At 37.0% G+C, this 142546-nt stretch overlaps 13 protein-coding genes across 19 annotated transcripts; 11 read left to right on the top strand and 2 right to left on the bottom strand.

Moving 5' to 3' along the window:
* Positions 1-7477: 7477 nt before the first annotated feature.
* On the top strand, positions 7478-18471 carry LOC122145273 (carboxylesterase notum2-like). Of its 2 annotated transcripts, XR_006160220.1 has the most exons (6): positions 7478-9083; positions 9184-9434; positions 10129-10204; positions 13812-13959; positions 14181-14228; positions 17742-18471. XR_006160220.1 is itself a non-coding variant. In XM_042757865.1 (5 exons), the coding sequence occupies exons 3-5, from the start codon at positions 13913-13915 to the stop codon at positions 18040-18042; spliced, it is 396 nt and encodes a 131-aa protein (XP_042613799.1). In that variant the 5' UTR covers positions 9145-9434; positions 10129-10204; positions 13812-13912; the 3' UTR covers positions 18043-18471. The 2 variants fall into 2 exon arrangements, 1 of the variants encoding a protein (XP_042613799.1); XM_042757865.1 differs by lacking the exon at positions 7478-9083 and having other exon boundaries at positions 9145-9434.
* Positions 18472-22082: 3611 nt separating this feature from the next.
* On the top strand, positions 22083-24997 carry LOC109102553 (C-C chemokine receptor type 7-like). The gene is made up of 3 exons (XM_042757864.1): positions 22083-22206; positions 22424-22464; positions 23441-24997. Exons 1-3 carry the CDS (start codon positions 22191-22193, stop codon positions 24506-24508), a joined length of 1125 nt encoding a protein of 374 aa, XP_042613798.1. The 5' UTR covers positions 22083-22190; the 3' UTR covers positions 24509-24997.
* A 4799-nt stretch (positions 24998-29796) lies between these two features.
* On the top strand, positions 29797-31588 carry LOC122145272 (cytochrome c). The gene is made up of 3 exons (XM_042757863.1): positions 29797-29948; positions 30765-30939; positions 31028-31588. The coding sequence occupies exons 2-3, from the start codon at positions 30771-30773 to the stop codon at positions 31171-31173; spliced, it is 315 nt and encodes a 104-aa protein (XP_042613797.1). The 5' UTR covers positions 29797-29948; positions 30765-30770; the 3' UTR covers positions 31174-31588.
* Positions 31589-35700: 4112 nt separating this feature from the next.
* Positions 35701-45912, top strand: LOC109102552 (nuclear factor erythroid 2-related factor 2-like). The gene is made up of 4 exons (XM_019115931.2): positions 35701-35938; positions 39682-39897; positions 40037-40198; positions 44134-45912. Exons 1-4 carry the CDS (start codon positions 35906-35908, stop codon positions 45355-45357), a joined length of 1635 nt encoding a protein of 544 aa, XP_018971476.1. The 5' UTR covers positions 35701-35905; the 3' UTR covers positions 45358-45912.
* Positions 45913-46720: 808 nt separating this feature from the next.
* On the bottom strand, positions 46721-50694 carry LOC109102554 (metaxin-2-like). The gene is made up of 10 exons (XM_042757862.1): positions 50517-50694; positions 50099-50146; positions 49941-49987; positions 49327-49399; positions 49081-49157; positions 48910-49002; positions 48286-48324; positions 48020-48145; positions 47826-47902; positions 46721-47288 (listed from the first exon to the last, which is right to left on the bottom strand). The coding sequence occupies exons 1-10, from the start codon at positions 50554-50556 to the stop codon at positions 47084-47086; spliced, it is 825 nt and encodes a 274-aa protein (XP_042613796.1). The 5' UTR covers positions 50557-50694; the 3' UTR covers positions 46721-47083.
* Positions 50695-57181: 6487 nt separating this feature from the next.
* On the bottom strand, positions 57182-61792 carry LOC122145271. 2 transcript variants are annotated; one of them, XR_006160219.1, is made up of 4 exons: positions 61431-61792; positions 61229-61331; positions 60809-61117; positions 57182-57879 (listed from the first exon to the last, which is right to left on the bottom strand). XR_006160219.1 is itself a non-coding variant. In XM_042757861.1 (3 exons), exons 1-3 carry the CDS (start codon positions 61695-61697, stop codon positions 60861-60863), a joined length of 627 nt encoding a protein of 208 aa, XP_042613795.1. In that variant the 5' UTR covers positions 61698-61789; the 3' UTR covers positions 60635-60860. The 2 variants fall into 2 exon arrangements, 1 of the variants encoding a protein (XP_042613795.1); XM_042757861.1 differs by lacking the exon at positions 57182-57879 and having other exon boundaries at positions 60635-61117; positions 61431-61789.
* Positions 61793-62167: 375 nt separating this feature from the next.
* On the top strand, positions 62168-69399 carry LOC109073962 (endoplasmic reticulum junction formation protein lunapark-B-like). Its single transcript, XM_019090039.2, has 13 exons — positions 62168-62242; positions 62641-62689; positions 62799-62840; positions 64240-64427; positions 64652-64710; positions 64945-64985; positions 65113-65196; positions 65305-65356; positions 65442-65651; positions 66198-66303; positions 66446-66516; positions 66611-66775; positions 68175-69399. The coding sequence occupies exons 2-13, from the start codon at positions 62663-62665 to the stop codon at positions 68354-68356; spliced, it is 1227 nt and encodes a 408-aa protein (XP_018945584.1). The 5' UTR covers positions 62168-62242; positions 62641-62662; the 3' UTR covers positions 68357-69399.
* Positions 69400-70112: 713 nt separating this feature from the next.
* LOC109073976 (ATP synthase F(0) complex subunit C3, mitochondrial) lies at positions 70113-72620 on the top strand. The gene is made up of 5 exons (XM_042757859.1): positions 70113-70257; positions 70471-70558; positions 71160-71237; positions 71745-71935; positions 72316-72620. The coding sequence occupies exons 2-5, from the start codon at positions 70520-70522 to the stop codon at positions 72428-72430; spliced, it is 423 nt and encodes a 140-aa protein (XP_042613793.1). The 5' UTR covers positions 70113-70257; positions 70471-70519; the 3' UTR covers positions 72431-72620.
* Positions 72621-73666: 1046 nt separating this feature from the next.
* On the top strand, positions 73667-79616 carry chrna1 (cholinergic receptor, nicotinic, alpha 1 (muscle)). Its single transcript, XM_042757858.1, has 9 exons — positions 73667-73968; positions 75101-75243; positions 75369-75413; positions 75859-75968; positions 76108-76303; positions 76427-76664; positions 76901-77124; positions 78786-79025; positions 79119-79616. The coding sequence occupies exons 1-9, from the start codon at positions 73923-73925 to the stop codon at positions 79245-79247; spliced, it is 1371 nt and encodes a 456-aa protein (XP_042613792.1). The 5' UTR covers positions 73667-73922; the 3' UTR covers positions 79248-79616.
* Positions 79617-82209: 2593 nt separating this feature from the next.
* Positions 82210-93163, top strand: LOC109073970 (WAS/WASL-interacting protein family member 1-like). Its single transcript, XM_042757854.1, has 9 exons — positions 82210-82346; positions 82620-82693; positions 87594-87679; positions 88196-88325; positions 88461-88613; positions 88853-89599; positions 89688-89897; positions 91227-91340; positions 91535-93163. The coding sequence occupies exons 3-9, from the start codon at positions 87629-87631 to the stop codon at positions 91585-91587; spliced, it is 1458 nt and encodes a 485-aa protein (XP_042613788.1). The 5' UTR covers positions 82210-82346; positions 82620-82693; positions 87594-87628; the 3' UTR covers positions 91588-93163.
* A 370-nt stretch (positions 93164-93533) lies between these two features.
* On the top strand, positions 93534-105666 carry gpr155b (G protein-coupled receptor 155b). 3 transcript variants are annotated; one of them, XR_006160218.1, is made up of 18 exons: positions 93543-93708; positions 94299-94772; positions 94879-95057; positions 95139-95359; positions 96504-96672; positions 96773-96928; positions 97826-97909; positions 98157-98277; positions 98425-98509; positions 98704-98794; positions 98901-99108; positions 99849-99920; positions 99999-100102; positions 100256-100351; positions 100448-100512; positions 100600-100737; positions 104890-104990; positions 105630-105666. XR_006160218.1 is itself a non-coding variant. In XM_042757853.1 (17 exons), exons 2-17 carry the CDS (start codon positions 94355-94357, stop codon positions 101484-101486), a joined length of 2256 nt encoding a protein of 751 aa, XP_042613787.1. In that variant the 5' UTR covers positions 93534-93671; positions 94299-94354; the 3' UTR covers positions 101487-102927. The 3 variants fall into 3 exon arrangements, 2 of the variants coding, with proteins under 2 accessions (XP_042613787.1, XP_042613786.1); XM_042757853.1 differs by lacking the exons at positions 104890-104990; positions 105630-105666 and adding an exon at positions 101438-102927 and having other exon boundaries at positions 93534-93671; XM_042757852.1 differs by lacking the exons at positions 104890-104990; positions 105630-105666 and adding an exon at positions 101438-102927.
* LOC122133898 (obg-like ATPase 1) lies at positions 104094-110476 on the top strand. Of its 2 annotated transcripts, none has more exons than XM_042757857.1 (11): positions 104094-104247; positions 104890-104990; positions 105630-105773; positions 105867-105994; positions 106381-106556; positions 106688-106768; positions 108161-108258; positions 109060-109200; positions 109755-109851; positions 109943-110065; positions 110157-110476. In XM_042757857.1, the coding sequence occupies exons 2-11, from the start codon at positions 104890-104892 to the stop codon at positions 110256-110258; spliced, it is 1191 nt and encodes a 396-aa protein (XP_042613791.1). In that variant the 5' UTR covers positions 104094-104247; the 3' UTR covers positions 110259-110476. The 2 variants fall into 2 exon arrangements, with proteins under 2 accessions (XP_042613791.1, XP_042613789.1); XM_042757855.1 differs by lacking the exon at positions 104094-104247 and adding an exon at positions 104464-104801.
* An 11291-nt stretch (positions 110477-121767) lies between these two features.
* On the top strand, positions 121768-128789 carry LOC109073959 (transcription factor Sp3-like). Of its 2 annotated transcripts, none has more exons than XM_019090033.2 (6): positions 121768-121948; positions 122250-122347; positions 124424-125615; positions 126887-127067; positions 127144-127340; positions 127500-128789. In XM_019090033.2, exons 1-6 carry the CDS (start codon positions 121942-121944, stop codon positions 127775-127777), a joined length of 1953 nt encoding a protein of 650 aa, XP_018945578.1. In that variant the 5' UTR covers positions 121768-121941; the 3' UTR covers positions 127778-128789. The 2 variants fall into 2 exon arrangements, with proteins under 2 accessions (XP_018945578.1, XP_018945579.1); XM_019090034.2 differs by having other exon boundaries at positions 121768-121987.
* Positions 128790-142546: the final 13757 nt, after the last annotated feature.

Raw genomic sequence — 142546 nt, 5'->3', positions numbered from 1 at the left:
TTCCATTCAGGTCGAGGCTGGGGTGCGATAAACAGCATCATCTGTGATAATATGGTAAGTGTTGTTGTAATGATGTGCAATCTGATGTTTTCAAGTAGGCCATATCACCAAATCACACACAGAGTGCACGCACATTGATTTATTAGTCTATTAAAACTCAAAATTCCAGGCATTCTAAATTGTAGATGGCAAAAATTCTTCTGTATGCTTTTTATATTTATATAATTTAATGTAGGCCAGTTAGCTTAATCTATATCAGATAAAGAGTACTGTTTTTCTGCAGATGCATGAACACATTTAATAATAATTTTGTACTTAAGTTCAGTAAAGCAATAAGTGACTTACATTTTAGACATAGGCTAATATTGCTTGTTTTTGCTCAATTTTGCTAACAAAAATAGTTCCAAACAAAGATCACAGCACTGTTTTGCGTCTGTCAGCAATGGTGTTTTATTGAATGAATCAGTTTTTTGAACGAATCGGTTGAATAAATGATTCGGTGATTCACTCATTAGCACGGGTAAATACTTTTGCCTTGTCCAAATACCCACGCTTGCAGTCCTTGAACTTGATCACTTGACTACTTATATGACGTATTTCCTGTATTTGGCCAAGTGTTCAAGTGAGGATGAAGACTACAAGCATGTGTACAACTTTTCATTACCTGATGGGACACACTTTAATTCCTGGTGCTTCTAATTAAGTGATAAAAAGCAGTTGCAAATGATGTACAAAATAAATATAGGCTACTCACCAATAAAATGTGTAGCACTTTGTTTTACTACCAAATTATATGTAATATCTTATTATTAATATTTAACTTACATTGGAAAGGTTTCCGTGACCTCTCGCAATCTTGGCAAAAAGTCTCGTGATTTATTTCCACAATATGATGCATGATGGGATATACTAAGGAGCGATATTCGAGATAGTGTGGATTTAGTGTGCGTTAAGGGCACTGCGCTTTGGTGTTTTTAAGATCTGGACAGTCCTACACACTTACTTCCTGTCGCATGCACGCGCTCTCAAATGGCCAAGACCGCAAGTGTGGGTATTTGGACAAGGCAAAAGTTTCTGAATGAATCAGCGGTTTGAATGAATCGGTTGAATCTCAATGACTCACTCATTAACATTCACTTGCTGTCATCTACTGGCGGTTTTAATTTCACATTTCAACTATTTTTTTCATGTTTTAAATTATTTCAAATATAAGTATTCAATGTTTTATGTTAAAAAGAAAACATTAAGCCTATTTATGCATCTGTAACTGCAGGTTTAATTCATCCATGTCCCTGCTGAAATACAGTATACTGTAGGCTAAATGCTATTTCAGATGCAGATTCCAGAAATGTTTTCTTATGTTGGAATGAAAGACACTAAGTACCGGATGAAGTGCTTCTTATTCTTATCCAAAAATACAATATGGAAGAAATAGTTAATAGATTAATAGTGCTAACAGGTTCATTGCACGATGTAAGATGTTTTTAAAAAAGCAACACGTATTGAACTGCATATTTAGCAACCAGAATGTGTGACAAAATTACCATAACATAAAAGCATGAGTGATGAGTCAATCTGCAGGTGTTAATACCACTAAACCATAAAACCAACAACTATATTATCTAACTGTTTAAGACAACAGAGAAAAAATACCAAAATGCTGAGTTAATGCACAGATGTGTTCACAAAAAAACAACATAAAATAGGAAGGATGTTAAAATCAGTGGTGTAATGTAACAAAGTAAAAATACTTCGTTACAGTACTTAAGTATTTTTTGGGAATATCTGTGCTTTACTTGAGTTTTTATATTTCAGCCAACTTTTACTCCACTACATTTCCTAATTAAAATGTATACTTTTACTCCGATACATTTCCCTTATAAGTATATTCGTTACTTACTACAAAATAGTCAGAAGAACACAGACTACAGGAAAGCAGGTTTGACGAATCAGTGGTCTGGTCTTTGCAAGTGAGACAAAAAACACCTTTGCTCATGTGCAAACAGCCACGGATGATTTCATTTTCCACTCAAGTCGAGGCTGGGGTGCGATAAACAGCATCATCTGTGATAATATGGTAAATGTTGTTGTAATGATGTGCAATCTGACGTTAACAAGTAGGCCATATCATTAAATCACACACAGAGTGCACGCACATTGATTTATTAGTCTATTAAAACTCAAAATTCCAGGCATTCTAAATTGTAGACGGCAAAAATTCTTCTGTATGCTTTTTATATTTATATGATTTAATGTAGGCCTAGTTAACTTAATCTATATCACACAAAGAGTACTGTTTTTCTGCAGATGCATGAACACATTTAATAATAATTTTATACTTAAGTTCAGTAAAGCAATAATTGACTTACATTTTAGACATAATATTGCTTTTTTTTGCTCAATTTTACAAAGATCACAGCACTGTTTTGCGTCTCTCAGCAATGGTGTTTACTTATTGAATGAATCAGTTTTTTGAACGAATCAGTTGAATAAATGATTCAGTGATTCACTCATTAGCACGGGTAAATACTTTTGCCTTGTCCAAATAACCACGCTTGCAGTCCTTGAACTTGATCACTTGACTACTTATATGACGTATTTCCTGTATTTGGCCAAGTGTTCAAGTGAGGATGAAGATTACAAGCACGTGTACAACTTTTCATTACCTGATGGGACACACTTTAATTCCTGGTGCTTCTAATTAAGTGATAAAAAGCAGTTGCAAATGATGTACAAAATAAATATAGGCTAACATTACTCACCAATAAAACATGTAGCACTTTGTTTTACTTCCAAATTATATGTAATATCTAATTATTATTAATATTTAACTTACATTGGAAGGGTTTCCATGAGCTCTCACCATCTTGCCAAAAAGTCTCGCGATTTATTTCCACAATATGATGCATGATGGGATACACGAATAAATATCACATATTTTAAGAGTTTTACTCAAGTAATATTCTAAACGGTGACTTCAACTTCTACCAAAGTCATTTTCTGGTAAGATATCTGTACTTTTACTTGAGTATGACTTTCAGGTACTTTATACACCACTGGTTAAAATAGAAGTTAACAATATTATTCCACAGTTTACTTTTCTCCAAAAGGAATGTTTTTTTTTTTTTACTCCCAACACCTGTCTTCAAGATTTACCCATTTTTCATAGACCATAAATGTATTTTTATGTGCCTGAACTGAACTTTTTACTTTTTTTTATGCATGATCACTTCATCCAACATGGCAGATGGCTACATAATAGTAATTTTAATTCTGTGTTTGTTCTGATCTTCTTCTTCTTTACCCTAAAAGTGTATGAGAGTCAGAGACCATAAATCACATAGACCCCAAACTTGACAGGATGGTACCAAATGTGTACTGCTACTCAGGCACACAGACACACATCTGTCTGACATTAAGTGTTTATGCTATGTTTTACATCATAACTTTGGAACCTTCACATTTTTTTTCTGCTATTTTGAATTTTCAGGAACATCTACTCCTGAACTGTTGGTCTGATTTGCATGAAATTTGTACCACATCTTCTCGAGAACTTCACGATGAGAAATTATCAAAAGAATTTAGATGTTTAAGCATTGCAATATATATCATGTTTTTATTTTATAAGCTAATGGAAACCTAATGATCTTTATATATATATATATATATATATATATATATATATATATATATATATATATATATATATATATATATATATATATATAGTCCAAACTTAAGGAACCTTAATACAATTAGAGGACATTCTGAAGACGCTGCAACCATATGTTCAGGTTGAAAATTGGTATGCAAATGTTAACATATTCTTTAAATATCACTCAGATAAACTAACAAACATGTCCGCCAACAGTCAATCAAGTTTCAGCAGCTAATAGTGTCTAATAAGGGCCCATCGTTACAAAAATGGACACGTTTGTACCTAGTGTACCAAATTTTGTTAGCATTTGGTGCTATAAGTTTTTATAACTCTGCATTATATGCTACCATCAAAATGTTTATTTTCTATGAATTCTTGCATCAAGCCCTACAAAATATATATCATGTTTTTATTTTTATATGTAAAATTTATCCACCATTCTAATTATCTGAAAAACCTCCTTTTTCATAATTGAGAAATTTTAAGGCCTAGGCCATTTGTCACACACAATTGGGTATCCACAATCTTAAGATACTCCAGAGATCAAACACCACAGGTGGCAATCCAGCTGACAGTTGACATAGCTATTGACTTCCATTGCATTATTTCCATACTATGGAAGTCAGTAGCTACAGTCAACTTTTTGGTTACTAACATTCTTCATAAATCTACTTTTGTGTTCAATAGATGAAAGAAATACATACAGGTTTGGAACAAATTGAGAGTGAGTAAAAGGTGGAAGAATTTTTATTTTTGGTTGAACTGCAGTGTTCATATACTGTCCAAAATGTTTTCTTTTCTTTTTTCTTTGTTGGGTATAAAGATGCAGGAATGTGCCCCTTAAGTACAATCCACATTTACTTTTAAATTGTAACATATTTAGATATAAGTTTAGCATGTGCAGGATAATGATTAATCAGCCTGATGAATTATTTAAGGAAAAGAAATAGAACCATTTACTAATATAGTTGTCAAGCCACTAAATTTGTACCAAATGCGACTTTGGATATCATTCTTATTTAGATATAAAATACTCAATCAATTATTCTATTTAAAATCTTATTTGACAATTAAGTTTTGACAGGAAAGGCAGAATCCCTGTAAAAGAGATTCATCAGAAAGGTACATTTATTCTTTGACTTTTATAAAGGTATATGAATATATTAATCTTTAACTGCCCACATTTTAAGTGAAGATATGTCATAATGGCAACACTATGACTTCAAAGGGTATGGTTTGTACTCTTTTAGCTTATATATTTTAATGAAACATGAAGATATCTGAATTTTAGATCTTACTCATGGAAATACTGAATAATGATTACAGGAATTACAATAAATATTACGTTTAAAAAAAAATGTTTCCACAAATCCCTCATTAACAAATAAACACAAAAACCTTTGATATTCAGCATAATATAATGTCTTAGATGACTAATTTTCAGAGACACAAAATTAGTTCAATGAACCTAAAAAAAATGTCATTGAGTTTTTATGGCATCTGCAAACAGTGACTGTTGCACTCTTTTACAACTTTGAAAGCAACTCAATAACGTCAAGGCTATAATGTGATTGGTTATCGAGGCACACGTGATCAAAGTTGACATGTTATGTTTTCTCTAGTGGTAGAGCCATTAGAAGTAAAGAATAACAGGCTGAACTTTTGGTTGTGTAATTTTGTGAATTGCAACATGATGTGAATATATCATTTACAGGTGCAGATACTACTTTGTGTGTTACCATTTGCTTCAACAGAAAAATATAAAATCCACTATTGTGTTCAATAAGAAAGAGAGAAAGAGATGAAATACTAAAGGCCAGTCTGTGTCATGTAGTCTTTAATTCTATATAAAATGTTTTAAAAATATATTAAACAATAATTGACTCAAAGCTGTCATCACACATCATTTTTTTCTTAATTTGTCAGTGACACACAAGTAAATAGTTTTCACAGTTGACATCATAGGTCAAAGAACAATGCAACATGGTAAGTGTAATATGTTCAGCGATGTATTACTACACACCTGCGATGTTCTTCAGTCAAGAATTCGTTTTTTTCATCATACTCAGGAATTCAGACACAGCTATTGACTCTAATACACCTCAGCTGGGTGTAAAGTCATGATGAAATTGACTTTTGAGTCACATTCTTGCTGGGGAACCTCAAAATTCAAATCGTGGCACTTGTTTTCTATGGCTATTACATCATGGAAGCCTGCCAAGACCATCAGTTCTGTTGACTGCTTACAGAAGGTTAACATGTCACCTACCATAATGCCTGCTTTAGCACTCATCCTTTTAGTGGGCGTCTCACACTTTGCACCTGCAAGCTGCGATGTCAGTGCAGTTGACAAACAGCCATAACCACACAACCGTTCTCAGCTAAAATGATCAATCATCTTGGAGCTTAAACGGTGAGTGTGCAAGTCACCCGCACCTTTGCATATATATTTATCTCTCATAAAATGCACTTGAGCACTGCTGACAGTTGAAACTATCTAAGCTTTTCTAATGATCTCATTCCTTCCATGGTTCAGTTCGACCAATAAGCTCCAGATGAACTTGGATCTACATGCATTGAACAAGCCGAACAACTGCCTGGTGTGTAAATTGTGGATGTTTAAGTCACAAGAATTCAGCTTAGATGTTTAGATGATATGATCCTTTAAGATCACGCCCTTTACACATTACTGTGCTCTAAAAATCACATCTACAGTTCTTGGAGGTGCGACATTCTTTGATGCCTGTCAGCAGAGAAATGCACACGCCTGTCTTCAAGTGCAGTGATGACACACACACACAGACAAAGTGCTCAGACCACTCGAGCACTCAATGTCAGGAGCTGCCCTTGGCTGTACATTTTAAAAACAAATTACAAACAAAACCGAGTCCTAGTTCTCCGCTGGCCACTTGATTATCCAGTTATATGGGATTTGTTTTCTTTTTTTTTACAAAAATGAGACATTATACAGGCATCTGCACCTCTTTGTCTCACTTCTGGTCAGAGCAGCAGAGTTGCTTCAGGTTCAGGCCCACAGACAATGTCTGAATATCTACAACATCTTGCCAGCTTCTATTGAAAGAATCTATTGAAGCAGATATCAAAGACAAAAAGACAACCAATGCCATCTAAAAGCTTTTTTCAAAACATTGTATTGGAAAATAAGGTGAAGGATTTACACCTTTTTTGTCTATTTTTCTGAATTTTGAGTTTGTTGCAGTGAATTCTGGGAAGACGGGGCAGCATGCGTGCTTCTAAATGGGAAGCATAACCCTTTAGTTGGTCAGATGCAAAGACAGGTCTCCTATACCAAAGGTTAGATGTAAAAGCATTTCTCTTATGCCAAAGATGTAGCATGTTTCCATAACATCATTCATTTACATATACATTTCACCATGATTGATAAGCAAAGTTGATAATGAGAGCATCAGTCTATCAGCTGTTGCTTTTTGTTCAGTGAGCAGATATTATGTAAATCTGTGCACAATTCACTTCCGTTTCTTTAATTTGAGAAGATGTCAAATTTTCAGAAGGATTCTTTTCATAGGATTATTTCATAGAGTTTTCATTGGATCATTATTCAAGTGAGTGAAGAGTTTCTTCCTATTAGAGTGAGCAGGGAGACGTGTGCTCCAATGAGCTAGAGCCACATGCCATGTAGCTGCAGGATTATGCAGGTATTTAAATCAAAGTCGAGCCCAGTCTAGGGGAGGGCAGGAGGGCTTGTATGAGACTAAGTTAGGTGGGGAGGGAAAGTCTTTGAAATATGGTTGGGATAGCACATGCTATCTTTTTTCCTCGCCATTAGATGTCCAGGTTTGGTGTGTCATTGGTTGCAGCCCAGAGCTGGCACCAGCTCAAAGGGGATGTTGAGAAATGCAATCCATACACTGGCACTATTAAAAATAGCATGGACCACAACCATAGACCAAGATCTTTTTAGGACGCTGGCATAACATCAATTCAAAAACTACCTTTCCCATAAAGCCTGAGGATATTTGCTCTCCAAGACACCAAGGTGACCAGGACCAGTTGCTTTAAGGGGTTTAAGGGGTGAGTGTTGATCACTTCTTATTTCATTGGCGGTGACAGATTAAGTCAATAAAAGAATTTAAAGCAGTATCATGGGCCCTTCATGATAAAAATGGTATTGCTTTGAATTGAATTTTTATTGAGGTTTATGCAGACTGTTCCCATTTGGCCTTTTTTAGGGAGGTCCTGTCGGATTTGATATGAATATTCTGTGTCATGATATGTTCCTGCTTCTGCTGGGAGTCATTTCTTGTCAGAACAATAATCGCAATGCCAAGTCAGATGGAAAACCTGCAAAGAAGCCTAACAGCCAGGTTATAGAGATGATCCAGGATGGCCCTGAAGATGTCCCAAACCCTGCACTAGCAGGTGCTGGCGATTCCAGTAAGGAAACTAACTCAGGAGGTCGTGGCACCGCCCAACAAAGCGCATCTGTCAACAAACCTGTTGATAAAATGATGCTGCACTTTCTTAAGAACACATTAGTGACATGCAATGATGGTACTGCCGCTGGGTAAGGCACAGGACTGACATCCTCACTGTTGGCCAGAGGTGCATAAACTTGGCAATCTGTAGATCATCTAGGTCATGGGTTTGATTCCCAGAGGATAAATTAACTGATAATATTTAAACATTTAATGCAATGTAAGTCACTTTAGAAAAAAAACATCTTCCAAATCATAAATGTACAAAATTGTTGCAATGTTAAGTTAAATATCAGTACTTTGACAGTTTTGTAAATGTCCTCATATGGCTATGGTCCCTAGACCATCTATATTTATTTGTGTCCCACAGGTTTTACCTAAAGGAGTTCAAAGGAAGTAAGAGATGGCTGATATGTTTGAAAGGTGAGTATTTAAAACAAAGTTAATTTTGTCGAGAGTGGTCAGCAGGCTTAAATGCAGTGCTCAGCATTATTTTGACGGCTGCATCTTCTTAGACATGTAATTAGACGTCACTTTTTTTGGAGCATGTCATTTTACGTCAACAGCATGTTGAAAGGAGATATAGTCTCACTAGTCAAGAAAAGTAACATGATGTTGAATTAGACTGTTTTTGTTACTTAAAGATTAATTTAAAACAATAAAATTATACTGCAGTGTATCCTCTCTACTGCAAGTTGTTGTTTTTTGATGGATAATGTGAGGTTCATTTCAATTATTCTCTTTTAGGTGGCTGGTGCTGCTATAACAAAGAGACCTGTGATTCCAGATACAAAGGTAGGCTGATATTAACCAGGCTCACAACAACACATCTTGCTTTCTTTTATCTAGTCATGCAAGCCATACTCAAGTGATTCTAAATGAAAACTACCTGTCTGATTATTTGCAGGGACTGGATTACTATCAACACAAGTTGATGAAAATCCTCACTAGTATAATGCTTATATTGTGTAAGTATCTAAAAAAATTCAAGAGTGATATTTATAGAAGCTTTGTAAATAATACCTAGCTGATTTATGTGTTCGACGTCTATGTATCTAATGTAACTAGGTGCGTTCCCTATTGTTCAAGCGATGTGTGGAGTGGTAACAAAGTAGCATCAAAGTCCAAACAGTTAAAAGAAACAGGTACATTTTTCAGACTATTAATGTTTTTTTGTTACCAAAATTAGGACTCTATATTTTTTTTTTATTCCACCACATAATATGCTTTCATGGGATCTCAAATTATCGGGAGGTGATCAAAGATCTTGTCTCAAAAGGACTGAAACAAGCCAAAGTTGTGATGTTGGCAGGAACTAGGTGAGATCTCTGACTATGTTACCAAACTGTTTAAGTCTGGAGAAAATATAGTTATGAAATTGGTTTGTATCCATTTTTGCATGTTTCTTAAATAATGGGAATGTGTTTATAGTAAAAGAGATAGTTTTCCTTGCTGTTTGGCCTGGAAGAATTGATAATAATAATAATTGTTTATTTATAATTATACTTGTGGCTGCTCTGCAATTTGCAATTTGTTTCCTCAATTCAAGAACTATAGCTATTATTAATCCCATAATTGAATTTGAATTCACTTATCAAAAATAAGACACCCATTACACCTGTTGCTGCATATTGAGATCTAATAAAAAGATGCTATGAACAATTGAAACAGAGCCATCTGGAGAACAATGAAATCCTATTCCCATCCAGGGACCACCCCTTGAGTTTTACCACAACACTGACTGAAGCACTATTTTCAGCACATCCTGTTGTCCACCATAATTTTTTTTTTTTACTGCAGCCTGTAATGCTATAAACAATGACATAATATCTATATATGTCCTGCCAAGGAGGCAAAACAAACTCTGAGGATTCATTCAATGTTAGCAACATGTTTTGTTGGTTATTCCAAAGCATTTGTTGAGGCCATTTGATATTCAGAACAATATTTGTAGTTCACTAGTTTGAGGGTTGAGGTAATATTTTGGGTAATATTATTTATTCTTTCCTGCAGTGCTGGGGGAGCAGGTGTCCTGCTGAACACTGATAAGGTGTCCAGTCTTCTGGAGCAGCTGGGTGCAGATGTTCAGGTGTTGCCTCCTGCACCCCTGTGGATGCCATAAAAAAATGACTTTGGTAAAGTTTACATGCTAATCTCAATTTACCAGAATAATAAATATGTCATTTTGGTCACAACTTAAATTAGCCTACAGTTTCAATATTACACAAATCCATTTTAATGAATTAATTGCATTAGCAATAACCATTGCATCCCTTCTAAAAAGATGTAACGTTATACTTCAGCATACTTTTAGAAAGAGTAGCCTACTTACTATGGAAATAATGCACTTTAAAAGAATATACTTAAGTGTGAAATCAGTGTAATGTTTTCTGACACTTAACTGCATGTTATTTACAATTAAATTAAAATTTTGTTACCCTTCATTTTAAGGAGTCCTTGTTACAGTATAATTATACATAGAAGTAGTGAATAATATTAATTAATGTGTACTTACTATAGTCTTAGGATTAGGGTTTGGTTTACAGTTAGTTGCATGTAATTATGCTTAATTTACTTTTAGTAATAAGTAAGTACATGTAACCTGGGTAACAAGGAGACTGTAAAATTAAGTGTTACCAAAATGTATTATAGTTTCAATTTATATGAAATGCAGTTATTTCAGTTGTAGTTTAAATATGGCTAAAGTGTACTGCTGAATGTTTGTGTACTGCTAAATTTAATGTCATTTCTATGAAACTTGTATTTAAATATATTTGTAATTATACATTTAAAATGATGAAGTTGCAGTTTAATAAGTTTAAAATATATTTAACCTTAAATGTAATATCAAATTACACACTAGGTAAAAATTCTAATCAAGTACTGTACATGTGCTTTAGCATGGTTAGGACATCAAAATAAGTACTTTAGTACATAAAAATAAATGTACTTTAAAGTCAAACTTTTAATTTGACATTATTATTATGTTAACAAACATTCATAAAAATGTACTCTCTTTAAGTTTGCTTAACTGGCCCTTTATTTCATTTATATAATATTATCTGCAAGTACAATTTTTTTTTAAATATGCTTTTGAGATTTGATCTACACTAAAAGTGTACATTCCATATAATTAAGCACGCTGGCCAAAAAAAAAAAAAAAAAAAAAAAAAACCTTTAAGTACATTAAATACAGAGTTTTTTTTTCTAAAGCAAGTATCAGTGTTTTTGCTTATACTTAGGATTAGGCATTTGACTTAATCTTCAGTGCATAACTCATCCTATAAATTTTTCCTGCAGGCATAAAAGAAATCTCAAAATGCACTGCTTGATCATTATTTTTATATATATATATATATATATATATATATATATATATATATATATATATATTAGGGCTGTCAAATGATTAATCACGATTAATCACATCCAAAATAAAAGTTTTGTTTACATAATATATGTGTGTATACTGTGTATATTTATTATGTATATATAAATAAACACACATGCATGTATATATTTAAGAAGAATATGTTATGTTTATATATTAAATATATTTATATATAATATAAAATATAAGAATATAAATATATAAATGTATATACATGTAAATATTTTCTAAATATATAATTTATGTGTGTGTGTATTTATATATACATAATAAATATACCCTGTACACATACATATATTATGTAAACAAAACTTTTATTTTGGATGTGATTAATCATGATTAATCATTTGACAGCCCTAATATATATATATATATATATATATATATATATACGGTATATATATATATATACAGTCGTGGCCAAAAGTTTTGAGAATTACATAAATATTGGAAATTGGAAAAGTTGCTGCTTAAGTTTTTATAATAGCAATTTGCATATACTCCAGAATGTTATGAAGAGTGATCAGATGAATTGCATAGTCTGTCTTTGCCATGAAAATTAACTTAATCCCAAAAAAAAACCTTTCCACTGCATTTCATTGCTGTCATTAAAGGACCTGCTGAGATCATTTCAGTAATCATCTTGTTAACTCAGGTGAGAATGTTGACGAGCACAAGGCTGGAGATCATTATGTCAGGCTGATTGGGTTAGAATGGCATACTTGACATGTTAAAAGGAGGGTGATGCTTGAAATCATTGTTCTTCCATTGTTAACATGGTGACCTGCAAAGAAACGCGTGCAGCCATCATTGCGTTGCATAAAAATGGCTTCACGGGCAAGGATATTGTGGCTACTAAGATTGCACCTAAATCAACAGTTTATAGGTTCATCAAGAACTTCAAGGAAAGAGGTTCAGTTCTTGTAAAGAAGGCTTCAGGACGTCCAAGAAAGTCCAGCAAGTGCCAGGATCGTCTCCTAAAGAGGATTCAGCTGCGGGATCGGAGTGCCACCAGTGCAGAGCTTGCTCAGGAATGGCAGCGGGCAGGTGTGAGCGCATCTGCACGCACAGTGAGGCGAAGACTTTTGGAAGATGGCCTGGTGTCAAGAAGGGCATCAAAGAAGCCACTTCTCTCCAAAAAAAACATCAGGGACAGATTGATCTTCTGCAGAAAGTATAGTGAATGGACTGCTGAGGACTGGGGCAAAGTCATATTCTCCGATGAAGCCCCTTTCCGATTGTTTGGGGCATCTGGAAAAAGGCTTGTGCTAGAAGAAAAGGTGAGCGCTACCATCAGTCCTGTGTCATGCCAACAGTAAAGCGTCCTGACACCATTCATGTGTGGGGTTGCTTTCTCATTCAAGGGAGTGGGCTCACTCACAATTCTGCCCAAAAAACACAGCCATGAATAAAGAATGGTACCAAAACACCCTCCAACAGCAACTTCTTCCAACAATCCAACAACAGTTTGGTGAAGAACAATGCATTTTCCAGCACGATGGAGCACCGTGCCATAAGGCAAAAGTGATAACTAAGTGGCTCAGGGACCAGAATGTTGAAATTTTGGGTCCATGGCCTGGAAACTCCCCAGATCTTAATCCCATTGAGAACTTGTGGTCAATCCTCAAGAGGCGGGTGGGACAAACAAAAACCCACTAATTCTGACAAACTCCAAGAAGTTATTATGAAAGAATGGGTTGCTATCAGTCAGGATTTGGCCCAGAAGTTGATTGAGAGCATGCCCAGTCGAATTGCAGAGGTCCTGAAAAAGAACGGCCAACACTACAAATACTGACTCTTTGCATAAATGTCATGTAATTGTCGATAAAAGCCTTTGAAACGTATGAAGTGCTTGTAATTATATTTCAGTACATCACAGAAACAACTGAAACAAAGATCTAAATGCAGTTTAGCAGCAAGCTTTTTGAAAACTAATATTTATGTAATTCTCAAAACTTTTGGCCACAACAGTATATATATATATATATATAAATATAAAATATATAATATATATATATATATATATATATATATATATATATATATATATATATATATATATATATATATATATATAATTATTTTTTTTTTTTTGATGATATTATATCTCTGTTAGGTTGTGGAGTGGTGTTGTTCCGGAAAAGTGCAAGTGCAAGCAACAGTATGAAAGAGGCGAGGAATGGCAATACTTTTTTGGACATAAACTGTACTCCATCTGTGCTATATGAATGAAATTTTTTTTACAGAAGTGGCTAATGTTTAGACTTACTTCCTTTAAAATAACAGAGGATATGATTCTTTTTAGCTCCACTGTTTGTGGTGCAGTGGTTGTGTGATGAGGAACAGTTACGAGTGGAGAAAATTTATATGGGCGGCCAATCGCTCTCAGAGTAGCAGTGGTCCTACATGCTGAACCTGGGAAAAGAGTTTAAAAGCTCTCTCAAAGATGATATGTGAGTAAATTACTAGCATTAATATAGTAGTATATCACTTAAACTAGCAAATTATGTCTCCAGAATAGCCAAATAGTTACTAATAGTTGAACAGTCATGTCAAAATCATGTCAGCAAAAGTAACTTACAATTTAACCTTTTTTTATTTTTTTATTATTTTTTTTTGCTTAAGGCCGTTGATTTTCTGTGTATTAAAAATGTCCTGCTGTTTGTTGTTTTAGGGCCTGGTTTGCCCCCTCCTGTCTTTCCCACACTTTGATTACCAAAAGGTAAGGACATGCAGGCACCCTGAGCCCTGAGACACACTCCTCATGGGTGAGCTTATGCGCCTGCATTTGAACACTCGTACATCATGATGCATTCTAGGTGTCACCAAAATGTCACCTCATGATTTCACACTTAATTAATGGCCGCTCTATGAGCTCAGCTGAGAGAGCAGTGGCATAGATGATTTGTGAGGAGAACCATGGCGAAACACATGATGAGGTCAAAGTTACAGCAAAGCTATAGCTGCTTATAAAGAGACTGATTAGACTACTGCTAATTAAATTTAGTTTTTAGCTTGTTTCTAAAGCAAAGTCATTAGTTAACTTTCCGAGGGGACGCAGAATGACTTAGATTATTATTCATATAATTAGTATAATAACATTTAATTAATATAATATATATCATTAATATTTCATAGTGACATAAATTACCTAACTTACAGTACATTGCAAATCTCAAAAGTAAAATTAAAAAGCGATCATGCACCCAAAACCAGTTTCAATGCCAGGCATAACAGCGGCTCCCCGATGCATGCAATTTATATAGGCCTACACTATAATTACCCAATTATATAACTGCGAGAGAAAGTATTTATATATATATTGTCCTCACATATCGTATTTATTTCCTTTAGGGATTCGGGTTCCGTACACCATTTTGTATGGAGGAATTATTTGGTCAGATTATAAACTAAAAGTCTAAAACTAAAAGTCTTAAACCAAAACTAAAAATCTAAATTTGAAACTTAAAGTCCAAGTCGAAAATTAATTTGGTATTTAGGATTGGGCATTTGGTATTTAGGATAGGGCGTTTTGTATTTAGGATTGGGCATTTTCTATTTAGGGTTGGGCATTTGGTCATTTAGCCATTTAGGATTTAGGATTGGGCATTTGGGGATTTAGGATTGGGCATTTTTATCATTTAGCCATTTAGGATTGAGGATTGGGCATTTGAAGATTGAGGATTGGGCATTTGAGGATTGAGGATTGAGGAGTGTATGCAAATTAGGAGGCGTGGCCCAAATACTGGAGGCTGGGTTTGAAATGGCTGGTGCGCAGAGGCACCTTATGGACAGCAGAGGGAGCTCCCTGTGCTAAGGAGCACACTGTAAATGAAGCCAAACGGAGCGAGTGAGCGGCTTTGAGCGAGGACTGTGTGATAACTTCAACTTAATGACAGCTTTGTAACATTTGTGGCCTCAAACCGAGCGTACAACTGATGCTTGCGCGCGCGGTAAATCACCTCCGCGAGATGAGAACAATATAGCACGCGAGGAAACGGGAGCCCGCGAGCTCATTTCAAACTCTCGCGCGCGCGTGACATGTTCTTTGCGCGCAATACAAGCCCTCGCGCGCGCATGATCATTCCCCAGGTGCTCGCGCTCGATCTTCTCACAAATAATGTATTTCAAAGTTTAAAAATTCACGACTGACAAAAATAAAAGTGTTCGAGCAAGCCGGTGAGAAGATCGAGCGCGAGCAGCTGGGGAATGATCATGCGCGCGCGATGGCTTGTATTGCGCGCAAATGGGCATTTCGGTTCTTTTTCGTGAGCCGACTCGTTTGACTCAGCTCACTGAAAAGAGCCGTCTCTTTTGGCTCACAAACGGCTCTTTAAAAAACAATAATGTTTTGACTATGATAGGTGTGAAAACAATTCTAGTAAATTATTAAATGAAATCAAACTCACAATGTCTCACAATTTCTTTACAAATGGATTGATTTGTTATGAAAAAAAGAATACTATTAAACATTTGCATTTAAATTACAACTTTTTAATGTATGGAGACAACAACATTACAAAACAAATACAATCTGAATCTGAACAACATAATAGAACCCATATTAAAGAAAAATAAATAACTGAAAGGATTAAACTGGTCCCTCTTTTTTGGCATGTTATATAACCAGCATGAACTATCTCACTAGTTATGTTTTGTATAACTAGCATTAACACACACACACACACACACACACACACACACAATGCTGATCATATTTTTATTTTATGAGAGATTTGCATTCAGAAATGCAAGCTGCCTTACTTTCGAGGGGCTGATGCGGTTTTTTCTCCGAGTTTGACACTGTGTGTGTGGTGTGTGTGTGATGGCCCGGCCCCTCCCTCATGCCATATAATTGGTTGACACCTCGTGTATGATTGACAGGAACAGAATGTGAGGCTGTTCAGACGAATATGTGCGCCTTTAGGCCTATATAATATTTTTTTTGTTCTTTGAATTAGTCAATTATTTTACATAAAATAAAATGCATCCATTATTTCATTATTACATAATGATTTAATTTCTATAGGTTATATATATATATATTTTTTAAATAGAGTCGGCTCATTCGCGAACGACCCATCACTACAAAGAACATGTCAAGATGGAGTGAGTTTTTGTTTTTAGTTTATTGGATGCAGTTTCCTCGCGTGCGATTTTGTTTTCATCTCGCGGAGGTGATTTCCCGCGCGCAAGCATCAGTTGTACGCTCGGTTTGAGGCCACAAATGTTACAAAGCTGTCATTAAGTTGAAGTTATCACACAGTCCACACAGTTAGAATTTTAGTTTTGGTTTAAGACTTTTAGTTTTAGACTTTTAGTTTATAATCTGACCAAATAATTCCTCTATGGTTTTTTTTTAGATATAGGTATGGGGATGTGGTAGTTTTCTTTGGGGATGGGGTATTGGGATGCGGGGTATTGGTTGTTATGTATGTCGGCTATAGTTTGTGGTGTCTATAAGCCATGCCACTCTAATATGTCTTGCAATATCTTTGCATGCAAAGGTTCTGTGTGATCCTCTTGTTGTATATTCTTGGGGTCTGAAACCGGCTCAAATTGATATGGCAATATTGACACCATCCTTAACTATACCAGAGCAGACGGAACTTGCTGCTTTGATAAGGGGTGTGGCAGTACTGAAACACCGTCTAAGCTGTTCGCCAATCACAATCCACTGAGACAGCTAACCAATCACAACATATTTCGTTGTTCGGATGGCGGGCCTTCATCCAACCCGGAACTAATCGAGCCATTTGTGCCAGGCTGGGGAGAAAAGTATTGTAATAATGTAAATTATGTGAAAAATAATGTTTTTCGAACCACCAAGCATGAGAGCATGTTCAAGTACACACCCAAAACAAAATCAAGACTTTGTAAAAGAGCATAATAGGACCCCTATAACATGCTTTTGAAAGAAGTATTTTATGTTCACCAAGGCCTCATTAATTTATATAAGAACAGTAAAACAGTAATATTGTGAAATATTTTTACAATTTAAAATACCTGTTTTTCTATTTATATATATTTAAAGTAATTTATTCCTGTCATGGCAATGATAAATGTTTTGCAGCCTTTACTCCAGTCTTCAGTGCATATAAATATATATATAGGACTTTATTGGAATTTATTGTATTGCAATTTTTTAATAATGTGCAATAAAGAATAGTTCACAATAAGACCAAGAACGCATTCAGAAAGTAAAGGTCTAATGTCTAGTTTTTCTTTCCTTTAGTAATTGGATGGATTTCCAGATCAAGGGAACATTACTCTCTCGTGCTCTGCAGTGCTGGGGCAGAAGACTTCAGGAGGCTATTAAGAACAGTAAAACGCCTCTAAAGGGCTGTCCCTTTCATCTCATTGATAACTGCCAGTGGCCACAGTGCAATCCAACCTGTCCAGCCCTGATTGACCAGGCCACACAACAGGAAATGACTCTGCTCCAGGTGCTGTCCAGTATGGGCTTGGACCTGCAAAAGCTTGGCTTGGATGTAAGCAGAGATATTTCAGCCAGGATGGTCAGCAGTGGTGGCTAAATTAGCATTAGAGAGCAGTGGTGTTCTCATCGACACAGGTCACCTCATCCACACTTTTTAGAGATTGTTCAGTGGCTTCCTCTCTGACCACTTGCAGAGATGGACCTGGGTTTGTCTAGTAAGTCACTGGATTTCAGTACCAACAGTGTCCCTTTACAACCGTGTTCTATCAACAGGATTGATTTTTGGTTCTCCAAGCGAGTGACTCCAGCTAGACACAGTTAATCAATGGTTGTTAAAACTTCTAATCTAATTCCTCAATGCTATAGCTAAAACTGTCTAACAACATCATAGTGTACCAACAAAATCAAAAAGAGCTGAACTTCTAAGGACATTTAGAAGAACGTCTGTCTTTCCATCACATTCTGGAGAAACCAAAGAGGATTATAATAACTACAGCAGATTATAAAAAAAAAAAAAAAAAAAAGTGGCAAGAAACCAGAACATTGCAGTAACCACATTTTCCAAACATCCTGTCACAAAACTTATTCTTTGTTGTGTATCTGTATTAATTTTTAGTAAGTGCATGCTGTTTTAGAACATTGTAGTCCATTTTGCAGACAAGAATCATAAAAATGACACACATTGATATTAATGAATGGATAAATGTGGTATCTGTATAATTGAGCCTTCTATAGGAATAAGAAATGTGCAGTTATTGACAACCATCTTCTAATGTCCTTAAAATATATCATACTATCCAATTCTTTTGACATTTATAGTTGGTTTGACTTATTTTGAACACTAATAAAAAATGTTTTAGACACATGCTATCTGAGTGTGTGTGTATGTGTGTGTACCTGGTATTTGCTACATTATGGAGACCAAATGTCCCCACAGGAATAAGAATACCAGGAAAAACCAATATGTCTATGGAATGTCCCCAGAAAACCCAACGTGTGTGTCTGTGTTTTACTGGAAAAGAGCACAGAAGAACCAAATGACAAACATCTCTATTGTTTGAACATAAATGTGTGTTGAAAGTGTTTGTACACATCCATCCCTTAATGATAAAAATACTCCCAGTGGTTTTTCTTTAAATCCCTATTTTAAAATCCCCTTTCTTAAATCAGGCTATTCTGAGATTCCTGCCAGAATGACGTAGTTCTGCACCGGCCCCTCCCACGATAGTTGATTGACAAGGCCGTCTTACCTTAGACCTGTGAGCTGTCCGCCATTGTGTCAACTCAAAATAATTTTAATCCCTGTTTTGGAATGAAGCAATCGATCTACAGGTGTGAAAGCACCCTGAAATGACAATGGAGTTTGAAGGGGAATGGCATGGTAGCAACTTTACATTACAAAAACACTGTGGTTAGATGACTGAACTGATCTGTTTGAGATGTGATTCTTGTTCCTACCCAGAAAGATTTCCGTCTTAAATTTTTGTGCTTAACCACAATCTCATCAGATATCTGATATCAGATATATTCTACTTTCTAGGTTAGCTATATTGTTGCTTTGAATCATACCACCATCTCATTGAAAGATAACTAAAATCAGCTAAATTGGATTCCAGAGCAGAACATTTTGGAGTGGAATTTCAAGACTTCTACATTCTTGTTTGAAGTGCAGTTGTATTTTCTAGGCAGAGATATGTTTTATAACTGCACTTTGTTTCGTACATTTCTTTAAAGGAGAACATTATTTTAGGCTTGATGTCAATGTCTGGCGGATCTGCAAGTTTTTTTTTCCATGCAACTTCCTAAAAGATTAAAGTGGAAAATTTGAGTGGTAGTTTCATGAGTAAAAAAAATAACCTTATGTTTTCACATATGTGATTAAGCAAAGACATGACTAAGAAACTTCCCATAAGAGTTAGAACACATCTTGATACAGGGGAATTTCACTGTCACATCCTTGTATATAAACAATTCATTTTGAGAGGAACACAACGGTGAGGGAAACAGACCATATGTCACAGTACAGACAAGCCTGGCTTCCTGTTCACACTAGTGAGTAGTTTGACTAACGGTCTGAGGTCTCTTAAGGTTATCTAGGTAATTGTGAAAACACAAACTCTACTATATTTCACAGAATATGTCTAGTGAATAGCTAAGAACTTGGACTGAAATGAAAATAGAAAAGATCATTTGTGCTCACATCTCTTGGCAGTTCTTCTGATTCAATTTTTTTATGCATAAATGGCTAAATGTACGTATTCATACAATGTAGTCAAAATATTCATTTGCAAATTCTGTAGCATTTAACTTTAACATGTTTTTGATAAGATAACAGAGACACTGGCTGTAAACTACTAAAGAGTAGCTATTCAAGCGTTGCCTCATCTCACATCCAATAATAGTTTATATACTGGAATTCTATAATGCATATGTAATTTGCAACTAATTTAAATGCACGAAAGAAATCCTTCTTTATTTAAATAGATAGTAAATACCCAATAAAGACATACACTTTCTTGATACTTAATTGTTTTAACAAGTTACTCTACAATCAGTTAAGCGATCAGTGGTTTCTTGGGTTTGAGTTGCTTACCTCCAGCATTTGACATACCAAGATAATTTATTGTGGTTTTGATAGGATACATCTTCCTGTTTTTTATTAAAACCACAGTCAACTCTTTCTCTCAAGCTTCTGTGAATTGCAGTGGCATACAGATATAGAGCTATACCTAACAGTGATCATAGGCCACTGTTTTAAAGTGCACATGCTTGCATGCACTTTGGCAAACTTTCCGTGTAAGTATGCATTGGTTTGTGTTTTACTAGAGGTGGTTTGAGAAAAGGGAACTTTCATCGGTGTGTTGTTTTGTTTTCAGATTTTGGGTGGGGGGATGTGTGCTCCATCTCTCTCTTTTTCTGTGATCTTTCTTTGATGAAACTCAAAACTTGATAGCTACAAACAGTCTATGACCTGCATTTAAAGACTACAAATTGTCTTGCCTTTGCCCAGATTATCTAGAGTGTAACCTTTATGTTTAGTCTTAATTTTTATGACATAATATTTTTTTTTAATATTCTGCATGTGTGTGTGTGTGTGTGTGTGTACATTTTTAAAAATTGCAAATTAATCATATATATATATATATATATATATATATATATACATACATACATACATATACATATGTAGTTCAACCTTAAGGCCACTTATTAGTCATTAACAAAAAATTAAATATAAAAATCCCCACAAACACCAATGGTGTAAGTGTACAGGTGAGTGTACAGGTGATTGTACCAATGAGGTTTATTCACAGTTTGAGTGAGCTCACTACTACAGTACCTTCACCACGCAAATCACCTGAGTTGTGGCCGAAATACGCCTTCCTGCTTAGGGCTCTTTTCCTGGCAGCATTGTAGACACAAACCCACAATTGCACACGTGCAGCAGTGCGTCTACCTGTGCATAGTTGAAACTTGGTGGGGGAGGGGAGGGTGGGAGTATTGCCAGTGATTGAGGAAGGGGACTTTAAAGAACCAGAAGAGGGGGGAAAGCATAGATGATTTGTTGTTTTATAGAATGCACTCATTTATAGTCTGCACTTCTGTTCAAGATTTTGACAGAACTTGTAAAACATTACAGAATAGTCAGAGTAAACCAGGAGTTTGGTGACATGATGCTTACAAAAACCATGCTTTCTTATTTTCAAATAAATCTCTTTTTTTGTATACAATTATATCTGGGTCATCATAATAAAGATAAAGCATCTACATTTAAACCCTATCAACACTTGGGTCACACTGTATAAAAGCAGTTTTACCATTTGTCACAGTACCATAGTGTATCAGTATATAATAAATGACTATTATATTTTCAAAACTCACTTATTATGACGCAATGTTTAAGAAATTAGAAAAAATAAATTATAAGCAGACAGTGACAATACTAAAAGATTACAAATAGATAATACATTTTGTTTTAAATTATTACTTGGTTTCATTTAATGATCAGCAGGTAAGTAGTTAAAATAGGATGGATATAATAGGCACAACTTTATGGTTGTGCAAAGGTAAGAAATGAAGTTGTTTTTCACGAAACACTACGCAGGCTGTGGTAAAAACCGCAGGTCTTGGCTTCGGAGTTAAAAGTGGTGTTTCACCTTTAACACAACAGATGCAGAGCTCTCGTAATCACTGTGTTGTTAGCAGTCCTGGCGAAACATTGAAAGACAAACCAAGTCTTAAACCATGCATGCGTTTACCGGTAAGCCTAGACATTCATCTGTTGAATTACGCTGTTAAATGTATCAAATAGCTGTACAAATATATAAAAAATCTAAAGGATTTGGTCAAAAAAGAGAAATGATAAAAAAAAAAAAAAAAAAAAAAAAAAAAAAAAAAAAAAAAAAACTATTACTTGTCTATGAATGAAATCTATCATTTTGTGCACTTTCTGACACATTGCGTTTTTTCATTGACAGTTTTTTGTCCTTTGCTGCTGATGTGGTCGTGCCAAATAAAGGTAATTCATGGATTAAACCAAGAACAAACTGGGTTTACCTTTCATTTTAACCTCTAAATCCAGAGAACAGTTCACACTAAAATGAAAATTCATTTATTCTGACATTTATTCACCCTACTCATTTCCAAACCTGTATGACTGGCATGCTTTTGTGGAAAACAAAAGAACATTTGAGGGTGAATGACAAAAATCAGTCACAAATCACTTTCATTGCGCACGTTTTGCGCGCAATGAACGTGAATGGTGACTGGGGCTGTCAATCTGACATCTTTTGTATGCTAAAAAATAAATAATATCGGTAACACTTTACGATAACATTCCATTAGTTAACGTTGATTAATGCTTAAACTAACAGTAGCTTGCAATGAGCAATACACTTGTGACAGTATTTATTAATCTTTGTTAATGTTTGTTTTATAATTGTTAGTTTATGTTAGCGCAGGTCGTTTATTTATTTTTTTAAGTTACAATTTTTTATTTTAATGATACAACTTTTAATTTAATTTGATTCATGTTGTTAAATACATTAAATAATTAACAGATACAACTTTTAATTTAATAATGTATATATATATATATATATATATATATATATATATATATATATATATATATATTTTTTTTTTTTTTTTTTTTTTTTTTTCATTATTAGTTTACGTAAACTAATGTACAACTAATGGAACCTTATTGCAAAGTGTTACCAGAAAATCATATGAGTTTGAAACAAGATGGCAGAATTTCCATTTTTGTGAGAACTATTCATTAGACTTCTGGAGGGCTACTTTTTTTATCTGCGCGTCTAGTTTAAAATCCAACCTTGTGGGTTTCTCAAACACTTTACAGCTAATCTCTAAACAGGAATCATGTATAGATTTAGACTGTCTAGAGGTTGTAAATTTATGATAATAATGCCTTTTGCTGAGTAACTCATTCCCTGAGAGGTTTTTGTGAATCTTCTGCATTACCTTTATTTCAGAAAAGCTGGTCCAATGAAACAACTGAAAGCCATGTGGGAGAAAACTCCACAACAGAGTATGAGTATTCCACAGAGGTGGTGGATTACACTGATCTTGAATTAATGTGCGATAGAGGCTCCAACCGTTCCTTCCGTGCATGGTTCCTTCCCACTATTTACACGATCATCTGCCTCATGGCCCTCGTGGGAAACTTTCTGGTCATCCTAACCTACCTTTACTTCAAGAGGCTGAAGACAATGACTGACGTCTACCTGCTCAATCTAGCCATGGCTGACCTGCTGTTTGCAATTTCTCTCCCCTTCTGGGCAGCTAGTTTCATGAGCAAGTGGCATTTGGGTCTGTATCCATGCAAAGCCATGTTCACCATCTACAAGGTCAGCTTCTTCAGCGGCATGTTCCTTCTCACCTGTATCAGCGTAGATCGTTATTTCTCCATAACAAAGGCAGTCTCTGCTCATCGTTGTCGCTCCAGTGCAGTCTTTTATGGACAGGTGTCTTCTCTAGTAACCTGGGTGATGGCAGTGATCTTTTCAGTCCCAGACATGGTGTTCTCTGAAGTCAACATCAATGGCACTTGTACAGGAAATGGAAACAACTATGAAGACTACCGCATTAGGATGCTGGTAAGTCAGATGGTCCTGGGTTTTATACTTCCAACGGTTGTCATGGGGTTCTGTTACATCTGTATCATCAAGACCCTTATCCAAGCCAAGAACTTTGAGAGGAATAAAGCCTTCAAGGTCATCATTGCAGTGGTATCTGTCTTTGTGTTCAGTCAACTACCCTACAATGTAGTCATGGGAGTGACCGTTCAGGACACAACGGATTGCAACAAGGACAAAAGTCGTCTTTACGCTTTGGATGTGACCAGAGCCGTTGCCTTCTTGCGATGCTGTGTAAACCCCTTCCTGTATGCATTCATTGGGGTAAAGTTTCGCAATGATCTCTTGAAGCTACTGAAAGACTTGGGATGTATCAGAAAGAGCCACCTCATGTACACCCACTGTGGTAAACGAAGATCCTCTGTTGGCCTGGATACGGAAACCACAACAACGTTTTCCCCCTGAAAGCTCCTCTCTGCTGAAGAACAGATTCAAAAACAACAAAAATGTTTTGCCAATTTACTTCGGTTACATAGTGGTAAATCGCTTCATAGCTCCATTCAGAGCAAACCAACTATGGAGGACTGTATGGTGACATAAACTGACATACTGCAATTTCTGCAGTTTTACGACTGACTTACTGTACAAAAACTTCCTGCTTTGTAAAAATAAGCTTTTCACTTCTTGTTTTTCATTGCTCTTTGAGAGAAGAAATGTCTTTCACTCTTTGATATATGATTTAACCATTTTGTGTTCAGTATCTTGTTCTCAACATCAATGTCTTTATTACACATGCTTTCAAAAATGAGATATCTTTAAAGCTAAGTATCCACTAATATGTGGAAAATCAGTTAGCAACATAATCCTCTGTCATGGTTGGAATTCTTTAAAATATTCATTTTCTTTACTCTGTCTAAGATGTAATAAAACTGAATAAATATACATTTTCTGAAATAACTGACTTGAGTTTTGTGTGTTAGAAACATCTGCACAACAAAATAGTTCCACCCTCTTCAGTTGTGTGCTTAGGTACAAAATATATGTAACATTAAAATAAAAACCGAGGCGAGCCTATGTAAAGGAGAAATACATTTAGAAACTACAAACACAGAATTTAAACATAGAACATTGTTCACTATGAACTATTCACCCCCCTTACTAGTTTGTGAAGAAGACATTTATATACATTTTCCTGTGGTCACAGTTAGTACAATGTTATGTGTGTGGTTGTGGTGAGTCTGTGTTACACTTAAAGTGCCCTGCTTGCAGAAAAGCAGTATACAGCTCAATTCCAATTACATATGTAACCCACAAAAACACTTTACTAAAGAGCAAAGTTACTAAAGAACAAAAAAGGCTCAAAGCTGTCACTGGGGCAGTACCTTAAGGTACAAAAGCTAAAAGGTACATCTTTGTAACTTATTTACTTCTATGGTAGGTATTAGTACTTTAAAAGTACATATTAGTACCCAATGTGCAGGCCTACAAATTAGTACCTTTTGAAAGAGTACTGTCCCAGTGACAGCTTTGTTCCTTTTTTCAGAGATTGTACTGAAAGAATATTGAGAATATTGAGAGTTGTGTGCTCTGCTGGCACTCTTTAACCTAAACAGTGTAAATGCCAAGGGTCATGGTTATTTTCACAAATTTCAAGATATGATATTTTACATATGCACACTTTGCTTTTGGATAGTCATTAGTGAAGGGCTTAGGACTTGTCTCTAAAGAATCTGAACTTAACACCAATGAGCAAGGAGATTCAGGGAATCTCAGTTTGAGAAAGTGCTATTACTATTACACACCATGTTGGTTTAATAAAAAAAGAAAATAAAGAAAGAAATTGTGTTTGTCTTGCTTTATTCTCATTATCTAATAAATGAATTGGCACCCAAACCTCCTTTCTTTCTTTCTTTTTTTTTCTTTTTTCACATCTAGTTAGGTATTGGTGCCTTACTGCTTAATGTTAGATCAATAATGCAAATATTAGTTGTGGCTTAGACCTTTTAACCTTTCATCTTTTAAATATTGATATCTGATATTTTAACTCCAGGTAACTTCAGTAAGACTACACCTGCACTGGAACATTTTAAATATTGTATCTTTGCTCATTGGCACATGAGGCACTGTTTTTTGTTTTGTTTTTTTAAAAGCAAAGTTGTTAATGCCATGTAGATTTGCACAAACATTGTATGAAAAGACTGACATGACAGTGCATAATGATTGGCTGACAGTACCACAGGAACCTTCACTAGTGACTATTTTGAGCTGTAACACTGAAACCATTAAACTAGGCACTGCAAAGACAGAGAGAGAGAGAGAGAGAGAGAGAGAGAATGAATGACTACTTTATGATCATTTACTACTTAATGAAACATATAAGTTGTAATAACTGTTGCTTTAACAAAAAACTTTGAATTAAGCTATTATGATGTCAGTATGATATCATTATGATTATGATATGATGCTGCAGTTCACAATCTTAGCAGCTAGAGCGCACTCTTGCATAAAATAATTTTGACACTGGCAACCATTAGAGCACATTACGATACAGTTCTACACTTGAGCAGCAGGTGTCGCTGCCCTTCTGCAAACAGCAACATTTAAGAGGAAAGGACAGCACAGGAAACAATACAATGTGTTGGAGGTAGAAGTGCAGCAAGGAACACCAGGGAATATTTCCTATTTCCTATACACAGTCACCTTTAAATCTACAGTAGGAGCTTCTTGGGCCTGAAAGCAAAACTTGTAACAATGTAAAACCTTAGATTCGTATTCTAAGCAATGTGAGAAATGTTTCAGACTTTTTGAATTTTAATGCCAGAAAAAAAAAATATGGATAAAAATTGTATTGGGTTATAAATAACCAAAGGTCATACAAGAGGACAATACACTCATAGTGTCTCTCACAGCCTTTCTTTCACAGTCGTCGCGAACAGAATCAACGCCTAGATCTCAGATGTTGTTTTATTAATAGACTGATATTACATTAGGTTTCCCTAGAGCTATTTGTGAACTGGCCAACCCTGTAATAACGGCTAGTTAGGAGAGAGGACATGCTGAATATGAAAAAGAACTAGTAGTGCTAGCAGTGTTTTAATTTTTTCAGATTATTACATATCATGGCCCTCTTAAGGCACAAGATTGTTGGGTTTTGTTCATCCCTTTTGTGAGAAAAAAAAGTGAGCTTAACTGTATTAAATGTGCACTTATAGTGTACTTCAAATCTCAGTATTTGTAATTGTACTTGCACTGTATTGAAGATAATTTATTATTAATTAAATAAAAGTACACTTATGTGTACTTACAAAGAGTACACTTTCTCTGAATATTGTCAAATTAAGTTTTACTTTAAAGCACATTTTAAATAATGTTTTAATCTTTTGTCATGCATTAAGTGAAGTGTTGACTAACATACTAAAGCACATGTAAAATACTTGATTATAATTTTAACAATAGTTAGATGTAGATACAGTATTCTGTACTCACAAGTATATTTCAACACATGACATAAATTTCAAAAGTAATTACCTTGAAGTATTTTTAGTTTATAATAAATGCTTGTCAGTACATTCAGCAGTACTTTAAAAATATTTCAAAGACAATAGAATTATGAAATTACATTAAAGATGTACACAAGTCCCACTAAATGGGTCCAAAAAAGCACTTTAAAATTCAGCTAATTGCCTATAAATTATATAAATTTAAACCAAACATTTTCTTTTAACTGTAAATAAAATGCAATTTAAGGGATACTCCATTGCAAAATGAAAATATTGTCATTATTCACTTACCCCCATGTCGTTCCAAACCCGTAAAAGATTTGTTCGTCTTCGGAACAGATTTTAAGATATTTTGGATTATTTTTGTTTTCTTCAAGTACAAGAAGTATTGCCCTCGCTTCATAACGTTACGGTTGAATCACTGATGGCAGATGGACTATTCTGATTATGCTTTTCATACTTTTCTGGACCTTGACACTGTTATTTACTTGGCAGTCTATGGGACATCAAGTCTACCAGTTTTCATCCAAAATATCTTAAATTGTGTTCCGAAGACAAACTTTTACAGGTTTGGAACGACATGGGGGGGGGGGGGGGGGGTTGTGATTAATGACTAAATTTTCATTTTGCGTTGGAGTAACCCTTTAAGTGTCCAAAAACATCACATTTAAGTATATTATTTTAAATTATATTATTTCTGTAATAAGTACTCTTTTTAAAAGAATGTCATTGTGTACTTCTTTTGGTTCAGTGTGAATGTATCCCAGCATTCTAAATGCAACTGCATCTAGAGTAAATGGCACCTTTAAAATGCTGGAGCTTGTTTGTGTTTTTGTAAGCTCAACTAAATTGATAGACTCTCCTCAATTAGAAGGTTATATGAAACAATACGTGCGGAAGCAAAAAGAAATACAAACTTACACTTTACTGAGAAAAATCTCACATTTAGCTTATGGCAGGTGTTAATTTCCCATCCATACAACCAAAGTCAAATCACATCAGGAAGGCCTCTGATACCAGCTCAGAGCAGTCAGAGTCTGTATATATCAAGTGTGTTCTGTAGGTTACATTTGGGCTGTAACATAGACGACTGTCGTTTTCACACGGAAGGTCCAGTTAAGACATTTTGATAGAACATTACAAGGTCAAAAAGGTCAACAAAATTAAAAATATGCATGGGTGAATTATACACAATAAGATCTATAACAAGCATTTAGAAAATACATAGAGTGAATGCCATTTCAAGCTGACTATAATGCCTTCAGACTGCAGTGAAGACAGAAAGATCAGGAATTTAGGGAATTACTACAGAATAGAGTTTAAAACGAATTTAAATAAGAGTCATTTGTAATGTTAGTAGGTCGTTTTAACATAAGTTGTATGGCAGGTGATGATCTGTTTTTAAAAGCTAGAGATAGGCTATGTGTATTTTCATATGAAAGGGAAGCACATTTTCAAGCAGTTTTTACATTAGAATGTTTACGAAACGTATATTTTAGATATATATTATTATGTAGGCTACGTCTGGCAAGACCTCATTCCTGTCAGTCACGTGAGTGTAAACCACCGTCATTTTAAGCTCTTGTGAGTCACCTGTCGGCTTCAGGTGTTCACGGGAAAACACCAGATAACTTGAAAATCAGGTCCTCTGAACACCTCTCGTGCTTATTTCGCCACGAACAAGACTCGTGTGAATGGATACGCGCTGCAGTGTAATGAAACTCCTGTCACGCAGTCAAACGCTCATGTGACGCAACGTCAGAGTCACATTATAGGCTACATGTGCGCAGAGCTGGAGGCGCTTGTGGTATGCTTGAGTAGTCTAATGCTTTGAGGCTTGTTTCGAGGTGCAACATAAATCTAATGTTAATTAACAGTATACTATATGCTGATATGAAAACTGCTCATTAATGTTGTTATCAGGGTAACCACACCTTTCAATAAACTTCGATAGTTTCGAATTAATTAATCATAATATAGAAAGTTTAAAATATTAAATATTTTCTGACAAAAACTAGTAAATAATATAGGCATTTTATTGAAAATGTAAGTTTGACGAGAAGCCAAGGTCAAACTCTCTGTTTTCTCCATCCATTCCTTTTACACGTCCAGACTCTGACCTCCACCTTATCTAAACCGATTATCTCTTTAATGGCACCGACTGTCACAACTCCATAGATGGATCTTCAGGGGAACAGCTGCGGGGACCGCGACCAGATTCGTCGGAAAGAGGCACGTGACGGCACACGCAGCGCATGATTGTGACGTCAAATACCGGAGCCCTCTCGCGCCTCTAAAATGAAATGACCTTTCTTTTTCGCCCTGTTACAGGATCGGTCCGCCGAACGGCTCGAACAGAGTACCACATCCCACAAGACAAGGAGCTTCCTCACACTGTCTGAAAGGTAATATCATCAACCCGACATCGTCGTGTTTTGTGCGCTGTGTTGGTGATCACAGATGTGATATTTACACGAAAAGGAGGATTTTGAAGCGGTTCTGAGGAAGGATGGCGTAAGCTTACCGGTACTCTTCAAGAACAATCGTATGTGAATGAAGGAATATATAGGGTTTAATATAAATCTCTGTGTTTTTGTAATTAGACAAGGAGGCTGGCTCGTTTTTGGTAACTGAACAGTTATAAACGTTCAGTAATTCATGGGAAAGTGTGCTTTGTGGGAAGCTAGGCAGATGTGGCTAGCTGTTAGCTTCCGCAACATGAATCATACGCCGGTTTACGACTTCTGCGGTGTTCTTCAAAGATGTATAGCTTATCCGAGAGTCTTTTTGTAAGTTAAATTGGGATTTTGTCACGAATTCCGATCCGGCTTCTTATTAATGATAAGCTAGTTCTCACAGGCGGGTGTCTAACGAGCTATACTAAAGTGATTAGGGCTTCTTTTAATGAAGGCGATTTAAGGTTATCCTCGGATGAACGTCTTAAAAGTGAGATGTTTACAGATACGAGTTGACAGAGATTGGATGTCGTAGGAAACATAATCTATCTACCTAGAAACCAACAGCAGATGCTTTCCTTTTCTATGAACTAACCTTATAAACTATAGAGCTTAATTTGGTCGATTTATGTCTTGAAGCTCATGGGTTAAGCATGTAGATGCTCCATCCTTGAATGACCTTATGATGATCTGTCGACTGTGCTTTTAAACCGTTTACCCTTCAAATGCCTTTCTGCAGTGTTTTCACATCTCCTTTACTTCTAGGTAAATATGGGTGACGTTGATAAGGGAAAGAAGGTGTTCGTCCAGAAGTGTGCCCAGTGCCACACAGTTGAAAACGGAGGCAAGCACAAAGTGGGGCCAAATCTTTGGGGTCTTTTTGGACGCAAGACTGGTCAAGCAGAGGGATTTTCCTACACGGATGCCAATAAGAGCAAAGGTAAGGCTTACTGATTTGAAAAAAAAAAAGTGTGTGCTTTTCACAGTTCGATGTAATGACAATATTGATCAAATATTTCTTTTCACAGGCATTGTCTGGAGTGAAGAAACCTTGATGGAATATTTGGAGAATCCCAAGAAGTACATTCCAGGCACAAAGATGATCTTTGCTGGGATCAAGAAGAAGGGCGAGAGGGCAGACCTTATTGCATACTTAAAGTCAGCCACATCATAATACAGCTGGAGAACGGGAAGACTGCAATATTTAAAATACATGTTTATAGTTTGGATTAGAATGTCTTTAACAGTATCTATTCAAATGGTGTGACAGATCATGTGGCCAGGATTATTCATTATAACATGTGGCATGCTTCTAATGCCAGTCCATTTTAGCAGTGAGGATTTCCACTTCTTTGTTTGTTCAGGTAATGTTAAAATAAGTCGAGTTACTGCAGATCCCCAGTGTTTCCACCGAGGGGAATGAAAACTGTCCCCTGGTTTCACAGGAGCTGTTGTACATTAAATTATTAAATTGTACTGCATTCTTAAAGTATTTGGATCACAATGAGTGACTGAACAAGCAGCATGCTTATTGGTAACTAATTGTGTCAGATGGGTTTGATCTGTCAAATAAAACGGTAAAAACAGCCCATTTTTGTCATGTCTGTTCTTTTAGCTTTTCATGTTCTAATCATGCACTTGCCTGCTGATATTTCTGTTTGTGAGCTTTAGTGATAGCTCATCACATCTTCAGTTTTACCTTTTGAGTTTCAATCCTCAATGTACCAATCAGACCCTTAAGGAGTCAGATAACTGATGACACTGTACTTAAGACCTTTAAACTCAAGATATAAAGCGTAAGGTACGCTGTTCTTCCTCTGAGAAATCTCTATTTGCTTGGAAAGCCTTTCCTAGAATGTTTGCTTTTTTTCTTCTTTTAATCATGATCATAGTTTCTATATAAATGGTGCTCTTGACTGATAGATAATGGGAGTATTGGTCCTCCCATGAATATTGAAGCTCTCATGTCAGGAAATTGACCATCGGATGCACTGCTGTAAAAGATAAATTATATCGTTATTATTGAACAAAATGATAGTACTGCAAATTGAATACCACTAAAGTTCTATCAGATTCAATTATTAATTTTGACAATTGAGAAACAAAATGTTTTGTGTTCTCCATTTTCAGATTCATTACATCCAAATTATGGATATAGATCTAGATTAGAGTAACTAACAGCAAAGACGTACATCATTCATGTATATAAGCATGGACACTTAATTTCATCTTTAGCCTGTACTGGCTGTGACCTGGGTACTATGGTCATAAGGGTAGTTTAATGAGTAATTTAAATTAAATTTCCTCAGTAAAGTTGGGAAGATCACATATAAATTAATTGCATAGCCCAACTGTCTTTATCAGCCTCAGCTTGAACTTGAACATTGTAATATGTAGGTAGGCTACGTGCAGTAACTTACTCATCAGAGAACAAAGTCCAAAGAGAGATCCGAGTTCCTTCAGGAAGTGCACAACTGGTCACATCCAGTCTAACTAACTACCTCATGCAAAGCCTGCAGGTTGTGTTAAAGTTGCTAAAATATAATATTTTGAAAATCACACAACTTTAACAAACGTGGTTTGTTTATATGCAGAAATATAAATCTACCCTGATTCGTTAAATTGTGCAACGGGTTCAATGTCATTAGCAGTGTCATTTTAAAAAAATGCTGCCACCTACATGACACAGAAAGTTACGCAACGAAATTTTGTAACATTTATTATTTTTTTTTAAATTAAAAATAGAGGTTGCACAATCAACATGCATTGCTGTTGAAACACGTAAGACATGGTGTCTAAAATTTGTCTATATTCTGTATTAATTATTCATGGTACGTTAAATGTTCTTTAAATAAACGTTTGGTTAAAATATAAACTATGCGTTTACAATACACCAGTGAAAAATATTAGCATTTTGTTTTATTGTAGTAATTTCGGTGCTGCGACATTTAATATAAATATATGTAGGCTATGTTATATCCTGTTTATTTAAAGCTTTACGAATAGAATATCTTGTTGATTTATGCCTGACACTACTCGTCTGTGTTTGTCAATGAGAGGAACCTCTGTCACATTATGTGTATCGAAGATGTAGCAGTGTATAGGGTTACAGTGTCTACATAGATCTACAATTTGTAAGAGTAATAGTAATATATATATCTCTTGTTTTAATTACATCAACATTCTCAAGGTGAAAGTGTCTGATACAGAAACTGAAAGAAGGAAGACATGAGCTGTGAGGGCTCAGAGGACACAGACCTCCACTAGAGGGAAGCAGTCAGCTATATTTCCTTTTTTCTTTCTTTCTTTCTTTCGTAAAACTGTAAATGTTAACTGAATTTCAAAGGAAATTCATATAAATTTAACTCACAATCTTTGAGATAACAAAATGATGTTAATGGATGTTAATGGCTGTTGGTGAAGTTTGCATCAAATACGACATACTGCATTAAATGCAGCATATTTAACAACTGCAACACTATTTTGCTTATGAGCTTCATGGATAACATTCATAACAGTCAGCAGATTAGTCTCTTTGATGCAATACATTAAAAAAAAACTTTGAAAGGTTAGCGTATTTAGATACATTGTGTGCCACGAATTCACCAAATTACATGATATTTGTGAGACTGACTGGCTTCTGCGAAGTATAACCTTATGTAAACCTTTTTAGTTCCAGCAGCACTTAACAATATAAACCATTTTGAGTTCCAACAGAATATTACAAGCCAAAAAACAAAATTGTATACTTTCACACTTGTGAAAATATGCTTGTCAGGGTAAACAAGAAAAACAGAACCTTTTGTTCAAAACATAGAAGATTTAATAAGTTCCAAAAGCTGCAAGCTGTTAACCATGGAGGTTATTTGAATTATGATGACATCATCATTCATTATTGACTGCATGTCTTCTTTGTATATTGTTCTTTATGCTGTTAATATTTTTTTTAGCATTTCTAAATTACATTTTTTTTTATAAATACTAGGAGGGATTTGGTCAAAAAGTCAATTTGATTTCAACATCTGAAATACTAACAAAGTTATGTTAACAAAAATCATATTAATCCATGTTAAAGTATACACTTCAAACCAGTCATGAAACTCTTAAAAACCAAGCCTTTATTTTCTCTGGGATCAATAGAGATTTGATGGGTGGAGCTTCTAAAGCAAAGTTCTGTAATGCACTGACCACACACTCACACAGCCAGAGTGGACCACAGAACTTTCCCCGAGGAGCCATGGTCGAATGTGTGTGTTTCTCTGTATAAGTGTGTCCATATGTGCATGTTAACTTGTGTAGGTATGCAACTTTGGCAGACGGAGTCTATGCATACATTTGAATTCTAGATTTGTCTTTAAAATCAAACATTTACTGCAATCAAATGTTTGCTTCAGTCAGTTCGCTTGCAGTTGCTTTAGTTCAGAAGGTTGCCCACTGAGGACCAATCAGCTCCAGGGGCTCCTGGGAAGTAAAACACATGTTAGAATTTATGTCCACTCTCTGGAATAAGCTGACGTGTCTCCATACATTAACAACTTCAAACTGCTGCAACAATATTTAAGAGAATACTAGTTTGACAGCCTGTAAAGGATGTCTTATTTTATACAAACCACAAAGATCTTGGCATGTTGAAACAAGAAAAAAAATCAAAATAAAACATATGGAATATATATGGAATACATGGTCCAATATATGGAAACACACATATACTTTTTCGTCCTACTGTACATTTCAATTCACCAATTCAGTTTTCAGAAGCTAGTTTTCTACAGTGTACATAGCTACTGGCCTATATGTGCATTTGTGAACAGCTGAGCGTATTTAAAACAACAGTCATCCATGTTTTTGCACAGGTTCTCTGCTAAGATTTTGCATCCAAAACTTTTCAAATTACTTTGTAAAATAGTTTAAGTTTGGAATCACTTTAAGAACTGCATAAAGCAGTATAATTTAGTGCGCACGCTTTACTGAGTTTAATGCATCACCTCCAAAAACATAAACTAGAGACCAAAGCCACTAATGAAAGTTTAATTCTGGACTGTAAAGTGTCTGCTTACCTCACGGTTGACCGGTGGCTCTCCTGAGTCCTGGCTGAGCCTCGAAACAGACTGAATGCATCGCTGGACCCCCTCTCTCTCTCCCCGTCGCTAAAGGAATGTCGACGTGGAGCTGCCAAACGTGAACGTGTAGGGTACTCATGAACGCTCTCGTCGGAGATCTTCTCTGAGCTCGTACCCTAGGCATAGGTAGAGTAGGCATGGCGCTAATCACAGCTACCTGTCACATTTCGTGGCGTGTTGAAAGCCGAGGGGGAAGAAATTCTTGAAAGACGGACAATGTATGATTCATCTGAAGCTGTGTTTAAATACGTTATCTAGCCTACATTTTATTTTATAATGTATTACATTGTACACTGTGCATGTTTAATATTGGGAACAATTCAACAAAACAAAATCCTCATATTTTACTTGGCCATTAAACTTGCATTAAAATATATTTTTACGTAGCCTAGTTGTAGACTTTGAAAAAAAAAATCAGAGCAAAGTAGCAGTTATTATCCCATTTATCGTTTTAAGGAGGTAAACTTGTGCTTTTTCGTTTGTGACTGTGAAGACTCGAGATAAAACTGTTTCTTCAACATTATTTTTGATGAGGAAAGACTGCATGTTGTAAAGCTAATATTTGTGTTCTGCTGTTTGATTGGCTGATGGATAGTTCCTGAATTTGTTATCTGTTGTTTGATTGGCTGATGGATATTGTGGGCGAGTCCTGTCTGGGTTGTTACCTATACAGTCTATGGTTGTTACACGCGCATGTCGTCAGATTTGATTCAGAAATATGGTTTGCTGACGCTTATTTTATATTAGCCCTCCATCAGACAAGTCCTTCAACATCAACTGAAAGACATGGACGACCCTTCAGCTCAGTTTCAACACGAGGTAAGTTTAAAAAAAAAAACAGTACTTTGATAAGAAACCAAATATATTTAGTCAAACTTTACACCATAGACTAGGTTCATGTAAATCCACATACATCCATGAAATATGGTGCTGATGGAACTGATGAAAAAGGACTAATTCGTTTTTTGAAGTCCCATTTTTATGTTGTTTTCTTGTAATCGTAGCCTTATTGTAGAATTGCTGAGGTGATCTTAAATGTTACCTGCAAAATGACATTAAAAATGAAAATAAAAAAGACAGAACTATTTAGAATTATAACCTTACTAAAGCGTTGCAGTGTTTAAAAGAAATAAAAGAAAGCCATTAAACATGATTATTTTGTGGAATTTTATATACATGTAGTTTTGTCTTTTTTGGTGGATTTAGAGGGGTTACCTTTACTGACAGCATCATGAAGTATCTCTCTCTCTCTCTCTCTCTCTCTCTCTCTCTCTCTCTCAGTGTATGTGTGTGTGTGTGTGTGTGTGTGTGTGTGTGTGTGTGGTTTTCACAAAAATTTAAAGCAGCATCGATGATAAGAATTGCACCAGTTCAGTCAGTGTATTATAGGAATAAATTCAACCCCAAAAGTCTTTAGTATATTATAAATAAATAATGAGTAGTGAAGTTAGTTTGAAGGTCTAGCATCATATAGTGACCTTGTATATTCATGTGACCATATAATAAAAGTAACATATCTAATTATATGCACATGATATATATATATATATATATATATATATATATATATATATATATATATATATATATATATATATATATGTATATATATACATATTCTAAAAAAAAATATATGTTCTAATTGCTTAAAATCTATAATATATATATATTACGAGGTAAACACAGTTTTCAACACGAGGATATATATATATATATATATATATATATATATATATATATATATATATATATATATACATATATATACATACACACAATTTTTTAGAACTGAAAAAGTATTTTTTGTATTTGAATATTGGGCTGTAAATGTGGAGTGGAGGACAGTCAGAAAAGCTTTGGACCCGAGGTCTCTAATGTGGGAGGCCACCCACAGAAAATTTGTCTCAGCTGTCATGAATTCAAGTAACTGGGTTGGTTAAATAAACATTTCACTTTGTGCACCTGATCCAGACACACCCAATACTGCACTACTGCTTCAGGGTGGGTAGCCATTTACCCCAATGAGAAGAGTTAATTCATGAATCAGTTGTCTTTTATGCACACAAGGCTCTATCAGCCTGTTTACACTTTAACACAGTTGCATCATGACATTCACCACCCAGCTGTGGGTGTGTGTATTCACCTTTACCTCAGCTCACCTTTATAAATTTTTTCTCCCAGTTATTCTTGTTCTGGAGTTTTTTCTGTTATCTGATTAATTGTTTTCCCTAGGTTGCTCATTGAACTAAATGCATGATCTCCTACGTAAGCTGGAGCATTTATTTACTTGCGTGACTCCAGTGAGAGGGCAACAAAGTTCAAGGTCTTTATGACCGACTCCATTGGGGCTATGACCGCCGCTTAGAAGTTTTGTTTGTATACCAGCATATAAAGTGCGCTCACTCAGAAGACCACGGTGTCATGGCCTTCAGGTTAACACACATACACAGAAACAGCAAAGCTGGAATGGACGTACACTGATTATAGGGTCTGTTAGTGGTAAATATGCTTGAAAACATTTTCAATCACTGCCATCGTTGTATACAATGTGTATGTCTATATCTCACCTTGTAAACACCAATGGCAATATCTATCACTGATAGTGAATTGAAATAACAGTAAAAATAGGTTACAAATTAAGTTGTTAACCACAATAAATGACAAGCTGACTCTGTGTTGTTCCATGTGTGTGATTCTAGAGGAATGGTACATAAAAATGGCTGTATGTTAGAACTAAATAATAATATATATATATATATATATATATATATATATATATATATATATATATATATATATATATATATATTAAAAGCATTTAGAAATATATTTTGCTCTTCATATATTTCAATCCAAGAAAATACATTCACAGATCAAATTTGAAGAAATATGTTACACTATACAAACATTAAACATTATTAAATCATTATAAATCTAGTTTTGATATTTAATAGGCTATTCCACAAACATTTGCATTTAGTCTATGTAGGCTACTAAAACATTGGAAAAGTATTTTCTTGCCCCTGAAACACAATTTAAAATACATTTTGGTATATGAAGTTTACTAAATATATTAATATAATCAGTTTCAAAAATATATTACATTGAGCCTCACTGTTAACAACATATAAGCAACATTTAGCATATATTTAAAATATATTTTGTCCTTTTTTACCATATGGTAAACTATAAAAATACAATGGGATAGAACTAAATTAACCTGAAATTAACTAATCTGAACTGCTGTATACCTGAAGAAAGCTGTCCGATAGCATTCCCATTCATCTCAATGACAGTTGTTCTGCTTGACTCCAATTAGCACGCGGTTTGAATTCTGCCATCTCTGCTCATGGGCACTCAGTTCGCATTCAGGTTTTTTTTTTGAGACAATCACCTAAGCCATAATTGGACTCATGCCAACCAGCCAAACATTTACCCCTTGTCTGAACTGATCTGATCTGAACTGAAATGAACTTGTCTGATGTGAACTGATCTGATATGATCTGAATTGAACTGTTTCTATTTTCAGTTCCACATCTGTAGTGTGCACTGCAGATGTCATTGACATTTACTTTGAGTAGAAAACAAAGCAGAGACATAGTGAAGCACTTTATTGTTCTGGTGTCGTATATCAGGCTCCCTCAGTGGCAGCACAACCTCTGACCACACAATCAGGGCTCATAAATGCTTTGATTATCGTTAAATCATATCAAAAGAAGTAATTAAAAGTGATATTATATCAGTGGTTCTCAACCTTTTTGACTCCATATTGTCCACAACAATATCCAAGGGCTCATAACTTTTCCAGTCATTTGCAATTTACTGGACAATATTTTTTTATTATTATAATTCTATTCTTTATTATAATTATTATAATATAATTCTTTACAAAAATGCCAATGGAGTTATAAGATTTTATACATTTACTGGACATTTTCAGGTGTATAAATCACACTTTTAAAATTAGACTACCTCATATAATGCAGGTTTTCCAAGACTCTAAAAATGCTGGGTTGTTTCAACCCAGTTTTGGGTCAGATATGGACAAACCCAACTTTTGGCTTAAAAATATAATTAAAAAATTTAACTCAACAGTTCGGCTAGTCCATATCTGACCCAAAGTTGGGTTGAAGCAACCCAGCATTTTTTAGAGTGGGGTTCTTCAAAGAAAACAAACGAGAGGGTCAATAAAAATAATACATATCTTGATTAACTTAGAAGTTTGCTTATAATATGTTGTTCAGTTTAATTGGTTTTGTGCAGTGGTTCTGATAAGGTGAAATTAAAACGTGTTTTACTGTATTCATAAAATGAAATTATTCACCCTGATAGTGTTTATTGTTATACCATGCTACACCAACCTGAAAAGTTCACAGGTGCATTTAGTAAGAAGGCACCTGCCAAACAAATGAATGTGAATGCAAATAATGTACAAAAACATGACTGATATTGTGGGAGTTCACTGAAAGTTTATGCAAACATGCTCTTATTGTAATTCCAGTATTCACAGCCACAGACAAACATGGTCAATTGTCTGTTTTACATGATGTCTTTCTGTTTAGGATTTGATTGATATTTTATGGAGGCAGGATGTTGATTTGGGGGTGGAGCGAAACATCTTTGATGGATGTCTCCGGCAGAGGGAGGAGGAGACCACGAGAGCAAAAGAAAGAGAGTTAAAAAGAAAGCGAGAGCTTGAAAGGATAATGCAAAGATTACAGAAACTAGACAAAGAAACTGGAGAGTTTTTGCCTAGTCCTTCATCTGTGACCTCCCAGGTAACCATATAAACAAATAAACAGTGTGCATCCCTTAATTAATACAGAAAACCTTAAAGTCTCTCAAATTAACACCTGTACACACACCCACAAACTCTATTGTTTAGTGTTGCTCACAGAGTTATTTTCACTGTTTTAGGCTGTGCCCTTGTCTGAGGCATTGCATTCTACTGTGTTTACTCCGCGTTCACCTGTTACCCAGAATCCCCTGCTGTCTGCATTGCTATTCTCTCAGAAGTCTCAGAAGCCTCCTTCTCAAGAGCAGGCTTTTAGTGAACTGCTGTCACTGCCAGACTTACAGGTACTTATGCACACAATGCAGAAAGACACACACGGACATGCCTGAACTGGTTCATGCTCGGCATTTAATTTTGGAATAAATTTTCTTTCTTGGCAACTACAAGTTTGCAGACAGAGTTACATTAAATTTAGGTAATTTAATTGTAATAGGCTCTATGGTATTTATAAAATCACATAGCTACAGAATTTATTAAATCACAAATAAGTCAGTGATGACGTCAGCACATTCTTAGTAGAGATGTCTTTCTAAAAAAAAAAGTGAGCATTTAATGATGGTTTAAATTAAGTGTAAAAAAGTTAGCATAATTGACAGATGCATAAACTGTTGTTGGTTGCTTCCATACAAGACAAGATCTTATATATGTTAACATTTTATTCATGTATTATTTCTAAATAGTAACTACAGTTGATAGCAATTGTATTTTATAAAAGTGTCTAGTTGCAAACTAACTTACAATCTGTTAGGTAAAGGTAAAAATTAATAACAGATAAGCAATTAGTACCATATATCTAATCAGTAATATTAAGAAGCATTAAAGCTGTAGTAAATAGTTTGAGGTGTGTGCCTATATAAGATATGATGAGTTAATGTTTAGATTTTCCATGGAATGTTATGAAGGTAAATGTCCCCACTATCATTGAAATAGGCGTTCTGACATATCACAGTTGTCTCTAGCATGGCCTTGTTCCAAATGTCACCCACAGCTCACACATTCCCTCTCCTACAGACTAGTATGAGTTGTTACAGATAGCAACTGCATTGGGTGGGGGGGTGCATGTGACCACTGTCCTGTATCATAAAATAATATATATAGTGAGATGAGGATAGGATTTTGGAGAGAGGTAGTGGTCTGATTCAATGGCCAAGTCTGGCTGTTTTTTTATCCCATGTGTTAAAATGTCTCCAATCATTTCAGAACAAGTTTTTTTTCAAAAACTGTTTGGAATCAGCAAGATTTTTAATGCTTTTGTTCACTAAGGTTGCATTTATTTGCATTTATTCAACTACACCATAAAATCAGTAATATTGTGAAATATCACTACAATTTAATCTTTTTTTTCTTTATTTTTTTCTATTTTAATATAAATGTAATTTATACCTCAGAAGGCAACACTGAATTTTCAGTAGCCATTACTACAGTCTTCAGTATCACATGATCCTTCAGAAATCATTCTAACATGCTGATTCAGTGCTCAAGAAACATTTTTTATTATTATCAGTGTTTAAAATATTAAGTGCTGCTAAGTGGAAACTGTAATATATCTTTATGAGGATTCTTTGATTAATAAAAATTATATTTCTATTTCAGGATTTATTTGAATTATAAATCTTTGGAAATGTCTTTCATAAAACTTTGATCAGTTTTATGCATCCTTGTTGAATAAACCCACTGTAACATGTATGATTTGTTTTCTAGTTTTCCCCAGTCTGTTTATTGTCTGATTATCTCATTAGTTCCCTTTGTTTAGTTCTTGCTTAAACCCTCAGTTCTCCTTTAGTCTTTATCTATTCTCGTCTATACATTGTGGTTTTGAGTTTTCTGTGGTTTTCCTGTGGATTTATAGATTAAAGACTGTTATGGTTATTTCTTCTTCTTGAGGATCACACAAGGGATTTTTTTAGATCTACAATACCTGAAGCATTACCTGGACAGCTGCCTATGCACATTTTTTTATGTGGTATTGAACACTGCCACAAAAGCAAAGCTGTCCGGTTATGGTCCTCAAGAGAGCTTCACTGTGTTTGCGGACTGAGTGCTGGTGAACAACAATACAGCGTTCACATTCGGCCCAGATGGAGAGCCTGACCCTGACTCTACTGAAGAGTCAGCGTGAGGACAAGCAACTGTGCCTGCCATCGCCATGGAGCCAGAGGGTGTCGATGCATCTGACCAGGTTTGTGAGCCGGCAACACTGCACATGCCTGAGGGAGTGCTAGTGGAGATCGACAGCTTGGAGGAAAGTCCTGTCCACACTCCTGCCACTGAGGGTGAGCTGCAACTGGCCTCTGGAAACTATTTAGAGGAACCTATGGACATCTCTGATGTGGAGTTAATTGATTGGTTTGGGAAGGTAATACCCAACTCTCCTGAGTCTCCTATATCTCCTGCATCTCTGCTGGTTACAACCAGCTCCTGTCCTCCTGTGTTCCCTCCCAGCCTCCCTCTCCTACCTCCTCTACTAGAACCAGGCAGTTCCTCAGCCATGCCTCCACTGGTTCCTGTCAGTCTGTGCCATCTGAGCACTCTGATTCGCCTCGGGCCTTCAAATCTCCAACTTTGCCTAGGCATGAGAATCCCCTGTCTCCACCTCCAGCCTTCGAGTCCTGGACTCCACCTCGGTCCTCCGACCCATCGGCTCCACCTTGGCTCATCATCCCACTGGCTCCTCCATCCTCCCACCTCCCTCCGGCTCCACCTTGGCTCCTTGCTCCCTCATCTCCACCGTGGCCCATCATCCCACTGGCTCCTTCATCCTCCCACCTCCCTCCGGCTCCACCTTGGTCAGTCGGTGACCTACCTCCGCTACAGGATTCCACTCATCCAGCTTCACCTCGTCTCTCCATCCCTCTGGTTCCGTCTGGCTCCTATGTTGTCCTCAGTCACTCCAGCTCAGCTCCGGTCTTCTAGGTCCCCGTCTCCACCTTGCTTGCAGGAGCTGTCAGCTCCTCCTTGGCCCTCCGGACCTCGGGTGTCACCCTGGCTCTCCATATGCTCGGCTCCACCTGGGTATCCACCAGCCGTCACCATGGTGTCGTTTGTCAAGTTTCCACCATGGCTCCTCCCTCGACTCCACCCTGGGACCTCGTTCTGGCTGGTCTCTGGACCAACATCTGGCTGCTCCTGCTCCTGCTCCTGGCTTTCCCCTGGCTCCTTCCACCCCCCCCCCCCCCCCCCCATGGAATTATTTATTGGACTTAGTTTGTTTTGCCTCTCTCATGCTTCGCGCCCCCTCCAGAACCCCCACCCTCCTGTCTCATATGGATTATTTACGGCATTAGGATGCGCCTTCCAGGAGGGGGTTACTATAACATGTATGCTTTATCTGTGTGTTTTTGGTTCTGCCCTTTCTGACCTAGTTTTCCCCAGTCTGTTTAATTAGTCATTCTGTTCAACTGTTGTCTGATTATCTCATTAGTTCCCTTTGTTTGGATCTTGCTTATAATCCTCAGTTCTCCTTTAGTCTTTATCTGTTCTTATCTATACCTTGTGGTTTTGTGAGTTTTCTGTGGATTTATCTATTAAAGACTAATACTGTGTCCCAATTTGCATACTATCCTTCCTAAATAGTATTCAAAAATAGAATTAATATGTCCCAAATCTTAGTATGTTGAAATGAGTATGCCAGAGATTCCTGGATGGTCTACTACTTCTGTAGCAACAGAGCAGTCTGTTTAACACCGTTTTGACGAAGTAGTATGTCCCAAAGCTTGACTACTATTTTGCTACATACTCAAAAGTATTTACTTTTTCTTCACAAAAAGAGAACATACTTTTAGGGCATAGCATAAGTAGGCAAATTGGGATGCATCTTTTTTGTTAATTCTTCATAGTGCGCAACCAACCGTAACACTCATTTATATATTTAAAATAATAATAATAATCTTACTGACCCCAAACCATTGAACATTAGTCTAAATATTTTAGTTTACCATGTACAAATTAAATACATTTCCACTAAAATCTTATGGGGCAGATAAATAATATGCAATCCATCAATATACATGTAATTTTTTTAAACACAAATAAAAAAAAATTGTCTTGGTAATTCACCTCAAAAAGTACAAAATATGTATATTGTGAAGGTGGCAAAAAAAAATTGTATAAAAATAAATAGTAAATTGCAGAATAAAATGATCAGAATAAATCTTTTCTTGACATAAAATTATTTAAAAATGTCTAATATAATTAAAACAATGTTTTGTTTCTCTGTTAGTATTATTTGGATGTCTTGGATTCTGAGGCCTCAAGCTTGCCCTTAGAGGATATCACCGAAATCTGCCACCAGAACCTGCCCGAGCCTCTGAGGGAAAACTCAACAGATGCGTTATTATGGGATGTCACACAGACATTATCAGACTCTTTTGAGGTTGCTCAGACATTGTCATCCATACCCTCTGATCCGGTAGAGATCCTGGAAACATGCATACAGACATTCTCAGATCCAGGAAATCATACACCTTCACCTTCAAACATGATTTACAGCTGCAGTACCCCTGAGAATCAAGCGATTTTACCTAAATGCCAGATAAACTCAAGTGATTCAACCCTCAGTGAGTTTTGCCCATATACCATCAATATTAGCTCACTCAGTAAACCTGAACAATTAAATAGTGCTCCACAAACACTTTCACAATTTGAGGAGCGCCACGTTCAGCTGGGTTTTGATGACTCTGCTTCTGTTGGCTCCATGGATTTAGAGACATCCCTCTATGCTCCTGACACCTTAAATAAAGGCCAATCAGACAAGGATGAGCTGGAGAGCATCCAATCAGATTACACCGATCTGCTGCCTTTATCTCTACAATCTGAGGCTGTAGAGGCAACGCTCTGTGAAACTATTACGTATACACAACACCAAACTCAAAATGAATCAACACCTGAATATTCACAAAGAGAACCTCAGGCAAATCTCTCAACCACAAGCGGAGCTGCAGGTGTCCGGCACGTATATCGTGATGAACAGCGGGCCCAAGCCATGAGTTTGCCGCTTAGTGTACATGACATCATCAACCTGCCTGTGGAAGCATTTAACGAAGCCATCAGCTCCTGCAAACTCAACCACACTCAACATAGCCTCTTCAGAGACATTCGAAGACGAGGCAAAAACAAGATGGCAGCCCAGAGCTGTCGCAAACGAAAGATGGATGGTCTCATTGATCTCGAAGAAGAGATTGAGGATCTGAAAAGAGAGAAGGAGGAAATCAAGGAAGAAAATGAGAGGAACATTAGAGAACTTCATGAGACGAAAGTGAAGCTCAGGAAACTCTACAATGAGGTGTTCAGACAGCTGAGAGATGAACATGGAAACTCCTACAACCCCAGAGAGTACAAACTACAGCACAGCACTGACGGCACGGTTTACCTGCTGCCACGTAGCACAGCCGACAAGACAAATATGCCGACAGAGGATTTACCTATTGCTGTATATCACACCTGAAGTACAGCAAAGCTCTTTTGGTGTTTGTAAGTTGAGACACCAGGGACTTCAGTGTTAGGATGATGTGGACTCGAGGAATCATTGGCCCTGTTTGTTTCTGGCATTCACATTCATCTCCTATTGATTTTGTCAAGGGAGTTTGGTTGAATGACAGTTTAACCAGTTAAATTAGCATCGTCCCCCAGCCGCTATTTTCAGTCATGCAGTACAGCTACTGTCTACTTGAATAGGGAAAGACTGAAATCACCAAATTGTTGTCAGTGTTACATTTAAATGACAATAAAATCTGACAACTATGGTATTATATATTTACATCTACAATAACTGTTTTCCATTTTAATATATTTTAAAATGTAATTTATTAGTAATGGAAAAGCCATTCCTCCAGTCTTCAGCATTACACAATCATTCCGAAATCACTCTAATAATGCAGAATTATTATCAAGATTGAAACCAGTTGTGCTGCTTAATATTTTTGTAGAAACAGTGATACTTTTTTCAGACTTCAGTAACACTTTACAATAAGGTTCATTAGTTGACTTTAGTTAACATGAACTAAGAATTTACAATACTTCTACAGCATTTAAATAATCTTAGTTACTGTTAATTCCAACATTTACTTATGCATTATTAAAATCAAAAGTTGTGCTTTTTAACATTAGTTAATGCACTGTGAACTAACCCGTGAACAGCTGTATTTTCATTAACAAAAATTAATAAATACTGTTATAAATATATTGTTCATTGTTTGTACATGTTTGTACATTAATATATTAAACTAATGGAACCTTATTATAAAGTGTTACCCACACTTAGATGAGTAGAAAGTTGATGTAGATGTTTTGTAATAATGTAAAGGTCTTTACAGTCACTTTTGACCCATTTTAATTCATCCTTGCTGAATAATCTCAAATTTCTTTAAAAAAAATCTTACTGACCCAAAATTACTGAACAGTACCTTATACTGTATAGAAACTACAGAAAATAAATACTTATGCAGATTTATGTATATCCATCTGTCACAAGAAGTAGCCTACTACCCTCGTGCGTAGGGTCTGACAATCTGCTTTAAGAGTACATGTGTTCTAATTAATATGCAAGTTCTAACCACATTATTTTTTATTATAATACTCAGAAATGTGTCTTAATAATTGCTACATACAACGACACCAGATCAATTTATGTATTCACGGAATATCGACTATAGACTGACTTCATTTTAATGCTGCATTACTGCGCCCCCTGCTGGAGCAAAAATAATACAACATCACGTGTTTAGTTGTATCAGGACTAACTCTACATTCTTTTTTTTTTAACACGTTTAAACGTTGCATGAACCTCCTCATTAACACAGAAACAAACAAAAAATTAAACTTTTAGTTTATTATAGTTAATACTGCAGGCACTTTCCATTTACACATATTACACAAAGGCATCACACAGTGGAAATTTTACATCAACTAAATTCTTATATACGAAATCTAATTCTACTGTTGTGGCAGGCAGGTTCCTGTTATGGCATTATGAACAGGAAAAGTAGTAGTTCGGAAGTGTGTTGGGAACACTTTAAATATTCACAAGCCTTTATTTATTGACGTTTCAACCTCAACAGAACCAACAATGTCAAGTCTTTTAATTGACATAGGATATTAAAGATGTCAGTCATTTCAGCCAGATGAACCATTTCAGATCAGAGGAGTGAGAAATGTTGGGCAAAGTGTGGTGCTTAGGGTAGTGAGCCTTTGGAATGGTGCAGGGACCCCGACTGGTTCTCTCGGTCGTGCTCCTTAAAGTAAGTATGTTCAATACGATGGCAGAAAGAAAGCAGGTTGGTGTAGGATTTAACCTTTTCGGCAAGCTCGTCATTGGTCAGTTGTGTGGTGAGTATGGTAAAAAGATGACCAAACACCAAAGCATCTAGTTCAGTTGGCCTGTGACATTTAAAGTACAATAATTAGTAAAGACAGCATGTGAAAACAGAGTTATGTTGCATGTTTGTATGTGTACATTACTGTCCAAAAGACTCTTATGCTCACCAAGGCCATATTTACTTGATTAAAACAGTAATGTTGTGAAAAATGTATAAAAATTTAAATATGTGTCTTCTATTTTAATACATTTAAAACTGTAATTTATTCCTATGATGGCAAAGTTCAATTACTCCGCATCAACCTTGTCACATGAACCTTGATCATATTACAATGAATCATTGTATGATGATTTATTGCTCAAAAATTAGTTTTTATCAATGTTGATAATTTTTTTCAGGACTACTTGATGAACTGAAAAGAACAGCATTTATTTTAAATAGAAATAGTTTGTAACATTAAAAATGTTTACTGACACTCTTGATTTACTAAATCCTTGCTGAATAAAAGTATTTATGTCTTTCAAAAAAAAAAAAAAAAAAAAAAACAACTCTCTGACACTAAACTTATATAGTAGTAGTGTATGTGCACAAAACATACTGTTTGTTGAAAAAGTAGGGCTGTGTTCCCAATCGCTGTGACAAGGCCTGACAGCACTGACTCACATCTTCATACACCTGAGAAGAGGAAACCCACACAAAGCTTTATGTACCGCACGCTGATGAAAGAAAAACACACAACCTGACTTGGTCGGTGTATTACACTTACTTAATTTATCTGCACACAAAAAATACCTGCTCCAGGCTCTTTCCAGACCATCCAATCGCGTTCATCTTCCTCTGTACCTCCCACTGCTTCTGATAGGCTAGAATGTGATTGAGAGGCCAAGAATAGGGACTGCTGTATCGGGGCCTAGAGATCTAAACACACACTACCATTAAATGTGTACTACATTTACTTATCTATCTATATACTGACATTAAAATGCCATTGATGTCATCTTTGTTTATAAGATATGCAATATATATGATTTGGGGACAACTTTATAGGTGACACATACCTCTGTAGCAGTGTAGTCATCACACCACTGGATATACAACTAGAAAGAAGAGGCAATGTTTCACTTGTCTGCACAGTTTAGCACTTTTAAAATATTTATTTAAAAGATAGAAAATCCACAAGCAAAGACACATAATGTGCTGGAAATTGAGCAATTTTTAGAAATGGGGGGGGTTAATACTTTTATTGAACATAGGTGCATTAAATTGATCAAAACGTACAGTTTATAAAAAAATATATTAATAATTCTATATTAAGTAAATGCTGTTATTTTTAACTTTCTATTCATTCTGATAATAGTAATGCTAATAATAACAATCCATTTTTTTAATGGTATATTATAATGATATTTGAAGGATCATGTGACATTGGAGACTGGAAGTGAAGAAAATTATATTTATTTAAAATAAATTACATTTTAAAATGTATTCAAATAGAAAACAGTTATTTTTGTAAAAACATTTCCTAGGATTTTACACATTTACTGTATTTCCGACCAACTAAAAGCAGCTTTGGTGAGCATAAAAGAGTTTTTACACATTTTTAAAAAACTGTACTGACCCCAAACTTTTGACCGGTTTTGTATTTACAACACAAATGCATGCTAATGTGTGCGGGTCTGTACCTCCGCAGTCAGCAGCATGTTATTGACCAGCTCCATGTAAGCCTTCATCTCTGCCCTCTGGACATCATCCAACCCGTCACTCAGAGAATGACCCTATGGACAGCAATGTCAGCCAACACTCAAACATTCTAGTATTCATATGGAGTTTGTTTTTTAGAGTAATGATGATACCTTTGCCTTTATGAACTGAACAATCGGCCCCAATTCTGACACAACCTGATTTCCAACATGGATGAAAGGAACCTTCCCTAATGAACAGAGAGGAAGAGAGAGTATAAAACATATGAACTCTAACTCAAACTCATACATTCAACTTGACAGAGCTCTTTACTGCTGTCTTTCCAATATAAGACAAGAATAAACAAATCACTAATAAATTCAACAAAAACTTAAAAATGAGAGAATTTGGCGATGCACCTGACGGTGACATGTATTCAGCATTGGCACAGCAGGACACCTGCACTGGCAGGCCACACATCCTCAGAAATGTCTGCAAAACAAAAGTAACTTCACTAAACCTAAAACAAGTGACTAATATAATTTTAAAACATGTCAAAATATTTGGTTTTCAAGTTGCCAATGTGAATAGACCCTGTTCACAAGACTGTGATGACGCATTCCAACGTTTATTTTTTTAAATGTATGAACATTTATAACACTATACTTTGCATTATATTACCTTTGTACCATATTACAAAAAGAACTAGTGTATGCTAATGCAAGGGTGTTTCTAACACAGCTTCTTTGGGAGTGACGGTCAATTTGACGTTGTTCTCTCTACTGGCTGCCGTTATCAGTCTCTCTCTATTTTTTTATTTTATTTTGAAAGTCATGAAAACACCATCATGGTGTTTTTCTTTTAATATCTGAGCAAATGTGAATGCAAAAAATATATTTGTGGTATGCTCCCATTCACTGCTATAGAAGATTACCCAACTATGACGACTTCTGCTGCTGAGAAACCTGGAAATGTGAAAAGATCCATCAACGAGTGTGTAAACTGTCAAAGTGATTATGGCACTACTTTTTACCTGAACAGCTAGAGAGGATGCAGAATCTGACAGCAGGATTTGATCCTCTGCAAAATAACAAAATAAAAAAAAGCATATTAATGTGTTTCATTTGATTTCTTTTGTAGTTGAAAAGACCACATTCTAAATGTAAAACTGATAGATGGCTTCTTTTTTACCCTTAAGAGGTTGGTACAGAGTTGCTTTTTCAGGCCATGGCTCAGCAGCTGCAGTAGAAAGTGACATGACATGAACTACTGACATTTCACAAATAAGACTGTATCTTTCCATTTTTCAGAAACTCTGACCCTTAACTATATACGCTCTATGCGGGCTTACATTACATTAATAAACATTTCATGGGTTTCTTTATCTTTGACCCTGACAGTAGCACTGAAAACTGAAACTGCTTGCTGTTACATCTTAAACAAAACACTCGTGAACAGAAGTACTGGCTTAACGTTACTAATATGCAGAGAAATGAGAAGACTGTGTTTAAAGTAAGCCCCGATTATCATCCTAACCTGCCCATCTCTAGCACAAAACACTAACACACACACACACGGACCGCTAAATTACACGCAAGCCAAACATTACCTGCAATCTGAGAGACAAAAGCCTCTGCAGCAAGAGACATGGCGGCGCAGACGAAATCTACTTTAAACTAAGCACTGAAACTGATCGAAAAACTGAAATGGCATTAAATCTCCACGCAAGGGCAAAGCAAGCTCCTGTCCCAGTGTAGTGACGTCACCCTGGAGTTTTTCCTGCTTTCTAGCCAATCATGTTCCTCCACTTCCGATCGCGTAATATGAAAGCGGCCTTTCACTGCAATATTGCTACTTTTTGCAACATCATTCTTAAACCATTTTCTTTTTTTTCTTTCATTGTTTCCATTTAATCTTATTGTAACCACAATACATTTTACTCTGTATATTGTATATTTATTTATGTGCTAATGTATTTTATAGTGGAGGAGCAGGTGCCTGCTAGCGGTCATTATGACGCCATTAGAACAGGGCGCGGACAGTAAATCATGTGCGCGGGCCAGGAGCGCGCACGCTTTACACTGTGTGTGAGCTGCATCTTAATTGTTCTTTCGTCAAATGTTAGACTACTAAGAATAAGAACAAGAGTATAAATATAGGTGTATTAATATGTTTAATCTTGTAAAATCAATAAGTCTATATTAAACTATATTAAACAGGTGCATTAAACCTAAAACAATATATATAGGCTATATATATATATATATATATATATATATATATATATATATATATATATATATATATATATATAATAGAGAGAGCGAGAGAGATAGAATATATTATAACATCTTTCTATCTGTCTATCTATCTATCTATCTATCTATCTATCTATCTATCTATCTATCTATCTATCTGTCTATCTGTCTATCTGTCTATACATATTGTTTCTCCGGTTCTCTATATATAATAAGTTTTAATAATAATATATATAGAGCCTAATAATATAAGAGAGAGAGAGAGAGAGATAGAGAGAGTAGAAGCGAGAGAGATATAATAGATCTTAATCTATTAGCTATACATATCTATATCTATCTATCTATCTATCTATATATATATATATATATATATATATGTGTGTGTGTGTATGTGTGTGTGTGTGTGTGTGTGTGTGTATGTGTGTGTGTGTGTGTGTGAGAATAACAGTATTGAATTGTAATAATTTCTTGATGTTATTGTATTGTATTTATTTAGAAACAAAAAAGGACACATTTGTACACTCTCCTTTTATTACAGCTCATTATAGATTTAGAACATTTTCTTTTCAGTATTCCAGCTCATCAGTTAACGGAAAGTGCATGTGTTTTTTTTTTTTCCCAGGCTTGAGCAGAGCTCGGGGCATCTTACCCTGTTCTCTAAAAGGAAGAAAGGAGACCTAAGGAAACACAATTCAGTACAAACACACACTAAATACTTATTAATATTCAAATTATTTAGGATATTATTGGATGTTAGACAATATCACAGCATATTAGTCTTTTAACTTTAATAGCTAAATATTTGAACGGCAATTTAAATAAATAAATACATAAATAAAATAAAAAAGATTGTAAAACTCTAGTAAACAGCTGTTTTAATCTTAACCGTTTGTAAGTAGGCTAAACGAAACATAAAATAAAAAAAAAATTAAAAAGTAGTTGAGTCGTTTATGCATTCAGCAAATGCAGTGTGGTTTATCACAGTGACGTTTTTGCATCGTCCATATACTCCCCTAAAACCGAATCTGTGAATGTGCTGTGTAAACACACATTCGGTTCTACAGGGTATATATAGACGACGGAACAAAGAGTCCAAATGAATATTCAGAAGTGGAACGACCTAAAGAACATAAAAAGCATAACGTGTCCACGGCCCAGGCAAAAAAAAAAAAAAAAAAAAAAAAAAAAAAAAAAATTAAAACAAACCTTGATGATGTTTGCACACGAAAAATGTTATTTAAAAAGGTATTTAATGAACATGCTTTTTTTCCTCAGTGTGAATTTGATTTTGTTAATTTCAGATATTTTCTATTTTCTAATCCAAATAAAATTGGTGCCTATTGTAATCATGTAGCCTAAAAAAAATAAAACAAAAAAAAAAAACCTATCTGATCAAATCTATCTTAGAAAATCTAATTTCTTTCTTAGTCTCTCTGTCCCTCTCTCTCTCTCTCTCTCTCTCTCTCTCTATCTCTCCGCAATGCAGTCGGTAGTAAATTAAAATAATCCTCTCGCTTTCAAATTGAAATGGATTCATTAACAAAGGAACCAGAATAATAAATTAAGTTTTACTCTCAGAACTAAAATGCACAACACACTTTGACATATCTGACCTCATCTCAAACTTGTCCTAATTTCTTAAATTTTTACGTTTACAATTTCTCTCACTCAATTTCGTCTGCACTAAAAAGACACAGGATGACCATACTTTAAGAATTTTCCTGCTAAAATTCAGAATTGATCAATATTGATAAAGCGACTGATTGATCAGAAAAAATGTAAAGTTTCAAGAGGAAAAAAACATTAAGCTTGATTTTGCAGCTGCACTTACCATTTGATGCAAAAACGCCCTTTGTAAAATACATTTCCCTGTATTAAAGTAAAAGTACGATATTTAAAAGAGAAAGAAAAGAGTAAAACAAAAGGGAAGCCAAAATTAAACTAATATAGTTTATTTAAAAAAATAATAATAATAAACTATACTGCACAAATGATAAAACAGACAGACGTCCTCTCGTACTGGACTTTCCTGTGCAACAGAGCGCGTGGGAAGGAAAGAGAGGGGCCAATATTAACGCGAGCCTGTAGCGCGTCTCATCTGTGATACCCAATGACGGACGCGCGAGGCTCGTAAAAACCGTTTTACAACCTGAGCTGTAAATCAACTTTTGAGCTGGGAAGAGCTTAGAAACCGCGGATTTTCTACCCCACAGTGGCGTTGCCAGCTAACCATTTACAATCTACAAAAACGAACAAATGAAGGAAACAGAAACGCCTAAAATAGGCTCAAAATATGCGAAGTCCGGTGGTATTAAAGTAGGCCTATCTCTGCACATTAGCCTATCTGGACTGCTCTTTGCAGCTATGTTAATCAGGCGTCTTCTGGCATTTTATGTTAAAAAAAAACGGTAAAATCCCTTGTCCCACTTAAAAATCAGAAATTCCCTCTGGGGAATGGGTCTGTACGCATGATTTATAAATGCAAAAATATATATAATTTTATCACTGTCTTTCCTTTATAACATGGCATTACAAAAAATGATAATACGATAACCTTAAGGTACAATTCTGTGTGTGTTGTGGGAGTTGAGAGAGACTGAATGTATTTGTGCATGGGTGTTAGAATACGAACAATTTATAATATTATACAATATTAAATTTTCCTATATTATTGTTACTTGTCGTGTGATCGCGTGTGCGTGCATTCGGGAAAGAGACAGTGTTTCGCTCTGTAGAACATGTTTATGCAGCATTCATCGTAGCCTACGTCTTGACAGTTGTAATAAAGTATATAGTTTAATTATCTTTTAAATTATAGCTAATTTTACATGTAATTGCATTTCCCCACAAGCACAGGTTTAGCCTATACATAAGTGTTTATGTGAGTGGATACTGCATTCATGCAGTATATTACATATTTGAATTGAGATTCTTTCAAGGCTATAGTATTATGTGAACAATATCATTTACGGGAACCATCTCTTAAACATCAGTTTATTTCGTGAAACGTAATGGCCTTATCTACTTTTTATTTATTTAGGCCTATTTATTTATTTATTTTTGCTTGCAAATGGAGGGGAAAAAATAACTGGCCGGATTCCTGGTGCTGGCAAATTTTTATAATTTAACTGAACAGTGAATATGCATTTTAGATACAATACATACAATGAATACAATATAGGCTATTGCATGATGTACTGATATAAAACCAGTTTTCACAGCCAAAACATCCTGCTGTTGTTATTTACATTTTATATTTCCATGTAAGCTACCACCGTTTCTTTAATTCATTGCTTTCCTTCTTTGATTTTTTTTTTTCGTAGTGTAACGGTAATTTCTGATATTTATCATACAAATGAGAGCCATAAACATGGGTTTATAATTTTATATAATTATATTACAGTTTTTTAAAAAAAAAAATAAAGGTATTGATCCAAGCAGTCATTGTAGTTTTAATGCAGAATTATAATTAAAGTCGGTATGAAATGGAAGTTGGGATTGTCCTTTTTTCCTTATTGTGACGTATATCGAAGTGAAACGGGTTCTGAAATGAGGGGGAAAAAATGGTAGGGTGGGGCTTGATTTCGTCCTTTGGTAATTGATTGGATCGTTGGAAGTTGGGCGTTGCTAACAAAATGGAGGCAGATTTGAATGCCAGTTTGAATCAGAAGCAGAATCAGAATGAGCTTTATTGCCAGGTATGTTTACACATACGAGGAATTTGTTTTCGTGACAGAAGCTTCCGCAGTGCAACAGAATGACAGTGACAGAACAAAAAACACATAATAAAAGAATAAAAAATACAAATAAGTAGGTAAGGAATAACAATATACAAATTGACAATTGTATGTGTAGGTATATTACAATAGGCAGTTTTGTATGTACAGGTATATTATGTACAAATTGAAGTGTAGACTAAGTATGTGTGTTAGATAAATAAGTGTATGAGTGTATAAATAGTGTTGTGTGTTCCACAGTTATTGTCAAGTGTTCATTAGATGGATTGCCTGGGGGAAGAAACTGTTCCTGTGTCTGGCCGTTCTGGTGCTCAGGGCTCTGTAGCGTCGACCAGATGGCAACAGTTCAAAGAGGAAGTGTGCTGGATGTTAGGGGTCCAGAGTGACGTTGCCAGCCCTTTTTATCATTCTGGATGAGTACAGTTCTTGAAGAGAAGGGAGGATTGTACCGATGATTCTCTCAGCAGTCCGGACTACCCTCCTTAGTCTTCTGAGGTCAGATTTGGTTGCTGAGCTGAACCAGACAGTTACTGAAGTGCAGAGGACGGATTCAATGATGGTGGAGTAGAACTGTTTAAGCAACTGTGGCAGGTTGCACTTCCTCAGCTGACGAAGGAAGTACAACCTCTGCTGGGCCTTTTTCACAATGGAGTCAATGTGAATGTCCCACTTCAGGTCCTGAGAGATAGTGGTGCCCAGGAACCTGAATGACTCCACTGCAGTCACAGTGCTGTTCATGATGGTGAGTGGGGGGAGTGCAGGGGGGCTTCTCCTGAAGTCCACGATCATCTCCACTGTTTTGTGCGTGTTAAGCTCCAGGTTGTTAAGACAATTGTGGAGGATTAGGATTACTCTCCACCGGACTCAATGCCAGTGTTGTGTCCAATTTCAACCCCCTGCTAAATCATTAAAATTATTAACTTTTGTTAAACTGGGCCCGGTTTCCCGATAACGCTCACTCTTAGCGCGGTAAGAAGACTCGAAAGATACATCTTACCAAAGTTGTTTATGTTCCTAAGTGTGTTCCCCGAAGTGTCCCTTAGGAAGCTTCTTAACACGCTGCCTCTTACGTCCGACGTTACAAAGGGGCTGTCCCAAGTGAAGGTGCTGAATAAGTTGGCATCGATTGCTCAGGAATAGATTTTCAACTTCACGCGAAGGTGCATTAGGGCGTTAAGAAAGACAACACGTTCTATGCAAATGAAACATTCCTCAAATTATTCCAGCAACATTTATTTTAACATAGTTATCCGTAAAATATAGACTATTAATTAAATTATCAAATTGTCAGTAATATGTTCACACGATATGTTGTGACGGTTAGACGAACCGGGTATCCCTCGCTAATCATCCACCCTCCTTATCCCATTGTGCCACTTGTGCCGCTTCTTGACATGGGTTTGACGACTTCTAAAAAATATGGAATACACTTTTATATTGATGGTAAGGTACTTTACAATCAGAATTCCCCTGCATGGCGCAGAAGGGCGTTGGTGACAATGTGGACGCACCTCTACACCGAGGTCTTGCTTAGGCCGTAGCCCTCTCCCACGACCTCGATGAAGCTCCCTGTAGCAAAAAACCTTAGCGCTGCTAGCAGCTGGACTTCAGGGCTCAAAGCAAAATTCCTCCGCGTTAGCCTGGCAAGCGCAGGTCTGAGAAGGTCCAGCAGCTCCATAATGAGTTGTCTTGGGAGGCGATGTTTTTTTAATACGTCAGGCAAAATGTCAAAAGGGCTTAAGTTTTTGCCGAATAAAAAAATTGACATGGACTAAACAGCTCCGCTGCCGGCGCCGTCTTTGATTCAATACAAGGATACGTTGGATCGCTGCCATAGTTGGTCGCTTACTGGACACCACCATGCTTACCCATTTATAGATCTTAGCCATTTAGAGCCAAATTGTTTGCCAGATTTTAATTATCAAAAGTGACTGCCAATTTAAACGCTTTAATGACATTACGAAATAGCCTAGGCTAATTACCACCATATTAGTTCTGATATCAAATAAAGTCAACTTCATAAATAGACCTGCCTGTATCCATTGCGAACATATTTTATTATTAGTCTTAAAATGCCCATAACATAAAATCATTTTTGAGCCATAACATTGTCAACATACCATAGTTGGACTTGTACTGCACTGCGCTGATTTCTAAAGACTGCTGCAAAGTGGCGGCGACTAGCGTCTTGAGCTCAAACAACGCTAAGAGAGAGCTTACGAATGGTCCAGACCAACCTTACGAAAGTGTGACTTACAGAAGATATACTTAGCGTACGAACGTGTCGGGAATCGTGCCATAACATTAAGAGAGAGGTTAAGAAATAGGTTAAGAACTACTTAGCGATAAGAACGTTTTGGGGAACCGGGCCCTGGTTGATAAGTTTCCTACAATTTTGGACATTTTTGCTACAGTTTAGGACATTTGTGAGGTGGTGCTGGGGCTACCTGGGTAAAAGTGTCCATGTTGTTATCCCATCATGTATCATAGAAAAAAAATCAGAAATACATTTCCTTCTAAACAATACCAAGGATTCCAATTGCCTCGGTTACATGCTTAGTAATATAGTGTTTCAATCTTTATTAATAAATGATGCCAAGACTTGATTTGTACTATTTCAATGTCATTTAATTTTATTGTTTCAGAACTGTGTAGTTCTGAGTTATTGCCTTGTTTGCTATTAACTATTTACACAAAACTGCATGCTTTTCCCCCACACATTGTACAATCAAAACACACACATTTTCCCTCTTTCACAGACTCTCACATTCTGTCTGACACATTAATGTTCACTTGAAACAACCAAAGGATGCTGTGAAAAGCGGGACCAACATCTTGCTGCAGCTTACTGCAAGTCGGGCCTTTCGAAGGCAGCACACACATCATCAGGGACCTCCACTCCACTCATGTGTTCCTGGTATCGGCCAGGGTTGGGAATCACGTCTTCAAACAGCATTCTCAGCAGGGTGTCCACAGTCTAAAATGGTAAAATTAATTTAAATGTAACAGTGCAAAATGATTTTACAATCACATCCTGGTAAAACAAGCAGCACAATGAGTAAGAAAAAATAAAGAATTTACACTACTGTGTCAAATATTGTTATATAGTGTCCTTTATGCATGTTAATATAGCTAAAAATGAAACTAGGGTGTTACTTGATTGAGGTGTTAGATCCCAAGAATCTTGTACTCTATGCTGTTTTCAGTTGAATTAAAACCTACAATCCAATAAATTGCTAGAAATTTAGTGCTTGTTATCTTTTAATAAGAAACAGTCTCAGCTTTTAAAGTCTGTAAATTATATATAAAAATACAAAATTTGAATACTATTTCAGCATTCTTCTATGTGTGCTGATGACAAATTGATGTTGTGCCTCAGTTCAAGCAGTATGTGATCTGATAATCTCGCTCACTTTGACAAATTACAGCACCAAATAAACATGAATGATATCAAAGTGTTGAAATTCAGTACAACTTATTAAAATGAATCATGCCAGATACATAACCCAAGTAATCGATAGTGGATCAAAATATGAATTGAATCAAATCGTGAGTCAATCACAAATTTGTCAGTGTTGTCCTCATACACTACGTATTTTGCTGCACTGTAGAGGGGTTGGCAAACCTTGTACAGAAAGCAGGACACATACACATTAGTATAACTAAAGTAAGTCTCACACACACAGCTAGGGCTGTTCAATTCCGAAATTTTTGGATTCGAGTCCGATACTTCATTCTGGAATCGATGGGATTTGATTCCAGGAGTTGATTCCTCACAGTTGTTTTCGATTCTTTTTCGATTCCTGTCTTCTTAGAATGGAGGAACCTAATTACGCCATGACTGCAGGATATAGATAGTAGAAAGAACCCTTCTCATAATATGAAACTTTATTTGTAAAAATTGCGATACATTTTTGTAGCTCTGATTGATTTTAAATTGTAATTTTGTCTGCATTGCCTGTGATAGTCATAGCCCACAGCTCAGCAATGGACATGCATTTATTGCATGAAAGGAACAAAAGGTGAAGTGTGTCTAAAATACATGTGCACAGCTTAGCTGAATGATGTTTACTTAACTGTATGCTTTGCACAAAATTAATAAACTGTACACAAACAAAATAACCTGAACATTAACAATAACACTGATATAAGAGCTTGTGGTTTTTCTGTCAGTCAGATGTGCACTTGGCCACTGATCTGTGCTCTCTGTGTTTTTTCTATGGGTGATTCTCAAATGGAAGACTGCATCCTTAAACTCAGACGAGCTCAGTACTGACTCGTTTTCATTCAGTTTATTTTCGTGAATCGTCGTTCAGTGACATTTGATGGCATAGCAGCTGAGATATGCAGCTTTCGTAGTATGCAGCCTTCTGTTTGAGAGGCACCCATAGATAAGCTTTGTTGAACTGAAAACGGCTCTGTATGAGGATTCGATTCCCAGCCCTGCGCACAGCATTACACCAAGATACTGACTTAAGCCCCGTTCACACTACAATCGACAAAGTGACATGATCCCATTCATTTCAATGGAGAGCTGGCGATTTCCAGCGACAAGTGCGACAGCGGCCGTTGGCGATGGATGGGGCGTGTCCAGCGACATGACAAAGTTCAGAATCCTTTCACTTTATGCAAATGAAGAGCAACTTTCGGGAGCGACAGCCAATAGGAAAGACGACGGCAGAGCTCATGTTATCGTTTTCCTCTCAGCCGTAGATAAACATATGCAATGGAAAAAAAATAGGCTCTTTTTCTCATTAATATTTGTTTGTATGTACGGATTTAAAGTCCCCATGAAATCAAAATTAAAGTTTTTTGGGTGTTATCAATATGTTAGTCTTAAGGTTATCTATAAGGCAGTGTGCTCCAAAACAGTGACAAAATTCACATTTAGAAGATAAAAGCATTCAAAGCTTGCAGTTCGTCACTTCTGCCAAAACGTCTCAACATCATACTTCATATTCTTCATTACAATTCAGACAGTGTAAATAAGATTTCGACTGGTGCAAATGAGGTCTGGTTTCACACGAGCGGCAACCTTCCGCTCTCTCTCATGAAACAAACACGGAAGTGACTAAAACTGCAATTCATCGACTGGCCGCTAGAGGCTAGCTCCAAAAACTCCATGTTAAAATGCCCAACTTTACAGCAGAAAAAAATTTATTTACAGCCTGATACAAAAAGAGGTTTTGGTCTATATAGCTAATTTTGCCCTTCTTGACAACTGTGAGGGGGTGATTTTTTTTAATAACATTTAAATTATATTAAGCTGCTGCTGTCACCACCGTCGAGCTAGGTGGGCATGGTTTCAGCAACCAGCTCCCGCCTCTTTGACCACTTTCAATTATCTGGAAATGACGAGCTGCCAAGATGGCGACCACCCACTCCGCCCACTTTGAGCTTCAAAAACGCTCCTCGGAAATCTACAGGACACGAGACATGACGTCACAGACACTACGTCAATGTTTTTATACAGTCTATGGTTTCACGTTGTTTCACGCGAACCGCGGCAGTGCACACAGTCTGAGCCGGACTTTGGCTCTGGTCCAGAGACACGATCGCACGGAGCAGATCATATGCGTAGGCACATATTAAAATCTTTTACATCTACACAGCCTCAGCATGACTATGACCACTATTTTGTTTTACTAAGAGTTTCATATTGAATCTAGGAGGTACAATATTAGACTGTGGCTATCAAATGCGGCTTTACAACAAAACGCTATTGGCTATTGTAAAAAGGGGGCGGGGCTGCTAGATATGTCCCGCCCTCTCTTGTTTCAGTTGAAATTACATCACCACACAGAATAAAACTGCCTGTTTCAAGGCACTTCAGGGGACCTTTAATTTATGTTTAGATTATATTTAGTCGTTTGCCTCCAAAATGTTTGTATTTAGCAGCAAGAAACCTGATTCGCTGTCAAGGCAACCAGTAGTGAGAACGCCCACTGGCAAGCAAACTCATAGCCAGCCCCTGGCCGCAGTGTGAACGCAGCTGTACTTCTGACTGTCCTCCTGAGTGATATCAGGCTTGTATGTGGAATCCAACGCTGTTGACTCCTTTATGGTACCCGACGATGTGTCGTTGATCTCATCTGCGCTATTTCCCATCCGTGGCCTTTTGATCGGTGTAGACATTTTAAAAAGAGGATGGAAGTTGTCGCCAAGATCCACAGTTGAGCAGGTCATAGAGGGGCACAAAGGTTTTACCTGGACCGCTGAAATTTCAACAAACAATAAATTAATAAATAAAAAACCATGAGACACACACAGACAACTATGTACTCCCCAATATAAATAAATACACAGGTACAATATAACTTCTTTGCCTTTACTCCGTCGTTTCGGCTTTGGAGTAGAGAATGCCGCTTGCGCGCCAATGCTGGTCACAGTTTTGGCGGGGCACTGGATTCCAACATCTCGTGTAAGTGGCTTTAAGACGAATGAAACACACAAAGCGATATTTCAGAACATCCATCTAATAACGTTACAAGATTATTTCTAGTTAGCAAGTGAATTCGTTTTACTAACCTTCACATTTGTTGACGTTCCAACTGTGTACACAGACGGGACAGCCGTTTCTGTCAAATATAGGATTCGGACTAAACCCATTTCATATCGTCTCAAATTCTTGAAACATTCTTCCGTAAAATGCCTCGCACACAGACGCGAATTTGCCGTTATTCCTCCTTCTTCGAAGTGCAAGAATTGGAGCCAGCGGGCACGCAGACTGGGATGTTTGGGGATAGAGAAGAGGACTTGAGGAGGAGCGCATCCTAAAATGCACCTTACCACCATATTGGTGCAATCTTCTGATCGATGATAGGTTTCTGGAGAGGCGAGGGAGACGGACACCGATAGCCACGCCCTCCAGCCATTGCTCGTGACCGTAAAAGAAGAGAAGTCGTTTCGAGGGGAATCAGAATCAGAATCAGAAAGAGCTTTATTGTCAAGTATGCTTACGCATACAAGGAATTTGTTTTAGTGACATAAGCTTCCAGTACACAGAGACAACAACAACACACAGAAAAAAAAAAAAACCGATTGCAAAATAAATAAATTGTATGAACAGTTGTGCTATAGATGGGGAGATGGATGAATTAAAAAAAAAAAAATAATGAAGTGCACAGATACATTATAATAAACACTACAATACTGCATAAAAAACTAAGAATCGTAAATTTTGATTTCATGCCGACTTTAATCATTATTATATGAGATAATTTGGTGCAAGGCTTTTAATCGTACTCTACAGGGCTTTTATTTTGAATTAAATTCCAAAAATCTCTGATTACGTCACCGTCACACGCTCAGCATCAGCCTCCGACCCATCTCTGTAGAAGGCAAGTTAACGACTGAACTCTTGCAAATTTTAATCGTATAATATGCTTTAACTAATATCAACCTAATGAACATATGTGTAAATCACACTGCTTTACACTAAGCGAGGGCTGGCGAGAAGGAAGGCAGGGCAGGAGTTTTCATCCTGTCCCTGTTGTAGTAAATCCTCTACAATAATTAGAGTTGCATTATTGTCCTATTTCTCAGTTGAATATACTTACTCTTGTTATTCGTTTGGAGTTTGCATTTCCAACCCACGTTATTGATAAGATCTGACCACAGATGCAAGCGAGGATTATGTTTCTTTATATTAATGTGCGAAAAATGTCTTCCAGACTGATGCATTGGAGGGTGTGGATGTGTTGAGAGAGTAATTACAATAGTTGGTTTCTGCTTTAAGGTGTGGATTTGCAGTACTGACAATGGGAGCCATAATTTCACGGTGGAAGGTGAGTATTGTTTCTCCTTTTGCAACCACCCCCCCCCCCCAATCCAGTTCTTGCACTTCTTTATCAAACCCATACTATAAACAATAATGTAATTGTTATGCTCCAACAGACTAAAGCTTCCACAGTAGAACTTCTAGAGGCATTGGATAAGGTATGTTCCCCACTGTTGTCCTGCCATTTCAAACCCCACAGACTCTTTTCAGCCGTTGTGACCTTATCACACATCACAGAGCTGTATGTCATCATCTGAACCCTTATACTGGCTGCATTTCGTTGCTTTACTCATTCCTGGCTCACCTCCTGAAGTCTTTGTCTATCTGGAGACTGTATTGATGGGACCATCTGTTTGCCCGACTGCTGCGGTTGACCTTAACTGTCCAGTAGTGGTCACTGCTTTGGTTTAAGAGTGAGCTGTAGGAATACACTTTGCAATTCCCGAGGGCTTTATGTTTAATTTGCACTGTACATTCAACTGTAACTAACAGAGCTTATATCCGGCATTCAGTATTTATGTTCTGCATTAGCATGTTCAATGTCTCTCAGCTTTATGTGTAACATGACACATGGTGACAAATCTGTTTTTCATGCCACCATGTAAACAAACATTATAACTTACTTTGAGGCATCATTTCTACCAGACCTGACCTTAAAAATGACTTTAGTTAGTGTAATCTAATGAAGTCAGATTCAGTAATGTTAATTAATAATTTTAATTCTTGAATAAAACCAGTTAACACTGTAAAGCCTGACATATCAGATAATTGCCAGAAAGACATATTTTTAATGGAACAATTTTGTGAAACTTATTAGTGAAAATAAAGAAAAAAATAGTGAATATATGTGTTATGTTTTGTATCAAATTTGAAACATCAAGATTTTATGGCCATATAGTATGATATGGTGAGAATATGCACCTCTTACTCATAATGCATATTGTTATTTATGCGGAAGGCAGATAAAATTCTGCTTAAAATGTAAATCAATGACACAGTATTACAGACTTCTTGCATGAAATGCAAATAAATGATCAGTTATTACTCTATATCTTCCAACAATGTCTTAGAAAAATTATAAATATTATTTTTCAGATCAGAGCTATGTAGTTAAAAACATTGCAATGCAATACAATGGTGATTGAGTGATGCACAAATAAATGTTCATCATAAGACAGCTTCATCATTAAAAAACACCATTTAACATGATTTATCTAAAACATAATCAGGTTTTTCAGTCCAGTAAATGTTCATCTAAAAATATTAATAACAAAATAAAATGTTATTTTTACATTTACTTTACTCACAGCAAACAGATATGTGTACCACAAGGTAGACATTTTTAGATTAAAACTAAAAGGCCATTTACTTTCTAAAAAAGTGTGAATCAGTCAGAAGGCATGTAGTAGATAGTGTACAAGAAGATTTTCATGTTGATAACTAAAAGATCCTAGACATTATAGGGTTGAATTAGATGTTATCAAATGAAGCATTTTTACAATATTTAACGTAATGACATTGGTAATGATCGTACAATATTGTGATATGAATTCACAGGACATTAAGGACCTTGAGGAGTTTCGTGCAAAGAACCAGCGTTTGCTGAAATTGTGGGTGGGCCGACTTCTCTTCTACTCATCTGCTCTGTACCTGATCACGTGTCTGTGTGTGTATTACCTGTACTCTCCTGAGCAGTGGAGCGCTCGGCTCATCACTGCCCTGCCTCTGCTGGCCTTTCCTGCACTGTGAGTCCTCTTTTATTCATAGATGATGACATTCTATTAGGCTTGCTTATTGTATTACAGTTGATGTTATTACATCTGTATTATGTATTATATCACACGTATTGCATTCTGTTATACTCCTTTTTAAAGGCTGCTTGGCTTACGTAGGTCTATGTTATTGCGTTGCATAATTTCTTTGTTAATGTGCTCTCTTGCTTAATTTGATATTCTCTCTCTCTTCATAGAGTATTGTTACTACGAAAACTGCTCATCTTCCTTTTCTCCAAACGTACAGAGAGAAACAGTAAGCTCATGATATGTTGTTTTTCTTCATTTTTCATGGTTTTCTTCATTCTCTTAATCTTTTGTTTATTCTCTGCTGTAGCTGTGTGTTTTCTCTCCAGGAATTATTCATAAATGTGTTTAAATACACCAAAGATTTTGACAGAGATCTGATTGGGATTTGATTGATTGACTCATTGGTCTTTTGAATCAGTATATTTATAGATTTACTAATTTATGGTTTCTTCTGTTTCAGATGAAAAATTAGATGATTTAAAAGCACAGAAACGAAAAATGGTAAGTGTGATTTCAGACACATTAGAACAGTTGTCTGAGAAAGTAAGCTTGCTTGTGGCTACTTATATTTCAGATGGATAAAATTGTTCATGTGGACCATAAAACAAATGAATTATGTTTTTGTCAGCTTGAGGAGGTGATGGAAACTGAGACCTACAAAAATGCTAAACTCATATTGGAGAGATTTGATCCAGAATCTAAAAAGAAAGCAGTAAGTACAGTCATATGTAATATTAAAGCTTGAAAATGGTTTTAAACAGATGTAGGGATTTATTTTTGGAGCTAGTGAGTTAGATGAATACATGGTTTATCTTTACAGGAAACAGAAGCCACTCCAGTCAGACCCCACATGACCCCTAGACCAGGACAAGGTTTGTATGTGTTTTTGTTCTTGATTATGTGTTTATGCGTGTTTTCCTTATGTATAATGCACATATGTACTCACATTATATGCAGACCTTCGGCAGCGGCATGTTGCAGTGGCTAGTCCTGGTGCAGTACTCAGTCCCATGTCCCCAGGAGCCACACCCCTTCACGGTGCCCCAGGAGGGCCTCCGGAGAAAGGGCTAGCCAGTTCTGTAGCCAGTCCAACAGGAGCGAGCCAAGCAGAAACACCACGACAAATGATGAGAAGCATGAATCCTTATTCACCAGGACCTGGATCAGGTTCAGTACACTCAAACTTACAGTGGATATACATGGTGGATAAATAAATGAAAAACAGCTAGCTGTGGCTCTATAAAACTATGATAGCGATAGTAATTATTAGTGTTTTTAAAGATGAACTTTAAGTGAGTAAATATAAATCAAAATGTAAATATAAGGGAAAAGAGCGTGCATAATTACATTTTTTCGTTTTTGTAACATGTAGTTTTAGGTACACTGTTTTAATACAATTACACATATAAAAGTGTGCTGAAATGCCCAAAAGTAAGAAAGTCATACAGGTTTGGAATGACATAAGGATGAATAAGAATTAAAATTTTTAGGTGAACTATCTCTTGAAGTGTGGATAAAGGCATTCACACTGTATAAAAATCCTTACTAGCTTCTTACTCAAAGATGAATGCATTCCTCACTAAATCAACATCTTCTGGGGCTTAAATTCAAACTGAACTTTATAGGTTTCATAGTTGATGTCATTAGCATTATTGTGAAGTCCTAGCGTGTCATTTTCTTGATTTGTGTAATGATGAAGTGTTGATCATTTAGGTATGCGTCCTCCTGGTCCACCTCTTGCTCGACCCATCCTTCCACGAGAGCGCAGCTCTGTGGACAGAGTCATTGAGTATTTGGTGGGAGACGGACCTCAGAACAGGTATTACATTGGTATAACATACCACCAGCTTGACATACAAGTTAAGAGAAACACATTGAACACTGTACTGGCCAGAATTATGTCAGTATCTGAGAGAAGTATTTGTCTTTTGCACTCCTCCCATTTATTCTTATACTTTCAGATATGCATTGATTTGCCAGCAGTGTTTTTCCCACAATGGTATGGCATTGAAGGAGGAATTTGAGTATGTAGGTAAGAACCTATCAGAAGCAGAAGTTTTTTTTGTCCGAGGATACTTCCTTGAGGCTTTTATTTTGATACTCATGTGTGATGTTTTACATTACAGCATTCCGTTGTGCTTATTGCTACTTCATGAACCCAGCAAGAAAGACACGCCCCCAGGCCCCCAGACTCCCAGAATTCAGTTTTGAGCGCAGGCTTCGCTCTGAATCTCCTGAAACACAGTCTTCTGCTGCCACAGAGACACCAGAGGACAGTGACGCCCCTGAAGGTATTTCATGCTGCTGACAGCCAGTGACCTCATTATCAAGAACTCATAAAGTAATTTTGTTATCTTGTCATGCAATGTGTCAATCAGTCTTAAAACTGCAGCTGGAAAGCCTCCAAGAGTACAGCAAACAACTGTGAAAGTCAAGACATGCAGTTTTTGAAGAAATCATTTACATTTATCATTAGTATGAATGAATGTTGTATTTTATTTTATTTGTGGGTTTTTTGGACCGTATTCTCTTGGCTTGCTTCACTTGTGTTTCACACTCTGGCACCCCTTGGAGTAAAGTTCATAGTTTCAGGAAATTTCCCTCAGGTCCCAGAACCTACACACTTTACTTACACATACAAAATCATTCAAAAGTTTGGGGTCCGTAACATTTTTTTGTTTTTAAAGGGTCTTATGCTTACCAAGGCTGCATTTATTTGATTAAAAATACAATTTACAATTTGAAATGACTGTTTTCTATTTTAATATACTTTAAAATATTTTTACTCCAGTCTTCAGTTTCAGTTATAGGCTTTAGCTGCTTAAGAAACATTTCTTTTTATTATCAGTGTTGAAACCGTTGTGCTGCTTAATGTTTTTGTGGAAACTGTTCAACATTTTCAGGATCCTTTGATCAATAGAAAACTAAATTTTCAATTTATTTAAAATAATTTTGTAGCATTATCATTGTCTTTATTGTCACTTTTGATCAATTTAATATGTCTTTGCTGAATAAGAGCATTATTATTATTATTTTCTTTTTAAATCGTACTCACCCCAAACGTGTGAACAGTAGTGAATCCACTGCATGATGCTTTGGTGCTAAAGTATTCTCTGCTCCTTTCAGTTATAGTGGGTAGCATAATCATGATCACAATAATTTCCTATTCAAAGAACACTCTCATACACAAAATCACACAACACAATAATGACTGACACCATTACATGGCAGAAAGGTGTGTTTTGTATGTGTTTCTAAAAGACTGTAAATCTTATCTCAATCTTAAATCTATTTGACAGTAAATCTTAAATGTCTCCTAATATGTAATTTGAAATGTTATGTCTGTTTTAAGGGAAATATCCTGCATTTTTGACATTCAGCTAATTTTTTTATCTTTATAGAAATTGCAAGTAAAAATATCTGCAAAATTAATATTAGTTTTAGCTAGATGGTCAGATGCTTTTTTCCCTCTAATTATTAATTGGTTTGTTTACAGTCTTGATAATACATGTTGTGCTTCTTTTAAACATTTATTATCATACTGAATGAAGAATACCACAAATTATATTCTTATTGTTTAATGCAATAACAGGCCTAATACGCACACAATCTCACACATGCACAACAGTGCCATGGCTTTTAGCAGTATACATCCCCAGTGGCAATTATTTTAATTATTTCATTTTGCAGATGACATAGAAAGAACTACAACTGCTGAGCCTCAGGACCCTACCGCTGAAGATCCACCTTCTGCACATGAATCAGAGGAAGAAGAGGCACAGTCTCAACAGAGCCCGGCCCGCTCAGAGGATGTCCCACAGGAAGAGACCGGAGCTCAGGGGCAACAGCAGAAAGAGGATGAATCAAACTAAACTGTGTTTAAATGCAGTTTAAACATGAATGATCAATGCCGTTTGCTACAGCTTTTGGTTTTTGGTATGTTTGGTTTTAACTTCACCCTAAAGTGTGTTCATTTAGTACTTCTTAGTAATTCTGGAGGCTGTTAAGTGTTTTTACTGCTAATTTATTTATATATGCACCACAGTGTTTACATATAGTGGGCTAAATATCATATCACATTACAGTTTGTAATGCTAATGGTGTGGTGCAGCCCATAACGGTGATGTCACCCAGTACAATACCTGTGCATGGTTTGTTTATGAGGGTGATTTCACAAAACAAACTGCAATTACTACAGTCAGAATAGTATCATTTTACAGTGTTAGCATTCAGTTGCTTAGTAAATAAGGACAGGATATATTTTACAGATTTTATCTGTGTTTGTGTTTACAGAATTATTTGAAACTGCAAGTTGAACAAAAATACACTCTGACAAAAGCATAGTCCTTGTAGGGGAGTGATGCTTGTTTTGTTTTTTGTTTTTTTGCCAAATACACTATTTTGAGTATTAAATATTTATTATTTTGTTTTGAATAATTTTAATTGCTTGTGTTTTTTCTGGCCAACAGTTTGTTTACGTATTTGTGTATAATTCAACTGTCTTGTGCCTTTCTGGTTAGGAATATGTCTAGGTTTTAACAGCACAGTTTACACAAATTGCTAAATTTGTCAAAATAATACAGGATGTTTTCTGCATTGCTGTTTAAGCTTTACAAGTCAACTGATGCCAGAGGTGACACTGGTATTTATTCATGAATTTGAATGGTGATAATGATAATTTTGTAGTCAATTGTGCCTCTGCATTTTGCATTAGTTATTTCATTTCCATGTTCATTGTGAATTGACTCTTATCTCAATAAGCAACACAAAATTCGTGTGCTTCAGAACTGGAGGTGTCCACTTGTTCTTGTTTGTCAGTTCTTTTAAGTTGTTGTGCACATGTCTGTTGCATTTACAGACTGGATTGTGTGTATGGTAAATCCAATAAAAAATCTTTTTCTAAAGAATGATTCAACATTATCATGAAAAGTGAGTTTTTCTTTTGTAGGTGATTCTTTAAGAATTAAGAAGCACAATACAGAAAGGCTAATTGAATGTTTCTGATGCTCATGTCTAAGCAAATATTTCATGCATGATACATAATAGACAAATACTTATGCTTTACTGATAACCTTTTTTTGTCATATGTTGCCATAGCAACTGAAATAATTATAAAATGTAACATTTAGTTTTAATCTTATGAAAATTTTGTTGTTTTTTTACTCAGGATTTTCAGTTGTTCCAGATACACCAGCAGCCCCTTACAACAATCACGTTTTCTTTGATAGGATATAACATATTATTTCAAAGAACCTAAAAATGTCTTAGATGTGTTCTTTGAGATATTTTCAATATGTCAATCAAACCAGCAAATGTAATATGACCCAAATATATATATATTTTGACATGAAATATTTGTAAAAAACTAGGAATTCTCTCATGGTCCCAGTCATGTTTTATATATTTAAAATTGGGTATCCCAATTAATAAGTATGAAAACAATGACCAGGACTGAAGTACTAGGCTAAGTATTGTATTTGATCTGTGTTGTATAGTCCTTTTTATTTACAGAAGTTGTCTATGTGCTACAGCAATCTATTTGATCTTATTTTATAATTTATTTGATTGATTCATTTTTCATATATATCGTTACTGTCTGTTAAAAGTGTAAAAACGCAGTAAATCAGTTTTATGTTTCCTTTGCCCTCTGCGCAGTTTTAAATAAAGTACCACTGAATGACCTTCATCTCGTCATACATGCATCCGGGAGCTTCATTAAATAGAGGGTCGGGCATGCGCAGTAGCTCCTCAGCGGTTCGACCTCTGCAGCCGGGTAAGTGAAGGAGAGCTAAACGGAAACCGGAGAAGCTATATTGTCATAATCTTATACCATCATTACGCTTTAGATATATTTAATCAAATCACTCGATCCATTTCATATTCTACAGATTATATAATCCTTGCAAAAGGAGCTATTTAGTACCAGGTGGCGTTCTGAAAGCGCTGATATTGCATTGACCTTAAACTGTCGACTTTTCCCCCATAGAGACAGACGCGGGTTTATTCCTCACCACAGCCAGCGAGCTCAATCAAACATGTACGCCTGTGCGAAGTTCGTGTCCACACCCGCACTGGTGAGTATTTACAGCGGTTTGTGCAGTTAGGATAGAATGGAAAAGCATAGGGAATTATGTTTCCTTAAAATGGAAGAGGCCTGCTACACTTGACTTTTTCCCATCTTGATGCAGTGCATTTCATATGGGTTGTTTGGATGGCATATTGCAAAAAATACTGTGTATATCATTGTGGTTAAGATGTCAATGGGCAGATAGTTGCTAATGCTATCATCTGTACAGCGATTAAAGGGAAGTCAAGGTCATTATAAAAATCTGAAAGCAAAACATAATGTTTCATAGACAGTTCTTTAAAATGTATTACCCTTGAGCTAAAGGGTACAATATAGTAGTGATGGTTGGTTCAAGGCTGTGGGTGTTATGTTCTGCTTTGTTGTTGTCCTTTTGTACTGGACTAGCCACAGCCCTTTTATTAGTTAATTATAAATGTAATTATTTGTTCAGTTGACATTTGGAGTGTGATTGATAAATGTCCAGTGTAATTTCTAATTGTCCCACGTAATTCAAGTGTTGAAGCAACAGTTTGGCCGTGTGTGTGTGTCTGTGTCAGTCTTAAGTTGTATGTCTTAGGTGCTAATGTGATTTTTGATCTCCGTCTCAGGTCCGCTCTGGCTCAAGGGCGCTGTGCAGACCACTCTCTGCCTCTGTGCTCTCCCGGCCAGATGTCAGCTCTGCAGAGGTGAGTGCTTTATGCATATGGCCTAATGGTTAGAGAGTCGGACTTGTAACTCAAAGGTCTCGGGGTTGTAGGTGGGAGGAGTGAATGTACAGTGCTCTCTTCCACCTTCAGTGCCACTACTGAGGTGTGACCCTTGAGCAAGGCACCGAACCCCCAACTGCTCCCCGGGCGCCGCAGCAAAAGTGGCTGCCCACTGCTCTGGGTGTGTGTTCACTTTGTGTGAGTGTATGGGACACCATACTTGCCCACATGTCACTTTCATATGCCATGTTAAAATCAGTGGCGCTTACTTGCTGTTTTAAATGAATGTTTAATGCCCTTCTAGTAGTTATTTGTCCCTAAAAAAATCCTTAGGAAAGGACTTCTTTATAAATCATCTCAAGATTCATTCCTTTGTTATATGCATTTACTTGCATTATAAGCTTGCTGCACTCTACAGAGCGATTTCTTTTTGTCAAGTGATGGTCGGTGCAGTTCATTCATTTTGATCATTGTCTTTTTTTCTTGGCCAGCCCAGCCTTTCTGCCACAGACAGCTGTTTCCCAGGTTGCAGTGCGGGGTTTTCAGACAAGCGCCGTAAGCCGTGACATCGACACAGCCGCCAAGTTCATTGGTGCTGGTGCCGCCACTGTGGGAGTGGCAGGTTCAGGAGCTGGAATCGGAACAGTGTTCGGCAGCCTCATTATTGGATATGCCAGGTAGACTAGACCAACATCCCAGAAAATAATCACCATTTTGTTGCCATCAGTTGTTGTACATGAAACAATTAATTTCCTGATATTTCCATATGGTGGTGTCACACAAACTATAGCTGTAGTCAGATTTTGGTGTTTTTATATTTATTTTATAGTTAAGTTTAAGCACAGAGCTTATTAACATTGCAGCGATGCAAGTGTAGTATTATATGAAATATTGAGTTTATTAGTTCAGCTTGAGCAAATTTAATCTCCGTCATGCATCACACTGTTGTTAGCTGATGTCTGTTTTTCCATGACAAAGCAATATTCCTAAACCGAGATCTGGTGATGAGTGACCCCTGACCTCTCTCTCTCTCTCTCTCTCTCTCTCTCTCCTGCAGGAACCCATCTCTGAAGCAGCAGTTGTTCTCATATGCTATCTTGGGATTTGCCCTGTCCGAGGCTATGGGTCTCTTCTGTTTGATGGTGGCTTTTCTCATTCTGTTTGCCATGTGAATACTGCTCCGTCCACCTCTTCCCACCGCTGCGACGACATGCGTTTTACACTGGCTACCAAAAGAGTTCTGTGTTGGTGTCATTAAAATTGTACATTTCCCAGTTTTTTGTTGAAGGCTGATAAGATAAAACATGTATTGTAAAAATGTATCCAAATACAAAATAAATACATGTATTTCACTATTTAAAATGTTTGAAGATTTTGTTGGAAACATTGGAAATTGGTGCCAATGAAGATAGTTGTTGAAATGCAATTCTCAAGTTATTTGGGGAATGTTTTAAAAGGGGTCGCTTTAGTTTATTTCTGTATGTAGTACAAGTCAAAAACTTATATGGTGGAGCAGTAATCTACCAAAAACTGGTCTGTTACATAATGGCTCAGATCTTACATATTACTCCGTTCGCCAGAAATCTAAATTATAATCCTTAAACTTTTTGTAGTTGTCTCTTGTCTCTTTCAGTGTGAGAATCCCTGTGCCATAATTAGATTTTTAAATATAATATCTAAAATGGAAGCCTGTTTCTGCCACAGAATTTGAAAGTTATTTATCTCAGAATTTTCAGGAAGGTAATTTTTTTTTGTCTCACACTGACAAATCTCACAAGGTTTTTCTCAGAATTGCGAGAAAAAGTGTTTTACTGCATAGCGGAAAAGTTTAAGTGAAGAGCATTAATAAATGTTGCTTAAATTTTTCATCGAGTGTATGAAAGATTTTCACTCTACTAAATCATAAAAATACCATAATATGTTTGCAGATATTTAAGAAACATGCTAAGTTAACATGCTTGTTTATCTAAAAAACAGTGCTACAGTCAGTTATTCTCTTATGAAAAGGTGCGTTCAGGGACGGAATGTCGGTGTTTGTTTTGGTTTGTGAAACCCGTCCACTGCCAGTTTACCCAATTGTATGTCATCACCCCGGGTTGCCAGTTGCCGGAAAACAAACGTATTTCATTTCAGTCATCGTCAATTGCGCTCGTTCCTGTTTGTGTCGTCAATCTGGCAACCTGCATGTGCGTCAAGTCTGAGGAGGAGGGGCCGGGTGAAAAAATCCTCTGCAATATTTTGAATTGGGTTGCAATACCTAGTTCAACCACTCGGTGTCAATCCTACATACAGCACCTTTTAAGTTGATGCAACAGCAAGGGGGCGACACTAGAATGCATTTTTTTTAAATTATCCTGCAACATTTTCAAAGGAGAAGTTACAAGTAATAGAGCAGCTGAAATGTTTACATTAAAGACATTTAATAGTTATGTGCAACTGTAAAAACAGAGCTTTAAGTTTAAACCCAGCACGTACGTGCAGCAGTGTCTCTCTCGCGCGGACTCTGACAGCTGTCAGCGCGTGCCACTTGCGGGTTTGACAATAGTGCAGCACACACAAACACACACATACATACATGCAGAGTTCAGCTACAGTCAGGACGCGGTGCTCCTGCAGACCAATTGTTCACTCGACTACACTGACTTTCTCATTCACTTCAAGGAGATGAATAACTTTATATTGATTTTGCTAATTCTGCCTTTTCTATTTGGTGAGTAACCACTTTGTTTTCTATTATATGGGAAAACTGCTCTGTTAGACAACAACCCTTTAACTCATATTAGCCTTAAGTTCTAATATATTGATAAAAAGTTTTATTTTAATCGCTATCTAAGCTATAATGGAAAAGAACGGTGTACTTGCCTAGAAATAACATCTGTGGTAAGTACAGAAACGATGAATTGCACACAATCTTTTGTTGGAAACCTGTACAAGTTCGTTTCCATAGCGATACGTTGTTGTTATGTTTAAACGTTTTGGTTTTTAAACACTTTTAGAAGATTTCTGTTCTACTTGTGTGGTATGCATACTATGCGTCCTGTTTGATTGACAGGCGCAGGTGCGCGCCCTGCTGGATTCATTCAAGTGGTTTGTGGCTGATATGAAATCAGTGTGTCAGCGGTCAGTTTTGTGCTATTTGCTGACAAATATTCGCGTCTCGTCTCTCTATTTATATTTTCTGTTTATGTTTTGCATAACTTAGATGAGGCTGAAATCAAGGCTTTGTTCAGCAGGGAGGAGTGATACTGTTGACTATAAATCTGATATCGGTTGTGGGCTAAACTTAAAAAATAGCTCTTCGTTTGATGGTTTATCTAAAATACTGTAAATGTACATGTGGACCCAAACGCTCACTCATTTACCTGTGAGAATACATTCACCAGACTACAACCAGTACTCAAACTGATGGAACAATGGTGCTGATGTCGAAATCAAGTCAACATTGCAATTGAAACGGTCACATTCTCTATCATTAACATATGGAAACATGGACATTTTTAGTTCATTATTCTTAGAACAACATGGCTCAGAAATGTAAAGAATGTTAAGAAGTTGATTATTTACAAACAGAATTTCTGCATTACTTTGTTAGTTCTGGTTAATAGTGACATCACTCAGACAGACATAGATTGCATGTCTTAGTGTTTCATCTCTGTGTGTGTGTGTGTGTGTTGTGTGTGTGTCATATGCAGTTGCTTGACTCCATCAATGTTAATCCTCTGAGCAGTTTAGGATGACATGTGTTTGTGTTTAAGAAGAGTGGGGTGATAACTTTTTCTCACAGAGCAACTAAATTTGTGTGTGTGTGTGTGTGTGTGTGTGTGTGTGTGTGTGTGTTGCAGGACCAGCACTGTGCTCGGAAGATGAGACGAGATTAGTAAAGACTCTGTTTAACAAATATAACAAGGTTGTTCGTCCTGTTAGCCATTTTAAGGATCCAGTAGTGGTTACTGTGGGACTACAACTCATTCAGCTTATCAGCGTGGTAAATTATATCTCTGTTCATATTTGTTTCTTGAATTCAGATTAATATTTTGTGTTTACATTGCACAAATAAACTTTTTGTTTTCTCTTACCTTCCATTATATTTCCTTTCTTTCTTATTTACAGGATGAAGTTAATCAGATTGTCACCAGTAATGTACGGCTAAAGCAGGTGTGGGTTTCAGCTGCTGTTTCAGTTCCTGTGTGCTGTTATCAAAATAGATATCATGGTGTTTACTGTGGGAAAATTTATCTATATGAACAATAACTGAGATTTAGGCAATGTTTATAACACATGTAAGATTTGGTACTATAACAAAAATTATTTTCATGTTTCACATACTTTCAAAACTGTCACATTTGAACTTCAGCTTATACAATACAGTTTGTTGTTACTGTGATCTGCCTGGTATTGTCTGTCTTATTATTTTTTATGATGATTCTGATGACATTTTACAGTGATTTTGTTTATTAATTTAATGAATTAAGGCAGTTCAATAATAAATGCTGTCATAATGCATAAATCTTTCAAAATTCTAATTTTACATGACAGTACCTACTTGGAGCAGTCCTGAGTCATTAATACAGATATCTTTTTCTCCTTATTTGATGTTCAGCAATGGAAGGATGTGAATCTGCAGTGGAATCCTGATGACTACGGTGGCATCAGGAAGATCAGAATTCCCTCCACTGACATCTGGAAACCGGATTTAGTCCTTTATAACAAGTATGAGTCACCTTGTCCAGAACTTTCACTCTTTGCATCTGTAGTATGTTAGTGTGAATCAATCAGGTGATATAAATGCCTTGAAAAAATATCTTTCATTGTTGTCTGATTTCTGATATCTTTATATGTGTATGTTCAGTGCTGATGGAGACTTTGCCATCGTCCATGAAACAAAAGTCTTGTTGGAGCACACAGGTATGATAACATGGACTCCCCCAGCAATCTTTAAGAGCTACTGTGAGATTGTGGTCCTTCACTTTCCCTTCGACCTGCAAAACTGCAGCATGAAACTTGGAACGTGGACTTATGATGGCAACCTTGTCATTATCAACCCGGTAACTATAACACCATGCAAACGTGATCACCAATCATGACCATCAGGAGGATGCAATATATGTACATTGATTATTGTATGTATCTGTATGAACCAGTTTATTCATACTTTTGTGTGGGTGTAGGACAGTGACAGACCGGACCTAAGTAATTTCATGGAGAGCGGAGAGTGGGTGATGAAGGATTACAGGAACTGGAAACACTGGGTGTATTACGCTTGCTGTCCAGATACGCCTTACCTTGATATCACTTATCACTTCCTCTTGCTTCGCCTCCCACTTTATTTCATCGTGAACGTCATCATCCCCTGCATGCTGTTCTCCTTCCTCACTGGGCTTGTGTTCTACCTGCCCACAGACTCTGGTAACGCTGTGTTTTATTGTGTGTAGGGGCGTGCGGTATGACACAAATCCTATATCATTTTTTTATTTTATGTCCTGATTTTGTTGGAAACGTTCTGGTAGTATATTTAAATATATTAAAAACCATGTGGTAATGCCTATTTTTGTATTATATATTACAAATGAAATTTACTTTTTTGTGCTTTTTTTTTATTTGGAGCCTGATGGACGTTTTTAACATAACTTGTTTCTGTCTAGGTGAGAAGATGACACTCAGTATCTCTGTCCTGCTCTCTCTGACTGTGTTCTTGCTGGTGATTGTTGAGTTGATCCCCTCCACCTCCAGTGCTGTTCCACTCATTGGCAAATACATGCTCTTCACCATGATCTTTGTCATTGCCTCCATCATCATCACTGTGATTGTCATCAACACACACCACCGCTCCCCCAGCACACACACTATGCCTGCTTGGGTCCGCAAGGTACGTATGTAAAGGAGCGGCATCTCATTTTGTGTTCCAGGGAAAAATTCATAATTTAAAGTAACATGAGAGTTTAGTTTACAGCCAGTTATCTGCGTGAGATCTTGACTGGAGTGACCACATTTAAACATATGAATGCTCTTCCAAAAAAAAAATTGTTTTAGCATACTTCTTTTAAACTATAAATAAGATCATATACTTTCAATCTGCTTTTTATGTACTTATCAGAGATATACGTAAGATAAAAATATAATTAGATATATAGGTGTAAATAAGTATTCTATGTATGCTTGCATATTCAGGTTTATAGTAACAAGTCAGCTTTGAAGTGGAAGAGTTTAGAGTACATTTAATAGTACATGGATGGAACGGAACGGAACATGATCTTTTTTTACACAGCGCTGTTAACCCAAATTAAGCAAATAAACATTTGGCTGATTTTACTTAAATTTTTTATGGTGTGAAAGTGTTGTAACAGACCTGATTCATACTGGCTTCTATTAGCAGAATAAATTATTTTAAATCCCAACACAAAACATCAAGTCAAATAACAAAAGGAGCAAGACTCTTATCAGCAGTATATATCTATACGTTCACTTATAGTACAGTTCACAGTGTATTTAGATTACAAAAGAAATCCTTACATGTTTATTAATTGTGTGTACTCAGTTTACTACTGTTACACCTAAAGTACACTTAAAAGTGTAAACTAATACATTGGCAAATTTACTCCCAAGTACGCATACAAGTATACTACTAGTACATTTATTTTAGTGTACTTGCTGCATAATGTATAATGCTTGAATCTTTACCCATTTCTCAAATCAAGCCGATCTCAGATGATGATGTCACACAGACAGGCCCCTCCCACAATAGTTTGATTGACAATAGCGATTCAGCACAGACTGGACTGGCGTCTTACCTTAGACCCGCCCTGAGTGAGCTGTCATCAGTCCGCCATTGTTTCACCGCCGGAGCAGATGTAGACAAGAATGACTCTTAAGCGATTGAGATGTTCTGTTGTTGGATGTAATAATGAAAATAGGAGTCGTCATTTACTCCCGACATCTGAACCGCTGAAGACGCAGTGGATTACGTTTGTTTTTGAAGGGAATGCCCCCAATCTACATAAATGTGTCTATGTTCGCGCAAATCATTCTTGATCAAGCTTCACCAACAGAAGAAGTGAGTGTAAGGTTTTTTTTTTAATGAATCTTTGCAAATCGCCTTTCCTAATAATGTGCTAATTAGCAAGCTTCATGATGAATGCGCCTAAAGTAAACAGTCCCTCAAAAACCCCTTTAATAAAATAAAATAAAAATTTAAGGGTGGATGATTCCTTCCACAGCATTTTAGTCACTTGTTTTTACCTTGAAAAATTGTATACCAAAGGTACTTTTGTTTGGAAGTTACATTTGTTATATTAAAAATCCAGATTTCCCAACCATGGGAATCTTTTTTTTTTTTGCAGTCCTGTTTAGTGCTGCTAGTGAAACAGAAATTACATACATTATTTTTTAAGGTTTTTCTTCTTTTTATATTTTCACTTGTGTCTAAACTTTACATATATTTGGGGGTATTTTTTGTTTACTTTGAACTATTGATAAACCTGTTGAGATTCTGATCAGGGAAGTATATTGACTTTCTCCTCTGTCCCACAGATCTTCATAGACACCATTCCAAACCTGATGTTTTTCTCCACTATGAAGCGACCGTCCCAGGAACGACAGGAAAAGCACCTCTTTCCTGCAGATTTTGACATCTCTGACATTTCAGGGAAACCCATGCCAGCCTCTGTCACTTACCACTCTCCCATAACCAAAAATCCTGATGTACGTAGTGCCATCGAGGGTGTTAAATACATTGCAGAAACCATGAAAAGCGACGAGGAGTCCAACAATGTAAGAACATTTACTTTCATCTTTTTTTGTTATTCCTGACACTTTTGCATTTCTTTGAAAAGTACTTGTGTCTTTCCTTCTGTCTGTTCATCGGCTGCAGAGGAATGGAAATTTGTCGCTATGGTCCTAGATCACATTCTTCTATGTGTGTTTATGGCGGTGTGTATTATTGGCACACTGGGAGTGTTTGCCGGACGCCTGATCGAGCTCAGCATGCTGTGAGAGCCCAAAGGCCCAAATGAAGCCAGGGACTGGAGTGCCTTGACTCTCTGTTGAGCTGTAGCAAAGGAGATGCCTGATCAAACCAGGGGTCTCATTTATAAACGTTGCGTATGCACAAAATGGGCATAGAAACATTCGTGCACAATTTTCCACGCACATATCATGATTTATAAAAAATAAACTTGCCATAAATATGTACGCACCGTACAGACATTCTATACCATGTGTACGAACACTTTTTCCTGGCGTGAGAAAAGTAATGAAGTAAACAACGATTTTAAACTGTTTTGATGTCGATATACACATTAAATACTCCACTCGCATTAATGGAGATAAACACTGAAATTACATAATTTTATTAACAATAGCATACAACATTTTCCTGTGGTATGCTATGTTTTAATTACAGCGAGGAGTGCTATAGGTGCACAATAATTCATCTTTAACCTAAACTACAGATCACATGTTATGAGAAATATTTTAGCGAGAACAATGATCAATGATGTGCACATACTTCGATATTATGGTGGACACTGCTGGATTTAGTGGTCGAACGGTCCTTTGTCCAGTATAGGACCAATGATAATAGCTTACTGGTATAACTGATATAACTAGGAAAAAACTGTAAGATTTGCACGTTTCCTTTTTAAAATACTTTGTCAGTGACGAGCCGAATCAGACAATTGTATTTACATTGCAATAAATATGGGCCTATCTGTTTCCACTAAAAATAGCTAAAAGATGTTCATCAGCTAAACTGCACACATTTAATTTGATTTGAATTGTTTATTGAAATAATATTTGGCCGGTGTAAAAGAATGAGATCAACTCTATTCTAAAATATATCTGAGAACAACTTTAAACCATTTTGTTTTTGTGGATATTTTCATATAGACTATATAAAACATTAACAAGGATACTGGATAATTTTTAGCAATAAAAATTAATGTGCATGGCACAAATGGCATTATAGTCCCCATCTCATATCTCCTTAATGTCTCGGTGTTAAACATGGTGTCACGTAGATATTTATGGAAATGATATGCAGATGAGGTTATGCAAAGTAAAACAAGGCGTTATAAGCTCCATATATGGATATTTCAGGGAGGAGACAGGGTGAAATACATGTACGCACAATCTTCCCCTGACTGGGATTTATAAAGGGATTTTTGCGCAGGTTCTGGCGTACACATGGTTTTATAACTCTGAAAACTTTTGTGCGTATGCAAAACGTAGCTTTTTGCATACGTACACTTTTAGGATGAAATCTACGGAGAATTTTATAAATGAGACCCCTGATGTTAATTGGGTCATATGATGTTGCTAAAAAGAACATTATTTTGTGTATTTGGTGTAATGCAATGTGTTTATGTGGTTTAAGGTTCAAAAAACACAGTATTTTCTACATAATTTACATTATTGTTTCTCCTTTCTGAAATGCGTAGATTTTGACAAAGCTCATTGTTCTGAAAAGCGAGATGTGCTCTGATTGGCTGACTATCCAGTGCGTTGCGATTGGCCGAATGCCTCAAGCATGTGACGGAAATGTTACACCCCTTAACACTGTGATGCAAGGCGTGATGAGACAAAACCAATAAAACCCATTACAAATTTCTTTTTACGCATTGCATTGCATATAGTGCTGCGTAAACATAAAACATGTCTGCATTTGTGATCGGAGAAACGACAAACAACAAGCACTACTCTACACTGCTCAAAACTCACATTTGAATCATCAGTGGCAAATCCGTTACATATGAAAACATACTTACAGACTGTGTGTCAGAAGCGCCAGACTGTCCTTGCAAAGTTGGAATTCCCCCACTTTATAGAAACAGACACCGACATTGTAGGCTACTCTCACCCTCCACAAAATGCACTGCACACATCTGAATATTTGGGTTGAACAGTATATCTGAATATCTGGAACAGTGTTGTAAATACAACTTAACCACTGATTTCTAGTTGTGTCCTCTTTTGGAAGGCCAAAAAAAGAAGCTTCGCTTTCACAACGAAACACACAGCAACTTTTATAAAGAATATCTCTTTGGATTTGAGACTTCAGTCTTTGCAACTTCACAGATCTTCTTTATGCACCAAGAGCTTGTAACACTCCAAATTGAAATCGCATCACATGACCCCTTTAATGGAACAGTGAGCTTAGTCAACAACTGGAAAATAAAATGCATGCACTGTTTTTTTTTCTCTACATTTAAAGCATTTTTGTTAATACGGTTGCTTGCTCCTAATCTAGAATGTCTGTATGTATATGCATAACTTGTCAGAATTAAGCACAGAAGCAGAGAAATATGAGAATGTGTGGCATTTATTTTACATCGGAGCATTTTTTTTTTCAGTTTGTTGTATATGTTAGATTTGTTTTTATTTTTCTTGGTCTGTGTTTTCCATGGTAACCAATGCACCTGAATCACTTGATATTTAAAGAGAAAATAATGAATAAACTGTATCTGATTAACTGATCATTAAAAAAAACAGCTAAACCTTAATAGCAGACAAATGATAAAAGCTGATGATGTTGCTGTTACATTTGCCTGAAGGTATATGCCACTGTGTATTTGGGCAAATATATTATACATATATATTATTTAATGGTTAATTTAAGTTTGTTTTTAGTTTTAACATGATTTCTGATTAAGCATATAGGCCTGATTGAAAAATTTATCATTTGTCTTGTAATGCATAATAAACTACTGTTAATATCACAGTGTTTGGGTTCTCGCTCTCTCGCTGTCTTATTTTTTTAATAATTGCTTTTATGCCTAAATTTTGTGTGGCTTTAGTGGTTTAGCAAATGTTTTGTGTTCTAGGCATTTTTGCAGACTTTTTTTTCTCACTATGACCAGAAATGTGTGAATTATAAGCGAATGTATTTGAATTTAAATGATTGACACGCCTGTTACATTGTCCATACTTTCATACAGCGATCAAGCTTTTTCTGTCACACTGTGTGCAGAGTTTGACAGATGTTTAAGCTCAGCTCGAGGCAGTCGCACACATCTGGAAACGTTTCATCACAGACGAATGTCCCGGATAAAGGGAACGAAGAGTCTGTTGTGTTGGTGGAGGAAGAAATACTGGGTAAAGAAACGGATTAGAAGATAGCCTATCATCCTCTTATTCGAAGCATTGAACTGTACTTCCCTCATTTAAAGAGAAGTGATACTGCTGAGTAGTACTGAATTTTTGCATGCATTGTTCAAGCGATACGATTTTAATGTTATTCCTGCGAATGTGATGGGTTGTCGGCAGCACGCTCTGGGCGGAAACAGTGGAGAGAAGTCGTGTTTGTGTGTGTGTGTTTTCTGCCATGAAGGAGTGGCTCAAAACTTATGTTCCTATCTGTTTGTGTAGATGCTTTATGATGATGATCGTTGCTGCATTTGGTTCGTAAGCGCAGGACGCGGAGAAAAAGACGCAAACCACCGGTAAGTGTTCACGCGCAACCCGCTGCTTTCTAAAATGCTCGACTCTAGGTTCTAATTTGTGACTGTGATTTATTTATTGCCGCAAATTTGTAAGAATTTTGTGAGTTTATTGTTGTTTGGATAAACTGTTATGTTTAAAACTACTGTTTCATCCACAAAAGCGCAAACGGTGCCAACTTTCAGGGGAAGCAGAGGCTCCCCCACTTCCTGGGTTGCCAGTTTGAGCGTTAATATGTGGCAGGGTGAATGAGTTAAGTTTTTTTCTGTAGTTTAGAGACGCAACAAATCTTACGTGTTTTTTTCCTCTGGCAACTAAGTAAAAATAATTATTACCGTTCTCATGTCACAGTTATTTAAATCAGCTGTAGAATTTAGCGATTTGTGAATGAATCGTTCTTTGAGTCGGATCTTTTCGATTGAATCGGTCAAAGTCGTACCGACCGATTTTTTTTTCACGAATAACTGAATCGGTTCGAGCGTTTGTCGAGTCTCATTAAACCAATAACTCCTGGACGTGTTAGATTCCAAAGAATTGTATTATCAAAATAAGATGATCATACGAGCATTATTTGGAATAAACCGAGGAGATGTAAATTAATTTTAGGTTTGTGTAATATAAATGCAAACTCTATTCAGGTAAACAACTTTTGTGAGCTGAATCATTACCGACATCCATTGTTAATAAAAACTTAATCGAAATTAACAATAAAACATAGACGTAAAAAGCAATAAATGTGGCTTTCTAGAGATCTCCTGAGGGCGCAATTAAGATATGAAATAAAAGAATTGATGAGTCTGTTGTTTTTATGAACTGTTCAAAAGAACCGATTCGCGGAAATGATTCGGACCAGTATGAGCATGTGGTACTAATTGACAGGCCACGGGGTCTCCACAGTGAAATACAAAAATACAAATACAATCATATGCTTTCCCCCTTCCTTTTTCCTTTAATTTTTAAGCTTTCTTCTTGTGAATCGAAGACCACGTTATTTTGAGCTGTCAATGTCAAATTATTTTAACCACAATATCATTGTTTTGCTCTGTTTATTCCTCTTAAATGCATTACCTCAAAGCACGTTGTTGTGTGTTGGCTTGGGTTTGTATGGATTTTTGGGTTTGTATGGATCGTTGAAAAGCTAGAAAATGTTGCTTTGATTTCTTGCATTAAAGAATTTTATGAGTCTGCTGATGTCGACGTCAAGTCCTCGTCATGATTTTTTTCATGTGGTTTTCACCAAGTGTGAAATGTGACACTATTTAGCAACTGTTTTTTCTTTTCTTTTAAATCACAGTGAGCTACTGTTGAGACTGTGAAAATAGGCATGCAGTTTTTAGTGAGAACTTAAGAAGGAACAAGTAATTTTAGTCTGCAAAAGTCATACAAATAGAGTTCTTTCTCTGCATGAACTTCCTCTCAGTGACAGAAGCACTGTCATAACTTCTACTTCTCTCGTGTCTGGTTTAGTGTTCTATTTGACCTGCGATTCGAAGAGAGTCAGAAATCATGTGACGGCATCTGAGCTTACCCATTAGATACAAGCTTGCATGTAGCCAGAGGTGTCAACGTTATGCTGAGTTTCAGAAAGGAAGTGGACAATAAAGACTGCTTACAAAGTGATGGAAAGGCAGAGTAAAAGATAGTGAGCACTTTATTTTCTTGAACATGCTCACATCATGCAAGCTGAGTATTCGTAAGGCTTTTTTTTTGCTTGTGATGTGTTAATTTCAGCAAGCATTGCAAAGCGCATCTGACAGAAATCCTTCATTACAACACTTTCATATAAACAAAGGTATGGTTCTCTGTGGGTGGCTCCTTCCTGCTTGATTTTGCATGTATCATTTAGCAGGTTGTGGTTGAAGGACTCCGCCCATTTTTGGTCTCTTGATTTAACATTATTCACTGAGAGCTGGATATCTCAGATTTAACTTTTCATTGTTGACGTTGGCCTTACATTTGAATTCCATAAATTCTAGGACTTAGGCTGCATCTCAGTAGAGTGCAACAGTGCAAAACACTTTTTCAGTGACATTGGTTCCGGAAGTATTTTTTCAATAATATTTTTCCCATAGGTATTTTTTAAAAGTATTTGTTAAAGCGTTATAAGCCATGACTCAAACCAAACAACTACGAGGCGAATCACAACATTACAAACTTTGATTTGAAGCAAAATTGTGTTTGAAAATTGGACTAAAAGACAAAGGTACAAGACTGTGTAATTAATGTCTTTAAATATATAAGTTAAAATACTGCAGACTGTGTCACTGATTATCAGCTACTGTACGTAGCTCACAGTACGTCTGTCTATAATGGTTTGTAAGTTATTGTTCAAAATCAGTTCCCCTGTGGAGAAAATGAATGGGATTTTTACTGCTGGAACCTGACTGTTGTTCAGTTATGATGTACATAACCGGGACTACCTTAAAGGCTAATTTGGGTTCCCTTGGGAAATAGTTTGTTCTACAATATAAATAACACATATATCAAATGTGAAAGCTGCAAGTTTCACTTACTATTTAGAACACATAGTATACACTGTTTATAATGTATGTTTGAATTTTTTGAGTTGTAAGTTTGTGAAATGCATTATGTCCTTGTACAAGACACTGGCGCACTTAAACACACACTTGGGATAGAGTAATTCCAAAAAGAACACAATGTCCAGGCAAAGGCCCTGTTTAAGACGGGATGACATTTCAGACTGCTGGATTTAAGCACCATCCGGACAGGGCAGCTGTAGAGTGTATATCCAGCATCACATTCTCCATAGTCCATCTCCACTGTTCTCTCTCAAGACACTGGTATGTAAATATAGTCCACGTCCAGGAACTTTTACTGTGCACCTCTTCTCTCATGTCGTCTTCATTTTATGCTCCTTTCTTCTCCTCTCACACCTCTTCTTCTCCACTTTTCAGTTATTTCCACTTTTTTACACTTATCTCCACCTCTCAGAAATCATAAAGGTGATGTCGTTTTTGTACTACTTGCATCATCAAACATAACTGCAAAAAAAATATGTTTGACTTCATGTAGCATTGCATGGTATCTGGCAGTGCATATCAGTTACAATTTTTGATGTAAGCCATAAAAGTCCCACGAGAGATTTGAGACTAGCTGTTTATAAATATCAATATTCATTCCGAATAAAGAAAGATAACAGCATTGGCTGGAAAGTTGGACAAAGGTCTTACGGGTTTGGAACGACACGAGGGTGAATTATTAATGACAGAATTTTCAATTTTGGGTGAACTGTCCCTTAAAGTATGAAACTGGTGTACACTCTCATATACACTCTCAGCTTTTTCTGCAACGTAATTTCTCTGAGATGCTGTTGTATCAAACCTGGCATCTGAGGTCTGTTTCACTATTTTTGTTCCCAATCGTCGCTGTTTGCCTTTTGCAAGTATTCATTGAAACTATGATTTTGGGAAATGTCAACTCATTGAATCATGTTGTAATGACACAACTTGTGACCATTGTTAGCTAACAGTGCTTTTGGGAAATGCACCCCTAGTCGGGATGCTAAAACAAAACAGAGCAATGTTTTAAGTACCACACACAGTATTTACACTAGTTGTCTGGATGTTAAGCTGCAATAGGAGCTTAGAAAGAGCGACAAATGAAGTAGTGTGATGTGGCTGTCTGTAAGACGCCCTTGAGAGATCTTGATGATGAAAGAGCAGATGCTTTAAAGAGCTTGTTAACTGTGTGTTTCTGAGTATTTGTGTGTTGACTTGTTCTCTTTGAGTCTCATCTGTGTTCCCACTTGTGGTTTTTAACCTTTTGTTGTTTCTTTGCCACCCTTGTCTGCATGATATTAACTAATGCGGATGTGTGTTTATGAAATAGAGAATGAGAAGTGAGAGGTATATTGCTGTAGCTCTTCCTGTTTACGATCTCTTCCGGATGTCAGCAGTGAGAGGTCTTTATCAAACTTGAGCTCAGAGAAAAGTTTAAAGTTTGTAATTGTTGTGTTAGTTGTATGAGTGTGTGAGAGAATATTATGAGAACTAGTCTATTACAGTATGCTTTCTGCATTTCAGAAATTACCTTCTTTTTTGTTTGTTGTTATGGCCTTATGTTGTCATTGCATGCCCAAAAAAGGATCTTGGTATATTTCACAATAGGACATTTCAAGACTTGCTACTTACTGTCAAACCCATTCAAAACTTTGCGGCTGTGAGAGACTGTGAGGGTGCGGCTGTGAGGGTCATGTGGTGTGGTTAGATTGGTACCAGTGATTTAGTGAATGTCTCAGGTCTGGTTTTTTTTTAAACCTGAAAAGTGTGATGATGTTATTTCTATTCATGCTACAGATGGGTTTCCTGTTAGTGGTACCACTGTTATTATTTTAAGGTCAAAGATAATGGGGTCAATATTATTTAAAATAGATATATGCTGCAATGTAATGAAACTCCTGTCAAGGAATCAGATGCTCATGTGACGCAATGTCAGTGTCACATTATAAGAGCACAGAGGTGTACAGAGGAGGCGCTTATGGTATGCTTGACCAATGAATACTTCTGAGGCTTGTTTGAAGATGCAACATAAATATTTTTAGTAATATATATTTTTAATAAATATTTTAATTTGTTAATTTGTAATTAACAATGCATAAAAATGTAAATATATTTTTCAAAGTTATTTTTTTATGAATTATTAAGAAGTAATTGGTGTTTTTTACGAAATAAACAATTATTTCAAAGGTTTTCAAGAATTACATTTGTTGAATAATAATGACTTTTTTTTTTTTGAAAAACATTTTTAATGCAAGTAACCACCCAGAACACCCTAGCAACTGTGTAACATCACTTTGGAAACCCCTCAATATTGTGGCAACAAGCAACAGAATTTCTTCTAAAAATATAAAATATTAAAAATAAATCTATTTCTGTTCGTCAGGACTCAGTGAGAGGAGGTGACAACAAGGAGAAAAAATGCCGGTACCTCCTCCACCTCCCCCTCCGCCACCCCCCACCTTGTCTCAGGTACACACAAATAAGCAGACACACTTAATACATTACACAACTTTCAAAATCTGAACAGATTTTAAAACCCTAGGCATCACACACTTACAGAGAAAAACTGAGCATCATACACTAAATGATCACATACTACCAGTTTTGCATACAATAACCTCTCAGAAACAAGCACCTTGTTGCTAGGAGAGGCATGACAAACGAAAACAATATGTGTTCTAAAACTGGGTCAAAATATCAAGCATATTATATATGGATGGTCTGGAAGAAATAATAGTCTGAAGCCGAAACAAAAACTGGAGACATACACTGTGCTTTTTTTGTCAAATCTGTTAACTCGTCTGCCCAAAATCTGCAGACTGGCTTTGACTTTCGCCAACTATTGTGGACTCTTCTAGACTGCAAATTGGGGCAAAAATCTAGGCAAAAGTCATTTAGTTTGTTCCAGTCTTAAGTGGTAAAGCTGTGGGGCACCAGTGCTTTAATGATTTCTACAGAAAATATCTGTGCTTCTATTTCTCACAGGCAAACACTGAGAAGCCCGTCTTGAATAAATCGGAGCAGCAAGGCAGGAATGCTCTACTGTCAGACATCAGCAAAGGAGCAAGGCTAAAGAAGGCAGTTACCAATGACCGTAGCGCCCCCGTACTTGACAGTAAGAACCTGCACCTTATCGAGTTACACTGGCTGTGTTTTAATATGACATATATTTAAACAGGTTTTCTTTTATGCTGTACTTGGCAGGTTTGCTCTCCGGTCCAAAATATTAAATACATGTTTGTTTTGACAGAACCCAAAGGTGGTGGTGGAGGAGGAGGCGGGCCTGGAGGAGGAGGAGGTGGGGGTGGAGGAGGGGGAGGGTTTGGAGGTGGAGGCGGAGCTCCAGCTGGTCTGGGTGGGCTCTTCCAAGGAGGCATGCCAAAGCTACGTTCGACACGAGATGGTAAGAACGCACACATGTATATCAAACATACTACTAAAGCTTTCATACTACTGACACGTTCCAACTCATTCATTCAACAGGGATTTATGATATAGAAATTTTGGCAAATCCCAATTATGGACCTTATATTCATAAAATAAATATAATATTTACTTTAGAAAACTGTGAAAAAAATTATTTAATAAGCTTGCATTTGTTAGGTTACCTCTTTTTATCAGATTATTTGCTCTCTCTTACAGACTCCAGTAATGTCAGGCCTCCACTTCTGCCACCTGGTGCTCGTAGCTCTGGTCCACGGCCCTTCGGAGGAGGATCTGGCCCCGCTCCTCGTCCACCTCTGCAACGCAGTGAATCTGTTGACCCCCCTCGCCCACGAATGACCCCACCGCGTCCTGAAACACCTGGAGGACCTCCTCCACCTCTTCCAAGTGCCCCACGGCCCTTTCAGAGTGGGGCACAGAGCAGGGGACCACCCTCACTTCCAGGGACTCCTCGTCTTGGTTCCGCACCAACCCCTCCACCTCCAAACCCTCCTGGGCGACAGCCTGCACCTCCACCGGTGCCAGCTGCATTTGGTCGTCCTCCTACCATTCCTTCGCCCTCAGCTGGTCATGCTGGACGGCCTCCTCCTCCCCCTGCACCTGGTCGAGGTGATGACCGTCCTCCACCTGTTCCCCCTGCAAACCGTTCTACTTTGCCACTCACTCGGGACAGCCCGCCCCCTCCACCTCCACCATCAGCAAGTAGTAAACCAACTCCCCCTCCAGCTCCTGCCTCTCTGCGGCCACCTGTTAGTGCAGCACCTCCTCTGCCTCCAGGACGCCCAAACCCATCTACTCCTGAGGAGAATACACCACGCCTTCCTGAACGGAACCTGTCACTTGGCTCGCATCCTCCTGCCCCTCCACCTGGGCGATCCGGACCCCTTCCTCCACCTCCTTCTGAGAGACCGCCCGCATTGGGCCGGAATGCAGGTGGACGAACAGGTAAAGGAGGAGCTGCAGGTTGTTGCAGGATATTCTGAAATTCACCTGTTTGATCATTTATATTATGCCTTTGTCTTTTTGTCCACAGGTCCTCTTCCACCTCCACCTCTTTCTGGCCGTCCAGGAGGAGGAAGTGTGAGGTCATCACCAGCCCCTCCTCCGCCAAACAGACCAGGTGTGGAGCCTCACCGTGGTGGCAGTAGACCACCGCTACCACCAGACAGACCCTCCTCTGGACCTCTGCCCCCTCCTCCCCTTCCTATGGGTAATGGATACCACAATCAGGGACATCATATAGGTATTGTGACATTCCTATACACTTGTTCAAGAATCTTGTAGAGTTTACCAAGAATAAATGTCAATTATTTTGTTGTTTTGCATTGGTATAATTTACCAGAAGACTGTACACCATGGGTACACCGTGTACCCATTTGCTTGATGAACATTTGATCTCAAAACCATTGGCATTAATAAGGAATTGGTTGTTCCTTTACAGCTATAACAGCTTCTACTCTTCAGGGATGGTTGCCCAATAGATGTTGTAACATTATTGTGAGGATTTGTTCCCATTCAGACATTACAGCATCAGTGTTAGTGTTGGGCATTGGGCATTGGAGTCTTCCACACCAGACTCAGTAGACCATTTTACTGGTGGCATCATATGCCAGTGCCATACTCAGGAGACTGTATGACTCTATGATGGATTTTTATGTACCTGCTAGTAGACTGTGTGGCTGAAATAGCTAAATTGGTTAATTATAAGGGGGCACATACTTTTGGCCATGTCATAAGCCAATATTGCTATCTTGTGGACAAACTAATTGAGTAATACAGAGTATACACAGTTAGTAAATCTGTCTATGCTGATGATGAAATTTATGTCACAAGATACCAGAGTTGCAGTTATCTCTTAACCCCCTCACACAATCGGGTGTCACCACGGGCATCTATTGTTGCTCTGGCCTTTGTTGTTGTTGTTCTGTGTCCTCCGTTTTTTTTTTTGGTTGTGAAACAAAGGCCGGGGCAGTGTTGCCACCTATTGCAATAGTGCAAACCAATTCAAGAAGCATGTGCCATCTGAGCGTAGAGTATGCATGGTAAGAAAAATCTGTCTGCACATGTGCAGTATGCATGTGTGATGATGAAATGTAAGTCATGAGCACTGAACATATACCGTAAAGTACGCATAAAGAATACTTGAGGGCTAAACTAATAACCAAAAACTTCATCAGCTTAGAACAGTATTTTCACTATGAAACAATTTTAACTATTGCTCAAATAATAAAAATAATAGAACGAAAAAATTAATGAAGGGGCTTTCACATAAATAGTTCACATTACTACTTTTAAACTTCAGAATACCTTCCCTTATATACTTCTATTGTAAGTGCATTACTGTAAACATGTTTTTTTGTTTGTTTTTACAAACTGATGGGTCAGTCAAATTATTTGGGGTGTAATTGATGGCGTTGCACATATGTTGTCAATAGAACATGTATTGACCCAGGCATGTTCCTTGTAATTTCATTTACTCCTATTGAGCTTTAAATAACACTGTAAGTAACATAGATTCATAAGTAGGTAATGCTGGAAATTAATGGTGTTTGCATTTGATTTGTTTCTCCAGATGAGTGGGAATCACGCTTCACGTTTCGACCTGTATCGGATCTTCCACCCCCAGAGCCCTACATTCCCTGTCAGAAGACCTATCCTAGCAAATTGACCAGGAACGAAAGCCGAGGTAACCAACCACAGCTGTTTTCTCTCATCTTATCCGGTTTTGTTGCTATGCACATAGACAAAACCAACCCGCAGCTGTCGCTTCCACATGCCAATGAATGCTTCGAATAACATTCAGTGCTTTCAGCACAATCATGGTCTTACCCATTTGTTCATGCGCCTGTGTGTGTATTTGTATATTTCTCTCTGTTTCAGGTTCAGGAAAGAAAGAGCGAGGTGCACCTCCCCTGCCCCCCATACCTAGGTGAAAGAAACTGTTGTCTCAGGGCCTGACAATCCTTCCCATACCAAATTATCTTATTTTCTCTGGTACTGTCTGTTTTTTGATATTTTTCTGCCAGAGTCATTCATTAAAAAAATGTTAAAAGAACTATAAAAATAACAACATATTGTGTTATATTACAGACGGCATATCTTTTATATTATTTTGTTTTTGTTTGCTTTAGAGATTAATACGTAATGGCTATTATGAGTATGTCAAGTGATGAGCTCTACATTGATACTACAGCTAATTTTTACTTTATTTTTTAGTATTTTTCTCAGTATGATGAGTTGTTGCAGCATTTCATTGGCCTTCAGGAGAGTGTGAATGTTCGGCTTTTTGGCTGTTATGTCTATGTATTCTTGCTATTGCAGGTGCACTTATGTCCTTGTCTCATACAGAATATTATATTTTGAGAAAAAGTGCAACAGTTCTCATGAAAGCTTTTTGGTGCGTTTTGGCGCCCCCTACCTTCCTGTTTTCATACAACACAGTAGTTATATAGCGCTGACATTTCAAGCCCCCAAAGGTAAAATGTCAGGTTGCTAGAACAATATCAGACTGAAAAAGTCACTTAAAATATTAACAGAGTGTGTGTGTTTGCTTTAGTACCAGTATGTGTTGCAGTCTGTCAGTACTCTATGTTGCAGATTGATTTGTTCACACATGGAGTCTCTGATGTGAACATAGCAAGGACTGAGGACATTAAAGGGAAAATGTAGATGTCCTTTATTAAAGACTATTTAGATCATCCCCCATTTAAACAAGCCTGAGAGCTGACATTGTATAGGTGATACTGATCTTTAAATGAAAGATGATTTGCTTTAAAATCCTATGCAAGTGCGTTTCTGTGTATTGAGATTGTATCTGTGTTGATGTAAGCCAAAAAGCCAAAAATATGTTTAAGAAGTGTTGTATTTTATGATATACATATGCACTTGCTGGCTTCGTTAATGTTAGCTCAGTATTATGATGCCTTATGGATATTTCTCAGATGTGTGCTGTTATATTTGCCTAAAGCGCTTGACTAAAAGTATATTCAAAAAAGTTTATCATACCTTGAATTACATTTCATTTGTTTTCTTCATTTTTATACTGATATAAATTCAAGAATTCTAGATTCAAGAAGCCAAACAGTGGCTTGGTTTATGCTGCCTTATGTTTGTTTACATGAAGAGATGACTTACAAAGGCCTTTTAATGAAACATTAAAAAGTAAAATTCCAGTGATGTATGCAATGTAGCATCACTTTTGAACCATCTTGAATTTATTAGAGAGGAGAGAGATGATTGCACAGCCAAAAAGGAACAATATTTGCCACCAACATTATTAGTAATAATAAAGTCCTCTGATTTATGTTACGTTATATCTTCATTTGGTACTTTAGATTTTCTCTTTGTGTCTGTTGATGCACATTTCATACAACATAATATGTTGTTTAATTTGCATTTACTTTATTACAAACAGTCTTTGCTATTCTGATGTGCCAAATATGTTGTTTTCGAAATAAATATGCAAGTGAAGCTGGATTTTTCCTTTCATTAAAATAACGCATTTCAGTATTCAGTTCTTTTTAAGCTCTTCTTGCATTTATTTTGTAAGCATGGTCTTTATAATTTCAGTGCACTTTTAATTATTATTTCGTGTGTGTGTGTGTGTGTTTAAATAAATTAAAAGAAACCAATTATTTAAAAAAGAAATATGTGGTCAACAAGGCCCTGTGACATTCTCTCAACAGATTCCTCCTTTACTAATAATAGAGGCAAAATGACTCCCATCCGCTAGCGCGCGTGACTCTGGCCAATCACTTGAGAATGTTCCGTCAATATCAGCATATACGCTAACATTTCCACCAATCAGCGACATCAGCAGATGAAAGAAGGCGGGGTTTGCAACGACATAGGCGCACTCACGCGTCAGTCATTCAGTGATTTGACATTGAAAGTAACGGAGTGCCGAAAGCTCTGGAGATGCTGTGAGCAGAGTGAAAGCATCATGTTTCGACCGTATTTTTCTTTTACAACATGATATTCAGTCCATGTATCGACCATCTCGACACGTGAACACATGGTACGTCATCGACAACCGTCTGTTTTTTTGTCCCAAGGTAAGACTGAAAACGTTTGTAGTACAGATGACAAATGTAGCTGCTTTGACTGCATTCAGTGGCCTTGTTTATAATAATAACATCGTTGGTAATTGATTTTAAGACTTCGACTATTATACTGCTCTGTTATATATATATATATATATATATATATATATATATATATATATATATATATATATATATATATATATATATATGAATGTTATTATTATTATTATTTTATTATTATAATACTGTTTTTTTTTTGCAGATAATTAAAAAATATTTTTTTATTATTGTAATTGTTGTTGTAGGTTGTAAGCGATGTAGTCTATTATTAATATTAACAATAACAATAATAATATCAAGTATTGCAATAATATACTTCTGATTTACTATTAGCCATTTATTTAGAAAAACAAGTTACAGCGATACAATTTTTTTTGTTTAATTTATATATTAATATAATGTATTTTTATAAGTCCTAGGCAGCTACAAATTCATAAACACACTTTTGCTAGAAAACAGTGGCATCTTTTGTTGAGCCCTGACTTTGCATCTCACATAGGTTTTTCCTCCTCTCTGACTGTTTTTTTTTTTATTCCTAGCTTTCTGATTTGCACCGTTAGATCATCTCTCAGGGGTCCCTGTCAACCTCATCATCATGGAGGGCCAGTATGTCACCATTCATGGCCTCAACATCACTCACAGCCCTCTTGGAGCACCGGCCATGTCTATCGACAAACTTTTCCCGGCTCTGCTGGAGTGCTTTGGCATCATCCTGTGTGGCTATGTGGCGGGTCTCAGTGACATCATCAGCGTCGGACAGGTCAAAGGCCTGGGAAATTTTGTGTCATGTTTCGCACTTCCTGCGTTGCTCTTCAAGAACATGGTGCAGCTGCAGTTTGAACATGTCGTCTGGTCTTTTCTATGGAGCATTTTGATCGCAAAAGTGTGTGTGTTCTTGCTAGTTTGTGTGCTGACCCTGTTGGTGGCAAATCCTGAGAGCAAATACAGTAAAGCTGGGCTGTTTGCTATCTTTGCCACTCAGAGCAATGACTTTGCACTGGGATATCCTATAGGTGAGGTTCTCCTCACATAGAAATACATCTAAAGTACACATGCACATACAGTTGTGTACAAAAATGTATATTATGTCAGTAATCATGAGATAATTTCCTCATTCAGTGGATGCGCTGTACAGGACTTCGCACCCAGAGTATATGCAGTATATATATTTGGTGGCTCCTGTGTCTCTGATGCTGCTGAACCCTGTTGGCTTTGCCTTGTGTGAGATTCAGAGATGGAGACACACCAGTGACCGCAACTACAGCAAACTGCATGTGATCTTTACAGTCATATTGCAGGTGTGTGTGTTCATCTTTATCTAGAAGTTTCTATTGATGTAATCCTTTTTTATGTTAATCTAATCTTTCCTCTTTTTTCAGGTTTTGAAGAACCCAATAGTCTTCATGGTTATTGTTGGAATTCTCTCTCATTTCCTGTTTGGTGGACGTGTGCCTGTTTTGCTAGGAGAGTTTGTTGATGGACTGGCAAACTCTTTTGGAGGGGCGGCACTCTTTTATCTGGGCCTGAACATGGTGGGACAGATGGGTAAACTCACACGCAGCACTGGGGTTTCCCTCATCCTGCTTATCACTGCAAAACTGTGAGTGAAAATTTGCTGTATGTGGGGTGTTTTGGCAAAGTGGTTAAAGATCTGGGACCAGAAGATTGCAGTTCTGAACTCCACACTAGTTGGTTTATAAGGTTACTAAGTTTATAACAGTTGAAGCATATTTTACTATCAGACCGATGTGTCATACTTATCATCAGCAGTGTTGTTATTGTTAGCTTAAAGTAGACAGTAAAACTTTAGTTTATGGACCAATTCTCACTATTAATTAATTGCTTATTAGCATTCATATAACTAGCATTTTGACCTTTTATTAGAAATTATAAAGCACATATTAATGCATTATTCTGCATGACCACATTTTACATCCCTTCATCTTGCCCCATAACTAAACTAAACAACTACCCTAGCAGCAAATTAGGAGTTTATTGAAGCAAAAATCATAGTTAATAGTTAGTTAATAGTGAAAACTGGTCCCCAAACTAAAGTGTGACCTAAATTAAAGGTTAAAAGAAACATTTAAAAACATAATCTAATAAAAATAACAAAAGGACATAACAATTACTAAAACTTAACCTAAAATAAAAAGGAAAACTGAAAATTTAAAAATACAATCTAATTGAAAAACATAAATAGTTTATAATAGTACAGTATATAAATAATACTGAAATAAGACTGATCATCAGGCTGCAGTTTTTTCTTTGTGTTTGATTTTATTTAAATAATCATATTTATGCATTTATTCAAAATATTTACAATCAGCAAATAAATAATCAAATCAGAACATTAAATAAATAACAATAAATAAAGTCAGAACATTATTTAAATACGGCTAGCTGTGGAACAAGCAAGATTCAGTCATTTAAAATGTATGAGATCATGTATCATATATTTGATTTACTGTATATAAACCTGGTTCTTGTGTATTTAAAACATAATTGCTTTATTAGTACTATTACATAAATCTCATTCTTGTTTCCTTTATGTATGACTAACAAATATACATCACATTAAGTTAATTATTTTGTTTTTGTTATAACTGTGTAATGCAAATAATGTCAATTTTATATTGTATTAAAATGCATAAATCTTGAATATAGGCGTACATATATTATTTGAGTGCTGATCCATACAATTAAGACAGATTTATGACTGTGTGACTGTTTCTGTTTTCCAGACTAGTTATGCCATTGTTGTGTAAGGACATGGTGGAGCTGTTGGATGCTGGTAATTCCAGCTCTGTAAATCACTCCAGCCTGTCTGATTATGCTTTCCTTTATGGAGTCTTCCCTACCGCTCCCAGTGTGGCCATATATGCTGTCCAGTACAACATGGAGCTGGAGGTGGTAAGCAATCAGTGAATTCCTGCAAATGTCTCTCAGATTCAGTCATTGCTATTAAACATTTAGCCAACACAAATCAGTACAAGTGTATTGTGTGTGGTAGGTGACCTCTGGTATGGTCATTAGCACGTTCCTATCAGCGCCCATCATGTATGTGTCGGCATGGTTACTGACCATTCCATGGATGGAGGCCACATCCCTGGTGACGGAGCTGCAGGACGTGAGCTTTAACATCAGCATTGTCAGCCTAATAGCCCTGGTGAGTGTGTGTGAGTTAATAAATGTGAGTCATTTGCTTACACACTTATTCAGTTGGATATATTCTCTTCTCTTCTCTTCTCTTCTCTTCTCTTCTCTTCTCTTCTCTTCTCTTCTCTTCTCTTCTCTTCTTTCTCTTCTCTTCTCTTCTCTTCTCTTCTCTTCTCTTCTCTTCTCTTCTCTTCTCTTCTCTTCTTCTGTGTTGTATGGTTCATTTCTGATTCTATTCTGTTTTGTGTGTTTACTTCTGTCTGTCTATTTTATTTTGTTCTATTTAATTTAGGGTTTCTTCTTTTCGCTTTATTTCTGATTCTATTCTATTCTATTCAGGTGCTCTTCCCTTCTATCTATTCATATCTGTTCACTTAATTCCATTCTGTTAACTTAATTCTATTCTATTCACTGCTTGTCTGTTCTATTCAGGTTCATTTCTGTCTTGTCTGGTTCACTCCTGTTTCTATTCTGTTCCATTCTCTTCTTCTGTCTATTTTATTGTATTATTTTCTATTCTATTGGTTTTTCTCTTCTGTCTCTTCTGGTTCAAGTCCATTAAATTCTGTTTTGGGTATTCTGTTCAAGTCCTTTTCTGTCTTATCTGTTTTTTTGTTTCTGTTTCTATCCTGTTCACTTATTCTATTCTATTTTATTCAGGTTTTTAGGTTTCTTGTTAATGTTTTATGTATTTGAGAGGGAGAGATCTGGCTTTGAAAGACCTGACTTAATATGCATGTGTAACCATAGAGAACATATATAATAATATTAAGAGGATTAGAAATCAAAGGGTCTACATCAAACAGAGAAATATGTGAAATATGTGATCCCAGAAACAATGAGTTACAAAATCTGGATAATAAGAAATGGAGCAATTCCAACATCTTTATGTTTGTGTGTGTTGCAGGGTTGGACCCTTGCTGTCATGCTACTGAGTAAGAAGTTTAGGAGGCTGCCGCATATGTTTGCCACAAATCTGTTCCTAGCACAGGTACATAACCCTGCACAAAGACAGACATTCATTGTTCTATAAACATATACTGAATTAGGGACCTAAATCATACCTCTTGTGGAGGGATCTTTTGACTAGCAACTACCCTAAATATCCTAACACTAAAAAACACTCAGAATACCTTAGCAGCCGTAAAGCAATGCCCTGGCAACCAGCAAGTTTTTCTAACATATTTTTCCTCAGTATGGTATTCCTCAGTATGCTATGTTTTTTGTCTCTAATGCAGCTACTAGCGTGCGTGTCAATGATGTTGTGGAAGATTTTTCTGAAGCAGGGGAACATGTTTGGCCAAATTCTCACCTTTACTCTGCTTTATGGGTCTCTTTACAGTACCTACATGTGGACAGGTAGTGAATCATCACACACACACACACATTAAACAATACTTTATGGATAAGGTTCATTTTCATTGGGTGATTTTAGGTTGCAGTACATCTCCTTTGTGTTGTGCAGTTGTAGCGATGTTTAGCAGTTGTGTAGATATTGTGTTGTAGGTCTTCTGGCGTTCGCTCTTACTTTATTGGGAAGAAATGAAAACTTGAAAGTGAAACCTATCTTTTTCATCATCTTTGGTTGGGGGTGAGTATATATGTGTGTGTCTGAGTGTATGGGTATTTATTATTTAAAAATTAATTCTTTCAATTTTTTTACTTTCCAAGTTAAATTAAATGACATTACATTAAATCATGCTTTGAAACTGACTGGAAATGATACAGCAGAACTGCAAATTTCCTGGAGAAAACACCTTTTGTTTTTTAATTTTGTTACCTTAGAGTTCCTTTTCTGATTGTGGGTGGGCTACTCATGCTAGGACAAAGAATGAGTGACAACTTGGACTCCGCTTTCTTTTATGGCAAGGGGCAGGTAAGTTGGAATTTTTGACTGTGTTTATACAGAACCTCACAATGCATGTCACAGTTTCTTTTTGTCTGTTTATTAACTTGTTTCTTTTCCCTCTCTTTTTCTTCAGATTGTGTGTACTGTGGTAGTTCTGTGTTGCAGCATCATGCTGGGTGGTCTGTCTTTGATGGGTTTGAGCCGAGGGGCCCAGGAGGAGCAGAACTATCAAGCCCTAGATCAAAACTCCATGACTGGCACAACAGAAGATGTAAGACAACCCCAGACAGAGAACCAGCACTCATCTGAGCTCGAGCAAACCTACAGCAGCCTCAACACAGGTAACTGTAGATTTCTGCTGTATGCATGTGCATATATTCAGTACTGGGGAACCAAAAGCAAAAAAGCAACTAACTTAAATGGATAGTTCACCCATAAATAAAATGCTATGTCATTTCAAATCTTTCTTTCTTTCTTCTGCGGAACACAAAATATATTTTTAAGAATGTTTCAACTGTTTTTGTCTGAGTAATAAAAGTCACTGAAGTTCAAAACAACACTGGACCCCAAGGATTTTCTTTGTATGGAAAAAAGAAAAAAAACACTTTGAGACGTTGAATAAATAATGAAAATAATGTTACATTTTCATTTTTGAGTGAACTATCCTTTAAAAGGAATAGTTCACCCAAAAAAGAACATTTTCTGAAAATGTACACACTCTAAGGCGATCCAAGGTGTAGATGAGTTTCTTTACTGTAACAGATTTGGAGAAATGTAGTATTACATCACTTGTTCAGCAATGGATCCTTTGTAGTGAATGGGTGCCGTCAGAAAGAGTTGACAAAAACATCACAATAATCCACAAGTTATCAACATGTTTCCAGTCCATCAATTTACATATTGCAAAATGAAAAATTGCATGTTTTTAAGAAGCAAATCTATCTACATCTTGGATAGCCCGAGGGTGGTTTTCATTTTGGGTGACCTATTTCCTTTTAGGAAGGTGATAGTAGTGCATTTCCAATTATGTGCATATTTCTAAAATGTATGTGTAGTATAAATTCTTCTTTGTTGTTGACAGATGTTTGTTGTAGTGAACCCATGCCAGATATGATAGTTGGGCATCTTAACGACTCGCCAGTGCCTTCAGCAGGTTGAAATATTTTTTTATTTCACTCGTATCAAGTTACTAAATAAAGTTTCAGCAGGGAAAATCATGTTTCTGTTCTAGAGATTTTCCTGAGAGAGGCATCAAGCTCTACACGTGTGCAGGAGGAGAGACAGATAGCTCGACATGTGCTCCTCTGCCTGCTCCTCATTGTCAGCATGTTGGCTGTATGTTCACTCCACATACTGTATGAGAAAGACATACACTCTCAAAAAACACATATATACACATGCATAATTAAGTAAGCACCATGAAGCATTGTAAATTATACTCTGACCACTACTTTTTTATATTTGGGACTGATTATTTGTATATTTCAGAACCTGTCTAGCTGTCTGTGGTGGTTGTTCAGTGCTGATCCAGGACGACTTTACCTCGAACTGCAGTTCTTTTGTGCTGTAGCCAATTATGGACAGGTGACCACAGTCACACAATTCTTACTGCAAACTTATAACAGCTTGATACATATGAAGAGATGGTGTTAATATTTAAAATATTCTATTTCTCCACAGGGTTTTATTTCCTTTGCAATTTTTGGGTTGGATGAGCATCTTATTATTCTTCCATTCAAAAAGCGGTAAATCAGCCATGTTTGTGTTATTATTCTAGACTCTATTGTGACCACTTTTGGATGTAGCCTCAGCAATGGCATACTGTGTTTGAGGCTGGCTGCTCTGTGTGGTTTTGGTGAGGATGAAAGCCTTGAGTCTGCTGCTGTTCCTGAGGAAATACGACTGACCTGTACACAGTTTGTGAGATACCACAAAGATCAGTGTGTTCAGGATATTGTTCGAAATAGAGGGTAAGTGTCAGTATTAATTTAGTATCACTGAGAAACTGTTACAGGTTTTATTCATGTTTGAATTTGTCTTTATTTCTGTATTCACCTTTGTTATTCTAATTGTGGTTAGTCCAAATCTTAGTAATTTTGATGTTTAATGTACAAATATTTCATAATGGGTTAAACTGGAATAATTTTTAATTTAAAATTTGAAGCAGTATTGTTGCAGTGTACTATAGATGTTTTCTATTGCATTTTAATTTTTGCATTTTCTTTGTTTTTTTTTTCACGTGCCACATTCTCCAGTTGTGGATCACAAACACACATATTATTATTATTAGGTCATTTCTGGGCCATTTTTATTTATAATACAGAGTGGACAATAAATTATGGGGAGATGGAAGCCTACCAAGACACTTATTATTAAATTAATATAACACAATACAGACCAGTCATATATTTTAGCAATTTGTATATTTATTTTTCTGAAAGGAATAACAATGCTCACACCATTTGTTAAGTCAGTTTTCTGTGAGGGACTGGTCAGGATGCTCAAACAAACTAAATAGTGCCATAGTCACAGGTATACACTGTTGAGGGAATGAACAGTAAAGATGAATCTACATTAAAAGTGAAGTGTATAAAAAAATTGTAAAAAAAAAAAAAATCAAACACTCCTGTCCATTTTCTCTTTTATCTGTTTCTCTCACTTTCTTCCTAGTGCTTCTTCTGAATCTCTCACTGGACCAGCTGGTGAATCCTTTCTTTGATTGACAGTTGTACTCACTGGTATATGAGTATGGTTTGGTATACTGACAGTGAGTTCATTGACTCCTTTGTGTGGGCGTGGCTAAAGATAGAAAGGTGTGGCCTTGCTTTCAGGACACCGCTTCAGAAGAATGGTGTCATACTTCATGTGACCCATCTGTATGGTTTCCAACTCCCTGTGATATTGCTTTAAATGTACCTCCACTTTGTAATGTGACACGAGCCCAAACAAGAACTAAATAGACTAAATTATGACGGAGCTATGAAACAAGCTGTTCTCTCATCAGTTTTTGTTGCATATCTTGAATTACTATGCATGGCATGCAAAGAGCACAGAACTCTCCCTTTTTCTCATTCAACAGCCCTCAATTTACACACACACTTGCTCTGTTCCAAAACCTGTGCTTTATGCAGGCAGCATTTTAAGGCATCATAGGCATGCTTCTGACACAAAGGCTGTTTTGAAAGATGAGCAACGTGGTTATGTTGCCTCCTAAGATTCTGAATTTTACCCAAATTTTAAGGCAGCATAGAATGTATCCTTTGTGGAAAGGCAATCTTAGAATACACTGACACAATCTTGAGTGAAAATAAGTCCAAGATGGTGGATGAGCCGAATTAAAAAAAGTGTTATTTTATCCTGTATTCATGTGTGCTATGTATTTATGGGTATTATTCTTATATATGCTGATGTTGAACACTGTTTAAATCTATTGCAAGTTGAGTTTCCTATGCAGTACCCTATTGGTATGGTGCACAGAGTTGCTTTGTTTTTTAAATCAGTCGCTTAGGGGTTTCAAGACGACAGGGATGCTGCCTTAGAAGATTTTGGAACTGAGTATGTGACGTGTAGAACTCTGAATGTGAACTTATTATTATAATTACATTAATTATGATGCAATTGTTACTGAAACGCTGAAATATGCTGTCTACACAAGTGCTGTAAAAACACTTCTGACTGGGATTTTAATTGTATGCATTGTGTTACTTGTGAGCCGTGTCTTGATTACAAGACTATATGGCCTTGTAGCAAAGCAATACAAGACATGTTTACATACCTGAAAATTATCCTACACAGTTACATTTTTAGATCTAGCTAAGCAGAAATATATTACAATCTCTGGAATTTACAGTGGGGTCGCTCCATTTTCTACAGCACTATTTTATGTCCCTTAATGTTGACTGAAGTGTGAAAATTCCCTAATTTAGCATCTTTTATCTGTGGAATTTGTTTTGCTGGTGTTAATCTATATACTGTAGGTGATGTCTTTTATGTTTCTATGACTAAGTATATTATAAATTTATATCTAAATATGTGAAATGACATTATAATCCAGGAGGGCAGTTACTGGTGATAATGTACTGTTTATTCTTTGTTGAAGTCATCAGTTGTTTAGTTTCTGTAATACTGTTCATACATTAAAGTCAAAAACAGTGTCAAAAGCTGTATTTATTAAATGGCATCTGCAGAGCAGGTTTTATACATAGGGCAATGTTTTACAGGGCAATTTGATGGTGATTTATTTATGTGAGAATTTGGCCCACTAAGCTGACAATCTCTCAGATGAGTTCTGTAACAGAAACTCGCCACTATTACACTCTGGATGATCTTCAGTGTATATAATGGCTAGTCAAAATAACACTGTAGATTTTTTCATTGTATATTATGACTATGATTACATTGTATTCATAATCATAATTACATAGTTACATTGTAGATGCCTTAATTACAATTACAACGAGGCAAAATTGTGGTATAGATGCCTGAAATTTGAATTTTCACTAGTCAAAACTAAATCGTGACTAGTAGAGCCTGATGTATTAAATGTTAAAACAGCTTGCCATATACATGTGGGCTTCAAATAGTAAATTGAGGGCCACATAGTGTGTCTCCTCTTTAAGATGCTCCTTACCTGGTATTACTAAGCAGTATTATGTAAGCAGGTATGTCCTGTAACATTCTAGATACATGTATATTTAGTACAGGTACATAGTGATTTCTCTTTTAACCTTAAATACTACACTAATTGTAATATAGTCTAAGCAGGTTATTTTAAGTCATTAATGGACCATAATTATTGCATAAATAGTACCAAAAGATCTCCTCAAAATATTAAATATTATTAAACTAAAATATAGAACACGTAACTGAAAAATAGTTAAGCTGTATGGTCACATTATAAGCAAGCAATACCTGAGGTTTAAGGAAACCATATTAATATTGTTCCTCCATCACTCTCCAGAATAAAATGATACTGTAAATGTCATCATCGTAATAATCAATGCATAATATGCTGTGATGTTTACCAAAAATGGTTGCATATACCTGTATAATGAAGCTGTCGTCTATCTTGGTTAAACCTATTCAAATGTATTACAGCGCTACTGTATACTATAAAAAAATAAATACTATAAACATGGAGGTGATGTAAAAAAAAAAAAATCTACATTTGGGTTCATTTAAACTTTTTTTTTTTTTTTTTTTTTTTTTTTTTTAATACATTTATTAAACATTCATTCAAAAATACAAGTATGGTTCATTTAAACTTTTCTCAATGGCTCCATAGGCGTTTACGTCATCTTGCATGCGTTTACCGAACGTCTTTACATCGTAGCTCGTTTCGACCAATCACAATGTGAGGATTCAGTACTCTTCCGGTATGCGCATTCTTACCGTTTCATCGGCCGAAGTGTGGAGCAGCGTGTGTTTATTTGAGCACAGCGAATTTCCCCATCTCCTGACAGACATAGTCTGATATAAAGGTGATAAAAACATACGTTTTATCTTATTTATATATGCATCGCTTTGACGTGCTATTTGTGTTGAAATTGTCTATATTATAGCATATTGGCCCCTTCATATGACTGGCATGCTAAGCAGCTATACACAGTAATGAATAGGTGATGAGGGTATTGATGCTCTAGATGCACATGTGTCTCTCTGTTGGCTTCCTAGCGAGTAATGAAGCACTCCTACCTCTACTAACCCGGCTGTCAGTTGGCAGTGGTGCAGGGATTTATAAGCAGTGATATGATGCACGGATGCCTTCTCTTACTTGTCAGGGACGGGCATATATTTAGCCTCTCTTGCAGTGGATAAGGCCGGTCAGTTTACACTCAATGCGGGGGCTATTTTGGGATCCTGGTGCCACTGGTCGTGAAATGGCAACTAGTTACTGCAGTTAGCCAGGCGAAGAAGTTACACATTTCCTGGCTTCTTCTGCATCTTAATTATGCAAAGTATACCCTGCAAAATACACTCCATTGGTAATATTGCAAGAGAGTACTGACAGCATTTAACCATGGCTCCTAAAAAGGTGTGGTAGCTGCATGACTGGTTGTTTGACTTGGTCAATTATGTAATGCATTAAAGCGAAAGTAGGTATTATTGTTTTCTCTCCACAGATGCCTCCAAAGAAGGGAGGAGATGGACCAAAACAGCCCCCCCTGATTGGACGTTTCGGGACTTCATTGAAAATTGGAATTGTTGGGTTACCAAATGTAGGGTATGTGTCAGTCCCAGCTGGCATTCTGGCTGTATGCATGTGCGCTGGCTCTTTAGTTTGACATCGCAAGTGGAATAGTGTCTGAAATTATAAAGTGCGAATGCTTGACCCAATTGTGTTTTATTCGTGCTTAATGCAAAACTATCTTTCTGTATTGTGTGAAATTATTAGAAGGATGATGACTCATGATCATGGTGCATTATGAGAATGACATCATCCTGCTATAGAATGGGCAGTTGTTTTTGAATGGCAACAAAGTTGGACTGTGTCCGACTTTCCCGCCTTCCATGCTATATAGTATGCAAAAAAGGTTCACCAAAAGTGTATGCATCAAATTCATTAGTATTCACAAAACAGTATGTAAAAAATACAGCGAAGCAATGCAACTGACCCTGGTAGGTCATGTGACAGTGACATCACTGTGACTGTAATATGTCTGAATTTTATTCATAGTATATGGAATATACTTTTTTTAAAGAGGTGAAGTAAGTGTAATATCTACTAGACAGTTTGCAATTTTGAACTCAGCTTGAGTCTCTCTCTATATATAGGAAGAATTTTTTGTTTATTATGCATGACAAAGTGTCAGTGATCCATGTTCTCGTCACTTATCTCAATTCATTTTTTTTGTGATTTCAGAAAGTCAACATTCTTCAATGTTCTGACGAAGAGTCAGGCAGCGGCTGAGAATTTTCCCTTTTGCACCATCGACCCAAACGAGAGCCGTGTGCCCATTCCAGATGAGCGCTACGACTTTCTCTGCCAGTACCATAAACCAGTCAGGTACCCGCTGCATATCTACATAATACAATTATCAGCAGCTTCTGTTTCTGAAATGTGAAATGATCTTAATTTCTCTTTTATCTTTCCTTCCAGTAAGGTTCCAGCATTTCTGAACGTGGTGGATATTGCTGGCTTAGTGAAAGGGGCTCACGCAGGCCAGGGTTTGGGTAACGCCTTCCTCTCCCACATCAGTGCTTGTGATGCCATCTTTCACATGACACGTAAGTAGATAGCCATTTAAAAGCCTTTCAGAAGATAATTTGTCGATTTTTAGATTTTAGGAAATTTCTCATATCTGTTATATGAAGAATGTTTATCATTGTTACCATGTAGTCGAAAATAAGAAAGAACGAATTCGACAAAATGTGTTATAAAAAACCTTGTGAAATTAGGTACAAATTTACAAAAAGCCATGAAAACTTATACAGTTATAATATGTAAATTGACATTGTGATAGTTATCTAACATACATATCTGTGTCTCTTTAAATCTTGAAATGGAAATTATGTGGAAATGAATACCTGAGAAACCTGATGTTTTGTTCCATATGTTTGTATTATAAATAAAACAACACTGATAATGTGTATATGCAACGCTTTGTGTGTAGGAGCTTTTGAGGATGAAGATATTATCCACGTTGAGGGCTGTGTTGACCCAGTGAGGGATATAGAGATCATTCATGAAGAGCTGAGGATGAAGGATGAAGAGATGATTGGGCCAATCATTGATAAGCTTGAGAAAACCGCTGTGAGGGGAGGAGACAAAAAACTCAAACCTGAATATGTGAGTGAACTATATATCCCAGTATACATCTGACTACTGCAGAATTAAAACATTCTTCTTACTTTGTACATTAACAGAAAGCCTGCAGAGAATCATGCACTAACATTTTTTAATGTTTTGTCTGCTTGCAGGACATCATGTGTAAAATAAAGTCCTGGGTTGTTGATGAAAAGAAACATGTCCGTTATTACCATGAATGGAATGACAAAGAGGTTAAAATCTTTTTTATATATAATTTTTAATCTAAATAGAGTCCTGCAGAAATGAGTCCTAAAACCCAGAAACAAGTTAGCTTTTTTGTACTTCCGGTCCATGTGTTTTTGAAAGTTTTTTTGATTAAATGTCTGTGATGAACACAAGCTCAAGATATTGTCACATTCTTTTCAAAGACATAAAAAACATCAGTAATACACATTTATGATTTTTTTTTTTTTTTATCATTTATTTTTGTCATGAAAAAGGCAGTTGTTAATGAATAGCTACATTACGGAAGATGATTAGGTCCAAGCAATTAAAAAAAAAAAACATCTTGAGATTAAAATTAAAGTCTTTATAATGCAAGATTAAACTCTTTATAAATTTCAAGAAAAATGTTGAAATAAAATATTGAGAATTAATACCATTACATTTTGAGAAAAAAATCTTATTTCGACTTTATTCTTGTAATTTAATGAGTTTATTCTCAACATTTTATTTAGAATATTCTCATAATTTAATTTTATTCTCAACATTTAATTTCAACTTTATTCTTGTAATTTAATGAGTTTATTCTCAACATTAAATTTCGAGAACAAAGTTGTTGTTTTGAGAAAAAACTCTTATTTTGACTTTATTCTCGTAATTTAATGAGTTTATTTTCAACATTTTATTTAGACTTTTCTCATAATTTAATTTTATTCTCAACATTTTATTTAAACTTTATTCTTGCATTTTTATGAGTTTATTCTCAACATTAAATTTAGAGAATAAAGTTGTTTTGAGAAAAAACTCTTATTTCGACTTTTCTCGTAATTTAATGAGTTTCTCAACATTTTATTTCAACTTTATTCTCATAATTTAATGAGTTTATTCTCAACATTTTATTTCAATTTTCTTCTTGTAATTTAATGAGTTTATTCTCAACATTTTATTTAGACTTTATTCTCGTAATTTAATGAGTTTATTCTCAACATTTTATTTAGACTTTTTTTCCCCTTGAAATTTAACGAGTTTAACCTCACATTATAATGACTTTAATCTTAAAATGGTTTTATTTTTTATTATTGCTTGGCCCTAATCCTCTTCCTTACTAAATTGCATTACAGAGGTTGTTATCATCATGCTAAACACAAAAACTCATCTACTCACTAGTCTGCTTTTAAAGCCTTGTTGTGCTTATACTTGTATTGATGTGAACTATTTTAAGCTTAGTAGAATAGTTTGTTTGTAGTTTATTTTATTTAACTTTTCAGTTTTTTACTTGAAGTGATTGTATTTAAGCTCCAAATTTGATAAAAGTCCTATCCTATTCACTTTTTGTTGAGGGAACATATGCAAGCCTGAAAACATATTTGCTCAGATTAAAGTTTTTGGTTATACACTAACTGTTTTTTCTTGATCTTTAGATTGAGGTTTTGAATAAGTATCTGTTCCTGACATCCAAGCCGATGATCTACTTGGTAAACCTCTCGGAGAAAGATTATATAAGGAAAAAGAATAAATGGTGAGATAAAGTATTAGCTGTCCATCTGCTGTTAGGCATGCGTTACACAACCTTTGGACAACGTTAAACGTTGGTCTCAATCTACTGGCCAGCGTGTCAAGCCTTCCTCAAGTGTTTATACTTAAATTGCACAAAATCTTTCACTTGTTCACTATTGCCTTTGAAATGACACATTTCAGACATATACAGTGCTATGTATTTGACAAAACAGGATTTTTGGATTTGTTTGATGGAGCTGTTTAAACTCTGAATGCCTATTCTGTTGTTATACTTTAAGTTGTGACTCTCTTTTTCCTTGTCCAACTAAAATGAAATTGATTTACAAATGTTGTGTGTAAATTAAATACTATGTATAACTTTAAACAACTGTTATATCAAAGACTGATAGATACGTGTCAGAATCAGAAAGAGCTTTATGTGTCTGGCCTCTTAAAGGGATAGTTTACCAAAAAATGAAAAATGTCATCATTTACTCACCTTCATGTCATTCCAAACTGACTTTTATTCATTTTTGAAACACAAAAGAAGATATTTTGAAGAACTAAAAATTTTTACTTAAGAAACATTTATGCTTCCTATTGACTTCCATTACATTATATGGACAAAAAATAGTTTTCTTCAAAATATCTTCTTTCCTGTTCAACAAAAGAAAAAAATCCATACAGGTTTGGAACAACATGAGTGAGTAAATGGTGACAGAATTGAGATTTTTTGATGGATGCCTTTTGTTTTGTGGCCATCAGCCTCCAGGTAATCTGAGTTTAGGACCGCTGAAGTAAAACTTTTTTTTGTGTTTTGTAGGTTGGTGAAGATCAAGGAGTGGGTTGACGCTCATGATCCATGTGCGCTGGTCATCCCGTTCAGTGGGGGATTTGAGAGCAAGTATCAGGATATGACTGATGAAGAGAAACAGAAATATTGTGAGGAGAACAAAACACAGAGGTTGAGAGTTATTCTCCTTCTTTTACCTCTTTGCTGAATTTAAAAGAATATTTCATCCAAAATGAATATTTGCCAGCCCGGATGTAGATGAGTTTATTTCTTCATCAGATCAGATTTGGAGAAAGGGGAAATTAAATGGAGAAAGGGGAAATTAAATGGAGAAAGGGGAAATTCTCACAAATGGCTTCTCTGCAGTGAATGGGTGCCGTCAGAATCAGCCCAAACACATGATAAAATCATTACAATAATGCACAAGTAATCAACATGACTCCAGTCCATCAATTAATGTCAATTAATCAATGAAAAGCTTGCTTTTATCAGCGGTTTGAACTCTCACTTTGACGGCACCCATTCACTGCTGAGGATCCATTGGTGAGCAAGTGATGTAATGCTACATTTCTCCAAATCTGTTCCGATGGAGAATGAAAAAAATATATGTATATACATCTTGGATAGCCTGCAAATGCTGTAGTCAGTCATGCTTATTCTGTGGTGTTACCAAAATTTTTCCCTTCATGTTTTTCACGTTGTGAATTTTTAATTCTTTGTTTCAGTATTCTGACTAAGATAATCAAGAGTGGGTACGCAGGCCTGCAGCTGGAGTACTTCTTCACAGCAGGACCTGATGAAGTCCGTGCATGGACCATCAGGGTGAGCAAAGCACATGTTCAGAAACACATTTAACACTGATATATTCTGCTGGACCTCTGAAATGTTAGGCATGTGTTTGAACACCTTACAGAAAGGCACCAAGGCCCCGCAAGCAGCTGGAAAGATCCACACAGACTTCGAGAAAGGCTTCATCATGGCCGAAGTCATGAAGTTTACAGACTTTAAGGAGGAAGGCAGTGAAAACGCAGTTAAAGTAAGATTTTAATGGCGTGCTTGATGATATAAAACAGCATGGGTTGTTAAAGGTTGAATACTGGACTGATAATGTTGTCAAATACTTGCAGGCTGCAGGAAAATACAGACAACAGGGGCGAAACTACATAGTGGAAGATGGTGACATCATCTTTTTCAAATTCAACACGCCTAATCAGCCCAAAAAGAAGTGAAGCCACTTGGATGGACAGTACTGTCTATGACTCCTGCTCAGTCTCTTCATTTATGGCTTTGGAACATTTAAAACACAATCACACCTTAGTGGTGTATAAGTTAATTTTTTATTTTATTATTTCGGCTGATTGCTGAAATGAATGTAATGGCTGGTCTGCTTACAAAAGCTGCATGTCACACAGCAGTTTATTCTAATAAAACACTTCCTTAGACCAGAGTGTTTTCTGTTGAAGGTTCTTTCTCAATTGTCTCACGCATTTCTAGATGTTTAGCCAATAAATAATCAAACAGTTTGGATAGGACTCTTTTTATTGAAGCTGTTTCCACCACAGGATTAAGAAATAAGATAATTGCACATTTTCTTCTTTCTTCCTACTTTTTATTTTTAAGCAATTCTGATTTTATATTTTATATTTCAAGATATTAACTTGGCAACCACGAGAAAAAAAGTCATAATTGTAACATAAAAAGTTGCCATTACCCTTTTTATTTCGTGTCAGTAACACACACACAAAAACCCCACACTGAATCGCCAGATTTAAAAGTCACAATCACCTTTTTTTAAAGTACAGTCTTCTGTAATTTAGTAGTATTAAGCTGCTGTGAAACAAAACATTTATAGAGGTGTAGTTGACAGTTTTTATACAGAACTAATACATTATACTAATAATATATTATCCGAGGGCATCCAGTAGAAATGTTTTTTTATTTGCTTTTTTTTTTTTTTTTGGTCGAATTAAATTTTTAGCATTGATGTACTGTTTGATCTAACATAGTGAGGGACAATACTCGTGAGGGCGTGGTCTTATACTTTGATTGACATGCGGGTTTTAATGTGACAATCAGAAACATAGGTCAAAAATGCTTTTGTATGGTGCAAAAATAAGCAGCATTTGCACTGCTTCCCTCGCAACGCTGAGGTGTTGGGCCGACCATCAACCACCGACACCACCGGCTTATTTGGGTGCAGCGATCATTTTATAAAAGAGAGCTTCCAGAATTATGAGCAGATGAAAATTGGCCTTCTCAAGAAAACTAACCGCCGTTTCAAAAAGTAAGCGATGGGCTTGGTAAGTTTTAACCATAGACTGTATAAAAAGGTTTTAACACAAGTGCCCCCGCTGGGAATTTGTGCCTTTACATTTTGCAACGAAACGGACAGGAGAAGCGCGTTTCCCCCTCCTACAGCGAGCTGTTGGATGTGGTCTCTCGTGCGGTGGGTAAGCTGGGACTGGATTGGGAGGTTGAGAAGGCCGAGGCCCAACCTTCATCTAAGCTGGACGACCGTTTTTTAACTAGTCGTGCTCCTGCGCAGCCCCGTAGGCCCCTGCCTTTTTTCCCGGACCTCCACCAGGAGGTTTTGAGGTCCTGGAAGCAGCCCTACTCGGCGCGCATCACTAACACTGCGGCTGCGGATTTCGCCACCATTTCAGATATGGCGAACCGTGGCTATACAGCGATGCCTCCGGTTGAGGAGACTCTCGCCGAACATCTGGCGCCTAATTCGGCCACGGCATGGAAGTCTCGCCCCCTCCTTCCTTCGAAGGCGTGTCGAGTCACGTCTAGCCTCGTCGGGAAATCTTACATGGCTGCTGGTCAGGCGGCCGCATTGCTCCACTCTATGGCGGTCCTCCAGGCCTACCAAGCGGAGCTTTTAAAGGATCTCGACGAGGGGGAGGGCATCACACCCGAGGCTGTGAAAGAGCTGCGTCGAGCAACGGATTTGGCGCTACGCGCTACCAAACATACTGCTCGGGCAGTGGGCCGTTCCATGGCTGGTTTGATTACGGTCGAGTGCCACCTTTGGCTGAATCTCACCGATATCAAGGAAAAGGATAAATCTTTTCTCATGGACGCGCCCATTTCTAAGGACGGTTTGTTTGGAGAGGCAGTTACGTCGGTGGTGGATAAATTTAGGGCAGCGAAACAGCAATCAGCCGCTTTCCGCCAGCTGATTCCACGCAGACCCAGGGAGACTGAATGGCGGCAGGCGCCCGCGCGGTCTCGTTCAACCTCTTCAAACCGCCAACGGGCTGCCTCACGGGAAGATTCTTCGCCTGTGGCGCCCCCTCGTAAGGACTGGGGTCCTAAGGCTTTTCCACCAGCTCGCCAGCGACAGCGGAAAAGATTAGACCTGAGTTCGACGGCTAATGCCTCTCGCTCTCGGGCTCCTAATAGCAGCTCCTGATATTCTCGCTGCTTGCCAGGGACTGTGCCCTCCGCTAGAGATTGGACCGTTTTCGCGCATCCAACCCTCTCACTGCAGTCCCCACGCTCAAACATTGACTGTCTCGCCGCAAAAGGCGCTTCGAGCAGCATTGGATCGATCAACTATGTCAGGCGTTTCCTCAGACACTCTGCGCAATTCAGCCTTCAGAATCCGAGGAACGTTACAAGGGTCTGGCAAAGACGGCCCGTTTATGACGGCTCACACAGCCGCCGCTTTTTCGCTAGCGGCAGAGCCCGATGTTCATCTTGTTGGATTAATTCCTGGCGTGGACACGCTTCAGGATTATACACAACGAAATGCAACGGATTTGACGCACGCGCTTCCCCGGCTTACGGACGCCGCGAGCTTTCCGTATTCGGGCATGTTAACGCGTATGAAAACGCTAAAAAAGGCGGAAACCTTGAAACCACTGACGCTATTTCGGGCCGCGTGGGAACGCTTGCCCGGCATTTCGCAATGGGTGTTACGCACGATTCGTCTTGGATACACCATTCAGTTTCGAAAAGGCCCGCCTCCTTTCCGCGGAATTCTTCCCACGGTTGTGAAACCAGAGGAAGTCGCGGTGCTGCGGCAAGAAATGACAGCTCTGCTGAAGAAAGGGGCTATAGAAGAAGTACACCCCTCTCAGATGGAGTCAGGTTTTTTTACAGCCGCTATTTTGTTTTACCAAATGAAAGGGGGCGGTTTGCGACCCATATTGGATCTACGCCGTTTGAATCTTGCACTCAGGACGAGCAAATTCAAGATGTTAACGGTAAAGTCCATTTTGTCTCAGATTCAACCAAACACTTGGTTTGTCACGATCGATCTGAAGGATGCATATTTTCATATTCAGATCATCAAGAGACACAGGAAGTTCCTCAGATTCGCTTTAGAGGGCAAAGCGTATCAATACCGTGTTCTTCCTTTCGGCTTAGCCCTGGCTCCCCGAACTTTTTCAAAATGCATGGACGCAGCTCTGGCCCTGTTGCGGCTCCAGGGCGTTCGTGTGTTGAATTACTTGGACGATTGGCTGGTGCTAGCTCAATCACAGACTCAAGCACTCTCTCACCGAGATTTAGTGCTGAATCATTTAAGCAGCCTGGGCTTATGCACGAATTTCCAGAAGAGTGTTTTAATCCCCTCTCAACGGATAACCTTTCTGGGAATAGATTTGGACTCTCGCGCGATGACAGCCAGACTATCTCTCCCGCGTGTTCAGTCTCTCACGTCATGCGTGCTTCACTTCAAAGTAGGTCGCATAGTGACGGTGAGTTTGTGTCTCAGGCTGTTAGGTCTGATGGCAGCGGCATCCCCTGTAATTCGTCTGGGCTTACTTCACATGCGCCCTTTTCAGTGGTGGACGAAAAGTCAGAACATTTCACCCCGTTGTTTTCCGCATCGTACGATTTCGGTGACACGGAGGTGTGTTATGTCAATAAAACAGTGGATGTCAACCGAGTTCCTTCTAGCCTGAGTTCGGCTGGGGATTTGTGCTTCCCGAGAGACTGTCACGACGGACACGTCTTTGACCGGTTGGGGAGCTGTTTGTCAAGGGCGCCCAGCTCATGGAGTGTGGACAGCGACACAACGCAGTTGGCACATAAACAGGTTGGAACTACTGGCAGTTTTTCTAGCTCTCCAGTATTTCTCAAATCTGCTGACCGGCCGTCACGTACTACTCAGGTCAGACAACATGACGGTTGTGTCATACCTGAATCATCAAGGAGGGTTACGCTCTCGCCTCCTGTGCAGGCTGGCGAGGAGTATTCTTCTTTGGTCTCAGAACAGATTTCTATCGATCCGAGCAGTTCATGTCCCCGGACGTTTGAACGTCGGAGTGGATCTGCTATCCAGACAGACTCTGGAGCAGGGGGAATGGAGATTACACCCACAGACGGTGAGCCTTTTATGGCGGATATTCGGAGAGGCGAGAGTGGACTTATTCGCGTCGAGCACGACTACGCATTGCCCGCTGTGGTTCTCCCTATGCCCTCCATCGCCCCTAGGTTTGGATGCGTTAGCTCACGATTGGCCCAGGACCAGCTTGTATGCTTTTCCTCCAATTCGTTTAATTCCAGCGGTGTTGTCCAGGATACGGCTGGACAGAGTGGAGCAGTTGCTGCTGGTGGCTCCGTGGTGGCCCACACAGCCGTGGTTTGCGGAACTGGTCAGTCTAATAGCGGGCTCTCCATGGGAGATTCCCCTCAGACAGGACTTACTATCGCAAGCACGAGGGATGATTTGGCACCCGAGGCCAGATCTGTGGAAACTGTGGGCGTGGCCTCTGAGCGGAGTGAGTTAATATGTCCCGGTCTTTCTGCAGAAACCTCCGAGACTATTATGAATTCCAGAGCAGCATCTACGAGACGCTTATATGCTTTCAAATGGAAGCTGTTTACGACCTGGTGTGGTTTTCGTAGTATGGACCCAGTTTACTGCCCAGTGGCTTCAGTACTGGAGTTCCTTCAAGACCGTTTCTCTGATGGAGTAACTCCAGCAACTTTGAAAGTTTATGTGGCAGCCATTTCAGCTAACCACGTATATATGGATGGTGCTTCAGTGGGCCGTCATCCGCTGGTCTCTCGCTTTTTACAAGGTGCGCGACGGCTGAGGCCTTTCCGCCCTGTGCGAGTTCCCTCATGGGATTTATCTATTGTACTGCAAGGTCTATCAGGACATCCGTTTTGAGCCCTTGGAAACCGTACCGGATAAAATCCTGACCTTGAAGACAGTTCTTCTTATGGCTTTATCCTCTCTCAAGAGAGTTGGGGATTTACAGGCTCTTTCTGTTTCGCCGTCGTGCATGGATTTTGCACCGGGCTTTGTGAAGGTATTGCTGCGACCGAGGCCTAATTATGTCCCTAAAGTCGCTTCGAACCCCTTTCATTTTCAGCAGACGGTCCTGGAGGCTTTACCCCCTGCTGGGACAGGATCAGAAGATCTAAGTCTTTGCCCTGTCAGAGCGCTCAAGACTTATGTCGATCGATCAGCCTCATGGCGTGAGTCCGACCAGCTGTTTGTCTGTTTTGGACACAAGAATAGAGGCCATGCTGTCACAAAGCAACGCATGTCCCATTGGTTGGTGGAGGCAATATCTTTGGCCTATGAGGCGCGTGGTCTCGCTTCGCCTCTAGGAGTCAAAGCTCATTCCACTAGAGCAGTCGCTTCCTCTCAGGCGGCCCTCAGTGGATCTTCTATGGCTGATATCTGTGCTGCGGCAGGATGGTCCTCACCGAACACTTTTATCAAGTTTTACAGTTTGGATGTAAGGACGGCTCCTGGCTCCCGGGTTCTCTCCGCTTGAGCAGATGCTTCCTTGGATCCCAGCTATCAGGTACGTCAGGCGTTATGGTATAGGGTTCCCATATGGTGATGTCACCGCAGCATCGAAGTGACCTATGAAAGGGAACATCTCGGTTACGTATGTAACCACAGTTCCCTGAATAGGGAACGAGATGCTGCGGTCCCGGCCGTTCCATACCTGATAGCGTTCTTCTCTTCAGTTCATGAAATCTGAGCGAAATAGCGCGCGGCGCCCGGGTATACGATGCGTACGCATGCGTAGGGCGGTGCCAAGCGCTATTTGGCCAATAGGATTGGCGAGATGGTATAGGGCTTCAGACATTCGTCACACCGAAGGTGTTCCCATATGGTGACGTCACCGCAGCATCTCGTTCCCTATTCAGGGAACTGTGGTTACATACGTAACCGAGATGATTGATTTGTTGCTAAAAGACGTTGTGATGTCATTGCGTGATGACGTCATTGCATAACCATTACACAAAACAGCGTTTTTACGTAGAATACACAACGAGATTACTCAAATCTCAGCGAAAGATATTTTTTTTAATTTTATTTGTTCATAAAAATAATATAAAACATAAAATATTTTAATTTGTAAAAGTAACATAAAATCTTTATGACCCATTTTTTTTTACAACATTTAATTATTGAACAGTTACACATTTTATTTATTTTCTTATTAACTAGTAAAACTGCACATTCTGAACAATTATAGTTTTAAGCAGTGTATTGGTAGCTAGTGTGCTACACAAAAGTCTGTAAAAATAGAATACAATGTACTGTTAATATGAGGGAACGATCCATATTTATTTTTCACAGGTGTTTTACCTGTTTTAAATTCCACATTGTATTTTGTGTTTTAAGGTTACAGGGTTACAACTTAAAGGATAACATCCTGGCAGAAAATGACTATTACCTTTTCAGTGTTTCTACATATTTTTTCTTACAGTGTACCTAACTGAACAACAGTTATATATTAGGGCTGTCAAATGATTAATCACGATTAATCACATCCAAAATAAAAGTTTTGTTTACATGTTTTTGGTGTGTATTCTGTGTATATTTATTATGTGTATATAAATACACACACATGCATGTATATATTTAAGAAGAATATGTTATGTTTATATATTAAATATATTTATATATAATATAAAATATAAGAATATAAATATATAAATGTATATACATGTAAATATTTTCTAATTATATAATTTATGTGTGTGTATTTATATATACATAATAAATATACACAGTATACAAACATATATTATGTAAACAAAACTTTTATTTTGGATGTGATTAATCGTGATTAATCATTTGACAGCCCTATTATATATACAAGCTAATAACATGCTGTATCATAAATGTGTATATATTATTGACCAACTGGAAGTAGCAACTTAATGCACATTTGATGTTTGTACTGTTAGGCATCTTTCTCCAGCTCTCTCCAGGTTGATGTGCTGCTTGGCTTGTTAGCTGTTCAATGGTTTCCTCTTTTTGTGTAATTTAGTTGAAAATATGTGCCTTTTTATAATTACTTTACAAAAGTTGCTAAAAGTTGCCAAAAACTTTTTTAAAAATAGCTAAATTTGTTGCTAGGTGCTTTTTGAAAAAAAAGTTGCTAGGGTAGTCTGAAAAGTTGCTAAATCTAGCAACAAAATTGCTAAGTTGGCAACACTGGTCTGCTCAATAGTACGCTCTTAGTTCCCACCACGTACCCTCCCATCTTTCCACGCCCACTGATTGAGCCTCTTCAAAGCTTTTGAAGCACCAGTGCCAAATTATTACCCCCCTCGTTGAAGTCACTACCTGATTGCCTAATAACCTTTCCCCACACCTACTCCTTAACCTACCAATACTAGGGGGGTAATAATCTGTCGCAGGGTCAGAATTCGGCACATGACCGGAAATTAAAGGGTTAGTTCAGCCAAAAATCAAAATTATGTCATTAATGACTCACCCTCATGTTGTTCCAAACCCGTAAGACCTCCGTTCATCTTCGGAACACAGTTTAAGATATTTTAGATTTAGTCCGAGAGCTTTCTGTCCCTCCATTGAGAATGTATGTACGGTATACTGTCCATGTCCAGAAAGGTAATAAAAACATCAGCAAAGTAGTCCATGTGACATCAGAGGGTCCGTTAGAATTTATTGAAGCATCGAAAATACATTTTGCTCCAAAAATAACAAAAATTATGACTTTATTCATCATTTTCTTCTCTTCCGGGTCTGTTGTGAGTTTTTTCAAAATGATGTTGTGAATTATGTGTTTTTTGATAATTTTGTTGTGTTTTCTTTATTATTGGGTGCACCAGAGAACATGTCAGCAGCGTCATACGTCAACAGTCACAGCAGTCGCGTTCACAACAGACCCGGAAGAGATATATATATATATATATATATATATATATATAGAGTACAGACCAAAAGTTTGGAAACATTACTATTTTTAATGTTTTTGAAAGAAGTTTCTTCTGCTCATCAAGCCTGCATTTATGTGATCAAAAATACAGAAAAAAACAGTAATATTGTGAAATATTATTACAACTTAAAATAATAGTTTTCTATTTGAATATACTTTAAAAAAAATGTATTTATTCCTGTGATGCAAAGCTGAATTTTCAGCATCATTACTCCAGCCTTCAGTGTCACATGTAACATCCAGTCTATCACATGATCATTTAGAAATCATTCTAATATTCTGATGTATTATGAGTGTTGGAAACAGTTCTGCTGTCTAATAAATTTGATGAATAAAAGGTTAAAAAGAACTGCATTTATTCCAAATAAAAAAAAATTATAATAATATATATTCTAATAATATATTTTCTTTACTATCACTTTTTATCAATTTAACACATCTTTGCTGAATAAAAGTATTGATTTTATTTAATAAAAAAAATTACTGACCCCAAATTACTGACCAGTAATGCATATTGTTATTACAAAATATTTATATTTTAAAAACATAGCTTCTTTTTTTTTTTTTTTTTTTACTTTTTATTCATCAAAGTATCCTAAAAAAGTATCACATGTCCTGAAAAAATGATTAAGCAGCAGAACTGTTTCCAACTTTGATAATGAATCATCATATTAGAATGATTTCTAAAGGATCATGTGATAATGATCCTAAAAATTCAGCTTTGCATCACAGAAATAAATTATAATTTAAAGTATAATACATTTAAAAACAATTATTTTAAATTGTAATAATATAATCACAATATTACATTTTTTTCTGTATTTTTGATCAAATAAATGCAGGCTTGATGAGCAGAAGAAACTTCTTTCAAAAACATTAAAAATAGTAATGTTTCCAAACTTTTGGTCTGTAATATATATATATATATATATATATATATATATATATATATATATATATATATATATACGTGTGTGTGTGTGTGTGTGTAGTATCAAGAGCTTTCAAAACACATTTGTGATGGGTTTGGTTCCTATTTTATCTTAAGGTCTAATTCAGGTGAATTAAAGAGTAAACAAAAACCTATATGCAAATCAAAAATAATTGTTGGCTGAAAGCTATTTTGCCAATTAAATTTAACAGTATGAATTGGCTTTTCCATTTTTACCCTTTAGGTAGCGCTTTAATTGGAAAAAGCATTACTCAAGCAACAAAACAACAGAGATGCCTCCGAGGATAACAAGACGTTGTGCAGTGCCAAGTTGTGGAAAAATACAGTCTTTGCATTGCCTTCCTTGTGATCCTAACATTAGGAAAGAGTGGATGAACTTTGTTTTTGAATAAGTTTCAGATCACATCAGTAAGACACTGTTTATTTGTTCGCTTCATTTTACTGCGGATTCATTTTTAAATTTTCAGAGAGACTGAAAATTAAAAATGATGCAGTGCCGACTATACTGGATCCAACAGTAATGTCGCAACACACAAGTGTGAGTAACAATGTTTTAACCATTTGTCACTATTACTTTGTCTGTTACAGATCGTTTGAAATGTAATGAGTGTTTATAAGTTTTTAACCAAAATGACCCATTTTGATAAACATATTTAAGCAAAACTGTTACCCAATCATAGCAGTGGGCGTTTACTTCTAAGTCTTGAATGTGGCAGGCCTATCAAAACAGTGTTTCAAAGAGTGGGTCAAAAACAGGATAGAAAATGGCATATTACCTCTAAATTATAATAAAATTAGGGCTGGTTTTTTTATATTGATTGATGTATTGTTTTTTTTTTCAGTTAGTCAATTTGTCTAATTATTTTAGTACCTGATAAATCTGTCAGTTATTTTGTGATTAGTTGATTAACCTTTGGTTTAAACATGATCTCATAAAAATCCTTACTTTACAAATAAAAAAATATTGCTAACATTATAAGTGGACTTCAGAGAACTCTTTATATATATATAAAAAAAACTTTTGTTCATGCAGCGTGTAGTGCATTGCACTGCGGGATACAGTATTTGCAGTATGATCTATTGTGTACAGCTCTTTTTGCCAATAGTAGCTCATCTGTGCATATTCCAAAATATTTTCATACAGGGCACAATATATGCATTCTGCAAAAATATTATTAGTATGGTTGTGGCTACTTACTCTATATCATACTGTTAAGTTTATTTATTTGTCTTATGCTTTCTATTCTATACATGTTAAATTCAATCTATCTCTGTATTGTCAGCCCAAGACATGTCGTGAAATGGGATGCCAGACGGAGGAGACCTACACCAGAGATGGAGAATGCAAAACCATTCAAGACCTGAAGCAGCGCAGCTGGAAAGTTGAACCAAAGATTGAAAGTGTGTTTTATTTTTTCTACTTATTAATACTACTTTAGATATACTGACATTGATGGTTTTTAAATCCTTATTGTGACGTGTTAGAGGTATGTAGATTAGAGATCTGGATGCGACTGGAACACAGAGACTTGTGGTAGAAGCCTATGGCTTTTTTGTTGTTGTTTTGTTTACATCAATGCCCCAAACTAGTAACTATTTTAAAGTGGCTAGTTTTATATGTTCTGTATATTTTTTTTATTGGTAACAGTAATTGTATTTGTGCAATACTGTGTGGATCTGTTTTTACTAGTGGACCTGACTTTACTAGTATCTTTACTAGTATTAGTTACATGCTAATTCTTATTTAGTTTCTAGTTGTAATTCTAACTAAAAAACAATTACTTTTTTTTTTTACCTTTCTATTTTCAAACTGGCTTGAGAAGCAGATAGTTATATGAACCATAGATTGGTTTTAAAGTGAATTTATTTATTGTATAGGAACTTAAATGTAGAAACTTGATATTGTTGCTGGACAGGGGGCATCTGGTGGACGAGGTTGAAAAAGACTTTAACAAGTTGTAAAAAAAAAAAAAAAAAAAAAACAAGTAAAACTTATATGGCTCGGACTTGGCGGTATTCTCGAATTGTTAAAAACAGCCATGTAAAATGCAATTCTTATGTTAATATACGTTCAGGACAAGTGAGAGATGATTAGTATGAGGCGGAAGATTGTTATGATACAGTTGGGCTCTGAGGACATACACACAGCTGTTTCCGCAAAGCACTGTTTACGCAGGTGGTTAAACCGACACGTAAACTCGGGCAAGCGATAACTAACAGGGCTGTACTGTGGTTCAAAACGAAACTAGTTCATTTACATACACAACAAATGTCTTAATCTTATCTTTCATCTTGTGTGAACTATAAATGATATTTCGTGAAACGTTTTATTGTGAACATAAAACAATGTTTTGTGACACTGCGCAGATTGTACTGATTGTTTCACAATACGTCTAGTGTAATGGCCACCAGAGTTGCAACTAACTTCCTGCCATACGTGAACAATCCCAGCGAGATTTCCAAAGACTCCGCATCTGCGAAGTGAACAACAAACAGGAAACGCTCATGCCATGAAATTGACAGACGTACAGCTCTGACCACTCCGTGTCCAGGGGGTCGAATCACACAGCCAATCACGGCGTAGAAGAAAGGCGGGTCTTCCGTTTACGTGACGAAAATTTCACTGGTAATCTCCGAAGCCCCACCTTTTGTGTTTCCCGCACCGTCAATCAAAAATAAGAAAAAAAATCGACCCGAATCTCCGATCACAGCCCGCCTTTGATTAAAACAATCATGTTGGGAGTTTAAATGAACAGATAAACCTCCGATTTTTTACCTTTTCACGCTATGACTGGTACGTAACACTTAGCCCGATCGAAGCACAGCACCGCCGGTGAGTTTGGAGAGCCATTAGCAAAGCGAGCTAGTTCAGTGTTTAATCTTTCTCAGCAGCGACGCTAACCGTTAGCCAGCTAGCCTCACTTTAACAAAGTAAACATTCGAAAAGACTGTTGCTCGGGCAACGCCAAAGCAGAAAGAACCGCCTGATTCGTTTAAATTCCAGGCGGTTTTGCGGCAAATCTCCGCCTTTTCGAGGTGGGGGTTCGTTGAGCATGAATTTGTTTTGAGTTTTTTCTCTCGCTGTGTCTCCGTAGCCCCAGAACAGCCAGCGAAACAGCAGGAAATGGCTGCCTTGGACGTGGACAGCAGTCAGAGCGACTTTTTGCAGCCGGCCAGCGGCGCCCAGGACCAGGTATGAAATCCCCCTGTCTTCCCCGGCGCTGTCTTGCGGGGGTGTTGTGATGTTTTGGTGAAGTTCACACGTTTTAAAAATAGGGTAAAAGTCGAACACTTCCTGTGAGCATTCGCTTTGTACGGCCACCCACTTTCTTACCCTTTTAAACCCGCCCATTGTGGGTCGGACAGACTCGCCACCGTCGCCTTGCCCGCTTTACCTGCGGTGATCCCGGGTCACCCCCACGATAGGGGAGGACCCCTCCACCGGGAAAAGCCTCCACCCTCTACCAAGGCTGTCGCATATCCTCCACAGCTCCACCATTCCCCCTGGAGCGCTTGCGTGCACAGACCTGGCAAACAGAAGCTCTTTGTCACCTTTTGTTACGTGCTCTTGGATTTTGAAGTAATCTAGATGATTTATTTGCATTTTCTGACAGACGTACAGCCGCTGAAAGACGTTATTGTTTCGTGTTAAATAGATAACTGAACCAAAGTCCTGAATGATACCTCTTAAGTTTGAAGTCGGTATGAAATAAAAATTGACCCTATCTGTTTTTATTCATGTTATAGATCTCATTGTGGACAATTCATCTGTGCATATGTTTACTTTATAAATTATATGTTTATTGTTTTTCATAAGTATAATGCTTTGAACTTGTACTGTCTAATCAACTTGTTATAACTGGATATTCTGGTGAAAGCAACAGACTTCTCTCTTGTGTCCTATGCAGGACTTCCCCATTCATTTAGTTTACTTAAAACCCAAAGCTCTCCTTCATCTGCCTCTATTTTTTTAGTGCAACATCCACATCTCAAAATAAGGATGGATAGAACCAAGTCTCCGTCCTATCATTTTTTCTATTTCTATATTAAACTCAGAATTGCATCACAGTACGGAAGAACAGATTAATATCATATAACTACTTTATAACATTATATTTAATGCTCAGCACAATTATACTTTAATGCATACTTCTTTACTTCTATAGTGACTTGTATTTCCATATTTTTTTTCTTTGTTCAGGCTAGGCCTGTCACAATAACAACTTTTTGTTGTGTGATATATTGCTCTGGAAATATAATTGTGATAAGCGATATTATATTTTATGCCAGTGAATATAATCATAATGTAACAGCATAATGCAAGAAAGCCTACACACTTCCAAATGACAACAAACTTTTAATTTTTAAGACAATTTAGATCATGAAAATTAAGTATCAAACTATTAGATACCTTAAAAAATAAGGGTAATAAATAGTAAATAAACATTTTCTAACAAAAAGTGAAAAGTAACAAGTAGAAAAAAAAGAAAAATGCACAAAGAACTTGCATGAAGATCTTTCCCTGACCTTCTTTTCTCTGTAAATTAAAGGGTGCACACTATTGCTGAAAACACAATCACTACTTAGCAGTCAGATGTGTATATGCACAAAGCCACAGATCCCTAAAAAAGATCATATCTGCAGATATTTTTTTTGTAGAAGCAATAATTTTTTTTAAATTTGAACTAGCATATCATGACTACACCATGTTATGTACGAGAAGCTGCAAAAGACATAGGCGCAGGTGGAATGTACAAAACATGGTGACATTCATTTTTAAATAAATATAATGGGCGATATATTTTGCTTCACCAAAAATTGAGGTCATGTATTATATATTGCATGATAAGTCGATATATTGATTATTGCGACAGGCCTAGTTCAGGCCCGTTGACACCAAGGATGATAAATGTTTCTATAAAATTTTATACATTTTTTTGTGAGAATAGGGAAGTCCACACCACAACTATAACGTTAATGACACAGAGCAACAATATCGTTGGAATCACTTTCAGAATGATTTCTTTCCAGCTGATCAACAATAAAAAACATTGACAGTTGATCAGAATCCACTGGACTTTAAAGAGCTTGAGAATTTAAAGCAGCAGACAAGCTAACTTTAGCACATGTTGCTCATAAACAATGTTATCATCCACTGGTTTGAACACTAATATAGTTATCATTTTTGGTTGAATCCAAATTGCTCTGTTTGTGTATGATTAAATTTGTCATAAAGCACTAATATAATAGTAATATCTCCACCCCACAGCAGACCACAGACCTCACAGCCATCCAGTTGACGGGCTCCTCTGATCGCTGGGAGGTTCTAACGCCTGTGAGCTCAGTAAAAGACGAGCCAGCAGTAGTGCAGGTACCCAGCGGAGGACTTCTGGGCAGCAACGGGCAATATGTGGTGCCACTACAGACTATGGCAGGGCAGACCCAGCCTGTTTTCGTGACTGCAGGGGTAGATGGCACGGGGGCCAATGGGGTGCAGTACCAGGTCATCCCTCAGCTGCAGGGAACGGATGGTTCGTCACTTAGCTATGCAGCACCCACTGCAGATGGAAACACACTGGGTACTGACATTGCTATCCTTCAGGATGGAACGCAGGGCATTGCCACATCCACCAATGCTAATGACCTCCAGGGCCTGCTGAGTCAAAGTGGGCATGTGCAGCAGATTCCCACAGTCTCACTGGCCGGCTCAGGGTTTGGCGCACAGGGCCAGGTTGTCGCTAATGTACCGGTGGGGCTGCCGGGCAATATCACATTTGTGCCGATAAATAGCTTGAGTAACGTGGATCTCGAGTCTCTGGGGTTGGCTGGTGCTCAGACTATAGCGACAAGCATTACAGCAGATGGCCAGCTCATCATGACCGGTCCCACCACCTCAACAAGTGATAACCAGGGTGAAAGCAAATGCACAGAGCCACTTAATGCCAATGACGCTAATGCTAATGCCTTTGTGCCAACCACCAGCTCTTCCACAACGACGTCGCTCCCTGAGACGATAGATGGGACTGGCGTTCTCACCCAAGCCACTGCTGTATCAGCCGGGCAGCAGGATCCATCTTACGTCCAGCAGAACCACACGGCTGGCGGTGAACCGGTGGTGCAGCTCTTACCAGCGCAGACAGCAGATGGAGCGGCGCAGACACTACAAAGCGTGCAACTGTTGAATGCTGGTACATTTCTGATCCAAGCTCAAACCGTCTCTCCCACTGGCCAGATCCAGTGGCAGACCTTCCAAGTTCAAGGGGTTCAGAACCTGCAGAATCTGCAGCTGCCGGCTGCTGGGGGGGTCTCATCCCCCCAAATTACCCTTGCCCCTGTGCAGACCCTTTCTCTTGGGCAAACTGGCACCACAGGCGCAGTGGGACAGATCCCAAATCTTCAGACAGTCACAGTCAATTCTGTTGGTCAGTACCAGCAAGATGAAAACACGGAATGCCACTCAGGTATGTAGGAACACACACTTAAAGGGTGACATTGGATGCCATTTTCCACAAGTTGGTATGCTTCTTTAGGGTCTCCATGAAATGTCTGCAACATACTTTGGCTAAATTTTTTTCAGTGGTTGTGTAAAACAATGCCCCTTTAACCTTGTTAAAAACAGCGCTGATCACAGCAACCCGTTTCGTTGCATGTCTCTTTAAACGCTAACGAGCTCTGTTCACCCCGCCCCTCTCTTCCGTGGAAGTGGAAAAGTGATTTGCAAATAATAATTAAAAATATAAAGTGTGTAGATGTATTTTATATATATATATATATATATATATATATATATATATTATATATATATATATATATATATATATATATATATATATATATATATATATATATATATATATATATATTAAACTCAAGGATGGATCAGTACCCACTGTTCGTAATCCAGCTCACCTCCAGAAGAAGTAATTTGTTCACCTCCAGAAGAAGTAATTTTTTATAATAAAAAATAACTTCTTCTGGAGGTGAGCTGGGTTACGAACAGTGGGTACTGATCCATCCTTGAGTTTTAACTTTTTAGCAAAACCTGTCTTGAATTGTCCCTCGTTCAGAAAGCAGTCTGGAGTAAAATGTTTTATGCAGACATAAACGTACTTGGTTGTATTCAGTGGTGCATTAACATCAAAAACAAAACGAATCCACTGCGTCATTAGTGCTACAGCTGCTCTGGCGTGGAGAAAATAGTGCACAGCGTACGACTGACTGAGGGTGAAGATATGCTAATACAGGGTAGTTTGTCAGTGGTTGTGGGCAGGGCTTGTGCAGTATGATGTCATATTGCTCAGAAAATCAAAACGGCTTGATTATTAAGACTGTTTAGGTTTTTTGGGGTTTAAAAAAAAAAGTAGTGAATGGATTCTTTATTGTAGAGTGGTTGTGTTCACACACTGCTAGGACACGTGCAAACACCACGTAAAAGTGAATTTTGTGTCCGATGTCCCCTTTAAAAATGTTTTAATAACATTTTAGTATTTGAATGTTATAAATATTTATGCTCCTCTTTAAAAAATTCATTTTCAAAAAATAGCTTTTTGTGAGTGTAATTATATTTATGGAACTTTAATTTCTTTCTTACATAATTATTTTAACTTATGGAAATTCATTGGTGGAAGCTGTGGGAACCCTGTTAATATATTGTGTAGTTGTTTTATTTTGGGGGCTTTCTCGATTGTCTTGGAATCTGTTTTAAATGATTCTCCCCTTTCTGTTTTTGCAGATATTCAAATTAAAGAGGAGCCAGAGTCAGATGATTGGCCAAATTCCACCCTGAACACCAATGATTTGTCACATTTCCGTGTTCGGTTGGTTGAGGAGGATAAGGAGGGGACAGGCCTAGAGGGAAAGAGACTACGTAGAGTAGCCTGCACTTGCCCCAACTGCAAAGAGGCTGGAGGAAGGTAATGTACATGTCAACAGAGAGGCACAAATCCTGTTTTAACAGCTAATTAATGTTTTTTTTTAAAACTGTTTCAGAGGTTCAAGTATGGGAAAGAAGAAACAACACATTTGTCATATCCCAGGGTGCGGTAAGGTGTACGGTAAGACATCTCACCTTCGAGCTCACCTGCGCTGGCATTCTGGAGAGAGACCCTTCATTTGCTCATGGAGTTACTGTGGCAAGAGATTCACCCGCAGCGATGAACTCCAGCGTCACCGCAGAACACACACAGGTATGGGCACACTGGAAGAGATCAGGATTACATCATATATTTCAATTGGTCCCATTATACATGAGAATCCAACACTTTCTTTAAATTTTGCTTGTTTTTCCAGACTGAAAAATAGCTCGATATTGAAGGTAGTTTTACATTTACACTTTTGTTTTTCAGGAGAGAAGAAGTTTGCGTGTCCAGAATGCCCGAAACGTTTTATGCGCAGCGACCATTTGGCGAAACACATTAAAACTCATCAGAACAAAAAAGGGCTAAACTCCAACACTGGGGCAGGTCAGATAGATGCTGCCGCCCCCTCGGACACCATCCTCACTGGGGGTGGAGCCACTCTCATCCTCACCAATCTGCAACAGGCTGGCACCCAGGACCTTCTTTCAAACTCCGACCTTCCGCTCCAGCTGGTCACTGTGTCTGCCAGCGAGGTCATGGAGTGACCAAAATCTCGCCCACTTTCACAGCACGTCTGCTTTTCACTATCAATTTATATATATATGATAAAAAAATATATATATATATTATAAATATATATATTTTAAAAATGACTTATCCATTTATGTTCAATAGCAGTCTTTTGTACAAACAAGGCAAAAAATGACATTAAATGTGGTTCCAGTTTCCACTGACACATATTTGCATCTACAGCTACATGCTCATATGAACTTGCGCTCATACACAAATACATACACAGAAATGCCTTATTTTGTATCATAATCTGTAGTATAAAATGCTGGAGTTGCATGTGTTTTTACTTTTGCTCATGTATATGTTCAGTAGACGATCATTTGAGAGAGTGAGATTGTGTAATGGATGTTATGGTACATGGAAAACCAAGATGTGTGTAACTACAGTGAGTCTGTTCTGTGAGAATGACAGCAGGAGAAGGACACAGTCTGCTGTGAGGGAGACTTACTCATGATCTGTCCATTTTTATCCTCTTCCCTCTCGGCAGGCCTTCATCCAATTGTGTCTTCACTCTTGCTTTGATTTTTATTTGATGTCATGTTAGTGGTCTTTGCGCTTTCTGTCACGTGTCCTCTGGATCTTGTTCAGGGGATCTTCTGATTTCATTGTTCCGCTGCCCACATGCAACTTGAACAAGACATCAGGTGGCAGAGTAAAACAATCGTGTAATAAACTTTATTTTTCTTGTATCATTGCTCTTATTGCTCTCCAGATTATCCCTGTAACATTTATAATGTATCTTCCATTTCTTTTTGTTTTCTTCAGCCCCAAGCTGTTTATAGCCACACTTTATGTAGTCTAATAACGATTCTTTTGTATCAAAGACTCCTCGTTTTGATTACTTTTTAAACGTGTAAAATTTGATGTTACTTTTGTACAATTTTTTTTTTCTTTTTTTTTTTTTCAAATGCAACACAATTAAAGTCGGAAACCTTCCTATGACTCTTCATAACTACAAGTTTGTTAATAAATGATTCAAATTTATGGTGTTGGTATGCATGTACTGAATGAGAGAATTAAAACTATGCCCAAATACCTCATAATACTGACTATTAAGAATAGCATACTGCCATACAATTATTCCAGCTGTTTAAAGTATGTACACAGTGCACAGTATGTGGAAGACAAAGCCTGGATGCCTTACTTTGCAGAAACTTAAATGCACACTGTTCTGGGTATATTGCAATGTGTTGAACTTAATCTTACATTTAAAGTTTGATGAAGGTCCCAGAGGTAATTTTTTGTTAATTTTTTATACAGCTGGACACATTTTATTTAATTAATGATTAAATGCAAAATAATTGTTTTATTTCTGAGATACCTGGACCCCATTCACTGAATTAAACATTGATGAAGCATACGGCTGTTTAAAATATTTGTCACTGCGTGTATTCTGTTTTTTAACAGTAGAGTGTATACAGTATACTGTGTAGTATTCTGTAATATATTAGGCTGTCTGGAATGGAATAATATTAGTTTACTCTATTCTGAATACTGCCTTCTACTTTTAGTAAGTGAATCAGCAGGCAAGATGCAACAATACGGTATACTTTGTTCTTGTCATCTGACCTTATGTTGCATGTTTCAAATCCAGGAAATAAAATTATATATTTTATAATTACACATATATATTTTATGTGTAAAATATAGTTTATTTTCAATTCAAAGTCCAATAAAATAAAGAGTTAAAATTTGGCTGTTAATTCAGGTTCATTCATCAATCTGGAAATGGAAGATCAAGTAATTTACATTGCATTATGGGAAGCATAATGGTGCACAGTGTTATGTTGTATTGTGCAAAATCTGGAAAATGTAAGAGAAAGTCTACAGTCGTGGCCAAAAGTTTTGAGAATTACATAAATATTAGTTTTCAAAAACTTTGCTGCTAAACTGCTTTTAGATCTTTGTTTCAGTTGTTTCTGTGATGTACTGAAATATAATTACAAGCACTTCATACGTTTCAAAGGCTTTTATCGACAATTACATGACATTTATGCAAAGAGTCAGTATTTGTAGTGTTGGCCCTTCTTTTTCATGACCTCTGCAATTCGACTGGGCATGCTCTCAATCAACTTCTGGGCCAAATCCTGACTGACAGCAACCCATTCTTTCATAATAACTTCTTGGAGTTTGTCAGAATTAGTGGGTTTTTGTTTGTCCACTCACCTCTTGAGGATTGACCACAAGTTCTCAATGCGATTAAGATCTGGGGAGTTTCCAGGCCATGGACCAAAATATCAACATTCTGGTCCCCGAGCCACTTAGTTATCACTTTTGTCTTATGGCACAGTGCTCCATCGTGCTGGAAAATGCATTGTTCTTCACCAAACTGTTGTTGGAAGAAGTTGCTGTTGGAGGGTGTTTTGGTACCATTCTTTATTCATGGCTGTGTTTTTGGGGCAGAATTGTGAGTGTGCCCACTACCTTGGATGAGAAGCAACCCCACACATGAATGGTGTCAGGATGCTTTACTGTTGGCATGACACAGGACTGATGGTAGCGCTCACCTTTTCTTCTCCGGACAAGCCTTTTTCCAGATGCCCCAAACAATCGGAAAGGGGCTTCATCGGAGAATATGACTTTGCCCCAGTCCTCAGCAGTCCATTCACTATACTTTCTGCAGAAGATCTATCTGTCCCTGATGTTTTTTTTGGAGAGAAGTGGCTTCTTTGATGCCCTTCTTGACACCAGGCCATCTTCCAAAAGTCTTCGCCTCACTGTGCGTGCAGATGCGCTCACACCTGCCTGCTGCCATTCCTGAGCAAGCTCTGCACTGGTGGCACTCCGATCCCGCAGCTGAATCCTCTTTAGGAGACGATCCTGGCGCTTGCTGGACTTTCTTGGACGCCCTGAAGCCTTCTTTACAAGAATTGAACCTCTTTCCTTGAAGTTCTTGATGAGCCTATAAACTGTTGATTTAGGTGCAATCTTAGTAGCCACAATATCCTTGCCTGTGAAGCCATTTTTATGCAACGCAATGATGGCTGCACGCATTTCTTTGCAGGTCACCATGGTTAACAATGGAAGAACAATGATTTCAAGCATCACCCTCCTTTTAACATGTCAAGTCTGCCATTCTAACCCAATCAGCCTGACATAATGATCTCCAGCCTTGTGCTCGTCAACATTCTCACCTGAGTTAACAAGATGATTACTGAAATGATCTCAGCAGGTCCTTTAATGACAGGAATGAAATGCAGTGGAAAGGTTTTTTTGGGATTAAGTTCATTTTCATGGCAAAAAAGGACTATGCAATTCATCTGATCACTCTTCATAACATTCTGGAGTATATGCAAATTGCTATTATAAAAACTTAAGCAGCAACTTTTCCAATTTCCAATATTTATGTAATTCTCAAAACTTTTGGCCACGACTGTACATATTGTGCCCTGTATCCATACAATATACTTAAGGAATAGTGAGAATTGGTAAAATAGAATGGAATTAGTAAAATACCAAATATCCCCCAGCCATTAACCTAAAGCCTACTGTATTATATTTGATACATAAATTTCTAAGGCCTCTAAATGAAAAACTTTGATAGTTTTGATTGATAGTTTATACGTATTGCAAATTAAATAGCATTTAAGTATAATTCTAAAGTAGTCTTCCTTCAGGTAGTGGTACACAGGCCTTTTTGCTGATTTGTTTTACTAATTTTTGTTAATGTAAGTAACTTATTGTTAGCCATATTTCATGATGAATATTTACTGGACTGAAGCAACTTAGGTTTACTTGATTACATTAATGATATTATATGGCAGAAATGTGCTATATTGTTATAAAGAGGTCATTGATTTACATTACAAGCTATGAAAAGTCCATACGTTTTGGCCATATAAAAATGTACGGCAACTGGTTTCATTTTTTTTTTTTTTTTGTTATTGTGGGCCTCTGAATAAAATTGGTGAAAAAAGGTGTTCCTCTTTGAGTGTGAGCTCCATATTCTTCTATATCATACTATGTTTAGCCATAAAAGCCTGATGCATCATATATACTGTATAATGCTCAACAAAAACACATAGCACCATCTTTTAAGATTTTTTTTAATATATTTTGTTGATTACCTATTGAGTGTGAGTATGTGGAATTATATGATTTACTGCAATCAATTGGCTGAAATAAAACTTAATTTTTCATTAAAAACAACAACAACACAACGGTGTAAACTTTGGCATCAGTAGAAGGCAGTGCGCTTTTCTTAAAGGTGTAAGTTTGAGTTCACAGTCTGCTTAAGTTGCTGCTGTTTTAAATTTAAAATGTGTGGACAAAATGTTTAGACTTGGATTCAGTCATTTCCCTGTTTTTTTTTTTTTTTTTTTTCTTTTGCATACCTTATAGGTCTTTAGTTATATTATATTTGGTGTGAAAATCAGATTTATTATTATTTTTATTTTTTTTACTTTTTTTAAAATATCGACTTGTTAAGTTTTTAAAGCATTTGCTAATAATCTGCCCAATCTGTGTGTGCATGCTTGCTTCAGGAATTGTTTGCCTCAGCTCTGGAAGGCGGCTCTCGAGGGAAGATCCTCAGTGATATGGTGTGTACAGCATGAATGATGAGTTCCTGGACAGCTGGAGAATGCTGATAGAGCAAATATGACCCACTTGACTACAACAACAAGATTTTACCATATCTGCAAAAATAAACACTACCACAGGTTTTTAACAAAGATTTTTGATTTTTGAAAGAAGTCCTTAATGCTTACCAAGTTGCATTTATTTGATCAAAAATACAGTAAAAAGTAGTAATAGAGTGAAATATAACTACAATGTTAAATAACTGTTTTCCATTTTAAAATATCTTAAAATATAATTTATTCCTGTGATGGTAAAGCTGAATTTCCAGTAGCCATTACTCCAGTCTTTAGTGTCACATAATAAAAAAAAAAAATTAAATGTTCAAGTTCAGTTTTATTTCTAGAGCACATTTAAGCACAAGACAAGGCCGACCAAAGTGCTGCACAACAATAGCAGGGCTAAAAATAGAGGGCGTTGCAATAATCCAGCCAAGACGTAATAAAGGCATGGATCGCAACCTCTAGAGAGCTTTTTGAGAGAAATGACTTGATTTTCGAAAGGGAGCGAGGATGGAAGAAGCTAGAACCTACTACTGCACAATTTTTTTTTTTTATCAAATTATAAGGACTTATCAAACACCACACAATTATGAACATGGGGAGAGATGAAGGAATTTAAGGTCCCAAGATTGGGTTGAATACTTCTAACTAAAACTAAAAATTATAACTTTGGTTTTATCTGGGTTCAAGAACAGAAAGTTTTTAGAAAGCCATGATTTGACATCAGCAAGACAAGCAGTAAGAGTATCAATGGTAAAGTTTGTTTTATTACTCAAAGGTAAGTAAATTTGTAGGTCATCAGCGTAACGAAGGTGAGAGGTGTTGTGTTTTCTAAAAATAGAGCCCAGATGAAGAAGATAAAGTGAGAAGAGAGCGGGAGATAAGATAGAACCCTGAGGAACTCCACAAGTTAGGTTGCCTGGGGTCGAACAAAATCTTCTAGTTTTTACCACAAATCTCCTGTTTGTTAAGAATGATTTAAACCAGTTTAACCCCCCCCCCCATTCCCACGTGGGACGCCAATTGAGAAATAAGAATCTCGTGATCAACAGTGTTGAAGGCAGGTGTTCAACATCACTAAGATAGCAGAAGCACCAGAGTCAGTAGTCATTAAAATATCATTTAAAACTCTTACAAGAGCAGTTTAAGTGCTGTGGAGTGATTTGAACCCAGACTGAAATTTTTCAAAGATGTGATTTGTAGGAACACAATTTTTTCCATTACTTTGAAATAAATGGTAAGGTGGATTTTGGCTGCTAATTTTCTAGAACTAGAGTTTCTAGAGTCCAATTTCTTTCGAGAAGAAAAAAAAAGAAAGAAATAAAAAGAAAATCATACTGTTTGACCATAGTGTATGTTCTCACATTCATAAATATTTGTATACAATCCCCACTTTCCTCTGTGTTTTCTAGGAGTTTGTGTGTGACTATAATCGATTCATGGAACAGAACAGAGACTTTGACCAGAGACTGGGAACAGTAATAAACTTTGCCTTCCAACAATCCCCGGGTTTAGAGTCTGCATTTAAGGTATCCCACACATACATGCACACACAAACACAGAGAGAGAGAGAGAGAGAGAGAGAGAGAGAGAGAGAGAGAGAGAGAGAGAGTCACGCAAAGATGCTCGGTAATGAATGAACAAACATACATACAGTCTGCAAAACATAAGGCTTATAGTCCAAAAATCCTGTCTCTAATATTGAAAGCCTGTGTTTGTAGCTTCTACAGATGTTTGGTACTTTGTTGGTAGGCTAATTGTTTCCAGTTGCCATAGTTTATCCCTGCTTAAGAGACAAGCACTATACAGTCACAAAAGAACACAAATTATACAGACGCTTCATATTTAATGGCATTTATTATTTATTTAGTAGATCAGACTTTCATGAAAAATTTGCAATGGGTTTGTGAAAGGTGTCGTATAAGTTGCATATATAGTTTAGACCAATAGGTGCCACCAGGCACAGCAGTTTGCTATGCAGTTGGTTCAGTTGATTCGGAGTTTCGAATCTTCGAAACTTTTTCGTTTCTCCCATCTCTATTTTTATGGCTGTCAGAGTTTTGTTTTATGATATTATTAGATAAACATACTTATATTTAATTAATATATATGCATTATGTCACATAACAGCTAGTTCTGGCGTTTGGCGGTGCAGTTACGCTATGTGTAGGTTATATTGTTAGGCCTTGTTACGTCTTTATGAGTGAGACACTGAATTATTCATTCAAATTATCAGATTGATTCAAGAACAAAACACCTCTACAGTATGATGCTCGAAGATGCAACGGTTAATTCTGCCTTGACTTACAAAAAAAAATTTTTCGTTGGCAAAAATGCATAAATTGTAATGTTTATTGTTTATTGAACTGTAAATTTGTTGGAATACGCCCTTTAGCAATACTTACTAACTTTGTGCTGTTGTTTGTTGTGTTTCGTTGCAGATGAGAAACTGCTATCCCATCCTTGGTAAAAACATGCCAGCTGGTAACCTGAAATGGTCCCAAGAGCTCAGAAAACGGATCCTGTCAAACTGCAGTAAACTAAGCCAGCTGATGTGTAAACAAGCTCACCTCATCACAAATGACTAACACAAATACAAACTTTTGCTTCTGGTGCCATATTTGACAAAGTAACATGCCATATTTTGTATGTGTTAGGCCGTTAGACATTCCTGAGGCACAGCAGTTCTGTGAGTGTGTATTGGAGGTTCTGGATCAGATGGATAATAAAGTCTACAATAACTGATTTGATGAGTTATGCCACACACATCTGAATAAACCACTGCTGTTACTGGACAAGAAGAGCAACCTGTACAGCTTGAACTGTAACCCTGTTGTAAGGCACATGCACAAACTCACATAATTTATCTAACTAAATGGAGATTTTCCGTGAGCTAACTAGAGGTCAGAATGTCATAACGACTTGGGGGTGATTCATTTTGACTTTTCACCATTAAAGTGTGCATCAAGTAAAATAAATCAGTTTTCTAAGTACATGTCATGCATATGTTTTACCTTTTTCTTTTTTTCTTTTCTTTTTTTTTAATCAAAATGTCAAAATTAGACCTTCCAGTGAAAAAGACACTTTTTTATGGTGATGTATTCCAGACATGTCTAATAATTTAGTTTGCTTAATACCCCACTTACAGGCTCATCTGCATTAATTTACCTCAGTTTTTGAGTACAGCGCCCAAAACTCAAAATCCAACCAACAGCCTATGGATAGAATCAAGCCCCCATCTTGCATTTTGTTTCTTTTTCTATAAACCATAATACTCAGGTGTACGTCACATCTGTTACTACTTTGTTTCATCGTGACTTTAAGGGTTAGTTCACTCAAAAATTATAATCAATCACTCACCCTCATGTCGTTTTGTTCGTTTTTTAAACACAAATTTAGATTTTTTTATTTTTCCAACCTGAAAGAATTTTGTCCATTCACTGAAAGTTTATTCCACCAAAAATTTGATGCTTCAAAAAGTTCATAAAGAGATCCTAAAAAGTAAGCACATATACACAAAATAAGTGCCAGTATTGCCTCCGCAATGTAAGTCACTCAGTATTAACTTTCACGTTTTTGTATTAAAAAAGCAATGTCACACTTACAGTCATGATATAACTTGTTTTAACCTAGCAACTGGTTAAACCATGACCTGACAAACACACATTCAGCATGTTCAATCGGGCGACTGACCACTCTTAAAAGATGATAACAGGGGTAACACAATGATCTAAAAAAATTGATGAATATATCAGCTGCTCTTTCTCAGCATCTGTTGATGCAGTGTAAATTGGCCTTTAGAAGCAGGATTGCAATGGCCCTGGGTCCAGTCACCATCAGCAACCATCATTCCCATTTTCACCAGAAAATCTAAAAGTCTAGGTGTAATTTCAATAGACAAACCCTAATTCCACAAAAAAACTCTAATAACAATCATTAATACCCATTAATGTTTTCTTTCTCTTTTTTCTTTGTTTCTTCAGTTAGTTAGCCTATCATTTATTTAGTTTGTTAGTTTAATGTTTAAGATAAGTTTAAGCTAAATTTTTTTGAAGTGAACATTTTGTCCCCAAAGTACAGCTCTCAGAAACACACATGCACTCAAACACTCATGCTTTCTCTATGTTCACTGATATATGATGTTGATGTTTTAGTTGACGTCTGTTTTGAGGGAAGTGAAGTATCTTGGAATTCTGAAGAACCACCGCATTCCCAAGGCTGCTGTGAGTCTGTATTCTAAACGGAAAATGCTTCACATGGTGAGACTGTGTGTGGACATCTGTGCCTTTATGGTCTTTTAAGTAACAAGTTGCACCGTGCCAAGAAATTAGCTCTGTTTATTCCACTCTTTCAACCTTCTTTTGTCCCTCTCTCTCTCTGTATGTGCGTGTTTAGTACATTAGTACTCTGGTCCAGATCACTCAGTGGTATAATATACTACACAGCACAATTCTGGCAGTTGAGGTGCGTTTGGTAGAGTCTGAGCTGGAGGAAGTGAGGTGTACCTTAAGGTCAGTATTAAAGGAACTGTGGTGGTGTGATGAACACCTTGCTCACTACATTAAGAGGTAACAGATATATTCTCATATTGTTGTTAGCAAATCCAAAAAGTGTAAATTTGAAATGTTATTGGTCTACTATGTGAAGGCGCTTACATTAACATACAGTATAGTCTTTGTGTGCTTGTAGCACATGTGATCTGGTACGTGGTGTGTTGGAGCGTGTGCAGAAGAACAAGACTAACTTGGAGAAACTGCAGGGGCTGATGGGAGTTTTCAGGCACTCTTCCTGCATTATGTGTAGGACTAGTCATCCTGGCAATCTGCTCAACCTCACCGACATAGAGGAGAACTTTAAGCGACAATATGCTCCAGTCGGTCGCACGGGAGAGAAGATACATGAGCTTGTGAAGGGTGTTGGTTTCACGGTTTGATTCAACACAATGAGATGGACAAACTTAAAAAATTCTGAAGCAGAGTTAAGAACCCATTGGTAGATAGAGATGGAGCAGGGACCCTTTTACACATTGATTAAAGAAATAGTTTACCTAAAAATGAAAATTTGCTTAAAGTTTACCCTCAGCCCAGCCAAGATGAGTTTGTTTCTTCATCAGAACATGTTTGCAGAAATTTAGCATTACATCACTTGATTACATAACTCGATCACTTGATCCTCTGCAGTGAATGGGTGCCGTCAGAATAAATCCAAACAGCTGATAAAAACATCACAAAAACCCACAAGTAATCCACAGACTCTTTTTTATGAATTGTATGTTCTTAGTGTTTGTAAACAAATCTACCATTAAGATGTTTTTAACTTCAAACTGCTGCTTCCAGCTAAAATACGAGTCCTCTATCTATAATAGTGCTTTCTCCAGTGGAAAAAGTCATCTCATCTGAATCAGGAGAGAAATATCAAGTATTGTTTATACGCGAAAACGGTTATAAACAAATATGTCGGTGGATTTTTATTTCAGAGGACTGCACAAAAGGGGACAGACTTTTTCACTGGAGGAAGCATTATAATGGATTATGGACTGGTATTTTAGTTGGAAGTGACAATTTAAAATTTAAACTTGATGGATTTTTGGATGGACTGGAGTCATATGGATTAGCCTACTTGTGTCTATATTTACTGTACATTTGATGTAAACAATTTATATTGTTGTCATGGTATATATCTTCATACAGCCCAGCTCTACTTTATAAATAAGCCACTAAATTAAATAATATGGATGCACAAAGTCATATACTTGTAGATTTTTATTTTAATGTGGGAGGGACGATAAAACATTTAGATGGACTTTTGCTTCTTAAATTAAGCATTACTTCAAGCTAATTTAATATTGTATTTTCATTTAATGTATTTATGTTTTGTTTTTCTTCACACAAATTAGTTTGAGATCAATAACTGGGGCCCATTCTCCCTATTCTTGACCCCTGTCCTAAAGGAATTTTAATGGAATTTCATATTTTGGAATTAGTCCTAAAGGAATCAAATAAATATATTTTAAAATCCCACTGGATAAACTGAAATTACCATTCATTCCTTCATTCATTAGAATTGTAGGTTATCTATTGTAATGGAATTTTATTTATAGTGGATTTTTATGTGATTTAATTATTTTGCCGTTCAGGAGAATGCTGGTCTGCTTGGTGCTGATTTGGACTCAGAAGCTTGGCAGTCCTACACAGAACATGTGGACAGAAGCCATCTTACTGGGTTCTGCAGTGCTGTGCGATGTTCCCTTAAGTACTTAGTTTAAACACAGACTCAGCGCTCCACATTTCTCCCCTCTTTGAAGTTCAACTGACCCTTACCTCTGACGTCATCTTTCACCCCTCACTCAGCTTCTCCAAGAAGGGAAACTTCTATGATATCATTGACCAGATGGTATCAGCTATTTTTAAAATGTCTTCTTTCATAAAAAGAGTGGCCAAGATCAAACTGTCTGAGACTTACAAGGTAAGATAAGTTTAATGGTTATTTAGAATGGTTGGAAGTCTGTTTGAGACAAAAATAGGAAAACATCAAATTTTCTTTACACAAGTATTCAAAGGCCACTGGATCTACTATCATTTCTCTTTTCTTTTTCTCTTTTTCACTGATTTCCCATTAGGTCTGTGAGTTTGAGGATCTTTACGAGAAGGTATGCATGCTGCTGAATAGAAGGAGAAGAGAGTATTCTGTGGCTGATTTTAGGTGGACATAAAACCTTTTAAAATATCTCTGATGAACATCAAGAAACGGAGCTGGATGTTTAAGGAACACTTACTGAACCATGTTATTGCCAGGTAATATTTTTTCAGAAATTGCCCTACAGCTGACTTTTTAAACATTTTTATTATTGATTTTCCCAAAAGAACCTCCCCAAAAAATCATACTAGTGCAAAGCATTGGAATTCATTTATCTTTCAAGTGCAACAATTATATTAATGTAGAGTAATTATGACTTATCACATCTTTCTGTGTCTCAGTGTGCAAGAGTTGGGATCATTTAATGAGAATACAGAGACTGGGTTGGCAAAGACTGTAACCGATGGGGATTATGGCAAACTGGTGGACATCATGGGCAACCTGATGGTCATCAGAGACCATCAGCTGAGCACAGAGCAGCATTTAAGACCCCTCAAAGCCACCTCAAACCTGCTCAAAACCTACAACCAACTGCTACCTGAGCATGTTTACATATTGTTGGAGGTATAGTAACTTCACCTACTTTTCTATCCATGCTACTGCCTCACATACCCATGTGGTTTCACACCAGAGAAATGAAAGAATCTCAAGAAGGTGGCATTTACAGTAAAACACGAGGTTGCTCCTCTCCAGGCCAATGAAGTTGCTGTCATCCGCAGGAAGTGTGTTCAGTTTGAGGTGAGGGGCTGGAGTATTGTGAATAGAAAAGTACACTAAATCATCAGCATGATACACTTCTTAAGCTTGCATCAATGAGTAATCCAGTTTTGAAATGGCTAACATGAAATTTTTAGAATGCCTTGTGATAGTCATGGAAAAAGTGTGAATGAATTCAAAGCTTTCATCATCACATTATAAATAACAGTTTCCAGATATTATTGCAAATTAAAACCCTAATATTTTATTTGTGCAATTTTTTTATATCTAAAGAAACATCCAAAGATTATAATTTTTTTTGTATTATTAAAAATAGGATTTTTTTTACAAATTATATTTATAATATGATAATAATTATTATAATTACAATATTTAGATTTTATAATATTATTAAATTCTAAATATTAAAAATGTTGCAAAAATAAAAAAAACTATTTTTGTGGTAGGACCAATTTTTGTCCAAGGCAGCAGAAAAAAATCCTTATTGTTAGGATGTTGCTGAGTATCTGTGGTTTGCTTCCTAGATGAAAGAGCATGAACTCATATCAGCCTGCAGGAGCCATACAAACTCACTGACAAGGTGCTCTCACCATTCTTTTATATCGGAGTGAGCATGTATGTTTTAAAAAGGTTTTATTCTTCTGCTGAAATGTTTGTCTTGCCCAGATGTTTCTTGCTCAAATAAAAATGATATGAGTGGATTACATGCTTTTTAAATGTGCATGTATAAATGTTTTTTGTTATCCTCTGGTTGGCATCCTCTTGGGAATGATGGGTAATGTAGTCCAGCATCTCAGACTGGACTAAGACTCCATGGAAGGAGATCAACGTAGAACAGATGGATATGGAGCTTAGAAGGTTTGCTAAGGTACAATTTTCATCCTAAAATTCTGTCTTTTTTCAACGTTCACCATATGCACAAAATGAGAAAGGAATCCAGTCACTGGATGAGGTGTATGACAGATACCAATTAAAGGGGACATAACACACAGTTTCTTCCAATCTCATGTTAAAGGGATAGTTCACCCAAAAATGAAAATTATGTCATTAATGACTCACCCTCATGTCGTTCCAAACCCGTAAGACCTCCGTTCATCTTCGGAACACAGTATAAGATATTTTAGATTTAGTCCGAGAGCTGTTCTGTCCCTCCATTGAGAATGTATGTACGGTATACTGTCCACGTCCAGAAAGGTAATAAAAACATCTTCAAAGTAGTCCATGTGACAACAGAGGGTCCGTTAGAATTTTTTGAAGCATCGAAAATACATTTTGGTCCAAAAATATCAACCAACTATGACTTTATTCAGCATTGACTTCTCTCCCGGGTCTGTTATGAGCGCGTTCACAACACTGCAGTTTAGTGATATCCGGTTCGCGAACGAATCACTCGATGGAACCGGATCTTCTTGAACCAGTTCACCAACTCGAACTGAATCGTTTGAAACGGTTCGCGTCAACAATAAGCATTAATCCACAAATTACTTAAGCTGTTAACTTTTTTAACATGGCTGACACTCCCTCTGAGTTCAAATAAACCAATATCCCGGAGTAATCCATTTACTCAAACAGTACACTGACTGAACTGCTGTGAAGAGAGAAGTGAAGATGAACACCGAGCCGAGCCAGATAACGAACGAAACATTGACTCGTTCTCGAGTCAAGAACCGTTTTCTGTCGGACGCGTCCGGTTCGAGAACCGAGGAGCTGATGATACTGCGCATGCGTGATTCAGCGTGAAGCAGACTGACACACAGCGCGTCTGAAACGAACTGGTTCTTTTGGTGATTGATTCTGAACTGATTCTGTGCTAATGTTATGAGCGCGGGTAAACCGAAGGCTTGAATAAAGGGCAATCATAACCAATGAAGTCATTACGTCGAGCGCAAAAGAACTGGTGAACCGTTTTCGGCAACCTGTTTATTGAATCAAACTGTCCGAAAGAACCGGTTCGCGGAGAAGAACAGAACTTCCCATCACTACCGGTGATCTGAAAACCGATGCAACCGGTTCTTGACTCGAGAACGAGTCAATGTTTCGTTCGTTATCTGGCTCGGCTCGTGTTCATCTTCACTTCTCTCTTCACAGCAGTTCAGTCAGTGTACTGTTTGAGTAAATGGATTACTCCGGGATATTGGTTTATTTGAACTCAGAGGGAGTGTCAGCCATGTTAAAAAAGTTAACAGTCATTTGTGGATTAATGCTTGTTGTTGATGCGAACCGTTTCAAACGATTCAGTTCGATTTCGTGAACTGGTTCAAAAAGATCCGGTTACATCGAGTGATTCGTTCGCGAACCGGATATCACTAAACTGCAGTGTTGTGAACGCACTCATAACAGACCCGGGAGAGAAGTCAATGCTGAATAAAGTCGTAGTTTTTGATATTTTTGGACCAAAATGTATTTTCGATGCTTCAAAAAATTCTAACGGACCCTCTGATGTCACATGGACTACTTTGAAGATGTTTTTATTACCTTTCTGGACGTGGACAGTATACCGTACATACATTCTCAATGGAGGGACAGAAAGCTCTCGGACTAAATCTAAAATATCTTATACTGTGTTACGAAGATGAACCGAGGTCTCACGGGTTTGGAACGACATGAGGGTGAGTCATTAATGACATAATTTTCATTTTTGGGTGAACTATCCCTTTAATCTTGAGTAGTATTGCATCCTTCATTTCTCCGAAGAGTCTTTAGTTTTATCAGATTTATAAAAGAAAGATACAGCTTTATGATTCTCTCCGAAAACAGCCGAGCTCCTGGAGGAGAGCCATGGATGGAGTAACGAGCACATTTGTGTTG

Source organism: Cyprinus carpio, chromosome A6 (assembly GCF_018340385.1).
Source record: "Cyprinus carpio isolate SPL01 chromosome A6, ASM1834038v1, whole genome shotgun sequence".
In the NCBI taxonomy this organism is placed as follows: Eukaryota; Metazoa; Chordata; class Actinopteri; order Cypriniformes; family Cyprinidae; genus Cyprinus; species Cyprinus carpio.
The sequence above is the reverse complement of the archived record's forward strand: the minus strand, read 5'-3'. Positions and strand labels throughout refer to the sequence as shown.

Coding starts and splice junctions, on each gene's coding strand:
- LOC109073970 (XM_042757854.1), top strand. CDS start 87,629: ATGCCGGTACCTCCTCCACCTCCCCCTCCGCCACCCCCCACCTTGTCT. Junction 88,614..88,852: donor GCTACGTTCGACACGAGATG/GTAAGAACGCAC, acceptor TCTCTCTTACAG/ACTCCAGTAATGTCAGGCCT. Junction 89,600..89,687: donor GAATGCAGGTGGACGAACAG/GTAAAGGAGGAG, acceptor TTTTGTCCACAG/GTCCTCTTCCACCTCCACCT.
- chrna1 (XM_042757858.1), top strand. CDS start 73,923: ATGAATAACTTTATATTGATTTTGCTAATTCTGCCTTTTCTATTTG. Junction 73,969..75,100: donor AATTCTGCCTTTTCTATTTG/GTGAGTAACCAC, acceptor TGTGTGTTGCAG/GACCAGCACTGTGCTCGGAA. Junction 79,026..79,118: donor GCGACGAGGAGTCCAACAAT/GTAAGAACATTT, acceptor GTCTGTTCATCG/GCTGCAGAGGAATGGAAATT.
- LOC109073959 (XM_019090033.2), top strand. Junction 122,348..124,423: donor CCAGCGGCGCCCAGGACCAG/GTATGAAATCCC, acceptor TCCACCCCACAG/CAGACCACAGACCTCACAGC. Junction 125,616..126,886: donor AAACACGGAATGCCACTCAG/GTATGTAGGAAC, acceptor CTGTTTTTGCAG/ATATTCAAATTAAAGAGGAG.
- LOC122133898 (XM_042757855.1), top strand. Junction 104,991..105,629: donor GTTGGGTTACCAAATGTAGG/GTATGTGTCAGT, acceptor TTGTGATTTCAG/AAAGTCAACATTCTTCAATG. Junction 110,066..110,156: donor GCAGTGAAAACGCAGTTAAA/GTAAGATTTTAA, acceptor AAATACTTGCAG/GCTGCAGGAAAATACAGACA.
- LOC109073976 (XM_042757859.1), top strand. CDS start 70,520: ATGTACGCCTGTGCGAAGTTCGTGTCCACACCCGCACTG. Junction 70,559..71,159: donor TCGTGTCCACACCCGCACTG/GTGAGTATTTAC, acceptor TCTCCGTCTCAG/GTCCGCTCTGGCTCAAGGGC. Junction 71,238..71,744: donor CAGATGTCAGCTCTGCAGAG/GTGAGTGCTTTA, acceptor CTTTTTTTCTTG/GCCAGCCCAGCCTTTCTGCC.
- LOC122145271 (XM_042757861.1), bottom strand. CDS start 61,697: ATGGTGGTAAGGTGCATTTTAGGATGCGCTCCTCCTCAAGTCCTCTTC. Junction 61,332..61,430: donor GAACGTCAACAAATGTGAAG/GTTAGTAAAACG, acceptor TTCGTCTTAAAG/CCACTTACACGAGATGTTGG. Junction 61,118..61,228: donor GCCGAAACGACGGAGTAAAG/GCAAAGAAGTTA, acceptor TTGAAATTTCAG/CGGTCCAGGTAAAACCTTTG.
- LOC109102553 (XM_042757864.1), top strand. Junction 22,465..23,440: donor TGTGGTCGTGCCAAATAAAG/GTAATTCATGGA, acceptor CCTTTATTTCAG/AAAAGCTGGTCCAATGAAAC.
- LOC122145272 (XM_042757863.1), top strand. CDS start 30,771: ATGGGTGACGTTGATAAGGGAAAGAAGGTGTTCGTCCAGAAGTGTGCC. Junction 30,940..31,027: donor GGATGCCAATAAGAGCAAAG/GTAAGGCTTACT, acceptor TTCTTTTCACAG/GCATTGTCTGGAGTGAAGAA.
- LOC109102552 (XM_019115931.2), top strand. CDS start 35,906: ATGGACGACCCTTCAGCTCAGTTTCAACACGAG. Junction 35,939..39,681: donor CAGCTCAGTTTCAACACGAG/GTAAGTTTAAAA, acceptor CTTTCTGTTTAG/GATTTGATTGATATTTTATG. Junction 39,898..40,036: donor CTTCATCTGTGACCTCCCAG/GTAACCATATAA, acceptor TCACTGTTTTAG/GCTGTGCCCTTGTCTGAGGC.
- LOC109073962 (XM_019090039.2), top strand. CDS start 62,663: ATGGGAGCCATAATTTCACGGTGGAAG. Junction 64,986..65,112: donor AAGCACAGAAACGAAAAATG/GTAAGTGTGATT, acceptor TGTTTTTGTCAG/CTTGAGGAGGTGATGGAAAC. Junction 66,776..68,174: donor GGACAGTGACGCCCCTGAAG/GTATTTCATGCT, acceptor TTCATTTTGCAG/ATGACATAGAAAGAACTACA.
- gpr155b (XM_042757853.1), top strand. CDS start 94,355: ATGGAGGGCCAGTATGTCACCATTCATGGCCTCAACATCACTCACAGC. Junction 98,510..98,703: donor TTCATCATCTTTGGTTGGGG/GTGAGTATATAT, acceptor TTGTTACCTTAG/AGTTCCTTTTCTGATTGTGG. Junction 100,103..100,255: donor TCATTGTCAGCATGTTGGCT/GTATGTTCACTC, acceptor TGTATATTTCAG/AACCTGTCTAGCTGTCTGTG.
- LOC109102554 (XM_042757862.1), bottom strand. CDS start 50,556: ATGTCTCTTGCTGCAGAGGCTTTTGTCTCTCAGATTGCAG. Junction 49,988..50,098: donor TCTGTACCAACCTCTTAAGG/GTAAAAAAGAAG, acceptor GTTATTTTGCAG/AGGATCAAATCCTGCTGTCA. Junction 48,325..48,909: donor ACATGCTGCTGACTGCGGAG/GTACAGACCCGC, acceptor TCTTCTTTCTAG/TTGTATATCCAGTGGTGTGA.
- LOC122145273 (XM_042757865.1), top strand. CDS start 13,913: ATGCTGAACCTGGGAAAAGAGTTTAAAAGCTCTCTCAAAGATGATAT. Junction 13,960..14,180: donor AGCTCTCTCAAAGATGATAT/GTGAGTAAATTA, acceptor TTGTTGTTTTAG/GGCCTGGTTTGCCCCCTCCT. Junction 14,229..17,741: donor CACACTTTGATTACCAAAAG/GTAAGGACATGC, acceptor TCTTTCCTTTAG/TAATTGGATGGATTTCCAGA.